General features: G+C 43.3%; 1 protein-coding gene across 1 annotated transcript; it reads right to left on the reverse strand.

Annotated features, from left to right (window-relative positions):
* Positions 1-31,306: 31,306 nt before the first annotated feature.
* Positions 31,307-93,504, reverse strand: Rnf144b (ring finger protein 144B). The gene is made up of 8 exons (XM_051194325.1): positions 93,156-93,504; positions 79,003-79,193; positions 60,074-60,178; positions 50,109-50,169; positions 39,371-39,566; positions 36,979-37,123; positions 33,462-33,551; positions 31,307-32,131 (listed from the first exon to the last, which is right to left on the reverse strand). The coding sequence occupies exons 2-8, from the start codon at positions 79,165-79,167 to the stop codon at positions 31,991-31,993; spliced, it is 903 nt and encodes a 300-aa protein (XP_051050282.1). The 5' UTR covers positions 79,168-79,193; positions 93,156-93,504; the 3' UTR covers positions 31,307-31,990.
* Between the last annotated feature and the right edge of the window lie 50,675 nt (positions 93,505-144,179).

Below are 144,179 nucleotides of genomic sequence, written 5' to 3' on the forward strand. Positions count from 1 at the left end.
GAACCCTGTAATCAAAAAACAGGGTGAGAGCTGGAGAGATGCTTAGTCTTTAAGGGCACTTGCTGCTCTTGTCAAGGATACAGGTTCTTCCCAGCACAGAGTGGCTCTCAATCATATACAACTCTAGTTCCAGAGAATCTTTTTTTTTCTTAATTTAAATTAGAAAGCAATCTTATTTTAATACTAATCCAGGTTCCCTCTCCCTCCCTCCCACTCCCCATCCCACCCCCATCCATTCCTCAGAGAGGATGAGGCCTCCCATGGGGGATCATCAATGTCTGTCACATCATTTGGGGAAGGACCAAGCCCCCAGGCCTCCCTCCCCCATCTAGACTGAGAATCCTTCTATAGGGAATGGGCTCCAAAAAGCCAATACATGCACTAGGGATAAATACTGGTTCCACTGCCAGCAGCAGCCCCTAAATCACCTTCCCCTATCATGAGATTGATGACTACCTTATACGTCATCCTAGAGCCTTCATCCAGTAGCTGATGGAAGCAAAAGCAGAGATTCACAGCTAAGCACTGAGCCAAACTCCTGGAATCCAGTTGTAGAGAGGGAAGAGTGATGAGCAAAGGGGTCAAGACCAGACTGAAGAAACCCACAGAAACAGCTGACCTGAGCAAGGGGGAGCTCAAGAACTCCAGACTAGCAGCTGGGGCACCTGCATAAGACTGAACTAGGTCCCCTGAACACAGTTCCAGGGAATCTGACACCTCTTCTGGCCTGCATAGGCACCATGCATGTTCATGGTACACATGCATACATGCATGCATGCATACATACATACATACAGGAAAACTCATACATATGAACTTTTAAAAAAATGGGACAAACTAGACCCTCTGAATGTGGGTAACAGACATGTGACTTGGGGAGGGGGTGTGGCTGGCAGTGGTACCAGAACCTATCTAAGGGGCATGAACTCCCTATGTTGGGATACCTTGCTCAGCCTTGAAACAGGGCAGCAAGGGCTTGGCCCTGCCTCAACCTGATATGCCAGAGACTTTGCTGACTCCCTAAGAAAGGCCTTACCCCCTCTGAGGAGTGAATGAACAGTGGGAAGGGGGGTGAGAGGGGAGGGAGAAGGAACTGGGGTTAGTATGTAAAATAAACAAATTTTAAAAAGAAGTTTCTCAAACAACAAGATGGTGTGTGGGTAGGGTGGGGTGAGTAGTTCCTGGAGAGACGGCTTAGTGGCTAAGAGAACTTGTTGCTCTTCCAGATGACCCTACTTGGGTCCTCAGCATCCATGTCCTGTCTATGCAGCTCAAGACTGCCTGTAATTCTAGTTCCAGAGGAGCTGGTGCCTCTGGTCTCTTTGGCACCTACATTTATGTGCCCATGCTCACATTGAGACACATACTTATACATAATTAAAAATAAATCTATTTCTGGCAGTAGTGGCGCACGCCTTTAATCCCAACATTTGAGAGGCAGAGGCAGGTGGACCTCTGTGAGTTTGAGTGCAGCCTGGTCTACAGAGCAAGTTCCAGATCAGCAGGCTACACAGAGGAACCCTGTCTCAAAAGAAAAATCTATAAATAAATAAACAATCTTTTTTAATAAAAAAAAAAGAGAGAGAGAGATTTGGGAGGCAGCTTACTAGATAAAGGTGCTTCCTGTTTAAGGATGAGGGCTTGCATTCATATCCTCAAAATTCACTTAAAAATCCAGTGTGGCAATATACTATTTATGGTGTACTAAAGCTTGCCTGAGGATTCAGAAAGCAAAGTCAGCCTCAAGCTATACATTTCTGGCAGTGGTGATACACACCTTTAATACCAGTACTCAGGATTATGAGGAAGACAGATCTCTGTGAGTTCAAGGCCACCCAGATCTATACAAAATTGATCTAGTCCTAAAGAGAAACAGCTCACACAAAGGTGATCTCAGCACCTGGGATCACTCACTTTTAATCCCAGCACTAGAGAGATATAAAAGATAGGAGCAGGGTCTTCAGGAGTTAGTACCAGGTATTGATTCTCCAGCCATGCTGAGGATAGGAAGACATTGAAGTCTCAGGATTCTCCAGCCACTCTGGAGAGGTTACAGTCTGAGGTCTGGTGGAGCCAGGATCACCTTTCAATCTGAGGTAGAGTGGCAGCTAGTGCCCAGCTGCTTTGCTTTTCTGATCTTCAGTCTCTGGGTCCTTTTATTTATCTAGAGTCACAGATGTGCCTACAACCCTAAAACTTACAGGGTAGAGACAGAGGGATCTTGAGGGTATGATAGCCACCAGCCTAGTGCCAGGTTCTGTGAGAGATCCTGACTCAAGAAAATAAGGCAGAGTGATAGAGCAGGACACTGGATATCCTCCTCAGGCCTCTGTGTGCAATCTGACACATGTCCCTGCTCATATGTTCATATTCCACAACTCTCCATACAGAATATGTTTGTACACATGTACACTCACAGATGTACACATGCAATACACAAGAATAATTTCTAATGTTTACACAACACTGGGTATGAGACTAGATTTCACAATTATCTCTTGTATATCTTATAAATAAATGGAGAAAGTAGCTTCCAAATAAAAATCCTAAGGATATGCAAGTGTCAGTTTTCCTGATTTTATCAATATATATTGCATATGCATGTTGAAATATTACACTGTGCCCCAAAATATGCATAATAATTAACAAATGTATTATTTTAATGAAAAACTTGTAAGGTGATATGGAAAGTTTAACTGCATTAGTTGAGCATTTCATACTGTATGCATGTGTTGCTATACAGTACTCCATAAATGTATACAATTAAAGTTATAATTTCATGTATACAGAATAACCAATCTTCACTAAATCTTATGTTCCATTCAATTCCCAGCCACAATTCTTTCCCTGCTGCCCTGGAAAGCTAGCTGAGCTAAGATCCTGCAGAGAACAGTGCTCTACAGTCCCATAGCTTCTGTGGCCCCTTGCAGGCCTCCTCAGCAACTCACCAACTTCGTGTGTGCCTCTGGTGCAAGGCTGGAGCCTCCTTTGCACAGTGGCTCAGACAATATCCTTGGCCTATGCTTGTTCCCACGATCAGAACAATAGCAGACCTCCTCACTCCCCCACCCAGGATTTGAAGAACGCCAGCCCTTTGTGAGGACAGGACCCTAGGTGGCCTCACAGCAGGATGCCTGAAGCACTAGGAGGGAGGCTTTTTCCCCCCTTTCTGGCTCCCTGTGGCTTTGATGCTTCAGAATACATTAGTGAGAAGAACCAAAGGAAACTGCGCAGAGGGGACCGGTTCCCTGCTTCCGCCCAGTGGATCCGGGGGCGCTGAGCAGCCCAGGCCTCCGAGACAGGAGCTAAGCCCCATCCCCTCCCCCAGGGCTCTTTTCTTCTCACACATAGTCAGAACACCAATGTAAATGGCTTAAAGACATTATATAGATCCATCCTAACTTGAGCAACCAAGAGAAGGTCTGGGGACTGTCACCTCTACGTGGGCTCTCCTTACCCACATTGCTGGAAAACCTAGACTCCCATGTACGTTCCCTGGAAAGCACTTATAGGGGTCAAGGTCTATGAACCCAGCATGTGCTCCGGGGGGGGGGGGGGGAAGCCCATGAGTCACTCAAGCTGCAGGCTTTCCCCCTTCCTGCAGGCCCTGGTGACTCATTCTACCACTCTTTGCCCTCCAGCTGTTTGCATAAGGGTCGCTGGTCCTGTCCTGTAATCCCCTCCACGAATCCAGTAACATAACTTTCCTCTCAATTTAACTCTCAACTCCACCGTGCTCAAAATTCTTCCGAAATGTTCTACACAGCCTAGAGATAAAAATCAGACTCCCTGGCTGACTTCAGGACCTGTCTGTCTATCCACCCTGACTTCCCTTTCTCCAGAGATGCCAACTTGGACTAAAAGAAAGTGGCTAGGTGCCTGTTGTATCACGGGGACCAACTCAGCTCCCTGCCTTCGCACAAAATAGCCCCGAGGAGCCTCCTTAATCTTTCAGATTTACACAGTAAAACTCCAACCTTCACTTCAACACAAGGAGCCTCCTTAATCTTTCAGTTTTACACAGTAAAACTCTATCCTTCACTTCAACACAAAAAACTTTCAATGGGAAGCTAGTATGAATCAGAGTTGGGGTTTACTCAATCTGGAGGAAGACACTCAAAAACAAAAAGCAAACAAACAAACGAAAACAGCCAAACAAAAAGCTGCACAACCAAGAACATGAGTGTGGGCTTCTCAAAGATGAGCTGCAGTTTGTCAAAAAGACATCTTTACCTTGAACCTCGAGCACAGGGGTCAAGAGGACGATCAGAAAAAGACGTCTTACTCAGGTGTTGGCATGGGCTTCTCATCCCACATATATACTGTTTTGGTGGCTGTCCAGTTGCATTTCAACGGGCTGCTAGGAATATTGTTTTCATTTTCTCTCTCTTCTTTGATGAGTGACATTATGGGGTTGCTGCAGAGGCCATTTGGATGTGATTGCACTCAGGTAAAGTAGGTAAAACCAGGAGCTGCTAGAGTTTCCCGGGGACTTCAAGGAATGTCTTTTGTAGTAGAGTTTCTCCTGAGATGCCTAGAAAATCTGTAGGGTTAAAGCCAGGAAAAAAGGCATGTCCGAAGCAAATGTTAAGTGTCAGAATCTGATATACAGAATCTGTATATATGTTTCTCTTATTGGTTGGTGAATAAAACACTGTTTGGCCAATCAAGGCAGGAAGATAGGTGGGTCTAGAAGACAAGTATTCTAAGAAAGGTAGGCAGAGAGGCACACAGAGATGACATGTAGCTGTCAAAGGAGTAACAGGTAGGGCATTCCCCAGTAAGCCAAGACCACATGGAAATACATGGATGAATAGAAATGGGTTGATAATTAAGACAGAGCTAGCCAATAAGAAGCCCTAGCCTTTGGCCAACAGGTTTATAATTAATATAAGTCTCTGAGTGTTTATTTGGGACTGACTGAGAAGGTCGGCAGGACCCGCCGGGACAAGAGAACCACCAGCAACAAGAATTCTTTCTTTAAATTTTTTTTTATATGCATCATTCTTATGTGTATCCATAGTGTGTGGGAGGTAGTAGATCACACAGTGCTCATGGGAAGGAGATCAAAAGACAGCTTTGTGGACTTGCCTCTCTCTCTCTCTGCTTTTATGGGAGTCCCAAGAATCAAACTCAGGCTAACTAGTTTGCAAGTCAAGTGTCTACCCCCGTGATGAGCCATCACATCATCTTTGTGTTAGCGGGCTTAATGCTCAAGCTAGCAGCCAGGCTCCTGTGTGAGGGACCTTTTCCTTTTCATGGCTGTGAAAACCTCATTTTCCTCACCAGACCCATTGCTCATCTGCAAAGACGTTCCCTTCTCTATAATGTGTGTCCTTAGTTAAGAGATCCAAGTGCTTGATTCACTGCTCTGGTTTCACCCTGGTCCTCCATCTTCACTAGGAGAGATGTCAATCATTCTCATGTTCCCACCCTACCACTCCCAAGCAAGAAAACTTTATCCTGAGTTAGTTCCAAGGGGCAGGGTCTGATAACAAAGGTGACCAAACAGGAGCAGAGTAACTTCAGGTGACTGAGTCAAGCCTGCCTGAAGTCTGCTTCAGGTGCAGGGTTTCTTAGCAGCCTGTATTTCAACCCTGTTTGAACTAGGTTTTCGTGTGTGTGTGTGTGTGTGTGTGTGTGTGTGTGTGTGTGTGTGTGTGTGTGTGTGTGTGTGTGTGTAGTTACCTGCAGAGGTCAGGAAACAGTACTGGATCCCCTGGAGCTAAAGTTACAGGCAGTTATGGGTCATGTGACATAGATGCTGAGACCCAAACTCCAGTCCTCTGGAAGAGCAGCAAGCACTTTTAACCACTGAGTCATCTTTCAAACCCTAAACTGGATTTTCTAATGCAATAGCAAACCCTAACTGGTGCAGCTGAGATTAAAATTATTCTCTTCGAAAGAACAAGTTTCCCTTAGGGCAAATGGTTGAGCAATATAGATTTGTATAGGCTTAAGGAACTCAGTAAAAAGCACACAAGGAAGTTAGGAAGTTTGACTTCTATGTGAAAATTTCCCTTCAGTCTCCTGGGACTCTTACTTATTTATTTCTGTTTTAAATAATTTGTTTATTTTTATTTTATTTGCATTTGTAGTTTGCTGCCATGTGGGTATTGGGACTTGAACCCAGATTCTCTAGAAGAGCAGTCAATACTCTTAAACATTGAGTCATCTCTCCAGATCCTAGGGTCCCTCATTTCTTATGTGTGGTGGTTTAAATGACTATAGCTTTCAAAGGCTCATAGATTTCAATGCTTTGTCCACAGTTGGTGGAACTGTTTGGGAAGGAACTGTTTGGGAAGTGTGGCCTTATTGGAGGATCTCTATCTATCTATTTATCTATCTATCTATTTATCTATCTATCTATGTATCTATCTATCCCTTGCTGTTATTAATAAGTTTTCTGTACCCCAATAATAGATTTCTCCCCTGTCACAGTAAGCCAAATAAGCAGAATTGGAAACCTGTAAAACAGGTTTATTTGAGCAAAGCAACTCCTAGGTGGGTTCTCCAGTTCCAGAGATCAAGGCTGGAGATGTCATGCACCCCAACTAAATCAGGGAGATTATACAGGCTGCAGGTGAAGGGTGCTGACATGTTCATTACAAGCTGGGTTTATGCTCAAGTATGGTCAAAAGCTGAATGGTTTAGGCAGGGACTTGGGCTGCTGGCAACTTCAGAAGAGAAAATGTCATAGCTGCCAAGTATGAGGAACTGGGCCTTTTTCTTTTTGTGCATTCCCTTTGTTTGGAGGGTCTCTGAGAGGGCAAGATTTGGAGAGAGGGACAGGGATGGGCTTTCCAGATCATGCAGGGGCAAACTGAACAGTTTCAAGATGTGAGTTCTCAGCTCCAGCACGCATACCTTCCTGCCACCATACTCCCTGTCATGATGGCCATAGACTGTAATCCTCTGAATCTGTAAACCCAAATTAAACAATTCATTTATAAATTCCTTGGTCATATGCTGGGCCCCATGTGGCTTGGGTCCCAGATTCATGAGTAGGGGCAGCAGCAGCAAAGGAATGAAAAAAGGACAGATGGACAGACACACAGACAGCAAAACTGGGGTTGGGTGGATTTCTCTAGTGCTATACTGCAATCTGAAACCTCATAATGTTACTTACAGCACAGGGGAAGGAGTTATCTGGTTTTGGTAGGAGGCTGCCGTAGGCAAGCAGTCTCAGGCTATAAAGATCTAGGAGAAGAAAGCCCCAGCTGGCAGTATTTGCACACATAACCAATGTTCATAAATTCTCATATTCATGTCCCATGGTTCAATTGACCTTGTGTCCTCAATAGACTCATGCCCATGTCAAAATAAACATTCACTCAGGACTGTTCCCTATAGTAATGTTGTCTTATCACAGTAATAGAAAAGTAACTGAGACGTTTGTTTTATTCTTCTATCTATAAACTCAGTGTATACCTACCAGATCCTTTATTCATTTATGACACAATTGATAATGATAGTTTGAAAAGTCTGTCTGCTTCTTTACATATGCATTTAGTTGTTTAAAAATTAATGAACACTTACTATATTTTTGGTTATTGATTATTATAAATAGAAAATGCTGAAACATCCAGGCTAGGGTTTGGCAAAGGACACATACAAGTAATCTGGCCCCCTTCCTGTTTATATAAATAAAGTTTTATTGGAACACAGCCATGCCCACTGATTTACATACCATCTACACGTGCTTTCACACTACAGCAGCAACACTGACTACTTCCCACAGAGACCATACGGCCCTAAGAGACTAAAATATTTATTATTTGACACTTTACAGAAAAACTTCCTCAACTTCTGCTGTAGACAGTTCTCCACAACTAGAAGTTCTGTTTATAATAAATGTCTCTCTTCTTCCCTGAAGAGTGGTTCAGAAGGGCACTTAAGCCATTTATGTAGACACTGTCCCCACATCACTTAACACTCCTAGAAAATAAGCATGAGATGAAGAACAAAAATTAAAACACAGATACAAATGCACTTCAAGTTTTAGAATTAATTGATACCACAAGTGAGAGTCTAGCCCCTTATACGAGTGTTAGGAACCGTGTTGATAAATCTGTATGACCCAACCCAGCTGGTACCAATGAAAGCCAAGGCGGGGCTGAGGCACTCATTTTCTTCTCTTCAGTCCTTTCCTGGGGTGCAACCTGCTTCTCAGAATACAGCCTTTATTTCAAGAAACAATATCCCATGGGTACATTAAGCCAACAGCAGCCCCACTCTGAGGCAATTCATGCAAAAGTTAAAATATAGACATTAGATCCCCTATCATAATTTCTCTTCATTTGCCTATGCTACCCTGCAGGTAAGCTCCTAGTCTAGATAAAATACAATTTATTCTGTTGCCACACTGTGCTGGTAGTTTTCACAAATCTTTTTATAGTATGAGTGGAGTTAGTTACTATGTCATGCAATGGAAATGTTGCCGACTGCTGAACCCAACAGACGCTGGTTTGAATTTGTGCATTTAGAACATGCTCCACAGAGAAGCATGCATTTTTCTTCCAGAAACTGGAAACTTCCCCAGCAGTGTCCCACATCTAAATCTCTGTTCTCCAGAGCTGATAAAGAATCCAAGAAGAAACACTCTATCCAGTTGCAAGTTGCAAGCACAGATCTGTTCTGTAACCATAACCTGTCATACACAAGGAAATGAAAAGCAAACCTGGTAGTTACTTGATTGGTTGCCAGTAAAGATACTTGAAAAAAATAAATTGAAGGAAGGAAGGGACGAATGAATGAACAAGGGAGGGAATGAAGGAAGGAAAAAAGGAAGAAAGGAGGGAAGGAAGAAAGGGAGAAGGAAGGAAGGAAGGAGGGAACGAAGGAAGGGAGGGAGGAAGGAAGGAAGGATAGGCAGACTTACTTTGGCTCACAGTTGGAAGGTGTACAGTCTGTCATTGAGAAAGAAACTTGAGGCAACTGGTCATTTTGCAGCTGTAACTGGGCAGCAGGGAGGGATAAATGCTGGTACTCAGCTGGCCTCCCCTTTTTATTCAGCCTGTGAGCCTGGCCATGGAATGGGTGTAGCTGTAGCACAAATTCTAACTGATATTAATAATAAAAACCCAGAATCATATATAGGGGTTAATACTGAAGATCAGAGAAGCAGAGCAGCCAGCCACTAGAGAGTTCTCTCCTCTACCGATGCTCAGACCTAAGGGGTGATCCTGGCCTCAGACCGCCTCCTCAGACTGCACTGCTCCTCAGACTGCTTCAGACTGGACGCCTCAGATTGTACTGCTCTCCTGTCTTCACCTGCCTCATATTCCTCTCTAGTGCTGGTATTAAAGGCATGTACCACCATGGCCCTGCCTCCATGGCTAACTAGTGTGGCTGCTGGGATTAATGGTGTGTGCCACCACTGCCTGGCCTCTATGGATGACTAGTGTGGTTAGCTTTGCACTCTGATATTCAGGCAAGCTTTATTTGTTAGATCATAAACAAAATATCACCACATGTAGCCACAGTTAAGGCAGTCTTTCTACCTTAATTCATCTAACCTAGGAACCCTTCACAGGATATTCAGAGAGCTTGTCTCCTAGGCAAGTTGACACTTAGTATTGACCGTCACCCATGCCCTAATTTGAATAAGGGCACCATAACCTCTTAAAACTGTATTAAAAGAAAACAAAGGGGATGGAGAGGTAACCTAGTGGGTAGCGCTCTTGCCACACAAACAGGAGAACAGGACCCACCGAACCCTCATAATAGCTGAGCTGGCATGGTGGCCCACCTGCATTTCTGTAACTCAAGAAGTAGAGACAGAATGGTAACCTGGGTCATCTATTAATTAGACTAGACAAAACAATAGTTCAGAGTTCAGTGAGGGTCCCTGCCTCAATACATGAGGTGAAGACTTTTATGCACATACACATATGTGAACATGTCCATAAATACATGTATTCAAAATACACATACACATGGACAAAAAGAAAACAAAAAGGTGAGACATGAAGAGATTGAATTTCTTTTTTAATTTATAGCAATTTTTGTTTTTTGAAGTTATAATCCATTATTTACACCCTTTCCTTTCCTCTTTTCAACCCCTCCAATGCACCCTCCTGGCTCTCTCTCAAAATCCATGGTTTCTTTTTTCTTTAATTGTATATGTGTGTAAATAGATACAACCTATTCAGTCTATGTAATGTTATCTGTATGTCTGTGATCTTAGGCCTGACCACTTGGTATTGGATAATCAGGAGGAATTCCCCTGGGGTAAGGCCAGTTTTCCTGCAAAAGATTGAATTTCTATAGAAGGCATTCTCATCTCTACTAACTCAATGCCCAAGCCCAAGCCCAAGATTTAAGATTACCAAGACTTCTGTCTCCTAACAGACAGGGAGCCACAGGCAGTAGTCACCACTCATGGAAAGTTGGCCACCAGTACCTGCTCTGGGTGTGTCTGATTCATTTGCATCTAATTGGCAAGGCAGGTTTAGACATCCAAAAAATATAATGTCATACATGGCTCAGATCAAAGCCAAAGTAAGCCTCACTAGCAGCCATGGGTTTGGACTGCCAAAACCATGCATGGAGTCCTAGTTTATTTAGGGAAAACTGTAAAAACAAAAAACAAACCTTGATTTAACTATTTTGGATTTTAAACCGGAAGCAAAAGGGAAAAAACACTCAGAGTGGCTGTAGTGTGGATAGTCAGGGGGAAAACCATTTATGTTTATCCTGCCTCTGAGTAAATAAGAAATTAGTTAATATTTTCTCTGGTCTTCCATGCAGGGAGAGCTTCTCAGTAAGATTTGGAAATGTCAACAGTACCTGAAAAATACAGTCCTAGGAGCAAATGAAATGCATCCTTTTACTCAAAAAAGAAGCAAACAAAAACAAAAATAAAAGTCATGCTTTGTTCTGATTCCAGTGTCATACAAAATAAATGATAAGTGATTTCACTGAACACTTAAACTTGTGTTTAGCTCCTTTAAAATGATGTGTCTTCCTAGAAAGATATCCATAATACTCTTCTGCATGCAATTTTAGTCAACAGCTTTCTCAAAGAAAAAAGCTTCCTCATAGATCTGTGTATGTATGTGGTGTGTGTGTGCGTGTGCGTGTGCGTGTGCGTGTGCGTGTGCGTGTGTGTGTGTGTGTGTGTGTGTGTGTGTGTGTTTCCTAGGATAAAGATTCCCTTACTAAATCTGTTCAATGAAAGGACAAAGCTAGTCACTAAAAGATAGTTTGATACTTAGGTCTATCATTACTACTGTATAATTCAAGCCAGTCAGAATCAGTGGCCCATGCTACAGGACAGCCCTACCACCACCCCACCCTCTCCCCATGCTCCCCTCATAAAAAATTGCTACTTTTACTTTGTAATTTTCCACTCTCTAAATTCCTCAGAATGTTTTTTGCGCACAACTCGGAATGATACAGCCCAAACTCTCAAGGAATCCTAGTATAAAAAAAAAAAAAAAAAAAAAAAAAAAATCAGTTTTTAAAAAGGAGACAGTGGAAGCATCCAGACAAAGGCATTATTCTTTCCCTTGAGTATTTATTGAGCATCTCTCAGGTGACAGGCGCTATGTCAAACATGAGAAGCAACATGTTCACAAGGTATTTACAGAGCTGTAACCAAGATTCAGAAGTCAACCTTGCATCCGCCATAATGTCATCAAAACTCATCATTAAAAAACACTAGTGACATGTACACCTTAAGAGTGAATGCCAATGTTTCTCTAAAAGGTGACACCAAAGTACCACAAACAACATCTAAATGTCATCTCTTCCTGTTCTATAGTTGCTGCTGTGGGAAAGTATGATCATATCATGAATATAAAGAATTCAGGTTAAGTATCACCCCTGTAAGTGTGTTGCAACATTGGAATCAGAGCACAGCATCCCTGCTCCTAAGACTGAGGTACAGTTAACACTTCCAAACTAAGGCCTGGGACACAAACCTCTTGCTAAACCTACACACATCACCGGTGGATTCTACTATGGTAGGGGACCTGAGAGCCAAGAGAAAGAAACAAGCAAGAAACAAAACCACCGGCTGTCAATGTCCTTGAATGGGCCTACCCCTCCATCATTTCTCTCCCACAGCCCCCTTTCTTTTCCCCTCCCCATTTTAATAATACTGCCTAGTAGTTCAAAATACTCAATTAAATTCCGCATTGCCAGATATGGGAGACAAAGAAGCCAACACTGTATAAGAGCCTCAACCCTGGAGTGTTTGGGGGTCTAGCCTATGGATACCATTTGGGGGGGGGGTCTAGCCTCTGGATAGCAATCCCTTGAAACTTAGGTGCATCCTCAAAGGGATGCTGTGGTACCCTATTCTCTGAGTGACCCATAATAGTACAGTCACTGGAAGAAACTCAAAGCAGGAGGTCTTGGCTCAGATCTGCTGCCAGCCTCAGCTGAGGGACATTTTGAGGATGTGTGTCCATCACTGGTCATCTACGATCATGCCTTTCAGCCAGCACAGACCTCACAGTGGATATGTTACTCCTGCCATCTTCCCACTACCCCAAAGCATACCCCTTATGTTCCCGCAATGCCCCTTTGCAGTCGAATTGCCAACAGCAGATTCTGAATTGCCTCTTTATTTTTATTGTTTCTAACAGGATGTCAAATGCCTCAGGTTTGCTATTTTAAATGAGCGTTGATTTTGACCTTCTGGTTTACCTGCCCCTATTTCCCACCTGCTGGCATTGTAGTATCGAGACTACAGCCAGGGTCTCATAAACATTAAGCAAGCACTCCGTCCTTGAGCTATGCCCTAAATCCCTGGACTAACTATAATTCCCCCATGTCATAAGGTAGCTTTCAACACTCAAGTGGCTCCATGTGACCCACAGTGCCTGCTAAAAGTTGCTAAAACCCAGGGTCAAAAAGCCTGCAGAACCACAAGGCCTGTGAACTATAAACTATCTCAATTGTGGGAACTTTGTCTGAAATCAGTATCGTGTCAGGCATCTCCAGTCTATCACCTATATCTAAAGAGTTACAACCAGTACTGCAGGGTTAAGAAAAAGTAACTACAACTCCCAAAGAAAGAATCTTGGGTTTCGTGAACTGGTAAGATGACTCAGGGTCGGGGGGCAAGATAGTTAATGTGCTTGCACAGTGCCCTCTGTCCCAACCCAAAGGAGAAGGAAGAGGAAGGAAGGGAGAGAGGGAGGGAAGAGAACGGAAGGAGGAGGAGGAGAAGAAAAGACAAAACACCCAATGAGAATGGGGACCAGAGCCACAGAGAAGGACCAAGTGAGAGAAAACAAGCCATCCAGGGCACGCTGAGACACCCATTTTGTAATTAGGAAACCGTCAACTCTTACTGATCTATCAAGGCAGAGACACGGCACTAAGAAATCTAGACCAATCTCTGAAATTTATTCCTCGGGTGAAATATTGGAATGGAAATGTCAAAAGCTTTCTGAGCAAATATTGAGATAAAGAAAACCAATAGACTGAGCGTAACTAAAGAGATGAACATCCAGGGGAAGCGCTTTAGAGAAAAATGTCACGGAATGTCCTTAGGAGAACCCTTGACTGAGGGAGGACAAAGGAAGCAGAGGCTGGTGTGGAAATGCTGGTGGAGGGGCTGCAGGGAGAAAGAGGATAACTTGACAGACACGGGAGCCTGAACAACAGAGAGCAAGAGCCGGATCTGAAACTGGGAATTTGCTGACGTTCCACAGAAGGAACAACCAAGCACAACTGCCTGCCTGTCCTCCCCAACCCACTTCTACCAGCAGAAGCTGAAAACAAGCACTTAGCCCTAGGCCAAAGGTTCTCAACCTGTGGGTCACACCCCTTCTGGGGGCCACCACCTATCAGACATCCCGCATATCAGATGTTTACATTACAAAATGTAACAGTAGCAAAATCACAGTTACGAAGTAGCAACAAAACAATTATATACTTGAGGGTCACTATAACATGAGGAACTGTATTAAAGGGTGGCAGCATTAGGAAGGTTGAGAATGCTTCTCGAGGCTCAGAACATGATCTCTACAACAGACGGTCACATGGAAAGCTGAAAGGCAACAGCAGAGGATGGCTCTTATATAGAGGAACTGAGGAAGAGAGGCAAAATAGGAGAGACATCGGGCAGGGTGGCCATGCAGAGAGTCACACGCTCTCAGAAGGCAGAAGCAAAGAGACAGTGTGAGTCACAAGACAGCGTGGGTTACAGAGTGAGACCTTGTCTCATAAGAAATGAATTAAGCAGTCTTTAACGAAGGTTTTGAAAAAGAAATATAAGCAAAGAAATAGTAGCGAACTTCCAGGACTTAAAAGAAGATTCCTTCAAATGGAAAAAAAAAAAAAAAAAAGATGGTAAGGGGCCAGGAAAGTGATGGGAGATGTCATTCTGTAAATCTGTTTCTCTTATTGGTTAATGAATAAAGCACTGTTGGCCAATAAGAAAGCAAGATTGGTGGGACTAGGAGAGAGGAAGCTGTAGGAGGGAGAGCAAAGATAGAGGACATACAGGGTAGAAAGCCAGCCCCTCTCTCCGGTAAGATAAGACCACGTGGAAATACTTAGATTAATAGAAATGGGTTACTATTTAAGACAGAGCTAGCCGATAAGAAACCAGTAACTGGTCTACAGCTTTATATCAAATACAGAGTCTCTGTGTATTATTTGGGGCAGGCACGATAGTGGGACCAGACCGGAGGGGAAAACCTACTCATAACAGAGAAGTGGCTCAGTTGGTGGGGGACTTGTTTTCCATTCACAAAACCTGGGTTCTGCCTCACAGGCTTCATAAACCAGGCGTGGTGGCACAAGATGTAAGCTCAGCATTCAGGAGGTAGAGGCACGAGGATTGGAAGTTCAAGGTCATCCTTGATTTACACAGAGAATCTGAGGCCACCCTGGGCTCCATGAGACCCTGTCATTAAATAAATAAAACAAACAAATAAATAAAAATAACTTAATTTCCCAAGCATGCTGTTGAGACATACAGTCACCACCCAAATGGAGAAAAATAGGCTTCCTGAGAGGCATAATCTGAGAAGTTTAGAAGGTTTCATTTTGATAAGTGTTTTCTATGAAATGAATGAAGCTTGACATAGAGAAAAATAAAGCCTTATTATTTCAATTATGTAAACTTATTTCCTCTTCAAAATCTATATTGACAAAATATACTGTCAGAGTGTTATAAAATGGCGTTATTTTGATTAAAGCTTTAAAACAGATAAGGGAAGCCAGGCATGGTAGCATATACCTGGAACCCACCAGCAGGACATGGTGGCACTTCCTGGAACCCACCATCCAGCCATGGTGGCACTTCCTGGAACCCACCAGCCAGCCATGGTGGTACTTCCTGGAACTCACCATGCAGAAGCCTGAGTAAGAGAATTTCAAAAGTTCAAGACCCACTGGGGATATAGTGGAGACTATCTCAGGAAGAAAAAAGACAAAGAAAGATAAAGCGAAGACCTAAGGGGAATTTAATACTTTCTCCCTATAGAAGGAAACAAATAGGGATGCAAAAGGATTGTATAATAGAATTAATAAGCGAGATTCAATTTTCATGTGCTGAACTTTACATCCTTCGGAGAAAACACTTAGGTATAGAATATTTTCATCTTTTCCACAAAAGAGTTCAATGAATCTCCAAAAGAAGAGAGCATAGAGAAATGTGTTTAAAGAAAAAAAAAATCAGAGCTACGTTGAATCTTTCCTTTTTTAGAAGAGCTGCTGGTGACTGGGGAATTCAGCCCAGGGCCTCACACATGCTAATGTAAGCAGTCGCAGAGCTATGGCCTTAGGCCCCCACTTTTTTTGTTTTGTTTCTTGCCATTTTTTTAAATAAAGGATTTTATGTAAGTGTTTTGTCATCATGCATGCGTGTGTGTACTTTGTACATGCCCGGTACTCACAGGAAAGCCTCAGATTCCCTAGAACTGGAGTTATGGATGGCTGTGAGCCACCATGCAGGTACCAGGAATTGAACCTGGGTCCTCTGCAAGAGCAACAAGTGCTTTTAACCACTGAGCCATTTCTCCAGCCCTGACTTGTCATATTTTTAAGGAAAAAGAAAAGGTGTGTATGGGGAAACCTAAACCTGCCTGAGTAAAACCATTACTGAACTAGAGTAGAAATTAGCATGATGTGTACTATTGGCGAAAAATCTGCAATTCAGTCATTCATTCATTCATTAACTCTTCAGATGTTGTTGGAGACTTCTGGAGCTGATGTCATTGTGTTAAATGATGTTTTAATTAAACAAGAAAGAATGAGAAATGGTGCTCTCTACTAAGGACAGATGGTGATTGAAAAAGCCTTAAAAGGGAGTTAGGATTAATAGAGATTAAAATTAAGGGCTGGGGAGTTGGCTCAGTGGGTAAGGTAAGCCATGTGTCTTAGTCAGGGTCCTTATGCTGTGATGAAACACCAACCCAAAGGCAGCGTAGGGAGGAAAGGGTTGTCTGGCTTACAGTTCCAAATCTCAGTCCATCCAGGGAAGCCAAGGCAGGACCTCAAACCCAGCAGGAGTGGATGCAGTCCGGGAAAGAGTGCTGCTTACTGGCTTGCTTCATTGTTTATAGAACCCAGGACTACCAGCTCAGGAGTGTCCCCACCCACACCAGGCTGGGAACACCCCCGTCAATCAGTAATTAAGAAAATGCTCTTCAGGCTTACCTACAGCAGGATCTTACAGAAGCATTTTCTCAATTGAGATTCCCTCCTCTCGGGTGACTTTAACTTGTATCGACTTGATAGAAAACTATCCAGGTCACCATGTAAGTGTGAGGACCTGCATTTGGTTCCCCATGTAAAGTCAGGCGTGCCTGTGATCCCAGGGCTCTGGCGGTAAAACGTGACGTGGAGAGAGAAGACACCCCAGACACTTGACAGCCAGTTAGCCCAGGAACAACAAGGAGGAAGGCAAAGTTGACCCATGGCCTCCACCCCTCCTCCCCACGCCCCCTCTGGGAGGGGAGAGAGAGAAAGAGAGAGAGAGAGAGAGAGAGAGAGAGAGAGAGAGAGAGAGGAGAGTCTAAAGACTAAAATTAAATGAAGAAGCAAACAAACACGCACTTATAATCCCAGCACTCTGACAGCTGAAGCAGGAGAACCACAAGTTTGAGGCCAGCCTGTGCTATGCACACTCCTTGTCTTAAAAAAAAAAAAAAAAAAAAAAAAAAAAAAACCATAAAGTCAAATGTTTCCAGGAAACCAGACAAAACGGGCTCAAATTCAGAGATTTTTTTTTTTTTCCAGAACACAATACATGACTCAATTCTTTAAAACTTCACCTTGGATGCAACAGACTATTGGCAGAATACCGAGGAAACAGTTTCTGATACCAACATCTACAAAACAGCTCAGGACAGCCTGTATAAACGGAGGGCATGACCTCTACAAGGTATGGTTCAAGAGAACGACTTTTATTGTAGGTGTGAGGGTGAGGACAGCCAGAGGCACCGGGAAGAGTCCAGAGCAGGGAGAGAAAGCAAAGACAGAGACTGGACTTGGTCATGAGAAGGATGTGGGGGGAGGTGGGACAGAGTGTGGGCAAAGGACACCAAGAGAGACTGGCACGGGGTGTGTGGGGAGGGGGCCAGTGGGAAAGACAAGCGAGAGAGTGTATAGATAAAATAATAGGGTTATAACAGAATGGGTGGGGGGTTGGGGGGTCCATGAGCTGCAGAAGCTTCTGGTAGGGCCAGGGTTAGCAGAGCTGAGGAGAGCCAGGATGCCCTTAGACTCTGTAACAGGTACTTGTGACAGGAAGGAGCCTGGAGGCCAGAGTGGGTTTTGCTATGCTAACAGGCACCGCAGGTAACCTTTGCCCCTTCTGAGGATGATGAGGGAATAATACCAGAATTGGCAGGCAGGGAATCTCCTTGGGACTTGACACTGCCAGCACAGTCCTGAAAGCTTGGCTTCCCCTCCCTGAAGACCAGCCAGGGAGCCTTCCTTCCAGCAGGGTCATATCTCATGAGAGTTCTGCAAATTCCTGGTCCTAGGGAGCAGCTCCTCCTTCCTGTACTCCATCTCCTCAAGTGACTACTGATGAATGGGAAGCCAATGTGGGCACAATAAGGTAGTGTCCTCCTTGAGGATCCTGCTAGGCAGAATTCAGCTGTTGTCACACACACAAGTGGGTTCCATGGGCAGAGGGCTGAAGAAAGTTCTTAGCCAATCCATGGCAACCAGATTGTTATGGGGCATCACTACATGCTTCAGTTCTCAGATTGTTATGGGGTATCACTACATGCTTCAGTTCTCAGTGAAGATGGAAGGACACAGCAATCCTTTGTCTCAGGAGCAGACAGACAGGTAGCCATGTGGAAAAACATTTTCAAAAGAAATTCCTTTCCAAGCAAATTAAAGCAATGTAGCCAATTCACTTCCTGAAAACATTTCCGGAACGCAGCCCCATTTCCGGTGTTTGTTGAGCTGGTTCTGTACCTCAGTACAGGGCTTTCTCCCGAAAGAGAAGGTGACTGGGTGGGAACCACTTCTTAAGACAAACAAATTCATAAGTAGAAGAGCCTCTCTTCTACTTTCCTGAGAATGAACTAAAAATATCAAACCAAGTAGGACTCCAGCTCTCACTCTGCTTGATTGCATGCATGTAGCCAGGCTGCTCTTTGTTAGGAGATTGGGTGTATTCCCTGCTTGTTCCACACTAAACTTGCTCTGGAGAAGAGGGGTAGCAATCATCGCAGGGAAGCTTAAAGAATGGACACCGTAAAGTGCTCAAGCAGAAAGCAGCGGCAGGGGACAGCTCAGTGGGTAAAGGGGCTAAAGCAGTGAGATCTCAGCATCACATAAAAGCTGGGCTTGTCAGAACACACCTGCAACCCCAGCACTGACTAGGGGAGGGGAACAGGGCAGAGAGGTTCCAGGGACTCACTGGACAGCAAGAGATAAGGTGGAAAGAAAAGGAAGAAAGGCAAAACCAACCTCAGACAAGTTCACCCACACATGGCCCACTTGTATATATCCACCGCCCCCCTCTGGAGTTGGGGAAAAGAAAACTTTTTTTTTTCTGAGATAGGATTTCTCTGTGTCGTAACTCACTATGTAGACCAGGCTGGTCTCGAACTCAGAGATCCTGCCTCTGCCTCCTGAGTGCTGGGATTAAAGATGTGTGCCTTCACTGCCCAGCTTTAATGAGAAAGTTTTAAACCATTGGTTCTGTTGATGACACAATCATCCAAATGTCAAAATGTTCTTGACTTTGTTATGTCTTCTTTGTCTTACTCAATCTCTCTATCTACTATCACGGACCAAGTCTTCATTGGCAGGTGCCTGGACAATTGCAGTAGTACTCTGACCCACTACGCCACTATGCCATTCCCAGCTTCCCTCCTTACAATGTAGATGTATAACTGACAATTCTGACACACTACTGTGGGAGTAACCTGCTAAAATGTGGCTTTCATATTACCACCCTTCAACCTCAGAACCCTAAGCCAGTCCCGATAGGAATCATCAGTGCTCTGGCATCCAAACATGTCTCCCTTCATCCTCTTCCCATTCTCCTCTGCCCTGTGATTGTCTCTCTGGTCAACGGTGCCATTACCCGTTTTCCTCCAGACCACACTCTATATCACCTTTGCTGTCCACAGTGCTAATGATCTTTCAGGGCTGATCCAGGACCACATCTGCACAACTCTAATGGGAACACTCCAGCCAGGTCCCCTGTCCTCGGCACCAGGGCACCTACCTGTGCATTCACACAACATGAGCCCACATGGCTATCCCATCTCTCTTGAGATCAATGCATTGCTTCTCCTCTACCAAGCTAAGCCACTGCTGCCTCGGAGGGGGAAAGGCTGCTTTCTGCAAAAGCCCAAAGAATTGAGTTGAATTCTCAAAACCCACATAACTTGGGAAAAGAGAATGGACTCTGCCCTTCCATACTCATGCTATGGTGTAGGCAACCACACATACAAGCATACACACAGTAACGACAAGTTAAACTCCAAAGGAAAAAAAAAAAAAAAAGAGGAAGAAGGAGGAAGAGGGAGATGGGAGATGAGGAAGAAAAGGAGGAGGAGATCATCTACGCAAACAAACCAGTATAATTTTAAAATGAAGCAGGAGCTGTCAAATACGTGTCAAGCCCTCAAAAGTTATTTTGAACGACACTGCCAGGGCATTTGTCCCTTCTAGAGGAGAGTCTGAATTCTTGTACCAGTGCTGAACATTTGTGTTCCAAACAAGGAACGGGAGGAAAGTGCAACCATCTCCCATTCCATCTTTGTTAATGCAATTGATATTTATTCCTGATTTCATCAACACCAGTAACAGAAATTAACTCTGGAGCTTTTCTTCCGAGTCTTTGGCTCTTTGGTTATTGCATGTTTGTGGTATCAGATATAAATGCTGGGAATGCAGTTTAGTATGAGTGTTCTCAATATTAGAGGCCCAAATGGAGACATTTTCCCCCAAACAGGAGCCGACCACATCAAGATTGGCGTATTATGCTTTCAAAAAATGTAAGGAATAAAAAGCATGTTTTAGTTCAAAACCAAAAATGTTTTTGAAAGCATTTTGAGGGTTTAATTGACTTTTTATCTCAATTTACTGGTTTTGAAAGTCAGAGTAATTTTGTCTTCTACTTTCGGAGCCTGAAAAAAAAATGTCTTTGTATCTGAGTAGAAGTGCCTATCCATACCTGTGTCTCTCCCTATTCTCTAATCCAGCTTCAGGGGCTCCAAATCCCTCTTCTGGCTTCCCTAGGGAATGGGCACATATGTGGTTCCCATACATACATGAAGGCAAACACCCATACACACAAAATTAAAATAAAGCTTAAAACTTTAAAATAATGCTGGGCAGTGGTGGTGCACACCTTTAACCTCAGCACTCAAGAAGCAGGGACAGACAGATCTCTGTGACTTCCAAAACAGCCAGGTCTGCACCTGCACCGAGAACCCCAGTCTTGAAACAAATGAACAACAACAAAAAAAAAAAAAAAACTTTCAAATAATAGTGAGAGACTCCGGAATGGCTCCTGTGGAATGTGAACTGAGGTTTTGGCTTTTCTGCTTATCTGTTAGATGCCCTTGTGCTATGTCACTTACCCCAAAGTCCCATCTTCATTCTGTAAAGTTGGGCATGTTAACAACTTCTTTCTGAAATAATAGGAAGAGCAAAAGAAAATGTTTTGAAGACACCATGTAGGGTGTCTTAACTTGTGTCTTAGTCAATGTTCTATTGCTGTGAAGAGACACCATGACCACAGCAGCGCTTATAAAGGAAAACATTTCATTGAGGTGGCGGCTTACAGTTTCAGAGGTTCAGCCCATTGTCATCATGGTGGGACATGGTGGCGTGCAGGCGGACATGGTATGGAGAAATAGTTGAGTCTTATGTCTTGCGGGAAATAATAGTATAAGTTGATTGAGACAATCCTAAGCATAGGATACCTCAAAGCATAGGAAACACAGAAAGCTGAGGAAGGAAGATGATTGTAAGTTCAAGGGTCCACCTGGGCTGTATGAGAGCCTGTCTTCAAACAACAACAACAAAAAGCTGATGGAAGGCACAGCAATTCCAAACAGAAACAAAGATATGATGAAAGTCACCATAAAAATGCAAGTGGTTTGTTTGCTTTTGCTTTTTTTTGTGTGTGTGTGTGTTTGGTTGGTTAGCTGGTTTTGGTTTTTTGGAATAGCGTTTTTCTGTGTATTACACCCAAAGTCCAGAACACGAATCACCTCCACGAGACCAACTCTGACGTCTTTATTTGCTAGTTAACTTGGGTTCCTCCATCTCTCTGAAACAACAGCAGCAACACCACCAGGACAGGAGAGAGAAGGAGATACCCAAAGAAGCAAGGGAAGGGGATTTTTATAGAGGAGGAGGCTTGGGGAATTCCAAACCTTCAGTCACATGACTGGCTGTCCCCATGGGGTGAGGGGAATTCCAAGACTGCAAGCTTGGGATTGGCTGCCCCTCTGGGTTAAGATCTAGCAAAGGTCAAAGTAGGGCTCTAGGCCAGGGGTTACTACTTCCCTAGGCTGAAAGTCTATGAGGTTTGTGCCTCTAGACTAGCAGTTACTACTTTGCTATTTCCTCAGAAAGGTTGCCCCTCTAGGCTAGAGGTAATTGCTTTGCTTTACTACTCAAGGATTGGTCAGTTTTCCCTGCTCAGAGATTTTTTTTGGTTTTGTGTCAGGGGCAGAGGCAGCTCCAATTTCAAGGCCAAACTATGTTTATTTCTATGGTTCTTTTTGGCTTTTAGGCTGCAATTTTAGGGCCTGTGTTATGAGTAGTTTTCCGCCAGCCTGGTCCCACAGCCGCATCAGCCCCAAATAATACACAGAGTCGCTATCTTAGATAGATATAAAGCTGTTGGCCAGTTACTAGTGTTTCTTATTGGCTAGCTCTATCTTAAATATTAACCCATTTCTATCAATCTAAGTATTTCCACATGGTCTTATCTTACTGGAGAGAGGTCCAGAGTTCTGCTCTCGGTCCTACATGTTGGATCTCTTCCTCTATCTCTCCGAAACTTCCTTATCTCCTAGTCCCACCTATCTTGCTTTCCTATTGGCCAACAGTGCTTTATTCGTTATGACATCTCCCATCAGGCCTAAGTGAATTTCTTTTACAGGTTCTGATTCTAGGGGCAAATTGTGTTTCAGAGTTAGGGTGTTTTTCCCTGGCTGCAGATTTAAGGATAAAGTGACTCTTTCACTGGCTTGGGTCCCAAATCCAGGGTGTGTTTCTTTCCCTAGGTTGGGCTCAGAGCCAAGCCATTCAAAGACTGTGTAGAGACTGCAGGTTAGGAATCTGCTGGGGTCTGGGTCTCTCACTGGCTCTGGCTATCCTAGAAATCACTTTGTAGACAAGGCTGATCTCAAACTCACAGAGATCTGCCTGCATCTGTGAGTGCTACTACACCAAGCCCTTGTTTTGTTTTGTTTTGTTTTTTTAACATAATTTACCCCAGCAAAAAATCATAGGTTTGAGGTTATTTGCTTACCTAACATGCATGAAGTTCTGGCTTTGGTTCCCAGTAATGCATAAGCTGGGCATAGTGGTGAACAACTTGTGATGCTATCTAACACTTGGGAGATAGAAGAAGCAGGAGGATCAGAATCAAGGTCAACTTTATCCACTGAGCAAATTTGAGGGTAGTTTGACTACATGATCAAAAAAAAAAAAAAAGCTACCGTATTGTGGAAAAAATATTAGGATGATTTAAAACATGTATTTTTTTTCTCTTTATCTGTCTATCATATTGTAGCTGAACAGAGTATTATTTTATTTGGGAAATATTTATGAAAGGCAGCATACAGGAACATTTTTTTTCAACAATGAAGACAAAACATGTACAGAGAGGTTCTACCTACTCACAAACAGAAACTTCCAAGTTCATTTAGATGACTTCTTTTAGAACCATGTCTGGCTGTACATGTCTGCAATGTACACATCTACTTACCCCAGATAGGAAACCACCAACAGAACAAAGTACGGATAACCAGTGAAGTCCAACTTGGTGAACCAATGAGTTTTATTGGATTCACTTACAGAAACAGAAATGACTCAAAGCCAGCTGCATCACCAAAGCCCATGCCAGCATGGTGGCAGCTCACAAATCTGGGAATCTGGAGCTCATTGCACAGCATGCAGGCAGCTCAACAGGTTGCAGAGTGTCCTTCCCAGGTGCCTCAGTTGGTCTAAACCTCTTCTAGGCAGTTCTGCTGGTTTTTGCTTCATCTAGGAAGCCAGTCTGATTCAGTCTCCTTTGCAGCTCTATTCTGCTATCATCAGAGGGACTCTCAGCTTTTAATGCTTACTTCTTGCAGAGACGAGCCTAGTGATTCTGGTCAGTTTCAGGGGCTTACTGGAGCTCCCTTGAGTTGTTTACCCTCCTGCTCCAGAAGGTTCCCTGTAGATTGGAGGAAAAGTTATAAAACACTCTACCCATCTCTTCCTCTCTTACATTCTTCCTGCTCCTTCTTCCACAATGGTCCCCAAGCCTTGGAGGGGGAATGACTATAGATGTCCGACTATGGCTAAGAAACAGTTGCTTGTTCAGGAGCTTCACCAATAGTTATGAGTTGAGTTTGACAACTGTGATCTATGGCCTATGAATGTAAACACAAACGTTTAGAGGGCAGTTGGACAGTTTCATTACACCCATGTAGTAAAATGATAGACGTTGCTTCCCACTGAGACCTATGACCTCCCCAGTTGGAGGTTTTGTCCTGGCTTACAGGACCAGACATGAATTCCCTTTTGTGGAACAAGCCTTAAATCCAGTCTGAAGGCTGTTGGTCTTACCCAAGCTAGCCGATCCAACTATTGCACAAGCAGGTACATCTTGTCTAGCATGTTGGTATTTCAGCATGCAGAGTCCATAATCAAGCAGGTATGTTGGTGACAATTCTCCATCAGCAGTCTGCACAGCCCCTTCTGGCACCACCACCATAGAGAGGTCCCATTAGTGCTGAGAAGTTTTCATGTTTGTACTTCTCCATCAGAAGTCATGTTTGGGTGTTTCTGGGTTGGATGGCTTACTTGTTGGTTAGTGTGGGGATGTGATACATGCTGGACAGCAGCCTGCACTGAGCTATACCCCAGTCTTCTTCAAGGATCCCTTATTGAGCTTAACTACGACCAATTGTAGATATCAAGAGATGGATTTCTAGCTCTACCTAAAGACAAAACTGGTCACTCTAGCCAGTTCTCCCAGATAACTCTCCCAATTCCCTTGCATCTTACAGGAACACCTGTCTGCCATGACAGTCGACAGCCTGGGTTTTCTAGAGTTGTACTTTCCACACTTCTTGCAGCAAAGACTGGACATGTGATGTGATTCCAACCAATGGGAGGTAAAATGAGACCCATCCCAGGGCTTTCTAGGACAAGACCTGGTCCCCAGTACCATTCATCGGCCTGCCTCTGGCCTCTGGCCACAGGCATGTGAAGTTATGACCCTGGGACATATGACTCCCTGCTTAAGCAGCTTCCCTCACAGGATGGAATGTTTCAATCTCAGAGGAAACTGTTATATAACACTAGCTCAGCATTCATCCTCCACCACACAGTGACATGCACACATGCCATCGTGGCTCTCACTCCTCTTACCTCCCTAACCAATACTGCTTAGAAACATCTTGATCTTGAGGATTCCACCCAGTCCTCCTGACCTGACCAAATGACATGTATAATGGACAGTTGTCCCCAGACCACACCAGCAGTCAAGAATGGAAACCAGGCTATCAGTCCCAATCCAATACCTCCTAGATTGGCAGAGGACAGAGAAGACAAATAGATTGTGACACCATGTTGTCCAGCCCTCTCCCAGTGCTCATTCACATGCCCCTAGTATGTCAAAGTCCCAGTGCCAAGCTGGAACTTGGAACAAGCCAGCCTGAAGCTGGTTAGGGCTCTGGGTGAACTTTAAAATTTGGTTTGCTCTTGAACAAGTTGGCTTGAGTTCAAAACTTAAGTCCACGCTAATCAATGGTCAATTTTATAACTCACCCCAAGGAAACCTAGTGTTTAACTTGAACGTGTGCAGTAGCGTTAATGTGAGCCACCCATGCACTCCCATCACCAAAAGGAGATATGCACCCTTGAATCACAGCAGGCCAATACAGAGCTGGAAGATAGACTTAGTTTCTTCACCAGGTGCCTTACTTAACATACAAAAATTAAACAAGAGGGGCACAGAGTGGCTTCATGGTTCTTGGGAAAGTATTGTCCTTGTTTCTTTGAGTGAAAGAAAATACCAGGAACTAATCAAACTGTTCCTAAGATCACTGCTGGGAAAGCTGGACAGGAGAATGGCCCCTTCTACAAGTGGGGCCAAAGAATGTCACCGTGACAGGCTTGTGGCCATGACTATTGAGAGAATAATCAGAGAGACAAAGAGCCGATCCCAAAGCTGCCTTTTCAGAAGTAGTGAGGGGGATTGCCAGGCAAGCAGAGTGCAGCTACTGCTGTGCTTTGGAATGCTAGAGGAGAGCATCTGTGAGTTTGATGATATTCATCTGTGTGCCATCCACACCAAGAGAGCCACCATCACGCCCAAAACCATCAGGTGGCTCACCAGGTATGAAGAGAGGGAGGGGTAGAGAGAGAGAGAGAGAGAGAGAGAGAGAGAGAGAGAGAGAGAGAGAGAGAACTTATGTGAAGGCAGTTTCCATAGCATTTGGTAGCAAGTTCTATTAAGATACTCTTAATTTGTGGCTTTTAGGTAAGACATTTCCTTATATTGTTATTATATATGCAGTATTCTGTCTGTATGTATGCCTGTAGGCTAGAAGAGGGTTCTAGATCTCATTACAGATGGTTGTGAGCCATAATATGGTTGCTGGGAATTGAATTCAGGGCCTCTGGAAGACCAGCTAGTGTTCTTAACTGCTGAGCAATCTCTCCAGCCCTAGTAATTTCTTTACAACAGGATGTGTTTGAATTTAAGTCAGGAGGAATGTCACTTTGGCTTGGGACTGACAAGCTGCTGTATGCAGAAGGGGTGAGTGATAGTTCTTGCTTCTCCCAATTCATGGCTGCATGTGTTAATGACTTGGTGGGTAGATATTCAGGTACTAGAAATGATAAACAATGTGCAGGATCCTTTAGCAATAAAATTGCTTATAGCTTGGGGAACAAAAGCAAAAATGAGAGTCAATATAGCACTGTTAAAACTGAAAACCATAAAGGCAGAAAATGGAATACAAAGTACCATTTCGCACACATCAGAAAACCACTCTGTAGGTTCATTAGGAACTCTCTGGTGTGTGAAACTGTCCATTGGTTCATTTACTAACCGGCCATGCACACTCACTGAAGCACAAGTTGGTAATGATTCCAGGGGAGGATCTGATCTCTGAGTCAGGCTCGTGTGCATGGAAAGGGAGCTATGGAAATATGCTTGTAGGAGAAAAGCCAGCACTCTGCCTCTGAAGTGTGTGACCTTAGTGAGTGCTGTGTTCTGACATTAGCAAGGCAGATGTATGTGACCTTGTTACTTCTGTAGCAAATCACCCGCCTTCTTCAGGCAAGCCTCAGGGATGATAGGATGGGGGATGGGCTTGATTTCATGAGTACCACCTACTCTGGGAATGTTGTCACACACAGACACCTTTTTTTTTTTTTTTTGGTTTTTTGAGACATAATTTCTCTGTATAGTTTTGGAGCCTATCCTGGAACTAGCTCTGTAGACCAGGCTGGCCTCGAACTCACAGAGATCTGCCTGTCTCTGCCTCCCAAGTGCTGAGATTAAAGGTGTGCCTCACCAATGCCCAGCTCACACTCAGAAACTTTAACTATGATAACTTCATATGTATATACGTGTATATATACATATAAATGTATATATACACGTATATATACCTTCATTGATAGTGTGTACATACATACACACACACAAACATACACAATCAGGTATGGAAAGGGGACCGTAATCCTTTGAGGAAGGCTTGCACTCTTTCCCTGGTTGCCGTTCAGTATCTGACCCTTGGGTTGACAAGAACACTGCTAGCCCATTGCTTTCTCTGAGAAATGGATAGGGATCATCTCATGGGAATATCCCCCAAATTCTTTAAATAATTTATATAAAATATAAAAAGTTGTAGTTCCTTAAAGTTATAATAATTATAAGAAACAACATTTCTTTCTCATAATCTAGATTTGGACATGCCCTTTAGGGACCAAAGATAAAATAGATTTATTATTTAACGAGTGAAAATAATTGAATTGCAGGAAAACCTAATCATAATTCTCCAGATTCACTAGATGCATAATTTACATTGCAACAAGTTTGCTGGTTAGGGCACTGATTAAACTCAGTGCTTTATGAAATGGTTCATTCAATATTTCTTTGGGAATGCAAATTGAAGCTTAGAAAATAGCAAGCATACTTTGGAAATTCACTAATGTTGGCATTCTAGGAGATGATTAAGAGAATTTTAAAAAAAACTATAACCCCAGATGTTTTACATGGTCTTACTGCTTTCCCCCCACAAACTGAGTTATTACAAAGTGAAATTTAAATTGTCAGTTGGTTGCAAATGTTAGGGCATTACTGAAAGGGGAATATAACATTAGCAAACAGGAGATGTCAGTTCAATAAAGTGAGTCTTCAGTCCTGCAGAGACACAAGGCCTAGCTGTTAACCAACTTCTGGCACTCAACCTTAGGGGAATCCTGCCCTGAATACTAATCAAATGGAAATGGCCATAAGCTGATACTTTCATGTAATTCCTTTCTTTAAATTCATAACAAAGAAACCCATCCTTCTAAGAGGTTTTTGGAATGTTAGAATTGACCTTGGCATTCAGTCTAATCCTCATTTTTACCCAACCCTACTTTGACACAAAGCAGTGGTTTGTGATGCGGTTGTTTAGGATGGCTAAAAATGTGTTATTGCTGATTGCTTCTCTGGGTGGTGTCGACCCCTGTGTACTACTGATGTTAGTTTCCCCCACAGCACAATGAAGTCTGCACTGAGTGATGGCCTTGCATTTCCCAGGTTTCTTCAAGAAATACAACAGCAAGAATCATTACCTAGGCATACATTTTGGTTGTTTTTGTAAATTCCAAGCCTGGGATTTCATAATGATTTAGTTGGTTCTTATCAAATAAGATGGAACATTGTGCAGGACAAAGGCTAACACGTTTGGGTTCCTGCTCACATTTATTGGGCCTAAAGAGACTGAAACAGTTAATTTTCTTCCCAAAGAATTGAAAAAAAATATATACATAATACAACAGCAATTTAAGTAAGCACATGACAAAACTTCCTGGATCATGGACCAACATGAGATGTGATCGCCTGTAGATATCAATTGAGATAGCTTTACACAATGTCATTCATCTAAGGCATGTGTGAACTGGTTCTCACAGCCGTACATGTGTACACAGTTTCACATACATAAAGGCATCTCTTCGTGGACAGAGAGAGATGTCCTTCAGGAGCGCTGGGCACAGAAGGATAAAACAGCACAAACTTAGTTACTGAGTAATTTTAAAGAGGAAACTTTGCTTCCAAGAAACAGTTTTGTACATCCAAAAATCAATGAGGATTTTCCACTTGAAGAGGATTATTTTGTGATGCAAACTACAAGGAAATTCACACAAAATTATTTGCTTTCCAAAGGCCACTTTCAAAGTACAGATTTCAAATCCAGAGCAAATGCCCATGGCATGAACTGACACAGCTAGGGCTCTAACACTTCCTGTCTAACACTTCCTAGCGCTTCCTGTCTGTCTTCTCTAATAGATTCTAAACAGGGGAACCCCCAGAAGTGGCAAGGGCTGGATGATGGAGCATTGTATCCAGTGAGATTTCTGGAAGGTGAAAACTGGTGGGCTTCCAAATCTATTTCAAATGGACTAGAAAATTTTTGCCACAGCCAAACACTTTTTATAAGAATCTTCCTAAAGGGCAAAGAGGAAGTCTAGAGTTAGAGGAAGCAAACTCTCCTGAGGACAACTCAGTGAAAATACCAGCCTCGCCCATCACAGCTGTCATTTGTGTCTTTGTAAACAAAGACAAGAGTTAAGCTGGCATGCCCTGGGGTGCACCAGAGATACATACACTTGGGTTCTAGCTACCAGATTCTTGAGTAGATTCGGACAGACCCTCTCACACACATTTTGTCACATAAGGAAGAAGACACTGTTATTCAGGCACTTTGCAACATTAAAAAAAAAAAAAAGTAATAATAAATCCAGTTAGGTAAAATCAGTTTGACAAGCAACTCCCCTCCCAGCCAAAAAAATAAAATCAAAACTAAGGCTTTTATTAAAAAAAAAAAAAAAAAAAAAAAAAAAAAAAAAAAACCCTGGAAGGCAATTTCCCTCCATTTTGCCAGGGAAATAGCAGAGACATTCTTTTCCACCTTTACTCCAAATCTACCAGCTCTTTATTTCTGAAATGGCAGCATTTCAGGTTACATGAAATCTGCCTCAGATTTGCCAATGGTGGCTAGTGTTGTTGTTGACAATCTTGCTACAAAAATCCAAATTCAGTTGTGTTCCTGTCATCCTCTGAGCTGTAACAAAGGTGCCTCCCCTCAAGGGAGATAGTTGACTACATCTGTGCAAGTTAACCACTCAGATAGATGTATATTTACATTTGGACTAATAAGAAATACCCTTTCAGAAGAGAGGTTTTTTGTTTGTCTTTTGTTTTTTGTTGTTTTTTTCAAGTGCTTAGACATTCAATGGAAAACATTGAGTTAATTTATATGGAGACATTTCTAATAAATGATTCAAATGATTTGAGGTGGTTGCCATTCCAAAGTTTTCCAGAGTTCTGTATTTTATACAAACTGATGATTAGAAAAGTACACAGCCAATGAATGTACTGTACATATACATCAGCTATTACTGTATGTGTGTGAATTAAAGGTCCTTGAATATATACATCCCCACTTAGGATACATCTCACTGCAGAGGTGCAAGGCATCAGTCTTTGATAATATATCCAGGATAGCAGCAGCTTAACAATCTAGTCACCAAGATGCCATGGAAAACAGAATGGGCCCTGAATGGCCTCCCTGACTTGAGGAGGAGTCTCCGTTAACACGGAACACATACTGTTCTGAGGAAGCACCGGGCTGCATTGCTAATGGCAACCGTATAATCCTGCCACTAGAGAAAATGTGTTCATCTTTTTAAAATCTATTTGCCAAATAGTCTAATGGGCAGGATGAGTCACGATGAGGTGACACAAACCCAAACTACTGAAGACACATGAAATGGTTCCATTTGATTTCCTGTCATTTTATCAGTTCCTTGAGGGCACAGAAAGTGTTCAGATTGTCTGAACAGCTCCCAAGAGAACGATACTAAATTAGGCTGAGCAAAGAACTGCCCTGAATTGTGTCTGAAAGTATGTAAATAACCTGATTATCACTTTACAGACAGCATAAAATTGCAGCAGGTGTTCTTCTAAAAGATTTGTTTTTGAATCCACTCTCCTGGTGAGTTATGAACTTATAACAAAAATTCACACGTGTACTAAGCAAAAAAAAAAAAAAAAAAAAAAAACCTTTTATCCTGACAGATAAATCATTTAGTCATAGAAAGGGACAAGATCTTTTTTCTAATCTTACTTTGTGTCATCTGTTGGACACCTCCATGCATGCCTAGCTAGAGGGAGTCACATGGATACTATATGGATGGACGGACAGACTATAATGTGTACTGTTGATGTACACTTTTCAGTCCAACTTCTGAGCTGAGAGCCACGGAAGGACCCTGCTGTCTTCCACCGAGGCTTTGAAGCTTGCTTACCCACATCCCATATAAAACACTTTTATAGACCACAGCTGCAGGCTGTGAGCGGTGCACTGGTTGCTTTAGAAGAATAACATCTGCCAAACAACAGACACTAAATTAGGCCACGTTGTTTTACATGTTACAGCCTTTTCCTGGGAAGGGACAACTCCCTCTGAACAGCAGTTTCTCCTGCCTGAAGATGAGATTACACAGGGAGAGAGCTATTACGTTTCCGCCAAGTCACTGTGGGAACTCTGAAGACGTGTTTGCAGTAGCCAGTACAGGCACGCCAGCCAGCGCATGACTCCTGAGATAAGCAGCCGGCTCTATTGCTCATAGAACTTCTCATTATACAGTCTTATCCTTCCCCTCTGACTCCTGGCTTCTGCCGTGTGACTTGTGGCAGTAGAATCTTGCTCAGTTTGCAATGCCACCAAACACAGCAATGCCATTACTACGCCGAATATTCACCCAGGCTCCTTAGGTTTGGACAGAAGATGAGCAGTCTGGTGGGATCCTATTCATGGCAAAATGGTGGTGTGTTAAGAGTCTCCCAGGCAATGCTGAAGCTCCCGGCCTGCTCCACAGACACAATCTGGACTGTGGGGCTACATCTGGATATGCAGGAACACTGGCACCCGGGACTTGGCCTTTTCCAACACCTAATGCTATCAGGCAAGTTCAGGATCTGGACACAGAGGCACTTCCAAAGTTTGGCAAGGAGAAGGAGGCAAGGTCGCTAAGTGGGGCTTTATCTCTGCGCTGTCTCACATAACCCAGATTTCTTTGCAGGTAACTAAGTTGTAGATGGGTCGTGCTTTTTCTTCTTGCCTCGACAGGACTTGCAGACGCAGCAGATTATACACGGAGAGGCCAGGAGTAGCAGAGGTGAGGTCACCAAGGCAATAACGCCTAATCCCACAAGGATCCCTACCACCTGGAAATTGGAGAAAAAAAAACATATTTCAGAAGTTACATCATCTTAGATGTGTACATGCCCCCAAGTATAATGGCCTTTATGGTGTGAATTCGTGTGAATCCCCATGTTGGAACCTTAATACTCAGTGTGATGGCATTTGGAGAGGGGAGCCCTGGCTGAGACTCTGGAGCCTTGATGATGCTAGGGAGCTCAAGGGCTGTCCTCCACTCTCAGCTCTCTGCCATGGGAGAACACAGCAATAAAACCATCATCTATGACCAGGAGGAGTGATATGAGTGTCACTCCTCATTGCCAACATGTCTAGGTCTAGAATCATCTAAGAGACACACCTCTGAATGTGTCTGTGTGGGCACTTTCAGTCAGAGTTAACTGAGGAGGGAAGATGTGTGTGTGGTGCCATCCCATGAACTGGGCATTGGATTGAATAACAAAAATGAAAAAGAAGAAACCCTGATGAATGCTCGTATTCCCCTCTCCCCGATTCCTATTCTGCTGAGATATAAGGAGTCCCAGCCTCAAGTTCCACTGGTGTGAACTCTGCCATGTCTCCCCCACCATAATAGACTGTGTGCCCTCAAACCATGAGCCAAATTTAACTCTTGCTCCTTTAAGTCCTGAGACAAGTGTCTAATATAAGGACCCTCAGCAGAATCCGCCCACATTGATACCTGAGGCAAGAAGCCATCTTTGTTGTTCCAGTCACCCATCTATGAGGGTCTATTAGATGAATGACTACGACACTGTCTCAGGCAGTGTTCTAAACTGCCTGAGTATAGCAGTATTCTAAACTGGACACAAACTACAAAGGACTAAATCGAGGATGAAAACAAACAAAAGGCTAACTGAAGCTTAACAGTTAACTCCAAACTGGCTCGTTCTCTATCAGGGCTTCCCCAACAGTCTCACAGGGACATTAATAATGTTCATTAGGATATGAACATTGGTTTCCTCAAAGGGAGCATAGCCTTTGATAAGTACAAAACACTATTAAAAGACAAACCACAACTCCCTTTGAACCTGCCACATAAACACACAATGACATGTACAGAGGGATCCGAGGCCCGGCAGGAGCCCATAGTATTGGAGAACTCTCCTTTGATGGCTGGTGTTCTCTAATGGCTTGGAGGAAACTCCTCCCATGTTTTGCAAGAGCAAAGAACATGGGTAATCACTTGGCTGGACACTCTAGTGCTCTGTTCTTGGCTGCCTCTCTGCCCCCTTGTTCTCTCTCTCCTTGTACCAGACCCTCCCGGGAGAGCATGAGAAAGTCAGGAAGCCACCCGAAGTCCAATGCATCTCCTGTTTCCTTAAAGAGGAGGGAGGGTACCTGTGTTCGGTTCCACATTACCGATGCTCTCGAGTGGCCCAGCTTATTCCTGCACGGCCCTTTGTCATAATGCCTGAGGAATATGTCATTCTGAAACACAAAAAGAGTAGTTTCAGTAAACACACAATGTGGGGTTGAGAGGTGGATATAAAGTGCACAGGTCGCCTAATGCTATGAATGACTTTCTCTAGGAATCCCAAGCCCATCCTCTTCAGCATGGCTTGCAGCTCTGCAAATCACCAAGGAGACAAATCATAATGAACTCTTGGAGGAGGCAACAGGAAAAGGAACGACCCGATCGACCATCTCCGACATGTAACTGCCAGCAAGCTCTAGCAGAACCAGAACATGAGAACCATAAACCAGGAGCATACCTGATGTGAGCAATGCCACCAACTAACAGCTGATGAGGAAGGGAAGCCAGTCATGGGATACTAAGAAAGTAATGAGCAGAATGAGGAAGCCGGGAAACAGAGAAATAATTCAGAGATGGATTTGTGGGGGGAGGGTAAGGTGAACTACAGTTTGGACATGCTGAACTTGACATCCAAGCAAAACATCCAAAGGCAGCCCATTACTTTATACTATACAAAAAACTTGGGGCGGGGGGGAATCACAGAACTCAAGGAGGTTATCTTGAAGGGCAGCGGACTGACTGAGAAGTAAATGTGTTCATGAATAGGTGAGGAGTCTGGAAAGGAAACTGAGGTACAGCTGGAGAGGCAAGGGCAAAAGAGATGGCAGCTGGCCAAGATGTCAAATGCAGCAGAGAACCTGGGAACGCTAAGCATGTTGAACTTTAGCAGTAAGAAAGGAATCATGCAAAACCTTGGAAAGAATAGTCAGGGTGTGGCTGCATGGCCATATGCATGTCTTGCGGCGCTGACTGGGGGAAGGCAGATGTCAGCAGCAAGAGGTGACTGGGCTCTCGGGAAGCTTGGCTTCTGAATAGAGAGAACAGACCATCAGTTTGAGGTGGCTGGCTCCTCTCCAAACAGTAAAGGAGTAGGAGTTGAGGTCACACGAAAGAGAAAAGAGAATGGAAGGTGACAAGTCTGTGATGTGCCATCTCAGCCTCTGCCGTGGTGTGGATGGAGATGAAGAAGGAGCAAACTCTATGTCCAGCACACAGAGCCCCTGTGTCTCCGACTTGGGATTTAGAAAAGCCTCCTTTGTGACAGACAGGTCTTCAACTTTCCCCCAAACACATCAACACCCACCGAGTGGCACAGAGTACTGCCCGGCAGAAAAGCGTCTTTACCACCCGCCAGTGCCCTCATCTGAAACAGAGAAAAACGAGGTCACAAAGCACAGTGACAGAAAAGCATGTTTTAACAACTGAAGTGCATGTGTTCAGACATTTAACATCTGTCCCATTTCGTCTCGAGGGCCCACACAACACAAGCGTCTGAACAGAGTGTTCTCCACCACACCATCCCCCAGACATACTCCAGCCAAAGGATGGAGGTCTGGTGCACACATTGAGGCCCTTGCGTTCTTGCCTCTGGAAGAGAAGCACAGGAACTCAACTGCCTGGTGGATAGAAACCCAGCTTCTGGCCTGGGGTCACCAAGGAGAAAGCCCTAGGATCTCTTTTGAATGTGTAAATCTAAAAGACCCTGTTGAAGCCAAGTTATTCAAGGTGGAAACCATTTGTGAGCTGTTTAAATTCCTTTCACATGCGCCTGAAGCTCTTCAATCTAATGCACTTCCTTTAAAGAGACCAGGCTCACAGAGACGTTTCCTCACCCCTCAACAGCTTACCTAACTTTCAGCTGAAGTGCCAGTGGGCATTCCATTAATGACACCCTCGTCCCCGAGCTGCTTGGTACTTCAGCACCGAACAAGCAGCTAGTTGAAGGAGACCCGACTGTACAGCAAAACCCAGGGCCAATGAAGGGACACCAGTGTATGTGTGCAACGTCTTATGTCATTGATACTGTCTTATGTCAACAGAGGAGGGAGACCCAGCTGACAAAATGTCTCTACAAGATTGGGCTGTAGGCATGCCTGTGGGGCATTTTCTTAATTAGTGATTGACAGGGGGAGGGCCCAGCCCATTGTGGGTATTTCCTCTCTTGGCCTGGTTGTTCCAGGCTCTTTATGAAAGCAGACTGTACAAGCCATAAGGATCAAGTCAGTAAGTGGCATCCCTCCATGGCTTCTGCGACAGCTCCTGCCTCCAGGTCCCTGCCCTGCTTGAGTTCCTGTCCTGACTTCCTTTGATGTATGGACTGTTCTGTGGAAGAATAAACCAAATAAACCCTTTCCTCCAAAAATTTCTTTGGTCATGGTGTTTCATCATAGCAATAGTAACCCTAACTGAGGTCTGACCCCATATGGACCCCATTCTTGATTCAAATTGCCCTGACAGGAATATTCATAAACAGTTTGCACTACCTCAAACTCTAAAAGACTGGGATGAAGTCCACCCTTCTCAGCTACCCCTTCCCACAGCTGAGGTCTCTGTTCCCCTTGACACAGGACTAACCGGAAACGCAGCTGACTGAGAAGATGTGCTATTGGGCAGTGAAGGAGAAACGATCAGACAAGTCCCAGGATCTAGCAAGTGGCAAGGCAGCAGTACTTCCTGTCATACAAGACACAGGGGCAGGAGACAGCAGCTTTTCCAATTGCAGGAGGCAAAATGCCTCTCCAAGGTGCTCTTGGCTGCGTCTCCAGTGACCACGTCTGCATGTGTAACTGCATGAAGGACCTTGGCCTGGGGGTACAATATCCTTTGTGATACAAATGTGTTCAATCTCATTTCATGGGAGAGGAAATCCTTCCTCCCTGTGATCAGTGGGAATGAGAGCCATGAAGGGGGGTCAGAGAGAGTCAATGTTGCTGCCTTTGGAGATAGAGAAATGGGATCAAGTCTAGCAATGCAAGAAAATCCTATCTCTAGAAGACAGAAGAGCGAAGAACTGGATTCCCAGCTAGAGTCTGCAGACATCGATGCAGCCTTGTCAGTACCATCCTCCAGTGAGACACATATTAGACTGCTAATGTACAGGCATAATTCTGTGTTGTTTTAAGCTGCAAAGCTTGCGATCATTTATTACAACAGCAATATGAAACAAATGCACTATTCACATGACATTTACATGATAGGCACAATTTCCTCCAAAGCATAAAATGCCTTTAAACAAAGGATGTCTTGAAAGCTAGAGTGGCTTATCTAAGGTTATACAAAGAGGCTTCATGGTGTCCGAAGCGGCAATGGGGCTGGGGATGTGACTCGGTCACACAGTGCTTGCCTAGCATGCACAACGACTGGGAACGAGGATGCGAGAAGTAAAAGGAAGGAGGAGGGAAGAAGGAAAGGAAGAAGACAGACAGGAAAGTAGAGAAGGACAAACAGAAGGCATCAGGCTCAAGAAATCTCACTGAGAAAAACAAATCCTTTTGCAGGAGGATAAGAGGCTCCACAGTTACAGGGAAGGACTGTAGGGCTCTGGCTCTTGCACGGGCACAGCAAAAGGCAAATGAGAGGCCTCTCCTGAGGAGAACTTACGTCCAGGTTCTGCAGACAGTACCAACAAAACGTGTGTTTGCAGTTTTTGCACATCATCTGGGCGCAGCCTTCATTGCGCTCAATGTAAATGCGGCAAACCGGGCACTGCTTAATCGGGGCATCTGCCTCTGTCCCAAAGAGGGCCCTAAAACAAGACAGACGAAACGTGTTCAGTCAGCAGTCATCCACCCTACTGCCAGGGCTGCTAAGTGGATGGTTAATAAATTCTCTGTGCTGTGTTTAACTCACTTCCAAAGAAAATGGTGGGAGGTAAAATGGGAGACATGGATTATTAGTTGTTCAGATAGTTCAATAAGAAAGAACTTATTTATTTTGGCTCCTAATGAATTATATAATTACACTTTCCACAGCTGGCTGACTTTATTGCTTTGCTAAATTAATACTTCGTTCCTGGATCACACATTCTCTGAATGAGAAGTGAATGGAGGGAGTTAGACCATGAGGACTGAACTCTGGATTCAAACAGGATGCAGTCTGTATACCGACCTGCTCATTCAATAAGGGGAGGGTGGGATCCAGTTAGCAAAGCTCACAGAGATGCCAATTGTTATGGAAAAGGCCTCCTCCAAGTTGATGAATAGGTCAGTGTGTGACCACAGCAGACAGGGACACAGGACTAAGGGGTTCAAGCTGAATGAGGAGGGAATCAGAACACTCCATCCTGTTCTACTGACAGCGTATCAAAACCACCACCCAGCACACAGAGACATCACAAGTTACAGAATGTTGTCAAACCCATGGTCAGATGTGGTGCTGGAAATAACATTGTGTAGACAATATTTCTACTTTAATATTCTCCTTTGGGATAGCTCAGCGGGTGATGGTACTTGCTGCTAAACCTGATGACCTGAGTTCATTCCCTGGGATACATGTAATGAAAGGGGGAAAAAATAAAACAAAAACAAACCAACTCCCACAAGTTGTCCTCTGACCTCCAGGTATGATAGCACAGGTCCACACATGCACACACACACACACACACACACACACACACACACACACACACACACGAGTAAATGTAATAAAAACTTTAATACCCACTTTTCCCAATGGGGATAAAAACTCATAAGAGGCTGAGTGTCTTATATGAAGCCACCCAGATGTTACAAACAGTGTCAGAACTCAAGTGACCCCTCTCCTCTGACCCCTTGACTCTAACGGGGAGGGGTGCTTAACTACTATGGAAGGCACCGCTTGAAATCTGACGGGGATGGCACATAGCATTCCGTGTGTCAGAGTTCTCTTTCTTCGGTGCTTGGTCTGATATTCGAGCACAGCACCAAACCCAGGCAGTGTGACTCTTCCTGAAGACAGGTTCCGCACAGTCTGAGGGCACTGGGTGAGTTAGCCAACTGGCCGGGAACACTGGTGCTTTGTTCTTGCTCGTGCAGAACAGTCTTAGCCTCAAGTGAAGCCTGGGAACCAACACAAGCAAGGTCTCTCACTCTGCCCCCGGCTGCTGCCATAAAAACCCAGGCACCCACCCATTGAATCCTTCTCAACATAAATCTCAGGCCTGGCACCTCCTTTCATAGCAAAAAAGCATTAGGAATGCCTCTCTCTTCCTGCATTTTATAAGCACTTAGGAAGATAGTCTACCTGTCTGTGTGCTCTGTAGGACCAGCAGACCCAATGAGCTGGCCATTTAATCAGGTAACTTTATCTCTCTTATTTTGTAAACAGGAAGAATGGGCTATGCCAGTGATGGGTTGATGGGAGATGTCATTCTGTAAATATGTTTCTCATACTGGTTAATGAATAAAGCACTGTTGGCCAATAGGAAAGGAAGATAGACGGGACTAGGAGACAAGGAGGATTTGAGGAAGTAAGAGGGAGGAGTCAACATGGAGAGACTGGAGAGAGCAGAACCACCGGCCCCCTCTCTCCGGTAAGATAAGACCACGTGGAAATACTTAGATTAATAGAAACAGGTTAATAAGACAGAGCTAGCTAATAAGAAACTAGTACCTGGCCAACAGCATTATATCAAATACAGAGTCTTGGTGTGTTAATTTGGACTGGCATGGCAGTGGGACCAGACCAGAGGAAAAACCTACTCCTAACAATGGGTAAACTTGGTTTTGGAGAAGCTCTAGCTTTCTGCTGAAACCTACCGAGCGAGGAGCCTCTCCAACCAAAGGGAGTGAACTCAAACAAACTTAACGTGACCTGGAAGGTCCCCCAGGATAAAGAGCTAGAACCCCTTTAGACACACTGTTCTGCTTGCTGTCTGTTACAACCTTACTATTTCTGCTCAGGATATTTCTACAGTGAATGCCTAAGAGCCACTGTGTTCTAACCCTTCCCAAAGCCGCTGATGTGGGGTTTGAGAAGAACACTGGGACTAATCCAAAGATACTTCATCCCTTACCCGTGCTCTGGCACAATAGACTGTTCTCTACAGGTGGTCTCCCCGTGCCAAGCATCCTTGCAACATGAGCAGAATTTCAGGTGGCAAGAAGGGCACTCCACCACCACAGGCTTCCCTGGGTCTCCTGCAGCAATATGGCACACTGTCTGGCAGTCTGCAACAGGGCACCATGTTCGGAGGGGGTCCATGTGAACCTCTGAAACATAAAGGAGGAAACGGTGATGGGCTTTCTCCCATCCAAGCATTAAGCTTTCTCCCCTTCATTTATCTTTTTTATACAGCAACACGTGTGGTATAGTATGAGTAGAAGAGTGGCCATCTCTGTGATGGTCAGTCTTCATAATGGTTCCAAGCCCACCACCCACCATCCAGAGCACAAGGTCATCCCTGTCACACTCTCAAGGTGGGAATAGAGCAAGTCTCTCTGCCCTTATTAATAGGTATGCTATGGCCTTTAACCAAAAACTACATTTTCCTTTGAGCACTCAAAATGGAAAAAAAAACCTGCTGGGCAGTAGTGGTACATGCCTTTAATTCCAGCACTTGGGAGGCAAAAGCAGGTGGATCTCTGAGAGTTCAAGGCCAGCCTGGTCTACAGAGCTAGTTCCAGGACAGCCAGGACTGTTACACAGAGAAACCCTGTCTCGGAAAAAAAAAAAAAAAAAAAAAAAAAGGCAAAAAACGCTAGGTACCATCTTGGAGGAAAGTATGGTGTAGGATGGTGTACAGAGCATCTACATAAAAGAATATGCACTTTGGACTCTGAGATACACTTCATACAGCAGGGAATTGGAAAACAAGGATTCAAATAGTTTAGGATCAAACAACATTCAGTGTGGCTTAGTTAGGAAGTCAGACTTAAGTAGATTGCTGTCTTACCAGTGAACAAATTAGGAACTATTTATGAAGTGCCTGTAGGCTCTTAAAACAAACAGGGACTTTCTCAGACTATAAAGTGATAGCCAGTCATATAACAGTGGCTAGATCCATGCAGCACATAGGAGAAAGGGTAAGATTGGCAGGTAGATAGCTAGCCATCTGGTTAAGTATTTAAAGTCTCTCTTGTTTTCCCATTTCTTGCTCATGAACAGATCCCATTTCTCTGCATGCAATATGCCCTGTGATGAGATGTATAAGGCAGGTAGAGGGGAGAAGTAAGTAGCCTTTCTTGCTCTGAATGGATATACTTTACAAATTTTTTACTCATGATATTTCTCTCTTAACCCCTGAGCTTAACTCCAATCCATTATGGTTAATTGAATCGGTTGTAATAATGGGAGAAGTTATAACATCAACGTATTTTTTCAAGCATCCAAGAAGGTACAATGAAAGCAGAAACAATAAATGAGGGAACAATTACAGATACTGATTAAACTGCTATAAAGTAGTTTAGAACCCAGGGCAGCTGCCCACGGTCCAACACAAACAAGAGGAAAGAATCTGAGCCACTGAAAACAGCAATCTGAACTTTCCAGCATTGTGATAGGACACGAGGAGCAGGCAGAAAAGCGTGGGAGCAGGGCAAGGATGGCAGCATCCCAGTTCTCCACAGAGATGGAGCATTAGGGGAGTGCAAAGCCATGGTGACTTCAGACAAATGTAATGACAGGACAGCAATCTTAAAGGGCCACTGTCGTAGAGAGGTCCCATTAGTGGCCGAGATGTTAGCCTGTCGTTGTTTTGTACTTCCTCCCTTAGAAGTTGTGTTAGGGCGTTTCTGGGTTGGATGGCTTACTTGTTAGTTAGTGTGGGGATAAGATACATGCTGGACAGCAGCCCGCACTGAGTTATACCCCAGTCTTCTTCAAGGATGCCTTACCATGCTCAACGACAACCAACGGTACATATCAGGAGATGAATTTCCAGCTCTACCTAAAAACAAAACTGACCTCTCTAGCCAATTCTCCCAGATAACTCTTTCAGTCCCCTTGCATCTTACAGAAACACCTGACTGCCAGGACAGTCTGGGTATTCTAGAGTTGTACTCCCACACTTCTGGCAGCAAAGGCCAGACATGTGATGTGTTTCCAACCAATGCGAAGGTAAAATGAGACCTATCACAGGGCTTCTAGGACAAGACCTGGTCCCCAGTACCATTCATCAGCCTGCCTCTGGCCACAGGTATGTGAAGTTACGACATTGGGACAAGCATGAGCATCTGGGGATTCTGAGGAAGAGCTTATTTAAGAAATCTGAGCTGTTAAATCAATCAAAGCCATCACTGCCCACCTAAGGACTTCTGTATATAAACTAGGAAGATTTCCTTGTTGTTCAAGCCATTTTAAGACATTCCATTTCTTGTAACTGAAAGCACATTAACTTAAAAGGCTACTTTAAATCATACTATAGGGCTGTTTCCCCGACAGGGCAGATTTTACTGAGAGAACTCATGTCTGAGATGACCTTGGAAGTTTTTCCTATATCCATAGTTTTATCTATATGTACAGCACATAGAAATTATACAAATAAATAGAAACAAAAACCCATATTATTCTGTAGAAGCCTTGTGCACCATAACACAAATTCATGTACTTTTCAAAAAGTTAATACATTCTGTCAGAAATAAACCAATTTTATATAGATGACCAGAAAAATAATATATTTGTGTAGTTGAGCATTGTATATATTTTTTAAAAATATAGGAAAAATTTAGAAAATAATATTAGATGTGTTAATGAAAAGACCAGGTTAGAAAATAGTACAAATGAGTGATATTTATGAAACTATGTATATAGAGATGTATTTCAGCTGCTTCCAGAATACTCTTGAAGGTAACAGCTTTCCCTGAGAGAAAGGTCAATGGTTGGAGGAAAAGGCACAGATGTTCTCTTTATTGGGAATGTGAATTTTAAAAATCACATTTATTTATTGTGTTCCGTAATTGTGTACATGACACATTACATGTGTCATGTGTGCGTGATGTCAGAGGACCACTTGTGCCATGTGAGACCCAGGGATTGAACACAGGTCTCCAGGCACAGTGGGAAATCCTTTACCTACTGAGCCATCTCACTGGCCCATGTGATTTTTTTTAAGGCACAAATACCACTTGTGTAATTTTTAAATTTTTTTTTTTAAAGCTGTTTCCTGAAGCCTGGCATAGTGGCTCACACTTGTAACCCCAGCAATCAGGAGGGAGGTGTCATTCACAAGGGCAGCAGTCATTTTTCCTGGTATAAAGACCAGTTGTTATACCTTCCAGAACTCTGTTCTTGATAACCCATTTTACTTCCTATGTCATCCTACCTACGGTATCTTCCCAAATGTTCTGAAGTAAAGGGCTTGCTGAAAGCACCTTGATAAACTGCCCACCCCCAAGTCACCAGCAAAATCCTTCTGGGTATACTCCCAAGTGTCCCTGGATTGTCTTCTAGCTGACATCTCACCTCCCATGTCCAATGGTTTGGGCTCTGTCTTCTCCCTTTCTGGCAACTACTCTCCTTTCTCCTGTGCCACTAATACTGCTCTTGACTAGCATCCCTCAAAGCTGTCCACACTCTTGACTAGCATCCCTGGATGCTGCCCATGCCCTACTCCAAGACTTTGCTTGCATTCTACTTTTTTATGTCATAACTGAGGCTCAACTCTCATTTTATTAAAAGACTGAATATCAGGCATGTCTATTTCTCACTCTTAATTCAACAAATGACTGATTTCAAGTACTTGTTAGGAACTTGGGCATATGAAATGCAAAAACAAACATTTCTGTGCCAAGAAATCTAACAGTATGAAGATCATTGTATGGGAAGACAGAGATATTTAAAACAATGTAACACCTAAGAAACAAAAACACTAGCAATGCAAATGGTTGGGAGTGAATCTCCCAAGACAATAAAAATGAAATTATTAATAAACACCTATGAGCAGTTCTTGGGGATGGAGATAAGGGCACTTAATAGCTACTTACAGAAAGCCCTTTAAGCTTTCTTTCTTGTCCACATATTCATAATAAAATCTCCTGCTTTAATTAAGCCTAACATCAGAAGGCAAAAGTGGTTTCTTCTAATCACAGACAAAGCAGATAACACATGCTGAGATGAAACATGAGAAGATTAAGCCAGAAAGGGCAAATGCACTATATAAACACAGACTTTTGAAAAAGAAGTCCCTTAGGTGGCAAGGATGCAGCCAGGCTACATGTGGAGACAAAAGGGGAGAAGTCTCTATCCAGATGTTAGAATTAAGCTTCTGTACTTAAAGGAAACATCTGTGGTGACAGGACACACCCTGATGGGCCCTGGCAACTCACAAGCCAAATGCCTCTCTCCCTAGATCCAAGGTGAGTGGTACCATACTGACAGATTGAAATCAGCCATGGCAAAAGTATTCGCACCTTCAAAGTGGCAAGCATTCCCAGCTAGAGGGTCACAGAACAGACGCCAAGCTGAGGTAAACACATCAATACACAACAGCTATGTCATTCAGCACAGAAAACCATGGAGCACCGAGTAGGAAAATGGAGAGCAGAACTTGTATAGCATAAAAGGAAGAGACGCTGGAACCGCCTGATCATCCTTGATACAGACAGACACATACACCTGTAATAAAACCCACATGGGTACACACCTTTCCGATGGCATTTGTTTTTATATGCTCAACTTGGCATTCATCAATTGCCTGCTGTACCCCCTCCTTGGCTCTTCAACCTCAGTAAAGTAGTGAGTTCCCTACCCTGGAGTACACGCTGTTTCTACCATTTAGGATGGAAGTATGTCAAAGGCAGGTGCTTTTGGAACCCCCAAGAGGATTTCAAGTACCTCTCCTGCGGTCAATCAGAGGGGTACACTCTGCACTCTGGTTGACCTCAACTATCCAAGATCTTTCCTCCTCTACACACGGGGTCAGAAAAAAAAAAAAAAAAAAAAAAAAAAAAGACAGATGAGATTCCCTGAATTGTAGAGTCCCTATCTACGACTCAGCATGACTACTTGGGTGACATGAGGGGGTTGTCGGTCCACACAGCAGGGCACCTAAGGAACAAGATAGCATCATTTGTGCCTAAGAGGTCTACTTGGAGGGACACTGTTTCCACACAGATACTTGAACAGGTCCTAAGAGGCCTCTAAGTACTGTCCTGGTAGTTTACTCTGCTTACCATCTCTCTAAACATCAAAAGTCACATTAATGAATAATCTGGTAGAAAGAGACAAAGTGAGTCACACTCCTGAAAGTCTTCCCACTTCTACTTCTGTGTTAAGATCGGGAGCTAAGGAAAGTGGGGTTAGGGAGGAGTGGACCATCCAAGAGAGGAAATGGCTCAGGAACACAGAAACGGGACTAAGGGAGTTTTCTCTCTTGCAATCTAACAGCCATGCCCAAGACTTCTACAGATGCACAGGAAAAACATTTCTGAATGAAAAGAAGGCAGTGTCTTGTGCCTGTGGGAAGGAAGCACAATGGCTATTTAAGTAGAAAGGAAGCCCCTCTCTCTACAATCCAGTTTCTCAGGGCAAAGGCCCCGTGGCGTGGAAGCACATTTCTTCCTATGGGCTATTACTAATTTGGTTAGAATTACTAGCCGGGTGGTGGTGGCCAGCACTCAGGAGGCAGAGGCTGGCAGATCTCTGTGAGTTCAAGGCCAGCCTGGCCTACAGAACAAGATCCAGAACAGGGTCCAAAGCTACACAGAGAAACCCTGTCTCAAAAACCAAAAAATTTTAAAAACAGAATTACTAGAGGTAATTTTTTAGAGTAGTCCTGCTTTCATAGTTATTTATAACTATACATTTTTAATAATCATATTTAAGCCCTTTTGATTGGAGTCACGAACAAAGCTGCTAAACTGCAGGTGGTTTTGATCTGCTTCTTAATTCGCCCAGATGATGTATATGTAAAGGTTTACCCACCCAAGAACTCATCAGCCACACTTTACAAAGACAGAAGGCAGCCCAGGGTAGAAGGTGACTGAAGTCAGCTAGGGAGCCAAACGCGACTTAGAAAAAGCAACTGTTTAACCCAACACTTTCTGGCTTTGAAATGAGATGGTGAAGATTAACATCCCTCTCCCATAACACACTAAACACACTGACTGCACACAGCATGCTCTCCACAGTCCAAAGTCAAATTCTTCAGGCATCCCCTCTCCCCATTCTTGATTTTGAATAACACGGAGTTCTTTGAAAGAAAACCTACAAATATGTGTTTCTTATTGTGACGTTTTTTTCACATAAGGGATTGAGAAAACAATTTAATGAGTTTTAAGTGCATATGTGCATAAATGAGTACATGCATTCCAGGTACAGATACCAGAACCCTAAGGGGCTTGAGTCCTTTACATAAAATGGCACAGTATTTACATGCTTTCAATCATCCCCAGCTCCCTTAAAACACTGACAACAATGTAGATGCTATATGGATAATTTTTATATTATTTAGGGAATAATGAAAAGTAGGGAGGTATACATATTCAGCACAGAAGCAAATTTAAAATATATATATATATATATTTTAATCCAAGAACCACAAGATCTGACGCTGATCATAAGATGCATCTCTTATTCTAGGTTATTGATAACCGAAAAAACAAGGCAACCACCACAAGGTGGGCTCTCTCATCATGTAGGTGAATTACACATGTGTGAGACTGCAAGACCCATCTGCAATATTCCCAAAGACACTTTACATGAATCCCCTCCCTTGGCTTCTTCCAATCTGAGGTGCCCTACTTCCCCCCTTCCATCCTCACCTTTCACCTGTGAGGAAAGAGCATATAGAAGAAACAGCTGTGCGCATCAGTCTGCAAGGCTGTGTGCACCATGGCTGAGCCTACCTCTGGCAACTCAGGATAAGTAACACATTGTAGAGTCAGCCTTCCATTCCTGCAGGCTCTATGTGCATATCGATCCATCCACCCAGCATCCTGTAGTGCGCTCTACTGCTCATAGTCTCAAGGATTTCATATGTGTAATTGTACCCATTCCTCTCCTACATCAATCCTCCTTCAGACTTAAATCCACATGCAAGATTGTTCATCAGGTGAAGCCACTTGCTTTGCAGCATGGGCCTGATGGATTACCTGATTTTAATCCCTGGAACCCACAGATAACTCCACAAAGTTGAAAGACTCCAAGGAGAGACCAACTCCACCAAGTTTTCCTCTGACTTCCATACATGCCTTGGCATGCATGTCTCTCCCCCTTACATCATGCACATACAACATGATAATAATAATAAATATGCAAATTTAAAAGACATGCAAATAGGATAGAAGTGGGGGGATTTCAGTGGAGAAATAGTTAAGAGAGAACAATGGGGGATTTGATCAAAGTCCATTATATAAATTATGAAATCATGAATGAGTAAATTTTTTTAAGTTCATAAACCTAGATATAAGAATTTAGACAAGCCGGATGGTGGGGGTGAACGCCTTTAATCCCAGAACTTGGGAGGCAGAGGCATGTGGATCTCAAGTGAGTTCAAGGCCAGCTTGGTCTACAGAGTGAGTTCTAGGACTGTTACACAGAGAAACCCTGTCTTGAAAAAAAACATTAAAAAAAGAAAATAATTTAGACAAGGGAGGGAGTGGAAGGGGGGACAGGAGGAGGATTGATATGTAAAATGATTGTTACTAAATTAAAATCAGAAAAGACAAAAAAAAAAGAATTTAGACAAAAGCAGTCCACCCCAATGGTGACCTCGAAAGTTTATGGTGAGCATGACATAATGTACATGAACATGATTTAAAAGTGATGAATTGTGCCATACTTCATCAGAGAGGCAAATTCACAGACTTTGAACTTCAATTTACTTCTGCAAAGGAGATCTGGTGACTGAAGAAAAGACCCATGGCTATTTATCTTAAGACTGCTCTTTCATGCAGCCGTACAAAGTAAGAAATGCTATTTCAAACTTCTCTACTTCTGTATTCCCAGAATTGTTAGGAAATCAAAACAGCCTGGGAAATGAAGACTGCCATGAGATGGAAGAACTATATCTGACCCACATGACTATTCTCAGTTTTCAAAAACCTGAACCCAGTCAAACTTAGCATTGGGGGAGGCGTGAAAGGGGAAGAGAAAATAAGACAAAACCGGATCTTCAGCCCTTGTCTTTCCCGCATGACAGCCAGCTGCGTTTGACACGTGCCATAAGCAATTTGGTTTTATTCTGTTGTATACTTTCTCAACCAACAAGAGTGGTTTTCCTGTCATCCTCTGACATTGTGAGCCTACTCCAAAAAAGATACCACAGGGATTTTTATTATCGTGGGAAACACCACACACCCAATTTAATTTAATTATCAGCTGAAATAAATCAAGCTGTATTAATTTCTATGACCCAATGCATTTTTAATTATGCTGAAGCTAATTTGTCTTTGATACCTCAAAGAAGAGAGGTCCTCTGCAGATAGTTAAAATGCCATTAAACTAAAGTAATCACAATTAACATCTGCCATAGTCAATATGGTCCATGTAGATAGGGTAGCCACCATCAAACAGACTGCTCTCAAGAGAGCTGGAAAGACTCAAAGATTTTTAAATTTGGAATAACATCTAACGTCATTTGTTCTAAAACTATTACATGACCCACAAAAGTCTGGTGAGTTTTCAATGAGCTCCTAAGTTACAGCTGGCTATCAAAAGAAATCACAGTATTAAATCAATGTTAATTGCTGCTACCTCCACAGGACTCTTCTCTAATGTGGCCACGTAAGACATCCTACCACAGTGAGTCATGATATCTTGGAAGATGGTTAGAGAAAGTAGGATTCATACCTAGAATAAGGGGAACCTATACTAAAGGAGATGGATATGATGTGTTGGATAGAATTTGCACAGATTGTCAAGTTTCTAAATGACACTCTAGAACCTAGGAAACTAAGGATGGGAAACCTTAGTAAAAGATGTAGTTGTACTCTCCTGGGAGAAGCAGCTGTTGAAGAACAGGAAACATGAAGCTGAAGAGAAAGTGAGTCTGTCAAAAAGGTTGTGGAAAAATACAGCAGATCATCATTGTCCAAAAGGCTGGACCCATGCTTGAAGAAGTGTCCAGAACTGTAAAACATTATAGAATTAAAGCTTTTTTTATAGAAAAAACTCAATTTCTTGAGCTTGTCCTACAGTAGAACACCTACCCAGACTTTGTAGGTAGAGAAAAATAAATTGTATGTATAATAAAACTATTTAATTGACTGATCACAGATGAAAGTGGAGACAGGCAACACCATCTACAAAAGATACCCGGGTTGCAAAGCCTGTCTAATTTTTTGTAATTAGGCAGAACACATGTGTCAAGAAGGTGTAAGCCAATCATAAGAAAAGGTGAACACCAGGGGACTCAAAAAGTCCCACAAAGCAAACCACCACCTGGGGAAAGAACACGAATATGTCTGTTGATTTTTCCCATGCGTACCTCACTCTTAAGGTTACTAACCCCCCACGTGGATGCAAAGACCTATTTATCCAGCTAACTAAAAACTATTCTGTTTCCTTTAACAATATGCCAGTCATTACACCTACAGCAATATGAAGATGTTCCCTAAGGGCTGTTAAGATGATCTCATTTAGGGAAAGTGGACACCAGAAGAATAGAGTGTAGCGTAAAGGTGTTCTGTTCTTATTACCAATAACTACTGATATTTTGAACAACAAGACAAGGCAACAGTCATAGGACATGACTTACGGATATTAATATTCATCATTGAGAACCACAGAAAGTTTTAACTTTGGAAGCCATTAGCACTTGTCTAATGTTATTATACCCCCTGTGTGTTAATTATAAGCAGTAAGCCTGCTGCTGAGGGCTAGGTAGTACAGTTGTTAGGGAGGACGGCGGTAGAGAGAGGAAATGCTAGTATGTAGGCCTCAAGATATCTCTTGATATCAGCTTGATATATCAGCCTTATGAGTTTAACTGGGCAATCCACCCATGACAGAACAAAATAGCCCAGAGGTCACAGACCATAGGACCAAGAAAGACTACAGCTGTAGAAAGTGACAGTCCCAGACCAAGATGTTGGCTCTCAGAAGTTTTGTTCATACTAGATTATGGTTGGGACTCTACTCAGTGAGACTATACTAAGCCTATGCAGGAAACATCTTCCTCCAACTTTTCAAATACTAAAAAGATAGACTGGTTTAAGGGAGGCAGGAGGGAATGGACTCCTTCAAAGGATCTGTCAGAGACAACAGGAATAAAAACACACACCCTACAGATAGACAGGCTGTGTAAGGAGAAAGGCTATGAAAATTGTTCCATGGCTAAAGTAAGAAGGTATCAGCCCAGCACTTTGTAAATGTTATTAGAGTAAGACACATCCAGATTTTTAGGTGTCACCATGACCACAAAAGTAGTACCAAAAAGATGGGCTATGGATACTTTATCATGAGGACAAATAACAATGTTTCAGCTGGTTCATGTTTTAAGATGATCTTCAAGCGTGAGAAAAATGGTGATAAAACTCTATTTCCAGAGTTATTTTCCTTAGTGTTATTATTATGAAACCATCTTACTTTCTCAATACCTTTCTGGACACAGCCCAAATTCAAAATACAAAGTAACCAACCTAATGAAAAGTGCGTTTCCTGCTAGTCTGCATTCTTTTGTTTGCTTTTTTTCTCCCCTGGCTGCAGCTGGGAGAGTTGAAATTGCATGTGGCAATTACTATTTTACACCTTTTGTAAACTCCTTGTGGTTCCTCTGACAGCCCACAGGTGCTTTACTCTTGCATTCGAACCCCTATGAAGATGATCTGTGTAAAAACCATGTTCGCCACCATTATAAACACAAAAATATGTACCTCGTTCAAACTTTAACCGCTGGTAAAGTTGATACTCGGCCACGGGCACCAGACAGGCAATCTGAAATCAGAGACATTGGAGAGGGATGAGATTTCGGTCAGCCAGGGGTCCTGTATCACCAGCCCTTTCTGATGTCTTTCTCTGACTTTGCCTCTATAGCCTCTGTCCCAGTAGTCCAGAAACCATTGCCTCAGCTTGTTCATGCAATAACTAACACATGTAGCAATTTGCAAAGCATCTCACTCCTCTTACCACGGCTAGGCACCTGCTGGTTGCCTCCACTCCTTGGTCAGCAGTCACTAACCAAGTTTTGCTATTTGGTGTTCTCACATTGTGTACAGGTATGGAAGAAGCTCTTCCCTTTTCTACACTCCCTGAAAAAGAAACTTTCAAAAGACCCTATCTGTAGCTTTGGATCTTTAAGAACTAAGGTCAAGTAGACATCACCTCAGTAATTATGCAAACTTTGTATGTAGAAATGGTACACTCTGGCTGGGCAGTGGTGGCTCACACCTTTAATCCCAGCACTCGGGAGGCAGAGGCAGGCAGATATCTGTGAGTTCGAGGCCAGCAGTCTAGAGAGTGAGTTCCAGGACAGGCTCCAAAGCTACAGAGAAACCCTGTCTCTTGGGGGAAAAGAAAAAGAGAAAAGAAAAGAAGGGGTTAAAAGAGAGAGAGAAATGGTACCCTCTGAATGATACAAACTTCTCTACTGGCCAAATTCTCTTCCCTTATACCACACTGACATATTGGACAATGGCAATAAGGGACGGTCTTAGGACATTACTTGTGACTAGAATCCCGTTTCCACTTTGGATAGCAGAATGAGCCAAGGGTTTCCTAGTAAACAACAATGATTCATAATAACAAGAGACACTTCACATTAAACATTTTAAAATTATATTTCAAACAATAATGATTCATAATAACAAGAGACACTTCACATTAAACATTTTAAAATTATATTTCAAAGTCAGAGGGAGGAAAAGCTAACTGCTCTTATAAACCAGAATTCTAAAAAATATTAGTTACATATATAACTATATATGGCCATATATAACTATGCTGATGCCACCAAATTACAAATGAGAAATAGAACGATTTCAGATCAGCCTCTTAGAAATTAAAAAAGTTCATATGGGCCCCTACCCTTAGCCTTGGTAATTCCAGCATTAAACTGTTAAGCTCCTATATGTGCACTGTTATATACATTATGCATATATCAACAATATATATAATTTTGTTACAAAATACACTTAAATAAAAAAAATCTTGCCATGAACAAAACAAAGCCTGCTTTGAGAAAACTACAGTAAGGTGATGTAAATAGAAATGCATTTAGTAATTACAAAATATTTTAAGAGAACATACAAAATATAATTATGTAGCTCAAAAGTAGTCTCAATCTGTTTATTTCACAATCAGACCAAGTTAACAAAATGAATTAAAGACCACAAAATAATCAAGTTTAGTTTTCTGCATACCTAATTCAGTATGATAAATTCAATTTGTTCTGAAAAACGATTCCCTTCAAACTTTCTTTTACCAAATTGAGAAAAAAAAAAATGTGTTTTCATCTGGTACCTTAAAGAAAAGTTCCTTAGCAAACCTTGTGAGAAAAATAGGGCCAATTCCATGATGCATGCATTTTGCTATAGTTTTATATGACTGGACGTCAGCAATGCAGTAAGTTAGATTTGTTCATTTGCTACTGGACCACACAAAAAGCTCCCCTGAAGATCAAAGGCATTGTGAATAAATTCAGAGTTGAAAGAAAGTCCCTAGCAACAGTCACTAGAAAACAGAGCTCATTGCTTTGACTTTGTCACTGGTCACTGTGTGTGGAGGGTAATGCTGCTTCAACTTTGGGCAGGGCCCAAATTGACTGGGGGTAGGCATCATCTGGACCCCAAGTGGTATTCCATCGCCCAATTTTTACCTTCCTCTTCCCGAATGCCACACTCGAGATCACTGATTCTATGTGACAGTCAGGAGGCTTCCTTACCCTCAACTAAAACAGTTTCTGGACTGATTCAGACCTTATTTAATTCCATCAGAGGAAGTTCTTAACGATGCTAGTTTTATAATGTATAATAGCTAAGCCACATAATATTTATGTGAGACAAGCAAACAGGAAAGTGTTTTAGAAACAGATCATATGTCAATGAGAAAAATGACAAAAAGTGACACAGTAAAAACTAACAATAGGGTTGGATGTTTATTTTAAACTAAAAAGGAAGATTTCATCTGACCAATACTTTATGGCCAACAGGAAAGGCATAAATCTCAAACATTTTGTGTGTTGACCTATTTTATTTTTGCCATTTATTATCTCATAAAGTCAAATATTTATTTAGAATCAGGCTTTACCAAAGTAAGTTGACTTTTCCACTGAAGTTTACAGCCACTGAGAGTTATCAGCGCTCACCCTGACCCTTCTGGACAGATAAAAATCCTAGAGCATACTCATCTGATGGGCAGAGCACTTGGCAGGACATCCGGGCTGTGCACAAGATGTGCTCAAAGAGTGAAATCACTCAGAAGACAAAATACACATTTAAGGGGCAGAAGGAATTTAATCCCTGATTTTGTCACCTCTTATACTTTGTGAATTAAAACTAATGTCCTAAAGCGTTTTGTCACAGTGTGTTTTTTAGATGAGAGAGAGCTGGACCTGGTTTACAATACATGCACGCACATGCACACACACACACACACACACACACACACACACACACACACTCACTCATTATCCTAAGTATTAATTCTTGGCTACACTGTCATTTGAGGGCTAAGTTATAATTGTTTAAGGCTTCCATTTGGACAATTATAAAATTTAAATAATTCCATTAGGATGAGTTCTAGAAGGTTCCGTAAGGCTACAGGTGAAAGGGTTGCAGCAGGTGTTTGAGGATGTTCAAAGTGCTCAAAAACGGTCAGGCGACTAGACTGAATCCCAGGAGAAAATAAGTGAGATTATACAGAGCCATCTTACATCTACCTTTATCCTCTTTTTTTTCCCCAACAGAGATATTCAAAATTGTCCAAAATCATGCTATAAAGCTGGTTTGAAACTTTTCATTCCCAAATAAATTTCAGACTCATTACATGTCATAAAGGTGGAATAAAGACTTCCCAAGTGCTATTCTCTCAACAGTTCCTAAAGGGAAACTTACATAAAAAACAATCATTAATTATTAAAAGAATACAATTTAAATTGGTATAATACAACTAAATGATTGCCAGGACTTATTAAAATTTCACACATTCTCCCACTGTCCTTTTCCAGTCTGGTACCCAATCCAAGCTACAGCCTGCATCTAGCTACAGTGTCTCCTGGGCCTTCTGTGGCTGTTTTTAGTTTATCTTTTCCCCTTCTGCTTCCACATGTTTGAAATATACAGGCAGCTACCTGTTCTCCAGCTGTGGTTGTCCTGATGATGCCTTAGGTGATGATTAGATCATTTGTGGTGTGGGGACCATTGAGGGGCATGTGGGAACCACAATAATGGTGATGTTAACATCTTGATTTGATTAAGAGAAGCAATGCCAGGTTTCTCTGTCCTTTGTAATCTGCACATACCTTGCAGGAGGGTTTTAAGTCGAGGTCATTTTTTAAAATCTGTCTGCCACATGTGACTAGATGCCTACTGAAGGGGGAGAAAGGGTTAGAGTTTGTTGTAAGCCATCCAACCTGGGCATTGGGAACCAAACTTGGGTCCTCCAGAAGAGTGGGAAGTGCTTCAAGCATTAAGACATCTCTCCAGGCACTTATTTAAAGATATTTAAGATAGAGAACATCCTTTCAATGATTAGGAGACACACAAGATGGACATGAAGACACAGAAGACTGTACACACAAACACACACACGTACCCACACACGTGCACACAATGTCAGAGGGTACAGGCAGAAAGGACACGTGTGTAATCACCTTTCACTGGTTCAGGGCATTATCTGAACAGGTTTTGTGTGAAGACTTTTAACTGAGTTGAAAACTCACAAACATGAGTTCTAGGTGGTCACACTGTCACTGTAAAGTGGTAAAATGTTTAAGCATTATATACCAGTTAAAAATAAGTTTAACTTAGGCTAGGGCAATGACTCAGTGGAGAAAACCACTTACTCTAAAAGTCTGGTAGCATGTGCTCCATTCCCAGAACCCATGCAGACACAATACTTACATACATAAAGTAAATCTAAAAAAAATTTTTTTTAAAGAGACTACAGTCTGGATCAACTACTAAAACTTCCCAGTTTAATTTAGTTACTGTTTTTCCATATCACCTTTGAACTTTGTGTTAATTTACTTGTTAAGTAGAAATTTCCTTCTCCTTGGACCTAAGCATAAAGGATAACTTTTCTTCCTCATCCTTCCTGACATTCTTTTGAAAAATTAAAAAAAAAAAAAAAAAGAAAAAGAAGCAATATAAAGAGAACATGAGAAATAATATCAGACATTAAAAAACAAATATCTTTGCTCTAATCTCTTGTTTTCTGGTAAGAATGAACCTAGCGATGCTTACTAACTATCCAGCTGCATTTGTCTTTTCTATTCCATCTGAATCACAGCAGAGCTAGGAAGTCAGAGTGTGTCTGCCCATGGGGAGCCAGGACAGGTACACACAAGGGAGCCAGGACAGGTATACACATGGGAGCCAGGACAGATGATACACACAAGGGAGCCAGGACAGATACACACATGGGAGCCAGGACAGATAGCTACACACATGGGAGCCAGGACAGATACACACAGGGGAGCCAGGACAGATACACACATGGGAGCCAGGACAGATAGCTACACACATGGGAGCCAGGACAGAAGCTACACACAACAGTTGCCTGGGCATCTCCCACAGTCACAGCTTAGGAGAAAGGAAGAGTGGGGATCAGCTTTTTTAACACTGTTTGCTAGAACCATAATATGGAAGCAAGCACCCCACTCCTAAACTAACCCCTAAAAAATAAAAAAGAAAGGGAAGAGAGGGGAGTGAGCCCAACCATCACAAATATTTATGCAGAAAGTTATAGGTGACCCCAGAAGAAATCTGGATCATGCAGCATATATTATTTCGAATGAGACTATACACACACACACACACACACACACACACACACACACACACACACACACACAAGTCATAGTTAATTCTAAGTTAAGGACAGGCTTCAGGAAGTACTGCCTATTGGCTTATAAAGTCCCACCAGTAGGAAGAAGTCAAGATTTTGCTCAGGTTTGGCCCCCAGATGAGTCAAGCAAGATCTGGGCCATTTCTGAGGACTTGTAAACGTGGAGACGAGATGGAAAGATCTCTTGTATAACGCTAACACTGAAACTAGCAAAGTCTCCTGTCTCAACCCCCAAACACAGGTAGCCCCTTCTAACAGCAGAAAGGAGTATATCCACCCATCCATCTGAGTACAATACCTAAACACTAGTCACCGAATCCTGAATGGGAAAAGCCAGAGGGCATCACAGCAGAAGGGGGCGGGGGGGGGGGGGAATGAAAGTTGCATCCTGGACCCCAGACGGCTGCTCTCACTATCCCTTGCCTTGCCTCCTGCACACCTAGGGGTTAAAAGACACACTCATGTGTACAGCTGAGACAGATTCAGCTGAAAGGCTGCCCCTAGTTTTCCTGTGTAGCTTTTAAAGTCTCGGAGATTTTATTTTTCACTTACATGGGGCTTTAAATACATCTCAAAATGAAAAATTCAAATGTGTTCAAAAAGTAAATTTCAGCTGGGAACCTCAAAAATATCCCTTCATTCTGGTTTGGCAGATCCCTTTGTCCCCTCCCACCTCCAACATTGAGCTTTTCTCCAGCCCGCACACATCACGATGGATGGTTATTAGAAACACAGTCAGTCCCTTCCCACTGGTACCCCGCTGTCACAGTCGGGAACAGTCCCACTAGCCGGGCATCTTCATCTTTCCGCCACTGCTCCTCACCGTGGGAGGAAAGACCGTTAAAGACAAGATGGCAAGGGCAGCCGTGAGGAATGTTTGGTTCCCGTACTTCAGCTGCCTCTCCCAAAGCAACCCTAAATAAAACCTCCCCTGAGGAAGAAGTGTTTTGCACGCATAACCTCAGACATTGTCCTGAGCCCTTCCTTTCCTTCTCCTCCCCATGCCTCTGGGTTCTATACTCTAAATCCCTTCCTACAGAAGTTCTGAGTCCCTGGTCCTGGCAAGGCCAACTGTACCCACCCTTCCTCTGGTGCATGCTGGAGTAAAAGGCAGGCTGGTTGTTCTTGTGCCCCAGGATTTGGAAAGAGGCTTGGTGTGGTGGTGAGGCGCATTTTTTGTTTTGTTTGTTTTTTTGTTTTGTTTTGTTTTGCTTTGTTTATTTTTTGCTTCCCCTGCCAGCCTGCCAGTTGGGAAAAGCCCAGTTTCTCTGGCTGTACAGTGACAGGTACTGTTCAAATGGTTTTATGTGCTTGTCACACTAATGTCACACAGCACAAACAGTGTAGGCTCTCCCGGCAGGGGCACGCTCCTTCTCCCACACTGTAGGAAACTGCTGAGATTAAACATCGCCTTTCAGTATAGAGCTTTACTTAAAGTAATGACGACAGAAATAACAGTCTGCGTCCTGTGTTCATAATTCCATGTTGCACAGGTTCCCGGTTCCAGTGCACAGGAAAACCCTGCGGAGCAACATGTGAAAGTACCAGATGATGCAATGGGGGAAAACATGACTTTCCCCTGGCTCCCAGAAAGGTCACTCTAAGAGGAGTCACTGCCCATCACCAGCTTTGGGGACAATGAAAGGGAAGCAGCCATGTCCTCCTGTCTCCTGTGTAAACAAACAGGGTTTGAACCAGGCATTGAAATGCTTTGCTAATGAGGCTCTTCTTGACAGATAAACATGAAGAGGCACAGCCACAGCTGAGCCAATTTAGAGGCTTCAGGAAGACAGACAGGGAGCCCAGCCAAGGGAGCAAGCCGGACCCACACAGGAAAGCACACACACACACACACACAAAGAGCCTAAGCAGCTGTAGGCAGAGCCATTCCTAACAAGTGTGTTAACGTGTTACCTGTGTGATTAAATAGTGTCCTCAAGCGCAAGGAGGAAGACAGTCATGGCAGAGGTAAGTGTCATAGGAATGGACCCTGCTGTGATAGTCACAGGGCAGACTATGGGCCATTTGTAGCATGAGGGTTACACAGGATAAAATTGTTATGTTGGGAAGGGGGGTGGCACAGCCCCAGCTCATTACTTTTAAAGGGAGAATCCCAAATAAACAGATAAAGCTAATCAGGTCTCCAATATAATCTCGGTTCAGGACAAAGTACCACGTGAAAACGACCCCCACTGCCATTACATGGTTTAAGCACTGGAGACTGCAACTCATAGCGGGTTGGTTAAGAACTTGACTACTGTAGCTGAATGCTCATCGTGAGCTGTTAGCTGGGCTCTCTGTAAAACCAGTGAGAATAGAAACGGTCCACGAATGCCTTAGAGAGTCTTACTGTTCATCTAATTAGAAAACGACATGGTAAATTTGAAATTAGTTTAGTGTGTTCTGTTTTCCCAAATATGCTTTGAAATTTTTATGAATTTTGAGGAATATTACGGCCTTGTTTGGTTTTAATATAGCCTTAAAGTAAAACCGCTTTTGGGAGAAAAACTAAATACCGCTAATAGCAGCTAGAAAGGAGAGAGGATGTGTACCAGGAAAGAATGGGCAGAATGCTTCCAGGAAATGGAAGCAAGGACAGTCAGAAGACCTAAGGTCTGCTCTGTAAAAGCCTGAACTCCCCACATATCTGAACACAGTGGCCTGGCAGTCAACATCCAAGATGCCAGTGGGTATTGCTGCCGTGCGAAGCCCAGGGTAACACCGTGCAACTAGACTTTCGGCAGTGACTGACATTCTCTGCTCTGAGCTGTCAATCATGTAGCCAACATTAACCATGAATGGCTATGAACACTTCAAAGCAATTAAGGGGCACACCAGAAAGATTAAGTTTCTTTTATAGACTTTTAATTAAACTACAATTAAATATCCACATCTGACCTACAATTAAATATCCACATCTGACTGGCAACTACCAGACTGGCTCTAGATTAATTTCATAAGCTTTGTTTTGAAACCTCACCAAACTGTTCATTTATATTTAATAGATTTTTCCATATAGGAATTAAATAAGATTTTACCCAAACGCAGCTTTTATATTGCTTGCATTTCACTTTTTTTTTTTTTTTTTTTTTTTTTGTTATTGTTGTTTTGTTTTTCAAGACAGGGTTTCTCGTAGTTTTGGAGCCTGTCCTGGAACTCTGTAGACAAGGCTGGCCTTGAACTCAAAGAGATCTACCTGCCTCTGCCTCCCAAGTGCTGAGATGAAAGGTGTGAGCCACCATGGCCATTGCACTTTTATAATTGTCTGGTTCATTGCATGTTTACGGCCTCTCTGCTAGGTCAGACACTCCTCCAGGATGGTGAAGGCTGCCTTGGCCTACACTCAGTCCCGGCTCAGGGTGATACCTGCATCTCGTGCTCTCTCTATGTATCCATGGATTCAGTAAGACATCCGAGTCAAAAAGAACAGCACCAGGACCGATGCTCTCAAATACTTGGACTCCTTTAAGAGTGATTCTGCTACATAACCCCAGTGGACAGTGTCATGGACAACTAGTCTCTTGTACTTACTCTCTTCATCCCATTACGCAATGCAAAAGTAAGCAGTGATTCTTGGGGCAGGCTGTACACGATCAATACTTTGAACAAAACTTTGGCTTCAGTGTTTTCTTAAAATGAGTCAATTCTGCATCATTAAGTACTCTTTTTATGCTTCCTTTAAAGACTCTTCTTTAAAAAAAAAAAGTATCTCACTTATACCAGTGTTCATAAACTGTACACAGAGCAGACTGAGTCGGGGTAGGAGTAGATATACCACTTTCTCCCTGTTTTTCTGACAAATCAAAGGGCATGTTAAAAATGTGTATTTAGAAAGATGTGCATCTATACATACACAGATATCTCCCTATGTACATATTTGCATCTACCCTCACACTGCTGAGCCCCTGATTCTCAAGTCTTTTGCTGCACATTTGGTCTACCTAGTTTGTGATGGTCAAGAGAACTGGATGAGAATTGTAGTTCTTTCTAGATAGGTCCCTTGAGATGAGTCACTGAACAGCCTCTGAACTCAAGTTTCCATATCTACAGAAAGCACCCAACTTCACAAGGTTTGTGGGAAGGATTGGCTTGTACACAGGCCAAAGAAGAAACAGGGAGAAGGCTTGGTGCTAAGCAGGTGGTCAGTGCTTATCGAATGGACAGTTTATTCCATCAGTTTCTTGGGAGCATTTTTGGAGGATTACACATTCTCTTACACAAGAGTTCATTATATTCAGGTGAACAGAGCCTGAAGGTCCAGAGGCAGATTGCAGGCCAGCCAATGAGGAGGGGTCAAACAAACAAAAGGATGAGATAAACTGCAACCTGGAGAGATAGGAAAACTTACTCCAAAATCTACCTGATGCCTGAGGCAGCCCCACTTAAAGGCCTCTCTCCTTGCTCTTTGGAAATGTTTCAACCTCCGGCTACTTCTGCAGAAGGCTACATCATGAAACAAACAGACTCCCATGCACCTGCAACCATTTATATATTGCATAACTCCCTCACTTATGGTCTATCTATCTTCAAAGTTTTCAGACTCATGGGACTATTCATTGAGCATCCTCCAAGCCTCACCCTTGGTAAGTTTGATTTCTAGCATCTTTGCCTGTTTTAAGAGTGTCTACAATGCATGATATGGCATATATAAACAGAACTGAGATAAACGGCCATTCTCACAGCTTGTATAACGATTCCAGCTCCTTGTGGCAATAAAACACTCCTTTAAAAAGTTAACCTCTGTATTTTGTCGCTAACTCCCTAGTAGGCAATACTTAAGAGTCAGGATGCTAAGACATAATTCAGCAGGACAGAAGGCCTGCTGCATCCATACCTCCGTTTCCTGCAGGGTCCCATGTTTTATGCACACCATGTCAGGACAAGTGATGGGAGACCCACATCCTTCTCGGATTGACAGCATCATATACTGTCGCAGGCACTATAAGAAGGAGAAAAAAAAAAGGAGATGTTTTAAACATCACATCCACTACAGTAGCACAAAGGTTACATAAGAGAACATCCACAGTGTCTTCCTAAATTGGCTGTCCTGGGGTTCCTGTACTCAGGAAACATAAGTTATCACAAGTGTGGGTACTAAAGAGCCATCACTTTGGAAAGAATGCAGAGCCAGGCCATTAATTACAGATGACTTCATTTTAAGCGTTTATTCAAGTCAGACTCCCCAATGCTCACTCAGTTTGCCTGCCATAGACTGGGAAAAGAAGAAGCACTTCCAAATTCACAGCAAATGTTTTCTCTCTTTTCAATCCTGATTTGATTTTCCAATTCTAGTTTGTTTTTTTAAATTTTTAAATATATTATTATATGTGTATGAGTGTTTTTCATATATACACGTGTGTGTGTGTGTGTGTGTGTGTGTGTGTGTGTGTGTGTGTGTGTGCGTGCACCATGTGTATCACAGAGGTCAGAAGGGGGTGCATCATATCCTCCGGAGCTAGAGTTATGGATGGTTAACAAACCACCATATGGGTGCTCAGAACTGACCCCAATCTCTGTAAGCTCTTAACCATCCCCTATCTCTCTAGCACCCCCAGTTCTGTTTTTAATCTAGTGGACCTCTCTTGTAAACTTACCTAAAAGTAGAATGGGCCTCATTCTGGGGTCCTGGAACTAAGCTATCCAAACAGAATAAAAACTACTAGTAAGGACTACATTATATAGGAACAAGTCAGATGGCTTCCTGCTGTCTGGGGGTAGCAAAGACAACCTGAAAGAATAGGCCATCCCAAAGACAGAAGCCTTACTGGATGCCATGTTGACAAGGATTTTGGTGTGTTTTGTCATTGTTTTTTTTTTTTTTTTTTTTTTTTTTGTTTTGTTTTGTTTTCTTTTGTTTTGGGACATAAGGTTTCACTATGTAGCCTGGGCTGAACCAGAACTTTCAATCCACCTGCCTCAGCCTTCTAAACTGCTTGTCCCACCGGGTCCTCCTTAAAGAGCTTTGGATAGAGAAATTAGAGAGTCACTGGGCAACCTGGGAAAGAAGAAATTCTCCCAAGAATAGGTAACAAGGGACAGCATCCACAAACTTGGTACTTATTGATTATTACACCTAGACCTTGGGCATTGGGTAGAGAGAGTACAGGAAAGGGGTGGACCATAACCTCCAATGCCTTCTTTATCCTCCTTACTCAAATACACATGCCCACAGGAAAAAGGAGACAGATATAAGATGAGTTCCACATGCACAGGTGTGGCCAAATGGAGCTTGAAACTGTTCAGAACAAAGTGCTATGTTGCTGTCACACATCGTGTAGTTAGGTCTTCAGGGGTCACATATATAGTTCTTGCTTGTCATTACTTTCTTAACAACTACTCTCATAACCTAGACGTTATTTAAGTCACATAATAAGATATGTGTAGTAATACACCAATACTATGCAAATAACTTTACATACTAGACATTTACCTGATTATAGGTTTAGCTGTCTTGGGAGGAATATTTGAACTACTGAACTACTTCCCAGAAGATACCAAAGGACTACTATTGCTCCACCAAATAAAACTCAGAAATCCAAAATCTGGCTCTTCAATATCTACTAATTAAATCCTAATTAGTGAGCCTTCATCTATCTATTTTCATGACCATAAAAAAAAAAAAAAGGAGCCAAGCTCAATTGTCTGAGGAGTATGCTCAAATACAATCTAGTAAACAAAGCAATGACTTACAAAATGATTATTTATAACAGTTTTTTTAAATTTACACTTCTGTATCAATCATTTACACTAAAAGCACTATCAGCTGGGCATGGTGGCACATGATTTTAATCCCAGCACTGAGGAGGCAGAGGCAGGCAGATCTCTGTGAGTTCAAGACCAGCCTGGTCTAGAGAGTGAGTTCCAGGATAGCCAGGACTCTATTACACAGAGAAACCCTGTCTTATAAAAAACAAACAAACAGTGTCCTGCATCATTACATAAAACATTAAATCAAAGTCTGTGGTCAGAATTTAACACAGAATCGTGAAATCTATGGCTTTTCCTGGCTTCTTAAAATGAATTTTCTTCCTATGAAAATGGAACCCAAGCATCACTATTATATTCCATTTAAAACTGTGCATTTTTCTAATTGAAATGACTAATGAATCAATAAGTGTAAGCAACAATGCAAGCCAGATGCATGTCTCTTTGGGGAGTTAGCAGTTCCCTTGTACAAGTAAATTTCTTCCATCACACCAACTCCCAGAAACTAGCTTAAATGCCTAGCATGGCCTATTCAAATCAATTTTTCAAAATCGTGAAAAAGATTTTCAAATGGTAGTTAAAAGACATGAGATCATGCCTTTGACATAGTATAAAATAGAGACCATGTATCAGGGAGTGGACATCTACCCCAATCACTTTTATCCTACAAATGGCCTCATTGTGGATACTAAATATTAACTTTCACTTTCTTGTTCATGAAATGGATGACAGTTTCTTGCTCTAAGATTTATGGTGGCAACCTGGTTCAGTCCTGGGGCGGTGACCTGTAGGAGAAAACAGCATCAAGGCAAAAACTCCAGAGGAACTGCACAAAGTGTCCACTGGCTCACACAAAGGCTCTCATCCCAAGGGACCCTGCAAAGGGCTGCCTACCACTCTGCTTCTAGAGACTTAACCTGTCTCCCATCCACCACATGGAATGTATTACTGCCTTCACCCTCTCCTGCCAGCTGCCACTCACAGAAACTGAGGTAAACAAGCTCTAAAAATATGTATTGTCCAGGCTCAAGGGGAAAGTATATGAGGAAAACAAAGTGACAGACTTCAGAGCAGAGCTGCTGACTGTGGCAGGTGACTCTACCTAGGACCCAGATGCCTGTCCTCATCATTTTTAAACTAGGGAAGTTAATGTCTGTTTAGTTTCAGGGTTTCATGTTTGTTCATGTGCGCACACACACACACACACACACAGGGAGAGAGAGAGACCCCTAAAACAAGGCCTTTGTAAGTTTCTAAATTGCTTTATCTTAGACCAATCTACCCTTTGGAGCTCTGGCATCTCCTTTCCACCCACTCTCCAAGGAACCAGTTAAACCACCTGGGGCAGAGAAGCTGCCCAGACAGAAAAGGTGTGTGAGCCAGAACATTCCACTAGCCTATAGACAAGCTTCTCTTCAGAACGCTTTGAGGGTACAGAAAAGGCTTAATGTTATGTAGTAACTAGAGAGCTATCGCTCAAGTTTAATAGGCAAAAATAATTATTTAAACTTACATTGCAAATTTGTACAGTTGAAATATCAAGGTTCCCCACTGGCTTATAGCAGATGTTATGTACGTGTTTTGCAAACCATAACACATCAACTAATAAATTTAGAAGATTTCCACACAAGCATTCGTATGTCTCCAAAAAATACGGTGCATTGTGATTTTTGGAGCGAGGTTGGAGCTGTATGCAAGGACCACAGTTTTGAGTGGATTCTTTTTATTCTAAGACACATGTTTGAGATGCAGATGCCTTAGCGTAGGTGATTTAGTAGCTAGGAGCTCAGGCACATGAGGTGTCATTAGTATGGGCATGCACTTCACCCAAGAGCACAGGAAGAACAACAGTTCCAGTCACTGCTCCCATAACATTTTTCATGTGCCTGTGCTCACGGTTAGCTTTCACTGAAAAATGCCATCTCAAATCCTCTCCTCATCGCTTCGGGTGTCTAAAGATGCACAAAAGAATCGAAAACGTTTTACAAGAACTAAACAAGTCAAACTCAGGTAAACAACAGCTCTGGAGAAAGAAAAAACAAACTGGCACCTAGTTTACACAGAAAGAGAAGCATAACAAAACTACCAACCATTTACTACGTTTAACAATGGCATGTCATTAAACTTGAGCAGTGTACAGGTCTTGCAGGTTTCTGTACGGCTGACAAAGTCTTAAGGGGATGTTTCAAAAACATTTCAAAAGCCCAGATGAAGGGAAGAATTGGTCCTTTTGTGTAGCTACCTTTCACTTAAATGGCCTGAAGGAGCAAGATAAATACTTGAAGACCATAAGGGTCATAAATAAAACCAAGACTCCTTGTCTCACTCACTCCACAGCCCACAAGGATTCCGATGCGATGTAGTCAAGCATTCAACCACCTAACATGGCGAGCCAGGTGACTCGTATTGTTCCTTCCAACTCAGTCTATGACTTATGTCAATGGAATTTTTCAAGGAAGGGATTTTTTCAAGGTTGTTGTTCACACTATGTCAAGGGACATGGCATTCTTCATAAGGTGTTCTCATCTGTCTTAGAGACATGGCAAAAAAGCTTGCAATGTACCCACCTAAGAACAAGCTATGAGCATAGACAATATAGTCATAGATAGGTAGATAATAATTAGCTGGATAGATAACAGATAATTGATAGATGATAGATGAATAATTGATAGGTTATAAACTACTAATAGATGATCAATGGATTATAGATGATAGGTAGATGATAAATGGACAGATAGATAATAGATGGCTGATAGGTAGATAGGGGATATGTAGATGATTGACAGACCGATTGATGGCTGATAGATTTCTGGTTTTGAGTATCCTTTACAAAACTGCTTCTTTCACCCAAAGTAGCCATCTATACCTTGTCAGAAGGGTCTTCCCAGCTAAGGCCAATTCCCAACCTCTTCTGGGTCTTTTTACATGGTGTATTTCCTCATCTACTTACCCTGATCAAAGAACTTTATCTTGTTTCCAGAAGGATCCTAGAAAAATGCAATGCCACTACAATGCATATCACTGGATGACTTACATATCCATTGAACTCTGAATTCTCTTCTCATGAGAGTATCACTGCATTTGTTTGTTTTGTTTTTTTGAGACAGGGTTTCTCTGTGCAGCCCTGACTGTCCTAGAATTTGTAGGCTGGTCTCAAACTCACGGAGGTCCACCTGCTGCCAAGTGTACACCACCACACCCAACTGGGCCTGCTTTGATTACTGTAGCTCTGTAGTGAGTTCTGTAATCAGGAGTTGAGTTCTCTGACTTGGTTGTTCGTTTTCAAGGTTACTTGGACTGCTTTAGTTTTTGCAGTTTGTAACACATGGCCACATGACCAGTATCGAATGCTCCAATCAAGTGTCTCTCCATTTATTTAGTCTCTCTTATCAATAATGTGTATTTTTCAGAGTATCCATTTTACATGTTTTCATTAACTCTATTCCTCAGCCTTTTATTCCTTTTAAAATTTTTATAAACAGAATTTTTTTTTCTGCAACCCTACTGTGTTATTCCTGTTGACTTTGCTTACTGTTCTTGTCTCCTGTTGCCTCGCTAAACTGGTACCTGAGATTTTAAATCTGGAGTGATTGTGATGTGCATCCCTATCTGAGAATGCACTCCACCCACACCCACACCCACCCACCCCCATGTTACTTTGGGAGATATAGTTGTGTCCTTCATTACTGCTGGATCAGAAAGTAATGTTGACTGAAATGAACCTCAGAGAGATGAATCCTCTCCATCAATATCCACAATGAAAATGAGCTGCAACTAGTTCCAGATGAATGACTGAAGGAAATTACAGTAACGATATTTAAATACCTTTCATTTAGAGAATCTTTAAATGCTTTAAAATGGTTCTGCTGCTCTTTCTGGAAAGGGCACAAAACTCTCCCCATGAGTCTGAGAACAGTCATTCAATATGGGGGATTAAGTCTGGGCTCCAGTCAAAAGTGCCTCCAGTCCCACCAACAAAGAGCAATCAAACACTGCTATTTTATCTCAATTAAGACATTTGGTGACAGGAATAACTGAGAAGAAATTCGATGAAAATGCTACACCCTGGTCCAGTCCTAACGACAAAGCAGTAAGACACAGAAACTGGGAAAACATTCCCCCCAGAACAGTGAACAAGGGGGTCATGGCAGAGACATCTGCTTCCAACAGAAGGAACTCAAGAACTCTCCCAGGGACCTCCGGGGCTTTCCCTTTTGCCCTATCTGGGCTTTCGTACCAAATCCTACTCAATTCCAAAAGCCCAGCTGCTATCTATGACACAGTACACCCAGGAAAGCCACCCAGGGCTCAAGGAAAAAGAAAAAAAAAAAAAGGCTTGTTAAGTTTACATCCTTCCATTTCCTCCAGAGAATCATTACCCTCTAAGCCACAGCCCTCACGTGGCATACTGGTACAGGCAGTGAGATAAGGAAACCGGGATTCCACACAGGCATACCGTGCTCAATGGTCTCCTTCTCCTCTCTGCTCCTGAGAGAGTGGCAACCTAAACTCTTAACACAGCACCTCTCACCCTCTCAGATGTGAATAAAGACTCAGTTACAGGAAGGGAAACGAAACTCTGATAAAGAGTCAGAAATCTCCGGCCATGATGGAAGGTTTTGGAGATTATTTAAATAGGGTACCACCATTCAACCTTGTCTATGCAAACATGATGAGCACCTGGTCTATGCAAACACGGTGAGCACAGCCTTCTAGAGAATTCATCGTGAGTGTTCAAATCATGTAGTGAACACAAAAACAGTGAGGTAAATGGAAAGGCGTGTGCAATGAGGTAGAATGTGTGTGAGTCTGCCGTGATTTGAAGGAGTGTGTCTCCTACAACGCTCACATGGAATTGAATCCCCAATGTCACAGGATTGCAAGGACTGATCTTTGGGACTCAACTAAGTCTCCAGGCTCTTAGAATTCTTTTTAGCATTATTATGAGTGACTTCAAAGGGGACTCTGGGGCCCTGTTCCCTTCCTCTTTTATTTGTTGCTGCCCTGACCATGAGGTGAGTGGCTTCCTCTGCAAAGTACCTCTGCCGTTATGTACTGACTTAACCACAGGAGGAAAACACCAGAACAAGCTGCAAGCCTAAGCAACCCTTCCCGTGAGGTTGACTGTCCCAGGCATTCAGTGTGGTGATGGGAAGTTGACAAGCATAATATGGGAAAACCTCACCACTCTCTCACAGAAACTCTGTAACTGGTATTATCCCATTTTATGCGAATGGCATGAATAACTTAGCCTCAGTTCTCATGACAAATGATTACAGAATGTGAGGTTTAAACCAATATCTAAGTGGGCCTCTGCCCTTCTCTGTTTTCCTACTATATTACTTGATTTCTCAGTTGTTAGAACAAAAGGATGAGAAAATATTAGAATCTCTACAACTTGAAAACAGCACTTTGGGGCCTGGAAAGATGGTTCAATGGTTAAGAGCACTTGCTGGATAGTTCAAGACTGCCTGCACTCTAGCTCCAGGAGATTAGACAGCCTCTTCTTGCCTTGGTAAGCACCCACATACACCACACACACACACACACACACACACACACACACACACACACACACACGCACGCATGCACGCACGCACGCACACACACACTAATAAAAAATAAGTAAACTAAGAAATTTTGAAGAACACTATTTTTTTTCTGATGATGATCCAGTGCCACCAAGCTAACCCAGTAAGTATACCAATGTCACTCAGACCGATGACCCACATGACAGACAGAAATGTGTTTTCCTGCTGACCTACCTCAATGGCTCTGGCTCTCTCTCTCTCTCTCTCTCTCTCTGTCTCTTCAGTGTGACACAGCCATACCATAGGACACTATGCAACACTTTGTTGTAAGTAGGTCTATATATTCTCAAATGGAAATGTCCACAGTGTGCTAAATTATATTTGTAAAACTTAAGCTAAGTGGTATGTGCAGATAGCATACCCATAGCTATGTATATAAGCTTATATGCTAGAGTAGACCCTAGAAGGGATATAGCGGAATTATCAATAAACTAAGCAGCTTTTTCTATTTGTTCTTAACTTCATTTAATACCAGCATATCATGACTATAATTAAAAGGTGGCCTCTAATGTAAAGGGATAGAGAAGAAAACAAGGCAGGAAGAAAGAAGGGAAGTAACTGAGGTCGTGTGTCATTTCTAGTTAGTTCCCCGGTCTCACGCCTGTACTAAAAGCTTTACATTGATTTGGAGTCTCTGGCACTGAAAGCCATTCTGAGTTGGCAATGAAGGAAGGCGAGCATTCATCCACCCGGGCAGCCTCTCCCGTGGGCTGTGCTGTCAGGGCCCTCCTATGCCTGCTGGCTTTCTGGCTGCACACAAAGATCAGCAGAGGAGCCAATATATGCATGTCCTGTCCCTAAATCACTACAAATTCTGCAGAAGTCGTTGGAATTACCTGGAGTCTGGCGACAATACAGAGGACCTGCATGTCTCAAATACTTTCAGAAATTGGCAACTAGGCGAAGGATTTGCTGGAAATGGCTGAGTAGACCTCAAAACATGGATGGGCAGATCCAAAAATACCATTACTTTAGTGATGGAGCTACGGTCATATATCAGCATCATGATCTTGACAGTGGGATATCTTTAATGCCAGGCTGGAGTCACAATAAGGACACCAGGCGGTAACCTCACTAAGAGTCAAGCTGGTAGAATAAGAAAGGAAGGAAGGTGGGGTGACCCCAGTAGAAAGCGATGGAGGTGTCAGCTGACTGCTATTAAGAGATAGGAGCAATGATCTACACAGACACTACGTGACATGAATGAAGGAACCCGGTTGGCAGCACAAAGGCCATGATTCAAACAGGGGCACAAGCGTTCTTATGTTGGTGACTTGGTGAGAAGAGCTAACACTTAGGAACTCTGACATCAGAGTTATCCTAATGGATATCCAAGAGGAGAAACTGAGGACATATAGACAGCCTATATTCCCCAGACCACAAAGGTGGGATCTGCCATACCATGGAAGTTGAGAGGCCTATTGCTCCACAAGCCCTTCTCCCAGCCTGCTGCCCTCCCTTCCCTCCTCCACCATGCTCACTTTCTGCCCATCTTCCACCCTATTCCAAAGCCACCCTTCCCACAAAAACAGCCCCCAGCGGCTCTGTCTTCCCCTGGAACTGTCCACATGATCTCTATCTAGTTTCTGCCTGTCTCTCTAGGCTCACGCCCAGGCAAAGACATTCCAGAATCATCTTTCACTTTAGTTACTTTGTAGCCTACTTGTAACCTACTCTTCCCACACATTATAACCACAGACAAGGCTGAACCTTCGTCTTGGGACTGGCAGGATCCCACCAACAGCATCATCATATCTTTCAGTCTCTGCCCCTCAGGACACTTGGGCTATCCTCTTCCTTGTGGTTTGGCTGGGCCTCCACATGTGCCCACACCCTGCCTCTTTATCTGAGGATCCACCCCTTACCTAAGGGTCCCCCCTCTTTATCTAAGGGCCCCCCTCTTTATCTAAAGGCCCCCTCTTTATCTAAGGGTCCCCCTCTTAATCTGAGGTCCTACCTCTTATTTACCTGAGGGTCTGCCTCTTTATCTAAGGGTGCATGATGACCTCCGATACCCACCTTTCACACTCTATCTAACACTGCACCATGACAACAGCAGCAGATGGGTAGAGTCTGGGCTAAGATGAGAATAGGCTTAAGAGAAATAAGAAAGGGACACGTTTTTTAAGGGATCAATAAATTAACTTCTGTGGCTTGGTGAGACGTTCTATACACACCTCTGACTGTGGCTTTCATGTTTGGACTGGGGTCATACTCTGACATGTGATGTGAAGAGTTAAACATGAGCAAAACTATGCTTCAGAGAACTTGAAAGTTGAGTGGGGAGGGAGATGGGGGGATCTGAGAGGACTTTGAGGAGGGTAAAGAATATGATCAAAATATATTGCATGAAAAATTTTAATAACTTTTAAAGTGCTTTAAAGTACTTTGGAAATAGAAGAACAAGCTACTGAGTGACCATTTCTAGTCCCCAACCTACCACCCTTCTGTACCCTTCTTGTGAAGAACTGCAACTTTGATCCACATCACAGCACCATCTCCCGACTCCGGTTTTCTCAGAAGAAAACCTGAAGTACTTGTTCAGCTCCCGATCAAGTCAAGATGTTGCAGATTTGACATGCGTTTCAAAAGAACTGGGGTGGAGAGGATGAGATACTCTTTGTTAATTACATGTACCAAGAAGGTGAATCCATCCCAAGAGTTTCACCCATGCAAACAAAGTGTATCATCAGTTTCTATAAAATCCTGTGGCTACACTAATAAAGCAATAAAGAACATCTAAATTATCATGAGTTGATAATCTAGACACTAGAAGGGGGAGAAGGTTATGTTAGGGTTGTGAGTTGCTCACCTAAAAAGAAGAATAGAAAACATGGTTCCAGGCTACAGATCTTAGGGGTTCTCATGAGGAGAATTTCAAGACGGTCTTCAACGGGGTCGCCTAGACATGGGATCTCATGGGCAGGGGAGATGGTTCAGGGGACCAAGTGCTTGCTGCTCAAGTGTAAGGACCTGATTTTGGGTCTCCAGATGCCGTGTGAGGCGAGGTGACTGCCTGTAATCCCAGCACTCAGGAAACGGAGACAAGAGCTCCCCAGGACAAAGTAGCTACGGGTGAGTTCTCAGCTCAGCGAGAGTAATTGCCTCGGTAACTAAAGTGGAGGGCGATTGAGAGAGACACACATGCATGCACACTTACACATGTAAGACATGCATACGCATCACACACATACACATGGAGAGAAAGGAAAGAGAAGGGGAAGCACAGGAAGGGATCTAGGATATAGAAGATTTATGGAATGACCTTCCCCAAAATGTTATTCACAAAGAAGACAGCAAGTGAGAGATCCCAGTACACAGCACATCTGGAACCACTGGAATTCATTGAGCCCTGGCATCCAGAAAGGGGCTTTGGAGATTGAGACAGCCTTTCACACTTGCGGGGAGTTGAAGAAGCCCTGGGTGGATGTGCAGATGAAGTCCTGGGTGAGTGTGTACTACTGACATGATCACAGCAGTGTCAAGGACCCCAATGTCTCAGACCCACTGGGATGGCAAAGCCTTCCCTGGGTCAGGCTCAGGGAACTGGCGCTGTCTTCGCTGGTCAGAGTGTGGGTGCTGACAGTGTATGCATAAACCAGCAATCATAGCTCCCTCCAGCAGCATGACTGCAACCTGAGACTGCGCCCCTCCAGAGACCTCCAACCAAGACCAGAGAATCAGCCCTCCTATGCTGAACACAATACACATGCTGAGGTTCCCAGCTGTGGAATAGTATGTACTCCATCACAGTGAGCATAGCCCTCCTGACTCCAGCTTTTCTGTACACGTGTCTGTCTTTTTTCCAATCCCTCCCCATCCTGGGCAGGTTTCCAGGACCAAGCCATCCAGGATGCAGCACACACGTATTGCTCATTAAACCAAGACAGCAATACTTTACTGGGAGCACAGGCTTGAAGAGGGGTTTAGTTCCTTCCCTCACCTATAACCAGGGATCTAAAGGCGAAAGACAAATGTCTATCAGAGCAGAACCCAAAGCTTAATGAGACAGCCTCAGCAAACTGCTGTTTCCCATAGAATGATCTGGCTAGGTAGGAGTCTAGGTTTAAAGAAATTTAAGAAAATAGAGCCTGGTGTTATGGCACACTCCTATAAGCCCAGCATTTAGGAGCCTGAGACAGGAGAATCACAAGTTTGAGGCCATCCTGGGTTACCCAACAAGACCCTGCTTTTGTTTTGTTTTGTTTGTTTTTGTTTTTGAGGGGGTGTTGTTTGTTTTAAAGAGACGAGAAGAGAGGAAAAGAGAAAAGAAATGAGAAAAAAAATCTTATGAACTGCTACACAGTAAGAAACCAAACCAACCCACCACCTAAGGAAGGGTATGGAGATAGGAATGAAGTCAGAGAGCTGCTGGTGGGATTCTGAGCAGAGCTGGGCCCCAATCCCTGTCAGAAGCTGACCCAAGAGGGCTCCCCCACTGCTCACTACCAAGGAATGGCACTCAAGAGGGAGTGTGCAGTGATTCAGCCCAGGACACCTCCGTTCAAATAACAGGAAGGCAGTGAGTAGAGGTCATGTTCAAACACTAAGAGTCCAATTAGATCTCAAGCAGTTTTGTTTTAGTGTGTAGAATGAGTACTTACAGATAGATTTGTTTGGAAAACAGATTTCAATCAATATAAGCGAAACACTTCAGATTAGTTTAGCTGAAAAGACAGCATATCCATCCCAACCTTAAAAGTTTCCTGGCCAAATAGAACTAAAGCCAGTAGGAGCACAAAGGAAGAATGAAGGAGTATATGGCTCTGAAACATAACCAGCTCATATAAGCCACTGTCATTTCTGGCTTGGATTATTCCGCTTACACTCTGTGCTCATTACATGTCACGATGCTGTGACAAAATACCTAACAGTGACTATTCAAAGATGAAGGGTACGGATGAGCTCACAGTTCTAGAAGTTCCTGTGCATCATAGGTAAGAGAGGCAAGGGAACACAAGCAGCTTAGTCTGTGGCAGCTTGCTCACATAGTGGCAGTCAAGAGACAGACAAGGCTGCAGCCAGGAGGCAAAGTATGTCACCCCTTTCTTCAGAAAGCACTTTCTGTCTCTGTCTCTGTCTCTCTCTCCCTCCCACTCCCCTTCTCTTTGAGACACTGGGCACTGATCTTTTCCTGTCCTCTCACTGGGGCTACCTTCCCTCCCTGCACACACACAATGTGAGCTGCACACACACACACACACACACACACACACACGTGCGTGCGCACACACGCGTATAAATGTTTATCATCCACATTTGCCTCCTGCATCAGGACCCACTAAACACAATCTCAGCCTTAGACCTCTATACTGCTTCCCTCTCCTTCCAGCTATTTTGATGGCTTGCACCTCATTTCTTTTAAGTTTCCACTCCAGTAATACCCTACCAGTGAGACTTTGCCTAGAATAATGTAGAACCCCTATCCCCATAACACTCACTAACTAGCTCCCTTGTCTTCCTCCTTTGTGTCCACATATTACCTGACTTTATATTTACACAGCATTTTTGTTTTTACCATGCACTGAAACTTGGGCTATTTGAAAAGCAGGCTTTCATATAATTGTTCACCATTATAGTCTAATAATAAGAATTATTCCTGATACAGTAAATACTTTTTGAATTAAATCCAGGCAAGACTTAACACCTATTCTCTTAAGTGACAAACTACAGAGGCTTACAAGAAAAGGACTTCTTCCTTGGGGTGGGGGACCCAGAAACCCAAGGTACCTTCCAGTCCCAGGACAATAAGGCTATGACAAAGTCGTTAAGCCCCTGGGAACATGGTTTGCAGTTGCTTTTCTTCCTCTCTTGACACATTATTTACTACTTGCCTTGAATAAGTGAGTAGTGAGCATAGGGCCTGGGTGAGATCATGGGTCCAGGAAGCCAGCACCTTCTTGAGTCATCTCTAACCTATTCCCATGCTGTTACTATTCATTCTTATCCCTCAGATGCCACCGGACCTGGCAGGAGCTCAGCTGTCAGTAGGAAAACAACATCAAAACTGGTATTTTAAGCCAGTGATTCAACTAGTGAATACAGAAGCCATCACATAACCATTAAAACAGATATAAACAAAGAGTGTACTGAAGTCATTTTACAAGACAAAGTTAAAGCCAAGCCAGGGAAACGTATAAACCCAACCTTGTAACTTCTATGTCCTAGACTCAGAAGCTACAAAATAATAGAGTGACAGGGTACATCCGTCCATCCAAGATCAGTCAAAGATACGGGAATCAGGACAGGGGCACAATTTCAAAGCTCAGGAAAAAGCTACAGGGTATGTGAGGAAGACCAACAGAAAAGGGCTCTGTGATATCATCCTAAAATAAACGGCTTCCTTTCTTCCTGCAGCTCCCGTGAGTTCTGGGTAAAATGTACTTCAAATGACTATGCCCTATCACCACCAAAAACCAAAACAAAACAACAAACCTGCAGACTAACAAATAATGACAGCTGGAGAAAATCTCATCTGAATCAGGTAGGTCTGCCAAAGGTTTGATCATTGGTTCACCTTGAAGACACCGTTTCAACCTTACCACTTTAAAGTTGCCATTTCAACCTTACAATCATTTTTAGAGTTATTGAAATCAATGTAAATATCATGTTTTTTTAATCTTTTCTGGACCAGTGTTTGCCTTGCAAACATCTGTGTATTTTATTTATTCTGTAGAGTTACACTGTAACATAGTAATGAGATACTAGCTTGTTTGATATGAGAATAAGTACTTATTTGCTAGCCTAGTTGCCTAATCTTTTTTTTTTTTTTTTTTTAAGGTTTAAAGATTTTAAGATGGCCTTTATTCCCAAATAAAGTTGCAGTTAGGATGGACAGGGGGAAACTAGTCTTGAGTATCTTTGGATTAAAACAGGAGACTAAGATTTGTTTTTATATTTCCTCATTAAAATATCGTACTGATATTTTATTTTCCTGTCATTGTCATTGGAAAAAAAAAAAGTTTGTTTAATTTTGTTTGGCTTTTAGGTAACTCCTGATCTACTTTTGGAATTTAGGCTTAAAAGTGTAATTGTAAGCCACAGTATGTATATTTTGGTAAATGTCTGGTGAGGAAGATGAAGATGGTCAAACTCACATCTTTATCAGCATTCCTTGCTCTGGAGCAGTTTTAAAGGATGGAAGGGCTTGATATAGAGTGGGAAAGGAACAACAGTGACACTAACTTACTCCAGAGATGGGAGTGAGGCCCCCTCTTTACCTCATCTGATGTACTTTACTCCAAGACAGGGATTACCGACTCCTGTTGCTCGGTTGCTTGGAAGCAGAAGTCAGATGGCTTGACCTTGCCTTCAATCTTACACCACTGGAGGGCAAAGCCTGGCTGAGTCTGGCTTCTCCTGTCTTTATATCTGGGCTCTTCACCACAGCCAGCGGCATGGCAAGGGGGGGAGGGAGGCGGTGTAGGAAAGTGTCATCACTCGCGTGCGCGCGCGCGCGCACACACACACACACACACACACACACACACACACACACAAAGAAGCATGCATGCACCCACCCACACACACACATGCACACACAGGCAGCAGCTCCCAGAGCATCTGAGGGCTTTTCTTAAAGGTCACCCAACAGGCCCTGAAGGAAAGAAGGGCTTGACTGAAAAAGTCTTGTTTCCTCTCTCTCTCACTTTTTAAACACTGGAAAATCCATTTGGCTGCAAGAAATGAGTAGTAAGAGAACTCTAACTACCCAGAGCCAATAAAGGGTAATGGAAAAAGGCAGGAGTATGGTTGGACTCTATTTTCTTTTCACTGAACACATCCTGTCTTTAATCTGAAAGGCAAATAGGCCATGCCCAACATACCAACTCTTTCCAGGTGAAGTTATCTAGGTTATAAAAACAAGCAACAACTGTGCTCTCATTATCCCTCATTCGTGGCTGACAGGAACAGCGTCCAAAGCAAACCAGAGGGGAGGCGAGTACTGCCCGCAGGACAGCAAACCCGTGATTTTCACCACGTTGAAAACTGACTTTTGTACATTTTTTTCCCTTGACTTAAATTGTCCAGAATTATCTGAAAGGACAAGTTTCAGTAGCTACAAATGAGTCAGGTGTGATGGCTCTTAGTCCTTGGGAGGCTGAGGCGGGAACATTGTTCAACAGCAACCTGGGCTAGCCGCCAAGTGGCAGCCTAGCCAAGGCTAGACGGCACGGCCCTGCCTCAAAAAAGGAGAGGAAAGGATCCAGAAAAGGTGTGGTGCTTTGAAGGAAACCGATCGCCAAAGACTCATAGGGAGTGGCACTATTAGGAGGTGTGGCCTTGTTGGAGGAAGTGAGTCCCCAGGGGTGGGCTTTGAGGTTTCGGAAGCCCAAGCCACGCCCAGTGTCCCTCTCTCTTCCTGCTGCCTGCCAATCTGGTTGTAGGACTCTCAGCTCCTTCTCCAGCACTGTGTCTACCGCCCCGCGGCCATGCTCCCCACCAGGATAATAATACACTAAACCGCTGAACTGTAAGCCAGCCCCAATTAAATACTTTCCTTTATAAGAGCTGCTGTGGTCATGATGTCTCTTCACAACAATAAAAACCCTAAACAAGACAGAAGTGAAGCTTGGATTTTGATGTTTCCATTATTTGTATCGACAAATGAAAATGAAGGGGGAAAAGGAGAGAGAAACTCTCTACATTCTACCTATTATTAATTTAGAACCTTCTTGAGATATTTAGCCTTCAGAGCACAAGAAATAATTCTGCAGTTTCTCTCACTATAATCCCAATGTATCTACCCCTTTGATTTCATAGCTTCATAGTGCACCTAAGGCCTTCATCCATGCGAGTGAGGACTGTACCTGCATCTCTATCCTCAACTTCCCTTACTTTATGCTACAGCTTCTTCTCCATATTAAAGCCAAGCATGGAGTTCAACAGAGGAAACCACCTCCACAAGTAGACCGTCTAAAGGGATGGTTTATTGGCAGTGATATGCTTCGCCCCCCTTTCTCTGATGTTATTTAGAGCCAGAATTACCTACATTAGATGATCTAAAGCAGAACCTTCAGAGCACCTGTTGTGGGCAAATCAATATGTTAAAAAGTATCAGGGGCTGGAGAGATAGCTCAGTGGTTAAGAGCACTGGCTGCTCTTCCAGAGGACCCTGGTTCAAGTCCTGGCACCCACATGGTAGTCACAACTATCTGTAACTCCAGTTCCAGGGAATTTGATGCCCTCGCCTGACTGCCTTGAACACTGGGTACACGTGTGGTACACAGGCATGCATGAAGGAGAGACATTCGTACACATAAACTAAAAAAAAAAAAAAAAAGTGGCAGAAGCTGGCAACTGAACTTGGGACTCGGGTCCTTTGCAAAAAGCAGCAAGTACTTTTAAACACTGAGCCATCCCTCCAGCCCCTAGGACACTTTTTTAAAAATCATGTTTTGGATAAAATGAAGAAATAAATCTCTAACAGTAAGAGATGTTCAAGTAGTACTTCAGGCAAGTCCAACTCTAATTACAAATTTACAGACACTAATGCAGTCACCCACATTCAGCTTACTGCTTTAGTAGCTCATGGGTAATGAGGTTATCAAGAGGCCAGCGAAGACTAATGCTTATAGGTACAAAAGCTCCCAGAAAATGGAGAGTACCGGAAATATCAAACCACGTGACTTTCTGCTTCTGAGCCCTCTTTAACAACAAGGAAGTGTGAATCTAGTTGACAGAATAATGCAATTACTCAAACTCCAACTCCCAAATCACTGAAGAAATGAGAAACAGTGTTACTGTTTTTAATTAGGAACTAAAATCTATTGAAACAATGTGTCAATATTAGCTTCTTGTAAAGATGAAACACGACCTTTGGCTTGCTATTCTTTTCCCAGCATTGACACACAAGCCTGAATGAATCCTACACTATGAACTCTCAAGGCAAAAACAGAATCACAGATCCTGCCCTTCAACACCAGGCACCCTCAGAGGAAAACTTTCATCCTGGTTTGCACTAAATGCTGTCTCTGATTCATGTTCCTACGAGAGGGAAGAGTCAAAAAACATATAAAACAGACAGAGAAGCCATTGCTTCTGACAGACAGGGTCAGAATCCAAGCAAGACCAAAGGAAAATGGTCGCCCTGGGACTTCTTCCCTTTTCATAAAGCAACACATACTGGCAAGATAAAGAAGTAACATCAGTGTGATTCCTAGCCCCCTAAAGCTCAGTGTCTTCCCTAGACCCACCCCACCCCCCTTGATTGGACTCTGCTTTCCTCCCAAGCCCTGTCTCCCAGTCTTCTATAACTCTCTTGTTTACTATGCAACCCTCTTCGATGGGTTGTAACAGTGATTCTCAACCTTCTTAATACTGTAACCATTTAACACAGTTCCTCACATTGTGGTGACCCCCAACCATACCATTATTTTCATTGCTACTTCATAAATGTAACTTTGCTACTGTTATGAATCATAATATAAATATCTGATATGCAGGATTATCTGATATATGACCCCTGTGAAAGGGCCGTTTGACCTTCCAAAAGGGGTCATGGCCCACAGGTTGAGAACCTCTGGGTTATAAGCTCCCAGGATCAGAGATTTTTTTTTTCTGTGTTTTGCTTCTGTGACTGAGAATCTCTGGTGGCCAAGAACAGTTCCCAGGACACATGTGCTATGTGACAGCTGCCTATTGGATGAATAAATGGCACCATTCTTCTCTGTCTTTGAGTCCTATGAGATCCCTTCCTTCTGGCTCCCATCTTGATACATTAAGGGAGCAACCTTCAAGGAAACTAGTAACATAGGTGACAGGCATTGTTAACAGACATCAGTCAAAGAGGCAAGTTCATCCCTGGACATCCACATCATTGTCATTGCTGTTTACTAATGCAGAGGACGAATTATTCAGCACATCTTAGAAGTAGAGGAATAGAAAATAGAAAAGAATATTCATTATTATCTGATTTGTTTTTTCATCACTCAAAACACCTGGTGAGCTAGAGGTTATGGGTAACTAGGATATGTTGAAAGTTTTGTTTTGTTCCTGAACCAGAATAGTCAGAATGGAAAGATTCTATTTACTCAGTAATTATATTTCTCTGGATGTGCTGGGATACATCTATAATCCTCGAACTCAGGAGGTTAATCAAGAAGATCATGAGTTCAAGTCCAGCCTGAGATACACAACAAGTTAAAAGCAAGCTAGGGCTACATATATATATATATACACACTTCCCTAGCATGCTTTAGATCCTAGTGCCATACCAATCTCTGCCTTCACCACATAACATAAAACCTAAATAAATAGATAATAATTCATTATACACATTATTTACTTAATGAAGACCACTAATCTGTTCACTATTCCTGATTGCAAAGTGAATAGAATGTGTTTGCTTTCCACAGCAGGGTCCGACAATAGCAAGCTCAATACACCACAGAAATGTATCCTATAGCTTTCATATTGTTTCCCATAATTCTTCATGGACATGGTGTAAACATTAAGGAACACTTACAGATGTACAAAAGATGCACTGGCATTCTTGGAGCATGGTCACTTTGTCCAGAGGTTGTTCGCACAGGCAAAGCTTGCAAGTAACAATGGGGACAGGAGTCAGGTCTCCGGAAGTTGGGTTTTCAGCAGTCATGGTCAGATAATGGAGCCCATCAATAGAGTCCATCAGTCTGTCTTCAGCTTCCTCTATCCCTACAGAAAAACCCAAAGTAAGAAACTGCATCACCATCCTTACAGCTAATGTTAAACATATGCATTTGGGGATCTGGCTGAGCAAATCCTCACTCCCCGTCCTTGGTGATTTCTGAAAGTGCAGTTGATGAACCGTGGATGGAGTGTTGCTGGTCTTGGCAAGGTCTTCTCTGTGCCCTGAAATTTAAGCTGACCTCACTTCACTGTTCTGATTCATATCATGTAAACTAGCTGTGGGAGTCAAATGATGACTAGACATCAAGGAGAAGGGAGGAGGAGATGTTGGTCAAGTGCACAGTTCAAAGTGGACAGGATGAGTAAGTTTTGGAGAACAATAGGGCAGCACTGTGATTCCAGCTAATAACAATAATAATAATGGCATTGTGTACTTGGCGATTGCTGAGAGCAGATTTTAAATGATTCTCATCAGGAAAACAGAAATAAGCAAGAGAAATGATGACTTCATTAATGAATGATCTTGATTCACTCATTGTGTGTGTATGTATACCATCTTAAAACATCACATTGTGTATCATTAATTATGCCTTGTAAAGCTGGCAGACAAGATATGAAATTAGTATTATAAACAAACAAGCCATCTGGGAGGTACATGCAGTGGTCTGAATGAGAAATGTCCCCCACAGACTTATGCATTTGAGCACCTGGTCCCCAGGTGGTGGCCCTATTTGGGGAAGTTATGAAACCTTTAGAAGATGGAACCTTGCTGGAGAAAGTACGGGTTTTGAGAGTTTATAGCCTTCCTGCCCCCTTATTCCAGTTCTCTCTCTGTTTCCTGGGGTATCAAGGAAATGTGAGCAGCCAGCTTCCTGCTCTGGCTACCTGCAGCCATGCCATTCCTCGCCATTATGGACTCTAACCTCTGGAACTATTAGCCAAAATAAGCTCTTTCTTCCTTGCTTCTGGGCAATGGTATTTTATCAGCAACAGAAGTAACTAATATAGCACATCACTACAATAACCACAGACAATTCAACTGGCTCAGAAATTACAAATAGGGTGTCTCTCAAAAAAAAAAAAAAAAAGGAGAAGGTGGAGAAGGAGGAGGAGGAAGAGGAAGAGGAGATTGGGCTGTATCTCAGTAGCTCAGTGGCACAGCACAACACTTGTCTAGGATATGTAGATGCTTGGGTTCCATCATCAGAAATACTAGAGGGAAATTATCAAGTGGTCCAGCAATTCTACTACTGGGTATGTGCTCCCAAAAGATCTGAAATCAGGGTCTTAAAGAGGTATTTCTACATCTTTGCCTTATTAATATTATTCACAGAAGTATTCTTCATGACTGCCAGGAGGGAAATCAAGCTAAGCACACATCAACAGATGAACGAACACAGTGCACCAAGCATAAGATGAACAATGCAATCAAGAAACACAGTAAATACAGCAAATGTGAGACTGCTACTAATCCAGCAGACTGCTTTGCAAAAGAAAAAAGAAAAAAATAGTTTTACACACCAGAAGTATACCCTAAAATACTAAGAAAAGGTATAGTGGAACAAATAACAAATACATGAGCCATTAGCATAGATAGTGTCTTATTATCATTAACCAGTCATTATTCACTATACATAATTGTATATGCTATTTGTGACTAGTAATGCTACATAGATTTGTTTATACTAGTGTCACACAAACATGGGTAATGTGTTAAGTTAGAATATTATGACAGCTATAGGTGTCACTGTGGGATGGGGATGTTTCAACTACAATAATATCTTTTAGGACTATCACCATAATACAACAGGATGAGCTTCATGGCATAAATAAATACAAGAACACTAAAACAAGAATGAAAGAAAAAAAATGGAGGTGATAGAAAAGGGAAAAGTCAATGCTCATCAACTAGAAAGAGTCAACAATGACTAACCCTAATAAACTGAGTAGCAATAGATAACTTGGTTCAAAATAAGTTAAAGAGGAAACTAACCAATGACGAGTTTCCAATATGGAAGACATGCTATTTCCCTGGGCAAAGGCCAAATAAAGTTCAAGACTGAGTGTCCTCATTCTACTAATGATTAAAGAGTTATCATCCAAGAGCAGACTAAAATCAAAAGTAATGCACACATCAAGCTTGAGACTTTGAGATGTCCTATTTCCCGTTACAGAGAAAGAGAGAGAGAAATGAATGATGTCACCTCTTTCCAGTCTATGGCTAGATAATGATCACTTGGTCATCTTCTCAAGACTGCCCAGTGCACCACTCTCACAGTCCTACCAATTTCCCCTCAAATGTGTTTTCTCATCTGGATGCAACCAGTAAATGCATCCTGAGTAGGGCAACAGGAACTGGTACGACTCAGAACCACCCCAGACCTCAACCATCATTTACTCTTCAGAGCCAGCTACAGCCAGCAGTCATGGGGTAAACATCTGTAATCCCAGAACTCAGGAGGCAGAGACAGAAGAATCTTTAGTTCAAAGTGAGCCTAGGCTATATAGTGAGATCGTGTGTCAAAAGTAAATGAAGAAATAAATAAGAATTTAAGATGCCAGTTGGAGGATGCTTCTGGGAAGAACCAACGCTGTTCTTCAAATCCAGCCACTGCTCACTTTCTTATGCCCTTGCCTAGTATCGCTTTCAAGAAGGAAAATGTATATAGAGCAATTTAAAATTGTTATTACCATTACTAGTGTGTATGTGTGTACATGTACGTGTGACAGGTGTGTATTTGAGTATGGGCATGTGTGTGCCTTGGTGCGTGTCTGGAGGTCAGAGGACAATTTGAAAGAGTTGGCTTTCTCCTTCCAAAGTAGGTTTCAGAAATTGAACCGTGTGGGCTAGGGATCAACTCATGTTGCAGGACTTGTACTGGAAGTGCTTCTAACTGCTGAGCTGCCTCACTGACTCCACGAGACAATTTTTTAATGCACTCCTGGGTATCTTAGACCTACTTGTGGCTTGTTTTTTGTTTATTTTTTTAAGACAGGGTCTCTCTGTGTCGCCTTGGTTGTCCTGGAACTCTGTGTAGACCAGACTAGCCACAAACTCACAGAGATCCACCTGCTTCTGCCTCCCAAGTGCCGGCATTAAAGGTGTACACCATTACATCTGGCTCATATTCATGTTTTTAAGACAGAACTATCAATTGTATTAAACAAGATCTACTGAAATCTAATCATGCCTCTAGTCATAGCTATGATTTTTATGCCTTAGGTTGTGAGTTACATGCCTACAGGTTATGTAACCAAGGTTATAAAAAGATTCAAAAGCAGAAAAAAATTTATATGTAAAATATTTAAGACATAAAACCCTTTTACAATGCAAAGACACATTTTTGTTTTAAAGAATACTAAGTATTCCAAAAAGACATACTTGTGACTCAGTGGGACACAGAAAAGAAGTGACACATTTCACTCCTTGGAGATTTGAATAATCCAAAACAATTCTTCAAGAAAAGGTGATTATCTTTCTATGTACAATTAACACCAATTCCCTAAAGTGGTAGAGTTTAAACATTTTCAAGCAACAGAATTGATTAAAAACACATTGCCAACTTACCACTTCGTTAAGAGAGAACAGAGAAACTAATGCTTGTTCCTGGAGAGAGATGCAATGACAGTTCCCTCCTTTATCTCTCCCAGCCTCCCAGACCCTACCACAGAAGCCTAAGGCCACCCCAGAAGCAGACTGAAAACCAGCCTTTGGCTTTTGTCTTTGAGTAAAATTAACAATGAGGGTTTAAAAAAAAAATGACACATAGCATGTGATAGATAGATAGATAGATATAGATAGATAGATAATAGGTAGGTAGGTAGATAGTTCTCAAGCAAGACACCCTGCCATCATTAATTTATTGGAAATTGAAATTTTAAAGCAGTAAGACCCTGTAATGAACCCTGTGATGGGATCCCCACACTAGAGAGCCTACTAATATCTATAGAGTTTGCTAGTGTTTCTTGGCTTGCATCTAAAGATTCACCCTACTTTACCACATGAAACCCATTGGCAGAGCCTCAGCCTCCTACCATAACTACCTAGCAAGTCACATGAAGCTTGGAGGGAGGACCCACAAGAGAACAGAGGACACTGTCTGTCTTGGTTCATTCTTTGTCAGCTCCACACAAGCAAGATTCATTTGAGAAGAGGGAACCTCAATTTAGAAACTGTCCCCATTAGATTGGCTTATGGGCAATCCCGTGGCATTTTCTTGATTAATGATTGGTGTGGGAGTTCCCAGCCCATTGTGGGTGGTGCCACCCCTTGGCTGGTGGTTCTGTGTTCTATAAGAAAGCCGGCTGAACAGGCATGGGGAACAAGCCAGTAAGCGGCTCCCCTCTATGGCCTCTGCATCAGCTCCTGCATCCAGAATCCTGCCCTGACTTCCCTGGGTGATGGTGCGACCTGGGAGTTGTGAATGACATAAACCCTTTCCTCTCCAGGTTGCCTTTGATCATGGTGTTTATTTACAGAAACCTACATGAGATGCCCTCCTAAATCCCTCACCCTTCTCATCAACCACTCCTTTGTAGGCACACTGCCTCGCATGAATTCTAGTTGGTATTAATAATAAAAACCAGAGGCCGAAATTGGGGTTAGAATTGAAGCTCAGAGAAGAAAGCAGCCAGCCACTAGAGAGTTCTCACCTCTACCAATGCTTAGACCAAAAGGGTGATCCTGTCCTCAGACTGCTTCCTCGGACTGCCTAGACTGCATCCATCTCTACAAAACCGACTGTCTCCTCTCTTGTCTCCTCTCACCTTATATTCATTTCCCTACCCAACCATATCACCTGTCTCCAACCTTCCTAGTGCTGGGATTAAAGGCATGGGATCCCAAGTGCTGGAATCGCCTTTGTGTGATCTCTGTTTCTGTTTTAATCCGATTCAATCTCACGTAGCCCAAGGTGGCTGTGAACTCACAGAGACCTGCCTGCCTCTGTCTCCTGAGTGCTGGGATTAAAATTGTGTGCCACCACTGCCTGCCTGGCCTCCATGGCTAACTAGTGTGGCTGCTGGGATTAAAGGTGTGTGCCACCACTGCCTGGCCTCTATGGCTGACTAGCGTGACTAGCTTTGCATTCTGATCTTCAGGCAAGCTTTATTTGTTATAGCATAAACAAAATATCACTACACTGACAATTCACCCCTTTCCTTTTCAGGATTCAGGAAAAGCTTTCCTTCCAGAGAGGTCTACCAGCTCACTGGAACTGGCCTCCTCCTGGCTTGTAGGACTAGTTCTGTCTCATACCTCACACTCCTAATCTAAGAAAACGACTTGATTTACCCACCCTTTACTCACCCTACTACTTGCAAGGTGACAATGCTAATTACTTTTACAGTTATTCCAAGTGGAACTGTGCCTCTCACTGGGTGTCCAGAGTCCCCTGGGAAAGAAGTTTGGCAGAGAGTACCAGGGCATGTTGGAAAGAAGAGAATTCTGGCAGCCACCTTCACGTTTCAGCTTTCAAAGGCTTGTGGCGGGTTTCACTTGTTTACATATGCCTAGCTCTGAGGCCAGATCCTGTGAGGAAGGCGAGCCGCTTTAGTCCATTCTGTGTTGGACAAAATTACCGGGAGCGGAGAACCTTCTATGTGCTCCAAGTGTCTCTTGCACCATGAAAGCTTTGTTATGAGAAGCAAGAGCCGTCTGATAGGAAAGGGCAGGAGAGTCGCTTCCCTCGGTGTTTTCATTAGGCTTGCCAAAGGAAGGAATACTTGAGACTAGAAGCTAGAAGCACGGCATGCATGAGGAATTTCCATATTCCGCTGGAGGCCTGAAAAAGCAATCTGCTCCTGAAACTCCGAGGGTGGTGAGAGCCGACATGCAGAGTATTTTTAACTTATGTAGTTTGTGCCTGTTTGACTACCCAGAGTCAAAGCAGTTATGGGTGTGTGTGTGTGTGTGTGTGTGTGTGTACAAGATAATCTAATTGGAAGGTAAAGCATTTGATTACAGTACTAATTATAGTTATTTGGGAATTTCTCTACATTGTCTTAGCTCCTTGCAAAACATTTACAGGAATGGACAGAGCACAATTGCAGAGACTGAGCAAAAGAGAACACCAGCAAAGTGAACCAGATGAATATTAACTGATGAGCCAGGAGTCTAGTAATGGTCCAGCTAGGCTGTGCTGAGATCTTAATCCCTAGCTTCACTACAGTGACCTGAGGGCAAGGGCAAAGCAGGAAGAATGACCTCAAAATGTTGATGTGACCTTGAAAGATCCCAGCCCATCCTGTGAGAGGCTGGACACACAGCTACAGGAGGGAGTTTCCGAGGGAAGGCTCCAGGAAGGGCAGACCATGGGGTGGTACCGTTCAGGTGCCAGTCTGTGTAATGGGGAGTCTCGGGGCTTTCTTTACCCTAGTAGAACTAGTAGAATGGGAAACAGCAGCAATCAGAAGCTCTCACCTCTGCCTCGTTAAGAAATCTCTTCCAATACCAGCTAAGCACAACACTGCGTGGCTATCCCTTGGTATTCACTTGGTTCAGAACACCCTCCCCTCGGGTGCCAAAACTCATAGATGCACACATTTTACATAAAATGGCACATAACCAATGCCTTAAATAGTATCTAACACAATAGAAAAGCCATATGAATAGTCATATTGTACTGTTTAGGAAAAACCTGTATAGGCTTAATGCACATGCAACTATTTTTTTGGAGTTAACTTTTTTCTCTTTTTAGCAGTTATTTCTCACGGGATGGAGGGGCACAGACATGCTGCGGTGCACATGGGAGAACGAGAGGGTGACTTGCAGGTAGCAGTTTTCTCCTTCCACCGTGTAGGTCCCAGGGATCAAACTCAGGCTGCCAGCCTTGGCAGCACTGAGAGCCTTTATTAACTAAGCCATTTTGCTGTCCCTTTCCGAATACCCTTTAAGTTGTCTTCTTTTCTCATCATTAGCCATGCATATGTATGTGTGTGTGTGTGTATCATGTGTGTGGACGTGCCTACAGGAGCCGGAAGAGGGCATTGGATGCCCTGGAGCTAGAGCTACAAGTGTTCTTCTTGATGTGGTGGTGACTCTGGTCTTCTGCAAGAGCAACGATTGCTCTTAACTGCTGAGCCAACTTTCCCAGGCCACTTTTAATCCACCATCAAATCCACAGAAAATCCACAGATCTGGAACCTGAGGATACGGAGGCTGACTGTTCTGTGTTGATCTTTGCATTGCTGCCCAGTTGAGTGGTTTATTTAGTGACTGGTTCGTGGTTTTTTGTTTTGTTTGTTTTGTTTTTTAAAGATTTATTTATTTACTATATATACAGTGTTCTGTCTACATGAATCCCTATAGGCACCAGATCTCACCGTGGATGGTTGTGAGCCATCTTGTGGTTGCTGGGAATTGAACTCGGGACCTCAGGAAGAGCAGCCAGCACTCTTAACCTCTGAGCCACCTCTCCAGCCCAGACTGGTTCGTGTTTTTTAACAGGATCTATTGGTGGCTTACATGGTACTGGCTAAGGCTAGTAAACTGCTGCCATTGGCCATTTGCTGAGGCTGCACTCTAAACCCAGTGTTGAGTGGAAGGCAGGCAGCTGTAGTCACTGGGGACAAAGCTAGAGCAGCAGCAAGGACAGCGAAGGGGCTAAGGGAGGAAGGGCTCCCACAGCCCTCCACACTAGCCAGTGTGCTTCTCTTTCCTGCTTGGCTCTCTGACCAGTATTCTGATCATTCAAGAACAAGATGAACCCGTGCATATCAGTAGCATCACTACCAGTTGCCCCATGACAGCAAGAACAGATGGGTCACAGGCAGACCCATTTGTATCCAGAGAAACACAACTCGTGAAGCTTACACAGTCCATGTCTTTGCAACTGCCTCTAAGGGGATGGTGTTCAAGGCCAGGGAGCACAAACGAGGTGTCCCTCATAATGGACCCGGCCGTTACTGATAACAGAGATAGGGGAGTCTTTACTGGGGCCAGCACGTCCAGGAAACATTTAGTTCTTAGATGCAATGGGACGAATATCCATCCCCGCAGCCTCGAGGCAGAGGTGCTGAGAAATGTGGCTTATCACTGTGCCTTGTACAGAAGGACTTTGTCTCCTCTCCACGATTTCATAGCTTCACCCAGAGAAATGGAGAGACAAAGATCAGACCCCCTAAGCCCACAGTTCCTGGGTCTTTAGATCTTTATGTCAACAGTTCCAAGGATAGAAATAAGACCACAATCTTCTGGAATGGCAGTGAGGTGTGAACTCAGGCACGCACTGTTTCACAGCTGGAGAGATGTGGTCACTGTGTGAGCACCATAGTGTGCGACACTAACTGAGAGGATGTGGGTCAGTCACTCGGCCTGGCCTCTTGCTGTAATAAGAGACATGGTGAACACAATGAGCCTCTCATGAGAGGCTGCTACCTGTGAAATGTGGCATGATGCCTCACAGAGGATGCTTTTCAAATACACAGTGTAATCATAAATAATATATCACCACAGGTAATAGACCCAGATAATAATAAAACAAAATATAACACAAATCAGTACCGTTGTTGCGTATTATCATCAACTATGGCATGTTATATATAATTATATGGTCTGTACTGCTGTGCAACAGGTATTTCATTTACACAAGTGCCTTCATTTACACAAGAATTGTCACAATACATAAGGCACTTACTGTGGTGCTCACTGGGCATTAGGAATGTGTTCACTTCATTATGATCCGTGGGACCACCACCACGGGCACAGCAGGCAGGCCTTGGATGGAAGTGCCATTATTTAGGTATAACTCTGTCACTGTCCTCTTTTTGGTAGGCGGAGAGGAAGGAAGGACATGAGGAAGAAGGAATGGGGACCTCTTTGGGGAGGGGGCAGTGTCACATGAAGCCCTTAGGATGGCTTTGAGCTTCATCACTGTCCTGCATCTACCTCTTGAGTACAAGAATTCTATGCAAACACCACCATACCTGGTGTTAGGTGGTGCATGAACTGAGCCAGAGGTTCATGAAAACTAGGCAAGCACTCCATCAACTGAGCTGTATCCCCAGTCCCACCAGGGGTGTCCTAATCTCAGCAATGCCTATTTAAAAAAAAAAAAAAATATATATATATATATATATATATATATATATATATATATAGTATACATATACATATATATGTATATACATATATGTTTGCTATTTAAAATTCCCTTATGAATAAAGTGCAGGAAACTATTTTAGTGAAACCTAACTTTAAAAATGTTTTCTCTACAAAATAAATATTGGAAGAGAATTGAAAGCATGACATATATATATCATGAGATGCTAACCCTGAATCCACTTGAGCATAGTACATCTGGGATGTCTAGTTTTATCCTTTATAAAACCCTGTTCCCTTTTCTAAAAAACTTGGTTCCTTTTTCTTGTCTTTGTTCCACGCTGTCTTTATACTCCAAGGTCATGTTCAAGAAGTAGAAATCCATTCCAGCTTTCCTAACAATACAAACTTATCAAAGAAGGTGGGGTTGGATATAAGAGCTGCAGCTCACGGTTCTTGGCACTGTGGTTTTACACTCACCAGGGTGGATCCCTCCTCACCACCACCGTGTCCTGCCCACCCCTTTCTTTAAGCGTTGGTTCTCTCACCCCCCACAATTATTCATCCAGCCCCACCGAATAATTTTCTTCCCTTTGCCTGGCACAACAACAAAGCCCCAAGCAGGAAGGAATGCCTCTAACAGGCGGGTTGGACAATAATGTAATCAGCGGATCAAGGAGACCTGGTGTTCAGAGAGCCCAACAGAACAAGAGCCAGGCTGACTTCTAGGACCAGGACATTACCAGGAAACCACAGTCACCAAAGTATGAACATCTAAACCAAAAGGCTTTTCTCCAAGCGAATAAAAGCATAGGTAAATATTACCTTCTCCTGTAAAAGCTGTAAGCTCCCACAGATATTTTAATTAGAAACAAGTTTTCGTGAGAGCAGCTTGGAAGTGAAGTAGAGTTGGTTGCCTCACACACAGAAGAAGATGCAGGGCATATATTTTTGCATGCCCTTCCCAAATAATCTCATAACCAGGGTCCATAATGTTGAAAACAAAGTTGAGCCACCAAGGACCAAATGGCATACCTATTAGGCAACAGGATCCACACTCTGTGCAGAAGGAGGCTAGATGGGGAGGTTCTCAGGAGACTGTACCACATAAACACACATACGAGAAAACTTGTGGGTTTATGATCACAGCCAGAAGTCCATGAAAGAGAGGCAGCATGAATTATCTCATTTCGACTTCCCAAGGAAAAAGTTGACGGAAGGCGCCAATTTGAACTCATGGCTTTAGGGGATGTGAGCCTCCCACAGCATGTCCCTAATCAATATGACCAGTCACAGGACCTCTTGCTATGAATGTAAGGCATGCGCTTGATTTAAGTGGTGTTTTCCACTTAAGGGAACTGGGGACTGGAGAGATGGCTCAGCAATTACATGTCCTTACTGCTCTTGCAAAGGACCCTGGATCAGTTCCCAGAATCCACAGTAGGTGACTCACAACCATCTATAACTCCAGCTCCAAAGGATCTGATATCCCCTCCCCTCTAAGGGCACCTGCACATACATGATACACCCAAACTCACACAGGCACATGTACATCAAATAGATTAGGTATTTTAATAATAAGGAAGGAAAACAGAATCCAATTACACCCAAGAAGCTGTTCATCCCATCTTGGAGGGGTGCTGGTTACTTTTACTCTCTGAAATGTAGTTTTCTGTTTTGTTTACTGTGTTTTTCAGACTTACTTATTTTATGTGTAATGACTGCTTTGTCTGCATGTATGTGTGTATACTGCATACATGACTGATGTCCACAGAAGCCATAAGAGGGCATCAGATCCCCAAAATGGAGTTAGAGCCAGGGTCCTACATCTTCTTAACCATTTAGTCATCCTGTCCCCCAGTCTCCAAGTTTCCTGTTTTTAATAACTACTGAAGTGTGATACATCAGGTTTAAAACTACTCCATGACTAGTTAATAGCAAATGCCACATTCAACTGGAAAAAAAAATGTTAGTCCAAAATTAACAGTTCACCTAAAGAAGAAAATAAGTGAAAACATTTAAAATAGAGGAGAGAGGTAGCTTGGCTGTGAAGGCAGTTACTGCCAGTTCTGACTACAGGAGTTTGATCCCCACAACCCACAAGGTGAAAGGTCCTGAAAATTGCCCTTTACCTCCATACACACAATCAATCAATCAATGTAATGCATTTTTTTAAAAAAAAGAAATTAAATGTTCAAGGATGAGGGTGTATCTCAGGGGTAGAGAACCAGACTATCATGTATGAGGCCTTAGGTTTAAACCTCTGCACTGTAAAATTCTAACAAACAAATATAGGTGCGATCGTAGCTCTCTAACTTATTATATAAGTCTCGAGTGCCATCAGGAAGACAGTATCAAAAAACAACAAAGAGGCATGTTTGAAATGAAATGAAATGAAAAGCATCAAAATAGTTTCCATATTCTGCTAAGACAACATAAACTAAAAGCTGCCACCTTATCCAACTAGTTCCAAACTAACAACAATTCCTTCAAGACAAAGGCCACCACACCTAACAAGCACATCTTTATATCCCCAGCATTTAGCATAGAACCTTGGAAAGAGTCACTCAACAACACAAAAATTTTACAACTATATATTAAAGGCCTGGTTCTCATCCACATTCACTCTAATAATTCAGAAGCAATGACATTGATAAGTTAGTAAAACTAGGGAGCATCTACATGTTGAGGTAGAAATCTCTAGAAGAAATGTTTCTAGACTGAGGAGCAGCAGCTTCAGATAATCCCCTTAAAGTGTCAGACATGGCTTGTGTGACAGTCTGGTCCCCTTCCACGACATCCAAAGCAGAGTCAGTCCTCAGGAGTTTGTACTTTGCTCCTACAGCTGCCTCAGAGGGCAGCGTGATTCCCAACTGCTATCTGCCTAAGGGGACACAAGGCCTTGTCAGAGCTGGGGACACGCAGAAGGCTGGGCTCTCGGGAATGTCGGAGAAACAATTTGCAGTGTGTCTAACTGTTCGCAGGCTTGTAAAATATTGAAACAATTTTTCCAGAAAGAAATTTCAAGTACATTTTTCCCCTTCTGATTAAAAGTATTCACACTGTTGAAAAAGAAAGATGTTTTCCAGGAAGCTTAATCATCTTGCTCGGTAGATAAAATAAACTTTTTTCTTTCTAGAGAGAGAATACTTTCCCCTTTGCTTGTACAGTTTGACCACACACACACACACACACACACACACACACACACACAAAATGTTCATAATCTGAGATCCCAAAACTGATTGTTTTTTTTTTAAAAGACATGTCTTACACTGACCTAGTTTAGGGATTTGGATGCCTTTAAAACTGCCAGTGAACTGAGACCCATTCATGAGAATGGGGCTTTTGAACGCAGAGAATATTCTTCGGGGCTCAGCACAAAGATATTTGGCATCGATGACTGTAAATATTTGTAAAGCCCTGGGTAAATGGTCCATGTTTGACCACACTCAAGCCTCACACTGCAGGCCTGAGTTATCTAGGGTGATTGGCCTGGGGGATTTTAGGTCAAGTTTTCTCTTGCTGTTTATTTTAAATAAAAAGCCAAGCAGGCCAATTCTGCTACTTGACATCTTTTTTACATTCACTGCACATATAAATCTTGTTATTTTCACTCCTCCAGACGGCACTTAGAAGGTACTTTGGAAACAGAATTCTCTCCCCCTCCCCTTCTCTCTATCCTCCTTCTCCCTCCATCCATCCAACTTGATGTCCACTCCAAACCAGGAAATGCCAACCAAAGGTACCCAAGGACAGGAGATGGATGAACGGGTAGCCTTGGATGTCATAATACAGCTGTCTCGCGGTGGTTTTGTGGATCTGCTTTGGATCCCTTTCCTTCCTCCCTCTCTTTCTCTTCAAGGTAGTTTCAGAAATACTTAAGGGTCTGATGTCCATGGGGAAAAAAGAAGAAAAAAAAAGAAGAAAAAAAAAAAGCGAGGTTTACAAAGACCCAGTAAGAAGGAGGGAAAACCAGCAAGGAATCAGATATGAATGGAAGCAGAGACCAAAAGGCTCACCTCAGGGAAAGCTGAGGCAGATATTTTAACTGCCAGCAACCCAGTGAAGACTGGCTGGACTCCTTCTGCCTTTCACCCACACCCTAAAACCTGAGTCATCTCAAAGTTCATTTGTTTTGCTTCTGGGCAGAGACACCCCTCATCCACTGCTTCGGAAATGCTGAGGACACTATCCTTTGGTTCCTACCTCCCCAGGTTCAAATCAACGTCAAAAATGCCTAACCAAAAACCCTGATAGTCGTGTTTGGACGTCCAGCTCATGTTTTGGTAAGGTACGTGGGGCAGAAAGCAAGAAGCAAGTGACAGACCCAGTGGAAACATACAGGGAACTGCACTCTAAGACATCGAAAGTGTAAAAGGGGGTGTGCATCATGAGGGACCTCGTCAGGAAGGGGTTCTGGAAGGGGCTAGTCACGATACCTTTCCCCTGTGAAAACAGGATCACTTTCATTTTAACATCAACTTAAAAACAGGGCAGAGCCTCTCTCTCTCTCTTCTATCAGCAATTACCTGATAAAAACAATCACTATAATGTTCAGCCCAGACTCCGCCGTTAACGTGACATATTATTCATAGCTCTGTGTGTCAACATATCACCGTGCATTTTCAAATAACACAGCCAAGACAATGCCAACTGTCAGTCTCTACTCAAGACACGCCAGAGAACTGGTCCAATATGTAATCTATGATACATTCTATAAAGAGCATTTTATTAGAAATGAAACTAATTTGTTTTGACCTTTACAAAGGCACTTTTTTTTTAAAGTTAACAGGTGTTTGAGGCACTCAGAATACATGCAGTTTTGCATGGCTTAAGCCCTGGAAATAGAATTTAGCAAAAACCACCGGATAGCCTCAGTCCCGTCCCTCTCGGTATCTTAAGCAAACAGCCTTCCTGGCTTGCACCGCCTGCATCCTGCGCACAAGCACCCCTTCTAGACCTACCTGGCTGGGGCTGAGGTCTTCAGGCTGCTGGATTCTCTCTAGCAGGTCCAGCCTGGGGCAGCCGGGGCAGCTGGCACACCGGGAAGGAGGGGCTCTCTCATTCTCTCCCCTCTCCCTGCGTGCTCCGCCTGGCTGACAGCTTTACACTTTTGCAGGATTGCCACAGGACTCCACGCCCAGACCTACAGCTCGGGAAGAGGAGGAGTTCCTCTCCGCCTCCTTGTCTTGACAGGCAGGAACCTTGCAGAACCAGCCAGCAGCTTGGGGCGCAGCAGCCAGAGCGTTTATTTATACAGGAAGCTCGGCGCCGCACTTCCTACTTCCCATCTGGGTTGCACTTCGACTGCAGGTGATGGCCTTAACCCTGTCCGATCCCATGCAGGCAGAGCGCAGGGTAGTGGCTCAATGGTTGGGACCTGGTGCTGCCGCGGGAATCCCGAGCTGGTGCGGGCAACAGCCCACCGGCAAGCGGCACCCCAGCCTTTGCGCTTGCTGCCTCTCTGTGCAAATCATCACAGGCCACTTTTCCTCTGCTACTTTTAACAGCCCTGATTTGCCTTCTCCAAACTCTACCCCAACGCATCTTCTCAAAACTCAGTGCGTACCTGTGTCTGTCCATGTGCATCTGATATGAGCAAATCAAGTTAGGAGAGGTTTTGGTTTACTTACAATGATTTCACTTCAAGTGCTTTGTCAACAAATGTGGAAAAGCACGCGCCAGTAATGTAACTAGTTGTACTCTGCTTAATGACAGTCTAACAGCTAATCCAGAAACAGGAGTAGTGTGCCACGACTGCGGACATCTGCTTAATACTGTGTTTTTAATAGACAATCTCACTGCCAACCTCCATAGGTCACCAGAACAGGCCCAGACCTGTTGAACCTTGCGGGTTTAAAAGATCCTTCTTCTGTCTGTGGGCTCTGTGCTACCTTGTTTACTGTAGCTGCTACGGTCAGCATGGGCTCACAGGGGCTTTCTGGGACAGGTGAATGTATATGGTGACTTAGCAGAAGACTGTGAGTGTGTGAGTGTGTGAGTGTGTGTGTGTGTGTGTGTGTGTGTGTGTATGAGAGAGAGAGAGAGAGAGAGAGGTGGGGGGAGAGGGGAGTGCTAGAGAAAGAGGGAGGGGGTCTGCAGAAGAGACAGTAAGAGAATACATAATAGAGATCTAAAATTATACAGCCAAAGGAGATGTTTTGAGTTTGCAAAGTCCTAACTACTTTAAGTTTAAAGACGATGTCTTTAAGTGGCTGCTCAATCGAGACCACCATTGTAATAAGATCAAAATCTGTACTATCGAGAAAGATGTCTATTACCGAACTGAGAGGAACAGCTGGCTTTAGACTAAGTGGGGCTTAGGGTCCCAAACAACCAACCCCCAGAAAGTAGCCATTCCTGATGGACAGGAGACGGGAAAGATAAGCAGAGCACATCCAGACAGGCCAGTTCATTCTTTAGTGCTGATGCCAATCTTCTGAGCCTCAAGCCATAGCTCCAAGGAGTCCACTTTGACATCACCATGCAATTAAGGTGCTGGCTCTTATCAGCAGGACCCGGGGAAGATGCCACTGCCTATATGAATGAAAATGCAGGTTAGGCAACAACCGTGCTGCCTTGGGACACAAAGATTTGTTGTTTATTTTTTTTTTTTAAACAGAACTGAATCACATCTCCATGGGTTATTTTCAACCATGTGAGTTTACAAACATCGCAGTCAAAATTTAATACTAAACACTCTGAAAGTTATGGTAATGTGCAAAGACTCTTTCCGATCTGCCTAAGGAGTCTGTGGGTGAATGTTCACCCCTTCCAGTGTTTATTGATCTCTCAGATAAGCTGCCTGGAGCTAGAAAGATAAAGGTAAGTGAGATAGCAACCCTGTCCTTAGAGACCTCTCAATCCAGGGCAGAGAGTAAGACAAGCATACCATTTAGTAGGACATCATGACCACATGACATACTTGAAGACCACGTGCCGTGGTGACATACAGAAACCATCTCACCGAAGGAAGGGCACTGGGGAGAATCAAGGAATATGTCTTTCAAGTCATGGTTTCAAACTGGGTCTTGAAATAGCTTAGAAGGAGATGTGGAGAAGACCGAGCCAGGCAGAGCAGGCAGCTAGTGGGGTGAAGTTAGACTTAGACTCGAGATTTTAGGGAGGCTCTTCATAATGTAGACAGAGCCAGTGTGTTTAGGATGAAAGGAGAGCTGAGGGGCAAATGGAAAGAGGCTTCAGAAGCAGAACTGGTAGAATTGGCCATCTATTTGGATGTAGGCGATGAGAGAAAGCAGAGCCTGGGCTGCTGGTGTAGCTGGGGGTGGGGAGTGGTGAAGAGGAGTGGAAAGGAAGCCGATGAAGACCCAACTTCAATCCTGCAGGATCTCACGAACCTCTAGGCCAAGTGCAAGCACCGTCTAGTGGGCTATCCAAAGAGGACTGACTGAGTAGAACGCCAGTTAGGAACTAATTCGTTTAGGCAGTGGCTACAGTTGAAGTCCACATACTGTGAGGGAATCACAGGCTTCTGACCCTCACACTCTAAGGCTTACTTTTAATAGCCGTGTGATTTCCCACAAGCTATTTAACATAATCCAACTTTTGCACCCATCAGACAGCTTTTTCATCTAATACTAAGAAGGATGAGAGGCTGGAAAGTGGTCTAGTGGTTAAGAGCACTGGCTGCTCTTCCAGAGGACCAGGCTCAATTCCCAGCACCCACATGGCAGCTCCCAACTGTCTGTAACTACAGTCCCAAGAGGATCAGACCTCCTCTTCTGGCTTCCAAGGGCACTGCATGCCTGTCATACACAGACATACATGCAGACAGAACATTCACACACACACAATAAAATACTTTCTGAAAGTATGGCGTACTTCTGGCTTCCAAGGGCACTGCATGCCTGTCATACACAGACATACATGCAGACAGAACATTCACACACACACAATAAAATACTTTCTGAAAGTATGGCGTACAATGTATAGGCTGTTGCAAAAGTAAATGAGAGATCAGTGAAGTTGCTAGCACAGTGCCCCATGAAACAGAAACTCTCCAGATTCTGGGGAGATGGGGAGGGGCAGAATGTCAGCCTCTAGCACAGCAGGATGGTGCAATGCTCAGCTGTACACTGTGGTCCTGGCTGGTACAGAATAGGAACTGAGTCAATGATACACATCAACGGGGGAAGTGAAAAAGGGAAGGAAAGAAGGGGTTAGAAACGAGCCCAGAGATACAGCAGTCCTTGCTAGGTAGGAAGAAGGAAACTCTCGTGTATCTGTGAAAGAACTGCCTCATTTAGACTAGGGAAATAAATAGCCCACGGATACATCTCAGAAGCAAATCTAAACACCATAATCGGAAAGTCTTTTTATCTTTCTGAGTGTTGAGCATGGTTTATAAATTGCTCAGCAGCCTCATCCTAGGACCAGCATCCTAATAAAGCATTCTTTCTTAGTCTGAATTTCAGATCTTCCCAAAGAAAAGCCATGCCAAAATCTTGACTGATGGTTAAAATATATTAACTTGTAATGTATTTGGTCATAGAAAAGCGATACCCAATGGAATCCAAAGCAAATTTAAAGTTTTCCAGGCAGATACTTGCAATGCCAGCATTTAGGGGACTGAGGCAGGAGGATTGCCACGTGTTTGAAGCTAGCCAGAGCTACATAATAACATCCCTATCTTAAAGCAAACAAACAAACAAAAACTAAAAAGGAAAAACAGAAAAATTTTCCCTGAATCTAATAAATTAAATATAATTATCAGTCTATGTAAGTATAAAACAACAATAATATGTATCATATTTTATAGTAGGCACTGTATAATAGGTGATGTTATAAAATCTTGTAGTCTGCCATAAGAAAAGACTGAATGGGCTATCAAGAGGTACAGAAGTATCTGTTGCCAACACTGTATTTGATCCCTGGAACCTGCATGGCTGAAAGACAGAACGCTGACTCCCACAAGTTGTCTTCTGACCTCCACATTCACACCCTTCCCCACATACATTCAATATTTATCTTTTTATTTAAATTAAGTCTTGACAGGTATAGTGGTAGACACCTATAAATCCAGCATTCAAGTGACTGAGGCAATAACATCATGAGATCAAGTCCAGGCTAGGCTACACAGCAAGCAAGACCTTATCTCAAAAAGAAAATTTGTCACGATAAACTTTTAAGTCAGGCCAGGCAGTGGTGGCACAAGCCTTTAATTGTAGCACTTGGGAGGCAGATCTCTGTGAGTTCAAGGCCAGCTTAGTTGTCAGAGTTCCAGGACATGCTCCAAAGCTACAGAGAAACCCTGTCTCAAAAAACAAAACAAAAACACTTTTAAATCAAACTTAAGACAATTCACAATGATACTAAGAAAGATTTTCCTAAGTTCTGTTGGAGCCAGCTACATCAACAGCTAACATTTCATTTCTCAAACATGTATAAAGAAAGCATCACATTCAAATGGGCAAAATCGATTTAGAAAAGTCATAGCAGTCAACAACCACAGGAAACATAGACGAATTCCTTCAGCTTATAGGTTCACACTGGGGGGGGGGGGGGGGGCAAAGGATTCTTTTTGCTTTTGTTTTGTTCTGTTTTTGTTTGTTTGTTTGTTTGTTTGTTTTTAAGATAGGGTTTCTTTGTGTAGCCCTGGCTGTCCTGGAACTCATTCTGTAGGCCAGGCTGTCCTGGAACCCGTGATCTGCCTGCCTCTGCCTCTAGAGTGTTGGCATTAAAGGTAAACACCATGATTATCTGGCTAAGGCAAAGGATTGTTAAAACAGTTATAAACTTTTGATGTTGACACTGATGCTGCTTCAGTGGATTTGAAAATTACACATCCATCACCACCTTCACGGAAAAAAATGAAATTTGATCGTTTAATTTTCATGTAACTTGATCCTTTTTAGCTCATTTTCTGAAGAAGCGTTCATTTCAAAATGATTTCTAAAGTGATAAACTCATATTAAATCATAGGTTTAGAGCACACAAAAAATGGCCAAAAAAAAAAAAAAAAAAAAAAAACCCACTGTGCCAAGACCACGTAGACTTATGTTTCCACGTAATATCACTGGCAGGCAGCCTGGCAGCTTCCTGCCACCATGGGATGGAATGAATTAGTTGTTCTTAGCCAGCAAGGTAGTGACATTTTTCATTTGCCCATCAAGTATGCCAGTCTTTAAAGTAGATGTTTTTTATAATTAATATATGGTAACGAACACATAAAGATGGAATGGAACAGAAAGGATGACATTAGCCAGCTTGCATTTAGAAGAAAAAAAAAAAAAAACAGGGAAAATAGGGATCACACTCACTGTGTCTCAAATTGAAGGATGGGTGAAAAGCCCTCTTTGCAGCTTCACATCCTGAAGCAAATGAAACTAGTACAACCTGATACGTGCAAGGAAGACTTAGCTTCCCACCTTGTTCCAATCAATTGTTAAATTTTTTTCAAAAAGCAACAACAAAAACTCTAGCAAATATCCAACTGGCTGGGAGCTGAAGTGGTGATGCACACCTTTAATCTCAGCACTTGGGAGGCAGAGACAGGCAGAGAACTCTGAGCTCCAGGTCTGCCTGGTCTATAGAGCCAGTTCCGGAACAGCCTGGTATTTTGTAATATTCCTTTACACTGAGTGAAGATGTGTCACTGTGATTGGTTTAATAAAAAGCTAAACTTCCGAAAGCTAGGCAGGAGGTATAGGTGGGATTTCCAGACAGAGAGAGCTCTGGAAAGAGGAAGGAGGCACCAGCCAGCCGCAGAGGAAGCAAGATGGGCAGTACAGAGGTAACTGGGCCACGCAAAAGAGCGTAGATAAAAAGATATGGGTTAATTTAAGTTACAAGAACTAGCGAGGAACAAGCCTAAGCTATGGCTGAGCATTCATAAGAATTAATGAGAAGTCTCCGTGTGGTTATTTGGGAGCTGGCAGGAGGGACAGAGAAAGACTGGAACTCTCTACTTCTGCTGTTGACATGTCATTTATACTTTACTCATAAAAGAGCCATTTCTTCCATATTTTCAAGTTAGTTTTCATTGGGTTTGGTGCCCATTATCCAGATATTTAATTTTTATTCTACCCTCCCTAAGACCTGCATATGATATGTGGTGGTGTTATCATTCCTAATCTCCGATATTTTTACTCTGTCTTATATATTTTTCTCCTGTTCCATTAACTCTTAACTTATCAGGCCTTCTTTCTATTCATATATGTGTGCAAGCATTATTTTGAAAGGCTTTCCTCTGCGGGAGCAGGTGTTTCATCTGGCTTTTATTTCATGAATAAAAACATTTTCTGTAACAGAATTTTCCTTCAGTAAAGCTTTGAGTATGTGACATGCCCTGAAGAGTTGAGCATAAACTTCACTCTTCTGTGGTTCTCTAAAAAACAATTATTTTTCTTTGGAGGAATAGTTCCTCATTTTCAAGTAGTTAGGATTGGGAGTGTGTATTTAGCACTGATTCTCATGTAATGGCTTCTGATGTAGGGATATAGCCTCCAAAACCTCCACTTATGCTTGCTGCAGCTTTACTTTGGGCCGAGTAAATAAATAATTCTGTTTGCTGCCCATGTCCAAAGAATTTCTCATGGTCATGCGATCAGGTCAATGGTCCTACCATTCTCAAGAATAATTCCAGGGCTAAAGTTGTAGCTAAGTGGTTAGAGCACTTGTCTAGCTTCTGCAAGACTCCGGTTTCAATCCTCAATACCAGGAAAAACTAAAAATAATAAATCAATCAGCTGAGGCTAATGGCTCACACCTGTGATACCAGCATGCAGGAAGGGAGCCAGAAGGATTGCCATGAGTTTGAAACAAGACTGGGCTGCATAGTGGGTTTCATATCAGCCTGGGCTACAGGGTGAGACCCTGTCAGGAGGAGGAGGAAGAGGCTGAGGATGGAGAGGGGAAGAGAGGGAGGGAGGGACCACAGTGATAATTGTTCTTGTTTCACCCCTCACAAATGTATTCTAACTTGCCAATCCAGAACAATCGCATCTCTACACAGAAAACAAGGTAACTAATTATTTTAATAGTCAGATGATTGTATCATCTTGGAATTTAATCAAAACAAATCATAGGCATGCAAGCGCCTCTGTTATGCCTGACAGAAACCTGTCTTAAAATTTCCCTTTCAGGTATTTTACACACACACACACACACACACACACACACACACACACACACACACACACCAGTATTGCAACAGGCAAATCCACTGCCCACCTATGGTACAAGAGAAAAGCCCATGTCTTGCATATCAAGAGGCCTCAGCGTGAGCCTGGAAACCTCCAGGTAAAAGGGACCATGGCTATTTTTAAAACAAGTAACCTCTGAAATGTTTAGTCCCCATGAGCCTGGAAGAGTCTGTCCTTGAACCACACGGGGCCTTGACAATCAATGGCTATTTCAGCTGAGGCCACAGAGTCATGCATTGTTTTCTCAGGGTTATCTGAACATTTGTCACAAGAGTGGGGGCTTCCTCAGCTCAGGGGAATCTAAGGGAAGAACAGATCCCCTTCCTGATAACTGCTGAGAAGTGGGTGTAGATTTTAGTACCAAGCATTTTTAATCCTCACAAAAGTACTCATTATAAAAAATAATCTAAGCTTATGTACTTATAACTTTTAAGTATCTCCTTCTATTTTTCTTTCTATTATTTGTGTGTGGTGGGGGGTTGTCTCTGAAGCAGGTCTAGCCATCCTGGAACTCACACTATGTAGACCAAGCTGACCTCAAACTCACAGAGATTCACCTGCCTCTGCCTCTTGAGGGCTGCTATCTCACACAGCAAAGTACCCTATTTTTAAATAGTGTCAGCAAAGTGTCAATAAAATATAGGGTGAGCATAAAGTTGTCCCCAGCACAGGCTTAGCCATTTGGGGTTCAGTTAAGATTCCATCACTTCCTCCTGTAAGTCAGAAAGAACCCTCGAACCTTCTAAGAGTTCAGGCTGTGATTTCAGCAAACATTTGCTTGAAGATAAATATACCCACCCTTTACTTTGAACTGATATATATATATATATATATATATATATATATATATATATATATATGCTTCTAATCAAATGACCTCATGAAATCCAGTCCTACATACACTATTGACCAGTGCATCACAGAGGTGAACAGCTAACGGTCTAAATAACTGTTGTAACTGGAACAGAATTCCAGGTAGCAGCCCCTTCAACTCTTCTCATCCTTAGTCTCTTCCAGGCTGAGTTCCAGCCATACGACTACCAGCTCTCCTGAGGACTTGAGATTTCTCACTTTCCAACCCCTGAGGTTTGCCATTTCCAGAGGTACTCTTCCCTTCCAGTGTCCTTGACAGGAGCTCACCCTCCCACAAGAAGTTACTGGAGGCTGATCATCTCTCTAATTACTTTGGAAAGTCAGACTGTAAAATAATAGGGTTCACCACGGCATTTTTGTACACATGTATCATTGGACCTCCCTCTCAATTGCCCCTCCCCTAATCCTGTCTGTCACTTGTCTCCCTTTGGCTGGACTCCTCCCCCAGTAGTCTTCCCAATGTCTTGTTACATTCGCACAGAGTTAAACATAGATTTCTGCTTATGAGACAAAACACAGGATGTTTTCTACTCCCACTGTCCCTCACTAGTACCTCTCCCCCTTTAGAACTTTTCCTACCTCTTCTTGGTTCCCCCTCTACATTCATGTCACACATACATATGTGCATATGTATGATACATATATGTATATGTGTATGTCATATATGTGCATCATTTTGTGGAATCACAAAGGAGGGGACATTAGTATCCCTTTGGCAAGGACAGAGTAAAACATACACACACGTATATATTGGAGTGTGTGTGTGTGTGTGTGTGTGTGTGTGTTTAAAGTCAGAGTCCACACATTAGGAAAACATGATGTCTATCTGAGTCATGCCCATTTTGCTTAAGGATGATGTCAAGACTTATCTTTCCTGGTATATTTCTTCTACCCACCCTTCCCCTCTGCACAGATACCCTCTTCTGGCTTCCTTTCGTAGTACCATGTTCTTATGCTGATTACTTCTATCAAATAATTATTAAGCACTTACTGAATACTAGCTTTTTTATTGAGTGCTATCCATGCAAAGTTAAAATAAGACAAGCTCAGGTGGGGAAATGACAGGTTTGGTATACTGACGCCTAAGAGCAGTCCTAAAGTGGGATGCAGGATATTGATGCCTAAGAGTAGTCCTCAGACAGTGGGATGCAGGAGAGCAAGCATCTTTTTAAGTTCTCCACTTACCCCACTGCACCCAAGTTCATGTTCTGACTGTCCCCTGCCTCCCCCCACTACCACAGGACATAGAGAACTTAATTGGTGGGAGTGCAGGGAGACTGTAGACAAGAGAAAGGTCCCCCTGAACGAAAGAAACTCTATCCAACAAACTTTGTCAAGCTATAGGAAAATACAATCATGCAGAGTCAACCCTAACTTTATTGCTAACTGTAGGTTAATACCCAGCACTTTCTTAAACTCAAGGAGGCTCACCATAAAAATGAGATGGCCATTGTGATGCATACCACATCCTAAATTATACTACTCTGCATTTTATATGGAATAAAAGAATCAACGGACGGACTAAGGTATAACTCAATGGTTGAGGACATGCTTAGAGTACACAAGGCCCTGGGTTCAGTCCTGTGTACCCTGTATGCACACAAACGAAGTGAGAGATGGGCTCTCAAAGGATTGAACATCAGTACCCCTTTTGGCAAGGATAGAGCAAAAGGCATCCGATATAACAGTCTCGGAGTAAATAAGCCTTTAAGTAGATTACCCATAGCTCAATGGAGGCTGTTTCCTTACAGAATAAGAATGGCTTCAGTCCCAGCGTAATCAAAGTCTTATGAATACAACAGTATGTTCTTACCCAAGAGCTCCAACCAGCAGCACCTCATTTTAGCACTCTGGGCAACTCATCCACTGAGGCTTCATTGTTTGATAAAGTTGTCCTGTAAATGCTTGCTGAGGTCACATAGAAAGCTAGTGGTACAAGTAGTCACTAGAACACAGGGTCCAAGGCAGTTAAGGTCCACTACAGCATCCTCCCAAAGTAAGATTATGGGTGAAATCAAGCTCCCCCTTTTCTCTTGTCAGCACGTTTGGGAAGCAGGGAGGTGGACAGAAATAGAAGGTTGACATAAAACTTTTAATTTTTTTTTTTTTTTACATTGACTTGGGGCAAAAGGCCAGGTGTTCTGCCAAAGCAAATTAGGCAATGTTGCCATATTAGCAGAATTCCAACCTTGACAAGGAAGAAAGATACAAACCATACAGTGAGAGTGGAGGCCAGCAGTGCTGGATGCATTGAATTCTCAGTGCTGGCCCTCTGCAAGAGGAGAGAGGCAAGTTTCCCACGTGAGCGAAGACAGTGTGACTCAAATACTATTTCAGTACAAGATCCTATTTCAACCTTGTTGTCCATCTGTTTGCTAGGAACGTAAAGTTGCCTGGTTCCAAGTTAGAAAGGGAGATGAAATCATCAGCTAAAGCTGCAATAAGCAAAAGCCTTGAAGAGGCCCGCGGAGGTTACATAACACAGCCATGAAGTAAGAGGCCGGGGCACACCTGCTTATCTGGCTGGACATACAGACAGTCCTAATCTCATCCCAGGCAGGTGAGTTCAACGATCCAGATAAGCAAATAACGACTGCTAGAAAAATTCCTACTCTTTTTTATTGCTAGTCAACGGAGGAGAAGTGGCTCAAAGAAGGGCATCTTTCACCATGAGAGATCCGTCCCCATCATCTACTTGCACATCCCTAAGGTGTCTCCTACCTCCTCTAGAATACAGAAACAATTCAGGGAGCACTAGACAGAGCCATTTAGGGGAACAAACATGCAGAAAGCTGGTGTGTTCCAGACTATTGGAAAGAGCTCAGAATCCAATCTTAAGGGTAGAGAAAATCCCAAGGTCACAATCATAATTTCATCCATGTCTTAGGCCAAATGAGCCTCTATAGTTTGTCGAGAAACCTAAACTGCAGGGACAGCATTATTGTGTGATGTAATGAAGTCTGGTTCTAAACAGGTGACTTGCAAAAAAACTTTTATTCACAAGTTAAGGCCACTATGGGAAAAAAGGTCACAACTCCTACCCCTTGAGCCTCTTTTTCTCTACAGCTGCAGGAGGAAACAGGAAGTTGACTGGCCGTTGGGATCTGATGTCTTTCCTTAGGAGCTACTTCACCTGAGAGAAGTATGGGTGCCCAACATCTACTCCTAAGGGCCTAAGTAAGCCTATGCCCAATGCAAGCAACTGATGGGAGATGTCATTCTGTATATGTTTCTCTAATTGGTTAATGAATACATCAAGCAACAGCTTTCATTTGTGGGGAAGCAGGGTTTGTTGGGAAAGGATGCTCAATGCTAGAAAGAAACAGTGAGCAGTAGGTTTAATGGAAGGGGGCAGTAGTCACTTCCTGTGGACAGAAAGAGCCTGAAGAATTGCTACTACAGCCCAAGGGAAAAGCCAAGCAAACTCCCACGGGAGATGGTGTCTTCTGAGTATGGGTATGTGTGTGTGATGGAGGATGGTGTCTTTTGAGTAGGGGCGTGTGTGTTTGTGTGTGTAAGTGTGTGTGTGTGTGAGAGAGAGAGAGAGAGAGAGAGAGAGCATGCACACATACATGCATGCATAGCATACTCTTTTGCAAGTGTCTGCAGACAGTTGAGTGATAAGGAATGACTTAGAGGGACAGTATATGTCAAAAGAGGGATCTCATTGCTACAGTATGTTTGGCCAATCCTTTTTCAAAGAACTATAGTCACAGGGCAAACATGGAGAGACAGTCGTAGACATCTTCTCATGTCCCAGAATACCCAGAAAGGGTGACAGTAAAACTATACAAACAAAAACCCGGAAGAGACAGGCTTCCTTTGCCACCGTGGGAAGTGCCCCAAAGGTTTGGCATGCTCCCATGATTTCAGTACTCAGGAGGCCAAAGCATGGGGATTGCTAGTTTAAATCTATCCCAGCCTTCTCAAAAATAACTAAATAATAAATACCCAGCACCAACCACTCTATACTCTCTACTCCAATAATAGTTAATAGCATATATTGTCTCTATAGTATGGTATAGTACCTTCAAACCCCATGGTAGCCACATTTGAATGATGGGGGTTTTCTTGTTGTTGTTGTTTGGTTCTTGGCTAAAGCTGATTGGCCCCAGCATGGGTGCCTGTCTGAGACATTTGTATTTAGGGACAGTTAATCTCTGTGCACAGTGGAAACGGTGCAGCAGCTGCTATATTTCCTGCACCTGCAAGTCTACAGACTCAGCTGAGAGAGGCAAAGAGCAGCGAAGCGGATGTGCAAGAGAGGAGGTAAGGCAGAGAGGGAGAATTACAGCTTTCTGGGTTTTCGTTCCCATTCCTTCTGGAAGCCATCTGCATTCCTTTCCGTTCCTCAAGACTCTCTGTCCTTGTAGTAAATTGTCTTTGAATTTATTTCAGTTATTTGAAACTGGAAACACCCTGTGTAAACCACAGAACTTATAAAATAAATCATAACTGTGCTGTGAAAAGAACACAGACTTCTGGTTCTGGTAGATCCAAACTAGTCTTCTTGGAGATGGGCTGTCTAGTCCAGAGTTTCCTAGGCAGTTCGGGCCTTGTTCCTTGCCTGTCAAATGGCATGTGTAAGAGTGGATATCGGAGAAAGCATGTACAGGGTCCCTGGCACAGAGCAAGCTTGAGTCATAGTTTCTAGAATTCAGAGAAGGGGTCACAGTGGCCACAGTGGCCACAGTGGAGGAATACACAATAAGAATGGCAGATCCAAGGTGTTGTCTCGGCACTAATAAAACTCTTCTCTCACAGGACTCGAGCCTGTGGCCAGCAAGAATTCAAGAGAGCGTGCTTCTGTCTAGATACTTCAAGCCCACATTTCCTCTGCTTCCTTCAGAAGGGCCATTAGACACTGACAGGTGAATTTAAAGTGACTCCCACCTAGTCCTTTGTATATTCTCTGGAAGCCTGGCCTCTCCCACCCTTTCTCTCTGTGCTAGACTCTCATTCCTGTTTGACTTTTCAAATTCCTATCTTAGGTGACCCCTGAAGGTCAGTGGCTTACTGCCTTACTTGTTGCATTATCCCTCTGGGTTCCATAAATAAAACCTTTGCACCCCTCCTACGATACTGAATCTGTGCCTCTTATCAGAAGATCCAAGGGCTACCCATGGTGGGTAGAAGACAGGGTAGTCATAAACAAGTTTCCCATGTGAGTGGCTCTTTGTTCGTTGGTTGAATGACTGGGCAGTAAGCCAACCTGATGCCGGGTAGACAAGTTATCCCATGATAGGTACACTAAGCACATGCATCCTCCTCATTATTTCCTGCTTGGTCAAGGCTGCTACCTGTTCCAGTGCTGGAATCCCAGCATATTGCTATAAGGCATCTCAACAAGATGAAAATTAAAGCTTGGGAAACCATAAAAATGTTTAAGTTCTTTTTTATGGTGAATGATCTTCTTTATTAAATATTTAATATTCATACATATTCATATATATATATATATAGAGAGAGAGAGAGAGACAGAGACAGACAGACAGAGAGAGAGAGAGAGAGAGAGAGAGAGAGTGTTTGGACCTAATACACTCCCTATTCCCTCTCCTCTAAACCCTTCCCTATCATCCTCCCTGTTTTTTTTTTTTCATCTTGATTTCATGTGCTTTTTTAAAAATTAATACCTTTCGAGTCCATTCAGTTCTGACTGTATATACATGAGTCTGAGACCATCTATTGGAACATAGACAGCCCACATCCCTGAAGACCACTGACTCTCCCTCCCCCATTAGCCATCAAAGTCAATAGTTCTCAGATAGGGGTGGAACTTCATGAACCCCTCCCTGAACATGCTGGAATTTTGGATGGTTTGATCTTGTGCAAATCTTGTGCGTACCATCCCAGCCATTGTGAGTCTGTGTGTGCAACTATGCTATGGTGTCCAGAAAATATTGTTCACTACTGCTGGCCCTTTCATCTTCTGCCTCTTCTTCCATGATGACCCCTCAGCCTTGGTGGGAAGGGATGCGATACAGATGTCTCATTTTGACGTAAGTACTCCACTGTCTCTTATTCTCTGCCCATTGACTGTTTTTTTTTTTTTTTTTTTTTTTTTTTGGCCCCTAAATTAATGATCAACTACTGCAAAAAGGAGTTTCTCTGATGAGAGTGAGAGACACACTAATCTGTGGGTATAAAGATAGGAACTTGGGAGTGGTTTATTATGTTTATTTAGCAGAATAATAGTAGTAGGGGCTTTGACCTAGGCAGCCACAAGTAAAAATCCAGTAAACCGTACCAAGAATGGGGTCCATCTTGTCAAATGGAGTTTAAACTAATGAGGAAGTGATCAATATTCCCATACAATTCTGCCACTATTGTCAAGTTCCTCACGAAATTAAAACTCTTTATTAGCTTCCCTAGCATATGTTAAATATTGCTTGAGAACTATGTCTTTTGAAAGTATCATTGGCCACAGACTACTCCTATATTTGCAGGGGCTCCTGGGGAAATCCCAGAGTTACTGTAGGCATAGGATCATTTCTTTATTGGTTCTTTTCGCTCCTCCTTCACAGCACAGAACCTAAAAGAACAACAAACTCATTTCGAAAGTTCTAAGCATGGGGCTCTAAGTAAATATGGGGCTTTGCATATGTTCTGGCACACATGGTCCTACGGAATGTCCTCCATGAGTTCTAGGCGCTCAACTGGTCTGATAAAGTTCTTGGCATTTCTTGCAGTCCTGTCTCAGGATCTGCCCTGAGGTATGGCCCACAGACAACAGATAACCTGCCACCTGGCTGCTGCTCCGTGCTGATGAACGCAACCCAGCACGTCTGCACTTGTCTAGGAGGAACACTGGGTATTTCCAAGACTCTTCACACAGTTTACCTTCCCATCAGCTGAGTCTGCTTTCTGCTGAAACAGAATTCCCAAGATTGGGTACTCTGTAAAGAAACGAGGTTTGCTTTAACTCAAGGTCTAGAGAGGATGGAAGTCCCAAACCAAGCCCTTGCCTGTGGTGAGGGCCTCACGCTGCCTCGGTTCATGTCACAACGCAAAAGGATAAGCGGGTGTGGAAAAATGTGAGGCGTGGGCTTGCTTCAAACTCCCCACTCTCGTGGTGACTCAGCCTGGCTCCTAAGTGTGAAAGCCCTGGACCAATAAGACAGATCAGTGGGTTAAAACACTTACCATCAAGTCTGTCAAACTAAGATGGATCCCTAGAACCTAAACTCCCGCCAGGGAAAACTGTTTGCCTTTTGAGCAAGAAAAACCGTTTTACAAGGCAGTGGTATTAATGTGTGATGGGTGCCACGTGCAGGGCTGCACTTGTGGGTTAGAAGGCTGCACTGGAGCCTCACCCTAGCTTAGACCAATGGACTCCAACAGTGGTTCCCAGACCAGTGACAGGGCATCACTGGTGAGGATTTACCAGTCTGTCCAAGTGAGTCCTGATTCACACCCCGTCCAGCTCTCTGGGATGGGATACGAATTAGATCACTGAGTTCCTTTTAAAACTTCCTCAGCAGCTACTACTGTGAAGAGTTGAGACGTGAGCCTATGAAGCCAGCATTTGGGAGATGGAGGCAGGAAGAGCATAAGTTAGAGACTACCCAGCTACTGGTTTATCCAAGGACGAGGACAGACCTCCTGGAGAACTGACATTTAAACTAAGCTGAGCTCTGCATACACGGTCAGAAAATAACTAGAGAAGAAGAAAATGGAGGCAGATAAAACCACCTGCTTGAGGGGCAGAGGACAGACGAGTCCTAGGAAAGTGCGAAATGCAAAGACTTCAATGGGCTGGAGTGGAGAAAGATAAAGAAAAGTTTTAGGATTAGAGTCACGGGGTCAGGCTGTAAGTTAAAGACCTGAACCAAAGAGCTATAAAAAGCCTTTTGAGACAGAGTCTCTCTATATAGCCCTGGCTGTGCTATAGAGAATTCCTGTTAAAGCCAGTTGGTTGACTTTACCAATTCTGCAAGGAATGAAGGGTGTGGTTTGTTTTGATCTGGGTTTGGGTTGGGTTTGGTTTAGTTCTCAGTAGTAGGGTTTCATGCCTGGTAGGCAAGCAATCTACACAGAGCTATAGCTGCAACCCCAGATTCTGTATGTTTTAAATAATCACCTTGGCAGCAATATGTAACAGGTTGAAGGGAAGCCAAACTTAACAGAGCCATTTCCAGGCCAGGGACCATGGCAGTCCATGTTTAGAGAAGATGCTGGTGGCAGCAACAGTATGGTGAAAAAGTGACCAGCCTCATGCAGGAGAGAGGATGGTGGGACCAGAGGAGTGAGATGTTGGGAGATGTTGGTATTCAGCGATCCAGTGGTGGTGGCCACGTTCCCAATAGAAGCCAAGTCCAGACCTGAGCTTGTTGATGTCAAGGTGAAATATACAAGTGAAAATATCTGTTAACTGCTGTGACATCAGGTCCATGAAAACGTCCATTTGGGAGTGTACTGATGGTTTGGGTACTGGGCAGACGCCATGGATATGAATGATGGAACCTGCACACCGGTGTAAGTGTGAGGTAAGAAAGCACAGAGCCGGAGCTCTTAGCAACACTAATAGACAGAGACAGCAGAGGACGGAAGACTGGAATGACCAGAGCAGTAGAAAGAAAGCCAAGGGACCAAGAGAATGGAATGCCGGCAAACAAGGGGAAAAGAAGCTCTGAGAAGCAGAGAGGGGACTCTGGAGTTGCGTGGTAGCAAGAGTTCAAACAAGGCGAAGAGCAAAAGGGCTCATGGGACTGGTGACTGTAAAAGTCAATACTGACTTCATGAGAAAAGGGCGGGCCCAGTGATGCACACTTCTAATCTCAGCGCTGGAGAGGCAGGCGCTGGGCCCTACCCTAGCCTACTTGGCAAGTTGATGAGAGACTTTGTCTTTAAAAAAAAAAAAAAAAATTGACACTTTCAGAAGCCATGCGCTTACATGAAGCTGCATCATGTAGACTGAAGGAATTCATGGGTGCCAGTTTGAGGAAATCCTGGTCTGAGACCCTGCCCCTGGGAGCAGCCACTCGCACTTCAGGATTCTCATCCTCAGGCCTTTCTCACCTGCAACAGCACCCTGTCTCTCACCTCCAAGAGCAGAGGCAGTGGAGCCTTGGGAATGGCTGGCTGGAGCCGCTGCAGCCCACACTTAGGAATGCCTTTGAGGTCTTCGCCGCCTTTCTCTGCAGTCCATTTCAGAGCAGCATCAGCTTGGGCCTTGTGGAGACATTCCAGGGCTTTGGCTACCACCTGGCCCCACGTCCAGACCAGTGTGGTTTGACTGGCTCCTTGGACCACTTTTTGATTGATGTCATATTCCTTGAGGACATTGCCTGCTGGATCAGGTAAGGTGACTGTGTAGCAGCAGCCTTGAATTAACACATAAGGACCCCTCCTGAGGCAGCTCTGGCTCCTATTCTGAAGGCCCAGTTTGTGGCACAAAAATTCTTCCGATCATGACTCCTGAGGGACCCTTTAGGATCGATGGCACTTGGAAAGGGAAGGGCCCTCATAGGCTCGTATATTCGACTGCTTGGTCCCCAGTTGGTGACCTATTTGGGAAGGGTTGGAAGACACAGCCTTAGTGTCAGAGGTGTGGTCTTGTTGGAGGAGGTGTGTCTCTGGAGATAGGCCTTGAAGTTTCAAATGTCCACACCTCTCCTCGTTAGCTCACTCTCTGCCCATGAGAGCTCTCTGCGCCAGCTCTAACCACATGCCTGCTTGCTTGCTGCCATGCTCTCCACCATGAAGGTCACGGACGCTAACCCTCTGGAACTGTGAATGCCCCCAAACTAAATTTTTCTTTGATAAGTTGCCTTGGTCATGACATTTCTTCTTAGTATCAGAAATATAACTAAAGTAGGGTCCCAGTTCAGACACCTCCCTGAGCTTCATCTGAAACTTCTCCCCACCCATTCCCCCTGAAGCAGCCTCCCATGGCTTCAAAATTACAGAACACTTGAATTCCATCCCCCATTCCATGTCCCTTTCCTGTCTATTAGGCCCTCCTTATTGGGGCAAGAGTGTGTAAAAATTGGCATTAATTATCAACTTGACACAGGCTGGAGAATCTGAGAGGAAAGCCTTGGTAAAGGGGTTGCTAAGATCAGATCACCCTGTGGTCATGTTGTTGCAGGAAGGCCCACTGTGGGTGGCATTGTCCCTAAGCGGGTAGTCCTGGGACCTAAGCCAACTGAAACAAACCCATCCCTCCCCTATGATGCTTTTGATGAGAGTGTTTTAGCACAGCACAGGGGAAAAAAAAAAAAAACCTAGACCAAAATGCCTTCTGAATTACACTCAGTGTGGGGTGGCAAGACAGATACAGCCCACTGCCCCCTCCCGCCAACTGTGTTTGGAAATAAAACTATACAATATTTTTAAAGGTGGAAAATGCCTGAGAAATAACATAGATCTCTAAGTGACAGCTGCAACAAAGTTTGCACAAACTATCAGTGCCAACAGGAGAAAATGGTGTGCACAGAAACTAGCGTTTTTCAGATGTCACATTTATAAACCTTATAGAAAGGGCTGCAAATGTAAAGTAGTAGGGAGACAAATCCCCCTCATTCTTTCTCTAGACCCATGGAGTTTCACAAATGCACACACATCGGACAGCTGTTGCAAAGGGCGTAGGGTGGCCTAACAGGAAATCGCGTCATTATATCAACTGAGTATTCACACTGCTAGCAACACCAGCTGAATCACAGAGATGGGCCTCTTCCCATAACCTCGTGCTCTCTATCATGTGTCCCTACCCAAGGCCTACCTCTATGTTCTGAAAAGGTCATCTGCCTTTCTCTGTTTAGATGCACAATAGGATTGCTACATTATGCATTGTCACGCACATAAATTATGACTATGCATTCATTAGGTAGACTTCTTCACATTACATAAGGCCAGTCATATCCATGAATACTCTTTGACAATGGTTGCAGCCACTGACCAACACGAGCCTGTTATAGGCATTCATAGCAATGGGGTTCAGTGCCGTTTGCCCCTTCTCTAGCAAAGGAAAGGAGGAACAGGTGGTTTGGGCTGGGTTGAGTCTATCAGAGTGAGTCTATACTCACAATGCCTCAGTGGGAAAGATAAAAGATTGTGACTTGGTTCTTCAAGAGATAAAGCAGCTGGAGACATGTTGGAAAGTCTTACTCTGAATGAGGCACATAAAGAATGGCATGTGATCGTTTCATGTTTCTGCCCCTGGCCAGGAAAGAGGGAGATTGCTGTCAAATTGATATAATTGATAGCTTGGGAAATTAAACCGAGCTTTGATTTATCATGGAGACTCCTCAGATATGCAAGCACTTAACTGACTCCTACAAATGAAAATCTAGAGCTGTCCTTGTCTCCTTCAAGTAGCTCGGCTCTAGTTTGCATTTGACAGTCTATTTATTTGCCTTTTAGCTCCTCACCGCCAAGGCTCTGGCTGTCTGCAGAAGGGCCATTGAACTTGGTGGAGGGAAGAGAAATGTACGTGGTTCACTCACCTCCTCAGAAGTAACACCACACTGTATAGTCTTCACGAACCACCATTTTGGAGCTTTCTAAGCTTTGGAATCTTCTGGTATGCACTTTGGCATTCAAATCCCCCAGATTGTTTGAAATAGCTAAATGTGCCTTGTTTTAAATTAGTTTCATATGCCTCGACCCCGGCACTGGTCTCTGTGTCCCCAGAAACAGGACATGTGCCACAAGGACATCAGAAAAACCCTTCCTCACAGTGAGCAGTCACTAAAGACGACAATAAAACCAGGAGTCTGCCTTGTCAGTGTAGTAGGCAGTGTGTGAGTCTCACAACCTGAAGGTCCTGAGTTTGGGGGCAGCCACAACCTCTTATTCTGCGGCTGCAGAGATGGCTCAGTGGATTAAAGCACTTCTCCATAAGCATTAGGAACTGAGTTCAGATCCCCAGCTCCCATATAAACGCCAAGCATGGCTACACACACCAGTAACCCCAGCACTGGGGAGTAGAGACAAGTAGGTCCAAGAACTCACTGACCAGCCAGCCTATCCTAAATAGCAAACTTCCAGTCAAAAAAAGACCCTGTCTCGAGGCAGTAGGGAGGGAGCAATAACAGGAAACACCCTATGCCTTGCTCTTGTCTCTGCACATGCAAACATGGGTACAAATACCTGCATACTCATGTGCATGCAACACACAAACATACAGACACACGCGCACACACACACACACGCATGCATTCTACTAGGACATTGGCTCTCATCCTTGGTCACTTAGAATCACTTGAATACTTTAAAAGAATGACACTTGCCTGGAGCCTATGCCAACCCAATAAAATGAGAACCTCTGGAACTGGTATCCAGGCAGCACTATTATCAGGTTCAGCCCCCAGATGATTTTAATGCATTCCAAAGGTTGGTTGACTTAGGTTTGTCTGTGCATAACAGAAAATACATACCAATGCCTTAAGATGAAAGCTTTTCTCTATCTTCTACAGAGGCTTTTAAGTCTGTACACAGTGGCATCTGACACACTCCGTAGAGTCAAGCACCTCAGCAAACTCTGCCTTCCTGATCTACTGTCTTCTCGGCAGGCTTCTAGTCTCGAAACACCTCATGGTCTGTGATGCCTGCTGAAACTCCTGCCATCACATCCCAGGACCAAAGAAAGAGGACAGGAAAAGGAGAGAGATTGATTCATACCCCTTTCTAGAAGGATTCACCTCAGCAGCCCTGCTGGAACTTTCACACTGCATTTCCGCTTACATCTACCTGGCTGGAGCTGAATCCTAGGGCCACATCTGGTTACAAAGGAAGTTGGGGAGTATGGTCTTTAACTGATGTATCAGTGACTTTTCTCATCACTGAGACCATAAACCTAACAAGAAGCAACTTAAAGAAAGGAGAATCTATTTAGCCCAATACTTGAGGGTCCCGTGCATCCTGGCAGGGAAGGCTTCCTAGTGATGGTGACTCACAGCTGTGACAACAGGGGCAGAAGGCTGCCCCTTACTCACAGACCAAAAAGCCGAGAAGGGACAGGGAGCAGGGCCAGCCTACAAATGTCCAGTTACCTATTCTTTCCAGGTGGATCCCACCTCCTGAAGTTTCCACGGCCTTCCAAAACAGCAGCAACTGAGGACCAAATGTTCAAGCACATGAGCCTATGGCTTTTCCGGGACTGCTCTGAGGGCCTGCAGCTAAAGAGGAGGTTAGAAGAGTGGAAGGCAGGGTGTGAGGCAGCATTCACCAGGCTAGCGAAGAAAGCTGCACTGAGGTCTGGCTCACTCCAAACTTGCTCTTTTGCATCTCATAGCGTGCGCACGTGTGTGTGCGTGCATGCGTGCGTGCGTGTGTGTATGCATGTGTGTGTGTGTGTGTGTGTGTACTATACATTAATTGTGCACATTCATGGGATTCAGTGTGATATTTCAACACTTGCATATAGCAATGCCTGGATCAAATCAGAGAAATCAACATTACCTCTCCTTGTTACTTACGTGTTTAGAACGTTCCAACTCCTCACTATCATTGCATATACCATATAGGCTGTTGTGAACCGCAGTCCCCCTGTGCTAAGGGAGCAACAGAACTTATTCCTTCTGTCTGTCCATACTTTGTACTCCTTAGCCGGGCTCCTTTCACCTAGCCTCTCCTGTCCCTCTGCACCCTCCCAGCCTTTAATAACATCTTTCCACACTTGCACCATTCCCCCAAGCTGGGACTAGACTTATGACATGAGATCCTAAAGGCATGCTTACCTTTTGCCATAACCAGACATGCTGAATGCACAAAACTACATTCCCCAGCAGGTTCTCTTATCTGTGAGGTCATGATAAATGCAGGTAGCTTCAAAGATTGGGCTCAGGATCCAGGGATATGTGCCCACTACATAATACCCATACCTGCTCTGGTCAAAGTGCACATTCAAGGGAGAAGCCTTTCATAGTGTGACCATAAGCTAATAATAGAGACAAAGATCCTTCTATGCCACACTGACTGGCAGGTAGGTAAACAAACAGTTATCTTTGAAATAATCACCCAATTTGAGTTGGGGATAAACTCAGCTGTAGAGTACTTTGTCCGGCACATTCGATGCTCTGGGCTTCATTCCCCAGCTTTACAAAAATAAAAAAAGCCAATAAATCACCAATTTTTCTTCCATGTATTTAGCACTGAAATCATTCTGGGCCCAATCAAGCAGCTAAAGTCGATGCTTTTCAATAACAGCAGAGCCATCTCTCTCACACAAAATAGCACGTGGCCACAAGTTTCCTAGTTAATGTCCCACACCTCACTTACACAGCTTGCCTTGAATTCTCTTGGTTCCTCTAGACACATCTGGGCCACACGGTATCATTATGACCACAGCAGAGGATCCTCGGTCACAGCGCTCTCATTGCAAAGCAGCTGATTTCCAAACCTCCATCATCCACTGCTGTAGGGGAGTTACACTATCACCTCACGGCAGGGTGACAGTGTTTATAAGGTAAACTACAACACATAGCCCGTGTCTGCCACACCTAGTCAACAAAAACAGCTCTCACCTCATGAGGCCTTTGAGGGACATGGGCTGGAAGATGATGTTCCTCTGAATTTCGCGTTCTAACCCATCTCCTCGGCACTTCAGGACTTGGTTGTATTTCAAAGGAGGTGTTAGGTTGCGGCGAGGGAATGGCAGTTGTGTTCCACTTGGGCCCATGCGTGTCTCTGTAGGCGTGGGCATTAAGATACGGACACACACAGAGGGCAACACAGGCAAAGGGCTGCCATCCACAAGCCAGGGGAAGCTGATACTTCGAGCCAATACCTGAAGATGGCACCTCCATGAGAAATAAAACTGTCAGTTCATGCCCTCAGTCAGTGCTTGCTCCGGGGACCCTAGAAAACTGACGTAAGGAATTACTCAACTAACAAAATTAATATTATTATAGCACAAACATAAAGTAAATACTCATACACCAAACGGATATAAATGAGTGACTGAATAAATGTGAGTAGACAATTGCCCAAGCATTCATGTGGAAAAATTCCAAATAGTTCATACATATTGACACTCTCTTCGTAGGGAAGTGGAGTGTAACACCCACTCCTTAACACAGCAGTTTCCGTCTATGAGTCCTGGAGGGGAAGGGGAGAAAAGTAGCTTGCCAAGTGGAAAAACCCAACCAACACTGACTCAGCCTGATCAAAGCTAATCTCCACACTGTAAGTCGTCTTCACAGTCTGAGACCCAGACGCAAGAGCTAAGAACACCCTGTTTTGGTCGTCTTTCCTCCTAAGAACTGGTAAGCTTGACCTGAACATGAAAAAAAAAAAAAAAAAAAAAAAAAAAAAAAAAACCAATCCCAGCTGATGAACACCCTAAAAATACTTCTCAAAACTGCCAATGTCATCAAAAACAAGGAATGGCCAGGAAACTTAGCCAAGAACAGCCTACGAAGAAATGACTAAATGTATTGCAGTGTCCTGGATGGGGTCCCGAAACAGGAAACGGATATTAGGTAAGAGCTCAGGAAGTCTGAATTAAGTGTAGATGTTAGCTAATTTAAAAGATGCTAAGTTTACCAGGCTGGTGGGGAGGTCGTTCATGTGTGCTAGGAAACGTGTAGGATGTTTCCTGCCTTCCTCGATTTTCCTGTGACCCTAAATTTTTCTAAATATCTATAAAATGAAAATAAAACTCTAATAATTTATAAGCAGATGTATTCCATAGAACTGATGTGTTATGTATGTGTCTCATTTATCCCAGGCTGTCCTTTACCTCACTGGTAACTAAGCATGTCCAAGTTCTGCGATTACAGGCATGCAGCCACTATTCCTGGCTACCCCATAGAACTTCAAGGAGTCTCTTTTCTTCACCATTCGCAAAGGCCCCAAAGGGGGCTATAGAGCAGGCTCATGCCACAGGAGAGTTCACTGGTGTGGACATGCCAGAACCTACAATAGCCCCCTAGGAGTGGTCTGCAGGAACGTGTAGCACTTTCCGATGTCTGAAATCCTAGAGCACCTGACAAGAAAGTTACGGACCCCAACCGGCTACCAGCTCAGTAACATTCTCTTGATAGATTTACCTCTGTCCAGAGTTAACTCTGAGCCTGCCAGGCTCAGCCATTGCTTTCTTGGTGTCTTAAAGTTAATGGACTTACAGATGCTGACTCATATTAGCAGAAACTAGTGGGCATATCACAATACAACAGGGTGCTAGGCAGTCAAGCAAACCCAACAGGTTGAGCCAGATAGGGTGAGGCCTGGGAATGTATATATATTCTAGCCAGGGATCCAATGCTACTGTTCCGTGAGAACCTCACATAAAATAGCTTCATTCCAGACTGGCCACATGGGAAATGTAAAGATGCTTTTCAATAATGGCAGAGCCACCTCTCACAAAAAGCACATCGCCACAAGTTTCCTAGTTATTGTCTGAATTTGGTCATAGGAAAGGTTGGCCACGTGACTGACTGTACAATGAATCCGGCTATAGCTGCTTCCGTCTGCATAAGAGAAATAAATGGTCTACCAGCCCTCAGTGGCTTCTACACTGGGTTTGACAGCTCTGAGAGTACAGCCACCTTGTTCCGGAGTATAACAGTCATGACCTGTCACGGTGTCCCCAGTTTACCTGATTTCATCATCTAACCTGTTACATCCATGGGCCATACAGAACTCACGAGTGACTGAAAGCATAGTAAAAACAAGACAGGGAAACTATACTCATCAGAGGAGAGAGCAAGTTGCAGCTTTACCTACAGCTCAGGAATGAATCCATTTCTGACAGATGGGCCAGAATGGGAAGAACACAGGACCTGGTGTCATTTGTTGGGCAATGCTCAGGAAAGGGGAAACCGACCGCTCACATAGTCCAGCGTGCAGAGGCACTACAGGCAAAGTCTGCTTTGAAAGTGAATGCTGGAGCCTCATTTATCATGCTTCAATCCCTGACTAATCCTATAACTAGAGTCTAACTTAGCCGGCTGGATATACATAAGCACTTTAAGCACACACCCCAACTGATTTTGAGAAGTACTGGAAGTAAGTTCGATGGTCTACTTTAGTGGATTTTTTTTCAATCCTAGCTCATATTAGAAATATCTGAGAGGAGGAGGAAGTAGGAACAGGAAGAGTCCTTATATATACCCCCAGCCCTACCAGTCAGAGCAGAATATCAGCGGGTAAGATTGATGCTTAGTGTCTCTGGGTGGTATTATTCTTCTGGGTGGTTAGGCATCAAGATTCTAACGTTCATCCCGGGATATTCAGATTTAGGTCTGAGGCAAGGCCCTAGACTCTGTTTCCAGCAAATGCTGAGTGACTCTTATCTGGTGTTTGAGAAATGCACATGTCTTACCTTGCTGACTCAAAAACTGATCCTTGGAAAGACTGTCATTGCTTTTACCCTATCCCCGACCCAACGCTCCCCACCCCTGTTTTGGAGAATCCAAGCTTAAAGGGAATGTGTTACCTAAAGCTGTGCATCAACAAACCCAGTGGTACATAGCTGAGCCCCTGCAGCCCCACAGTGCAGTTCCCCCTTATTTAAATATGTGAAGCTAGCCACTCAGCACTATGCCAGGCAAGTGTTTGTAAGCAACTAATGGGACAACTAGTTTAAGTTTCACAGTGTGCTAAATAGGAACCATGTGAAAGTCTGTACACAGGGAAACCGAGGCACTGAGGTGAGGACAAACTGCCAGTTAAACCAAAGTCATCTGAGGGATGAATTTAATCCCCATCAGGGAAGGATAGTGGTCCGTTATCTTACCCTAGCACAATAGCCCCAAGAAGGAACAGGAGTTAAAATGCCTGCCACAAGTTACTTGCTGTGTGAAAAGCAAGCACAGAAAAGATTAAGAAAGCTAGCATTTGTTCTACCTCTATCAAGTGCTGGGTTCCAACCTTTATTTCATTTCATCAGAGTCACACATATCCCTATTGTTGTGGACACACCATGCCACTTTACACAGTGGCAGAAAGAACTGCATCTTTGGGTAGCACTATTTAAAATAGGAGGTAGGGTGGGGCATGGAACAAGCCAATATAGTCTTCCAAGGGGATTTGGCAGGCTAGAAACTAAAGAAATCTGGTTGTGGGTACCTGTCAGGGAGAGAGGAGACTGGCCAGTGGCTGGGGAAGGAGTAGTGAAGGGAAGCCGTGGGTACTATGGAACCTGGGAGTCACACAGGCTATGTGCAGTTACCCAACCCCAGAAGCCAATTAAAAGAGCAAAACTGATCATGGAAATGTGGCCACATGGGGAACAGGGACAAAGAGATCCAGCAGGACTCCTAAGTCAGTTGTTGGGGTCCTAATGTAGGATTGAAGTTTAAACAGAGCGAATGGCTAAACAGTCCTGGTCTAGGTGTGGCCCTGCCCACCATCAACCCATTGTTTTCTGGGCTCCAGTCTCATCTTGTAAGATGGTCTGAGAAATTACTAGAACTATATGAAATCTCTTCCTGGGAGACAAGTTTCCCCGCTCTAGTTGTACCTTTCCCCCCAGTATGAGGTTCCTGGAGAAATTCTCGTTTCTTTGGGGTCCATTGTTTCAACAGACTGTAGCCAGATTGAAGGAGATAAGCGTCTCCTAAAAAAATACCTTCATTTCTGCAAGACCAGGTGAAGATCTTTAACTCACAAGGAATGGGGCCGCCTGGGGTCTGAGAATGCAGTGTTTTGTTCATATATACTTACTTCTTGGGGCGAATCTTAACAAGTCAGGGCAAACAGATGAGGTCCATCCACTTTCAGGAATGACAAAACATGGTTTTGCCTTTGGAGAAAATCTCACATCTCCAGCACAGGTAGGGAAACAGAACAGTGGTCCCTTTGTTCTGCACCCGACTGAGCTTTTCTTCCTGGGTAGTGAGTGGTACAGGATGAAGAAGAAGGCTGCAAACCCAAGTCTTTAACTCTGGAGTACTTTAAACTTTTAGCCAATAGCCTGGAGCCACTGCCTATGTCTTCAGGGGAAACACTGATAAGTGGCAGCTGAAAGCTACCTTCTCTCTATCTCCACCTGATTAAGGCTATCTAACAGCCCATCTATCCAAGAGAAGGTACACAACAGACCTGCCCTAAAGAAATCTACGTGTTTTCCAACATTCCTAAGGTAGAATGCTATTTGTCAGATTTGACGGTTGATCTCAACTGCCAACTTGAGATCAAGAATCATTTGGCTTCTGGGCATGGCTTGGAGGGATTGTCTTGATCCAGTTCATTGAAGTGGGAAGATATACCTACTGTGGATGGAGCCATCCCCTGGGCTGGGATCCCAGGAAAAAGTGAGCTGAGTATAAACACCCACCACTCCCTGTTTCTTGATAGATGTGATGTGACCAGCAGCCTCGGTCCCTCCTGCCTTGATGTCCCTGTTTGATGGACTGTGAGACATCATAAAGATGCTCCTAGCACAATAACAAGAAAAGTAACAATACATTAGGCAATCAACACACAGTAAGGCCTTAGGAAGTCTAGAACTCTAGGCTCATTAGATAACAGAAAGGATCTAAAAGAGCCAAGATGAAGATGGACAAAGACAGGTTTCAGAGAGACTGAGAAAAGGGCGTGGCTTAGCTCATTTGGGATGCTGGGACATACTGTCATAAACTGAGACTCTTAGAACACAAGTTTATTTCTCAGTTCTGGAGGCTGGGAGTCTAGGGTTAAGGCCCATTGCATCTAGTAAGCACCTACTTCCCAGCTAACAGACCACCATTCTCTCATTGTAATCTCACACAGCAAAAGGGCTGAGGGCACCTCTGACCACTTTGATAAGGCCACTAATGTCATCTCTGAGGGTTCTGTCCCCAGGACCAAGGCCCCTCCAGAAGGTTCCATTTCCTAAGGTCTTACTCCTAACCTTGGTGTTAGGGCTTGTTATGATTTGAATGTGGATGAAAACTTGCTTCCCAAGTGGTAGCACTATGGGGAGACATCACTGGAGGAATAAGAATGGGTTATTGAGAGTGTTCAGTGGTCTTGGAATGGCCTGTTTCCTACTTGGTTTCTTGGTCCACCGAACAAATGTCCCATGCTCTTGATGTCATCGCTGCAAGCCAATTCTAGTCACCATATCTTTCCTACACCCACAAACCGTGAGCCAAAATGAATTCTCCCCCTTCAGCTGTCACATGTCAGGTGTTTGGTCTCCACACTGAGAAAAGTAATGAAAAGTAATGAATAAAAGACTTCCACAATGCAAGTGCTGGGGGCATGAACACACTGAGACCAGAGGGAAGGATGACAGGCTGATGAGGAGCCTGCTGCAGAAGCAAGAGCATCCGAACAGCGCAGCTCTCTTCCCGGAATGGGCTGCTTGGGCTCTTCTGTGGGCTGTGGACAGCTCTGGGCCCCATAGGCATCGCCTGGAAGGTGTACAAAATTAAGCAGGCAAACCCCCACCCTTAACTGAGTGGGGATGGAGATGTTCAAAATCCTATGAGACATGCTTTCCCTTACAAGGGCAGGTGAATTAGGCAAGAGTAAATGACAGGATTGCCAGAGTGAGAAAGCAGGCAAAGACAGCCATGTCTTAAAGAAAGCCCAGTGTGCAAATAAATGGAAACACACCAGGGGGTTTTCGGTGATGGCAATGACTAAGCAAATATTTTACATCACTCTGTATTTCAATCCTTTTTATTGAGTTCCGACCATGATCCATTTGGAACTGTGTACAATACTCTCTCAAAAAGAAAACTCACAAGCTGACTGCAGTTGACTGATTGAAAAGTATGTATTTTCCAAACCTAATACTATATATTTTATTTTCTCAAGGCATATAGCTGGGTAGATCATGTGTACCAGACAAATCAGAATTAATGGTTCAAGGTTTGTTTGTTTCTTCCTTCGTCCAAGAAATAATAGCTGACAGCATTTATAATTTATCACTGCTTCAAGGTGGACCATGCTCACATTTCTCACCTCGGGTATAATCTTCTCATGAGCCAGGCCCATTATTACTTCTCCATGGGCTATAAAGTCATAATATTGTGTGTGTGCCTGACTAATAACAGCATCTCAGCCGGCACCTGATGCTAGACCCTCTCTCGCAAACCACTGAACCTTCAAAGCAAGCAACAGCACCAGATACTTAGTACATTCTCGGGCGACACAACTGCAAAGCCAGCCTATTGTTCCCAAGAACTATTTGATGGGTATCCATGAACAATAAATTTGGGAAATTCTAAAAAAAAAAAAAAACATTAAAAAATTAGTTTAAGGAAATTTCCTTTCCACTATTTAGAGAAGCCTCTATGAAAGCAAATGCTACATGATATTTGAATGCTTTGATTATCAATTTTTCCACATCTCTTGCAACTGTGACCATCCTAGGAAATGCAGGCTTTATCTATTTTCTTTTTTACCACTGTGAGAATAGTCTTCATGGAACCTAACACTCAAGAAACATCTGTGAAAAGAAAGGAGTTGCCCGAAGTGAAAATGAACCTTACATGCATTTGTGAAATATCCTTAACTAAAGCCATTAAAAATAAAAGGAATTTGACAAGCCTCTCTAACAATCACACGCCTCTTTGCATTTATGTTCATGGGCATTTGTATAGCTTACTATGTTTAAAAGAACAGCACAGGAGAGGGTTATCACATTACCACTCATCTGAGAAACTCAAGAGGGTGGTGATGGAGGTAGGTACCCAATCATCATGGCTGTGCAGTCACCTGCCAGCCACTGCTTCCTGGGAAATCTCTGACTTTTCTTCTTCTTGTTTATTTCTTTGTTCCAAGAGAGAGAGAGAGAGAGAGAGAGAGAGAGAGAGAGAGAGAGAGAGAGAGAGAGATGCATCTGTGTGTGTGCATATTTCACGTGTATAGGCACACGTTTGTAAATGCATGCATGTACATATGAAGGCCTGAGGTTCATGGGTGTCCCCTTTTCTATTGCTCTTCTACCTTACTCACTGAGACCTACAGGGTCTGTCAGTCAAACCCAGAGCTCAGCAACATGGCCAGTCTCGACCTTCCAAGGCTAGGATGATGCGTGGGCCCCCATGCCCACCCAGCAATTATGTGGGTCCTGGGGGTGTTAACTCTGGTACTTTGTTGTGTGGCAAGCAATTTTATCACAGAGGCATCTCTCCAGCCCCATCTTCCATTCTTCGTTGTTTTCTAAAGACAGTGTCTTCCTCTGCAGTCCAGTCCAAGCTGGCTAGGAATTCACCATGTGGTGCAGGCTGAATTTGTGTCAATCTTCTTGCCTTGGTCTCACAGTGCTTGGATTGTAGGCTTAAGGCATGCTGTCCAGCTACCTCTCAACCTTTCTTTACTTTTTTTAAGATTTACTTATTCATGTATCTGTGTGGGCTGTCCTCATGCACACAAGAAGAGGGCATCAGATCCTATAGATGGTCGTGACTCACCATGTAGGTGCTGGGAATTGAACTCAGGACCTCTGGAAGAAGAGTCAAATGCTCTTAAGCACCGAGCCATCTCTCCAGCCCCCTACCTCTTAACCTTTCTAAGACTCGTTTTCCTTATCTCTATAGCAGATTGCTGTGAAAGCTTCCTATAAGTATGTTTTTCATGATACCTAACATGTATGAAAGATTTATTATGTACTAAAATTGGATAAATACTTTGTATTTCATACTACTTTATGTAGATAATCTCATTTAACCCTTGTAACTATCCAGTGATGACTTTCTCTCTTGGTGATGAAGTGGGGGGGGGGGCATTTAAGTGTGTGGTTAGTGCTAAGGTCATACAAAGAAAACAGCAAGCGCAAGACAGAAACACAGAAATTCTGTACCCCCCTCCCACACACACACACAGTGTGCATCTGGACACTGTGCCTGCAGGCACAGAAGAAAGGGGTGGTAGTGTTGCCTCCCAAGAGAGGAACTGAATGTCTGGGGCACTTAATCAACACTTTAAATTTAAACATTCTTGATGTATCCTTTAAGCTTTACGAAAATGGTCTGCTCCAAAAAAAATAATAAACCATAAAGGGTCTGTGGAAACTGAAATTCCTACAAGTGTTGACAAAAAACGATCACGCCACTCCTTACACAGACTTAGGATGGGAGTACCCCCATCCTAATACTATACAATCTTGGGATCACACAAAAAGCCCAGCTACCACAGCTAACGGTTCAATGCAAGTGCTGTGTCAGACCCTTCGGCTGATGCAGAAGTCCTGTCTTCGGCTCTTATAAAGAAAGGTTTACTGCATGCCAGTATAGTCCTGGCCTCAGGAGTTTGGCACACACTGCATCCCTCGCTGGAGCCTTCATCCCCCGGTTTCCCCAGGCCATCCTTCACTTACTGCCTTTTAACATATACAGCAAAACTGCCATCCTCTTCCTCATGCTCCTTAAAACCGCAATCTCTTTTTTCTCAACATCATGTATCACCACTGGCTGGCAGACTACATGTGTGGCTGATTTGTGTCTTCCCCAGCTCAGGCCCTTAGGATGTCATTTTCATGAGGGCTGAGAATTCATCTCTCTGCTTCACTGTTATGCCTGAAATGTTATGCCCAGAGGAGTGGACTCTCATTTAATTACCAAAGGAATGAAACTACTGTGGCCTCTAGCATCTTCCTTTTAAAACGTATTGTACAGGAACCAACATTGTCCAAAGAAGAGGGTGACATGCGTTGTAGTTCAAGAAAAAGACAGTCTGTGTTCTCAACATGTTACAGGAAATCCCTTTCTATTGTCACGGTGTCATTCTTGGAGATTCTTCCCTAAAATCCCTAACTACCAAAGAAACACGTTCCAGGAAGTGTCCCTGTTCATTGAAACAGAGGCAAAAACATCAGTCAGGTTTTCAGGCTAACATGCCCAGCAAGTTACCTTTACTTCCTACACCTCAGTCTCCACTCTATAAAAAGCTGATTATAGCAATGCCTAACCCATAAACACGACACACAAGTTTGATTGGCTTAACTGAGAATTAAATGAGAGTTTCAATATGAAGAAAGTACTTGGAAAATATTTGAGTGTGACATCCCTGTGGCCTTAATGCAAACCCTTGGGATGAGTAAGGTGGTTTCTTGGCGTTCCCTTGTAAAGTTAAGTGAAGTTTAAAGTGGAAAAGAGGCCACAAAATTTGATGGAAGGCCTGAGCTTAAACATCTCTCCACGCTGAGTTATCCACGCTTTGTCTCTTTGAGTTTTATTGAGCAAATCTGTAACAAAACCTTTCGAGAACAGTGCATTGTCTATGTGGCTGCCAGGGGGTACAATTTAAGACCCCCACAGAAGGAGGAAAAGGTTTTAACATGGTGTACACCATTTGGTCAAAGTACATCACAAGAGCCAAACCCTAACCCTGATCCCTGATCCCTGATCCCTGATCCTCAGTGGTGGTTTGAGTAGAATTGCCAATTGCTGCCCCCCACCCCCCAGGCTCATATGTTTGAATGCTTAGTCACCAAGGAGTGGCTTTGGTTGAAAGGATTAGAAGGATTAGGGATGTGGCCTTGTTGGAGGAAGTATGTTGCTGGGGGTGGGCTTTGAGGTCTCAAAAGCCCATGCCAAGCCCAGAATTCCTTTCTTAGCCTGAGGATCAGGGTCTAACCCTCAGCTACTACTCCAGCACCATGCATGCCACTGTGTTCCCTGCCATGGTGATAATGGACTACACCTCTGAAACAGTAAGTAAACCAGCCCAATTAAATGTTTGCTCTTACAAGAGTTGCCTTGGTAGTGGCATCTCTTCATAGCAACAGGACAATGACAAGGACACCCTAACACATAGTAAAACTCAACACAGACATTTCTTTAACTGCAATGCAGAAGCAATGCCCTGCTGATTAATAATGGAGAAGGTGCTTGTGGCTTGCTGCTCTCTTAGCCTCCACTTACAAAGCTTTAAATTAATTTTCTCTTCTATTTTAAAAGTATGCAATCTCAAGAGTTCATACAACCTACTTTTGAAGGATATGGGATGACCAGTCATTCAGGACTCCTGCTCTCCACTGTAATCAGAGCCTGTGAGGGCAGAAGAGGTCTGCACATCTGTCGGTTCCTCCTTCTACAGAGAAGGGAGCTGACAAGTTAAACCTCTTCCCAAATTTCATGGTCACTCATTTAAAACAACAATGTCAGTTTTGTTTAGCATGGAAGTTAAGAGGAAAATATTTATTCCCTCCTTAGTCCAAAGGAATAGAATACATTGGATTAATAAGTTAAGAGCACAGATCATCTTCTCAGGATCTTTGTCACAGGCTTCCAAGGTTCCTCAATAGCTCAACTGGTTTTTTTTGTTTGTTTGTTTTTGTTTTGTTTTGTTTTGTTTTGAGTCCAGTAAAACAATAGCTTTCACTGCCCTCCAAACTGAAAATCCAGATGCTCATCATTTTCAGAAACATAGTGTTTAAGAAGTAAACTTTGACCCCATTCAGAAAAAGCTCCTGCCTCCAATCAAATACATTGTCCTTTAGCCTCCCCATGGCACTATGACCAGCATCCCACATACTCAAGGAGAGGATGCCATCAAAGCAAAGGAACGTGGTTTCAGAACAATGCAACATGAAGCACATATGAAAATATCATTTAGATTTACATTTGCAATTGTTGCTATTCCCAGCTGATAGTCTTCCTGCTAACTCCAAGGAAGGTCAGTGTATTGTGTCAACTAGCCAGGAAGAAACTCAGAGGACCCAGAGGATGTGTGCTCAAAGGACCTTAAGTGGTCCTAAATACCACCAGCATCCCTGCTAACCCACTCAGCTTAAAAAGTATGCTGGGTATTCTACAAGCCATCATTTCACTCAATCCCAAACAACCCTGGCAACTAGAATTGTCTCCATTTTCCAGGTGAGAAAGCTGAGTCATATTAAAAAAAAAAAAGTCACAGGCTAGACTGGCAAATTGCAGGAGCTGAAATCTTCCAATATGGAAGTCAGAGTTCTTTCTCCAGGAGAGTCTTTTACCTGTTGCTGGTAGTTCTCTGTCCTGGCTAGTCCCGCTGCCCTTGAACCCCAAATAAGCACACAGACACTATAATAATTATTAAACTGTTGGCCGATGACTAGGGCTTCTTATGGGCTAGCTCTGTCTTAATTATTAACCCATTGCTATGTATTAATCTATGTATTTTCATGTGGTCCTATCTTACCGGAGAAGGGTCCAGACCTGCTACTCCTTTGTGGTCTGCATGGCAACTGTTCATGATCTCTCCCCACCTATCTTTCCCAGAATTCTCCTTATCCTGCCTATCTTCCTGCCTCATTGGCCAATGTTTTATTCGTCAACCAATAAGAGAAACATATATGCAGAAGTACATCCCCCATCATTCACTTTTCCTGAAGCTCACATCATCATCTGTTCTCTCTAAATGATTTTGCTTAACATGAGACACTGACACCATTCAACCAATGCATTCACTCCCAGAGCATATATGATTAACTCTCACCCATCAGGTGAGGACTCTGTGGGAAGAGACTAGAGGAGCAGAGGGTTTAACTTGTGCCCAACAAAGCAAAGAGTAAGGGGTAGTTGACGGCTGTCTAGTAGGCCCATGACAGTATGACAGTACCAAGCAGAGGGTGACCCACCCTGCCACAGGTGTCAGGAGGTTGAACGGCAGAGAAGCTGTCCCTAAGTAATTCTATTGAAAGAAAACACATGAGGGGAAATCTGCAGGTGAATGCAGGGCACCTATTTAAGCCTGAGGGTGGGAGGAGTTTCAGGAAGTTGGTGCTCTTCCTTAGAATTAGTATGACACATTCTAGGTTGGTCTTAACAGTGAGTCGGAGGCTCATACCCTGTATTCATTTTGGTTTTTGTTTGTTTTTGTTTCTGTTTCTGTTTTGATCCATTTAGTAATGGATCCCTTTTACTCTCAGGAAGAGAAGGAGGTATTCATAAAGGGATAGTCTGTGCTCCTCGCGGTAATTAATCAAAGGGCACAGTTTCTCTCCGTCACAATGACTGTGATCTAGCCTTGTGGACTCTCCTTGTCCTGGCACAGTAGATCACTGGGTAAGGCGGGCACTTAGTGCCAAGCCTGATGACCCGAGTTTGATCCCAGGACCTACACAGCAAAAGGAGAAAGCTGACTGTCACTGACTGCCACACACTGTCCTTTGACCCCCCACGTGGCACTGTGGCATGTGCACACTCCATCCCTCCACACAAAACAAGTAAATACAAAACTGCAATAGAATGTTTTTAAAAAAGAAAATGAATATGCATACAAGTTCAAAAGAATATATATTTTAAGTGTGATTTCCAAAGACCGTGGTAACGTAGTTTTTCCAGGGACTTGTGTGTACAAAGCCTGACTGAGCTTACTGGGTAACTTTAGCAGCAGGAGGGATGCTGGGATAGATAGGGAAGCTCATACAGAAAAGACAGCACTGAGGCAGAGAATCCAGCAAATCTGACCCAGGGAAAACCAATTTTCAACTTTCTCTATATGGCAAAATTAATTTTAGCTGGAAATCTAAGAGACAAATAATAGCAATGGCTAGAAAAGCACAGACAGGAACATTTTTAATCTTACTGAACTCTGATGGGAGATGCCATTATGTATATATGTTTCTCATACTGGTTAATGAATAAAGCCCTGTTGGCCAATAGGAAAGGAAGATAGGAGGGACTAGGAGACAAGGAGGAAATCGGAAGTAGGGAGGAGGAGTCAAGATGGAGAGTCTGGAGAGAGCAGGACAGCGGCTCTCGGTAAGAGGAGACCACGTGGAAATACATAGATTAATAGGAATGGGTTAATACTTAAGACAAAGCTAGCTGATAAGAAACTAGTACCTGGCCAACAGCATTATATCAAATACAGAGTCTTGGTGTGTTAATTGGGGCTGGCGTGGCAGCGGGACAAAACTCAGTATAAGTGATTATGTAAAAGAATTCTACTATAATGGTAATTCTTAAATAAAACACAACATATGTCCCTCTGTGAGCAATGTATATGAATTAGCTTTTTCCTAATATTAATATTACAGTAATTAAGTAAATTTTAATAATGTGAAATTGGTAAGTTTACAGTGTAGGTAATTGCTAATTCATACTAAGGTAATATTGATTTCATTCTTTGATTAAAATACCAATTTCCTAAGGGAATTCTTCATCTTAAATATTTCACCCAAATTCAGTACAACACCAAGTATGAACCAAAAGGTATACTTGACCAAGAGATGTTATCTTCAAAGTTTACTGGTTCACATTTTAAATACAAATTTAGCATTCCAAACTATCACAAAGGATAACAGAACTGTAATAAACATGGTCTCCACCTGTTCAATCAGTGTGCTGATTTCATTTATTTCAAATCCATAGTTTAAACACAAATGAATACAGTACCACAGGATCAGAGATTCCAGCTACCCCAAATGAGCTCAAACAACTGACCTTTTAAGGTGTTCCTTCTTGAATGAAGATGCCCAGGTCACACACTTGGAGAGAAGCCAGCGGCTGCTGCTGTGAACAGCCCAGGAGATACCCAGCTGGCCAGAAGCTGGGGATCTGAAAATTGTTCTAGAAGGTAGCCCTCACAGTCCTTGGTCAGCCTGAGAAGACTGTACCCTGAACCTTCCCGCCACTGCTGCCCCAGTGTGATTCCGTACTGCCCAGCCTGACGAACTGGAGCGAGAACCACATGCACAGGGCACTCTCAGATTTCCTAATCCCTCCAAACGCATGAGTTAATAAATGTTCATTGTCTCTAAGAAAAAAACAAAGTGAGTATGTGCAGCCTGATTAGATAGATAGATAGATAGATGATAGATAGATAGATAGATAGCATAGATAGATATAGACATATTCTTCCAATATATATTTCATGTTACATAATTATACATATATACACATAATATGTATACTTATATATAAATATATAAAGAGACCATATATGTATGTCAGGCTGCACATACTAATGTTATATATATAATACAGAGAGAGGAAGACAGAGACAGATCTTGAGCCAACTAAGTAAGAATTTTGTCATTTCCATTGAAACAGGGTCTGAGCAAAAGCTGCAGATACTGTGTCTGGCCACAGGATGGTAGGAAGTCCCTGGAAAAGCCTAGAAGCAATCAAGGAGGTCAACAGGAAGTTAAGTCCTTCAGGAGGAAGCAAAAGAGTGGGAGAAACTAGGAACCCTACAGTACCATGCCACAAACCTATCACAGAAGAAGGAAGATAAGGCCAGCTCTACAATTCAAAAGAGTGGTTGCTTGTCAGGCATTTAAGAATATATGTTAAGCTGGGCTACAGCTCTGTGGTAGAGCTTGCCAAGTATACATAAAGCACTAGGTTCAATTTCCAGACCACAAAATAAAACAAACTTGATTTTTAAAAAAGAAAGAAAACTTAAGCAAGAACTCTGAATTTGTTTCTGCAGAGAAATACCCTTGTTATAGAATGATTAATACAATGTATTTTGTAGATTGGATATATACCATTAAAACTCAACAGTGAGCATAGCACTTGTTTAGAGTTGAAGCCAATATGTTTTCTTCAGCAAAGAGTGTTTCACAGATGCCATGTGTTTAGATTAAGGAGGGCATGCTGAGATAAAGCTGCAGATTGGCCTCAGCCAGGTTTATTATTGCTGCAAATATATACTCAATGCATCCTCATTGTGTCTACTTAGGGCAATCACCCCGACCATCCCACCTTCGGTGGGCCATGGCCAATAAAGAGTGTGGAGTAAATTCCAGAATAAGATAAACACAGACTCGCTAAAAGGAATGCATAGAGCAGCTGGAAGCACACACATTTAAGTCATGCCCCTCTCAGTCACACCAAGTCCTCCAGAGAAAACTCCTCTTCAAAGGCAATTGAAATAACAGCTGCAGCAACTATATAAAAAAATGTGAATTTAAAAAAAAAAAAAACACAGTTCACAAAACTGAGCTTGGTGGGACACATCTGTAATCCCAGCAGCAAGGAGGTAGAGGCAGGAGGATGTTAAGGCCAGCCTTGACTATATAGCCAACTTGAGATCAGCCTGAACTACAGGAGATGCTGTTTCAAAAAATAAATAACACCAAAAAAAGCCGAACATAGATTCTATTTTCCATTTATAGTATCGCCGTTGTTTGACTGCCACTATTGATGGGAAAATGCAGTCATGTTTTTCCCAAAGGATGCTGACAGTCACAAAAGAAAATCTACTGATGGCTGGAGAGATGACTCAACAGTTAATAGTGCTTGCTGCTCTTCCAAAAGACCAGGGTTCCATTTCCGGCATCCATGTCGGTCAGCCAGTTCACACTCGCCTATAACCCTAGCCACAGGGCACCCAACCCCCTGCGCTGGTCTCTGAGGGTACTGGATACACACAGGGTACCCAGACATAGGTGCACGCAAAACACTCATACACAGAAAACAAAATAAATTGATTAGTTTTCAAAGATCAAATCTACTCATTAGTAGAGGCTACAAATATAGAGAGCCTCTTATTGACAGGCTAATGTCAAAGAACTAAACTCAGTCTATCCCAGGGGAAACCTAGGATACCCAAGCATGACTCCTGAACTAACGCATGAATTCTCCTTCCCTAGCGATGCACAGAAGACTGAACCCACCCAGCCATTTACAACCCAGAGAACAGCAACTCCAGGAGAAGCCAGTGGGAAACCATGTTGTCTGTCAGCAATGATAGGAGCCTTAAATGACATCCAGCGTAATATGAAATCTGCACAACCATGCCAGGGCCTTGGATCCAAAATAAGGCTAGAAGAGGTACAGACAGCCTCCAGAGTCCCGGATATTGCATGTGGCCCTATTTTCTGTGAAGGTATTTGATTCAATTCAATTCGATCTGTTTTAGTCCAGTGAGTGGTTACTTGGGCTGAAGGGTAAGGAGAGAGAAAGGGGATGTGAATAAGGCAACCCTGTCTCAGATGCCCACAATCTCAAAGGGGAGATGGCAGGAACCCTGAATTAAAGTGACAACATATCAGAGGCCAGAATACAGAGGGACACAGAAAAGAACAAAACCCAATTGCTCCTGGAAGATCAGACAAGAAAGAACAGGTTTAGAGACAAATAGGAGTCCAGCAGGCAGAAGGCAGGGAGGTGGCCTCCAGTATCATCAAGTCTATTGGCTATCGTGCCAACTTACCTTAACCATGAGGATGTTTGAGATGGAAAACAATATCATTCTTCATTCAACTAGATGACCCCAAACATGTTCTGTGTTTCTTTGTACATATGAAACATTTATGAATAAATTTATTTGTGAGTATACAATCCACTTGCCAAGCTTGTACTTGCCCCAGGCAGCATGTTAATACTATTAAAGTCCATAAATATTATATATTGTCTCTTTGTTGTTGTTGCTGGTTTTTTGTTGGTTGGTTGGTTGGTTGGTTGGGTTTTTTGAGACAGAGTTTTCTGTGTAACAGCCCTAGCTGTCCTGGAACTAGCTCTGTAGACCAGGTTGGTCTTCAACTCACAGAGATCCACATGCCTTTGCTTCCCGAGTGCTGGGACTAAAGGTGTGTGTCACCACTGTCAAGCTATTGTTGATATTTTAAAAAGAGTTATTAAATGTTTGTTTTCTGTGTAAGAATGTTTTGTCTGCATGTGTGTATGGGTACCACCTGCATGCCTGGTGCCTATAGAGGTCAAAAGAGAGCCTCAAATCCCCTAAATCTGCAGTTATAGATGGTTGTGAGCAACCATGTGGATGTTGGGGACTAATCCCAGGAGCTCTGCAAGAGCAGTAAGTGGTTTTTTGAGACAAAGTCTCATTCTATAGCCCTGGCTAGCTTGGAACTCACTATGTAGTACAAAATAGCCTTAAACTCATAACCATGCTCTTGCTTTAGCCATTTGAGAGCTGGGATTATAAACATGTAACACTAACCCTGGTTTATATATTCCTTTTACAGACAAAACAAAAACACAAACAAAACCACCCCTTAGGTAGAACAAGATCACCTGACTAGACAGTGACTCAACCAGTATCTAAAGTAGACTTAGCTGATGATCTTAATAGTTCTAGTCTCCCACCACCCACCAAGACAGGGATTCTCTGTGTACCAGCTCTGGCTGTCCTAGAATTTGCTTTATAGACTAGGCTGGCCTTAAACTCACAGGGATACACCTGCCTCTGCCTCCTGAGTGCTGGGATTAAAGGCATGAGCCAACACCGCCCAGAATAGTTCTAGTATTAATTGCTACCCCAAGTTTCTTTTTCATAAACCAGCTATGTAGATCAGACTCTTCTGGATCTATTATCTATCTTTATTCTACATCTTCATTTTTTAAATTTTATTCTTTATTTTTATTTAGTTTTATGTTTTTATTTTGAATTGGAGTTTCATGTGACCCAGGCTAGCCTCAAGCATATTCTGTAGCTTAGGCTGGTCTTGAACTCCTGATTGTACTGTGTCCACCTTCCAAGTGCTGAGATTAGCATCGTGCATTACCTTACCTGGCTCTCATTTGTCTACATAACAAAAAAAAAAATCTTCATATTGACATAATTGCATTCCCTCTCAGCTTCCCTCTACATTTCCTTTTCACAGCTGCTTAAAACAGACCACCCCCACCAACAAGGTCTTGCCAACTCCTAAGGCAATGATTGGAGACATACAGAGAAATGGGTGTTTGGTTTGCATGACTTGAATCTCTGGAAGAGCTGTGTGTGGTCTGTAGAGTCCCAGCTTCCCAGGCCCTCGATTTCTTACGTAGCCAAGGAAGATAAACTCTACAGCTGTTAGACTCTGGAAACGAATGGGAGATAACTGAATTCATGCACGTGCTTCATTTTGCTCCAAGAACTTCTGATGGACACGGGAGAGAGTTAAATGCACTCAATGGACTGAACCCAAGCCAAATGCCTTTCCGAAGCTCAGAGGGCATCCAAGTATTAGCACATTAACAAAATACATTTGTATGAATCAAAAATGGGAAGGAAATGGGAGCGAGGAAAAGGACTGCATGAAAACAAAGGCCCACTAAAATGCTGAGGTCCAAGACGGCAACTCAACCCTGGCTTCCCCTGCCTGATTTCTCACCATAGGAAAATCCTATAGTGGTTGCCTGATTTCACCCCACCATCAATAACAGCCCTAAGCCACTGACTGCCACCTAGAAGGTTCCTAGAGCTACTTTGACCCTAGAGCACTGACTCCATGCTCGTGTTCCTCCTTGTTATCAGGCTACCACCCATTTGCAAAATCGGTGTGTGTAACAGTAATACAGGAGTACAGATTGTGAACTGACCTCCAAGGAAAATATCCAAAAGGCTTAAAGTCTCCACCCAGCAAAGGGGTGAAGTAACCCTCACCCAGAGGCAGTAGGATCAGGATCACCACAAACTAGGCTAGTCAGGGATATATAAGGAGATCCTGTATTTAAAACAAGAATCAGGCCCATGAGATGGCTCAGCTGGTAAAGGCACTTGCTGTCAAGCCTGATGACCTAAATTCAATCCCCAGGACCCATATCACAGAAGGAAAACTGACTACTACAAGTTCCCTTTAACCTCCACACCCAGGCCAGGATGCACAGAGGTGAACACACAAATAAATGAATAATGGCAACAAATAAAACAAGCAAGAAAAAGCTGAGTATGGCAACTCAGGCATGTAACCCCAGTTCAATGTCATCCTTGGCCTCATGGCAAGTTCAAGACCAGCCTAGACTACATGAGACCCTGCCTAAGATAGATAAACGATTAGATAGACAGACAGACAGACAGACAGATAGATGGTAGATAGACAGCAGATAGATAGATAGATAGATAGATGATAGATATTGTCTTAAAACTATCTAGTATTCAGGTCCACTTTTCCCAAGAAAAGGAGCAGTCAGCCTGCCTCAGTTACATAACACACACATAGCTTTCTGTGAGTTATTAGTTGGCCACAGGCATGAGAAGGAGGAAACTATACTTTATTTATCTCTAGTTTATCCAAACTGTAAATAAGTCCATTTTCCTTTACCAAGGGAACTATGCAGCAGTCAGTGTTAATGAGTCTAAGTGTGTGGCTACAATTTCTGAGCGTGACACAATTTTCTTGCTTCTTAAGAGAATTATATCAAATTATGCTTGGAAAGGAAGAAAAGAAACTGGCTAAGCAGTCATTTAAAAGTTCTGAACAGACTAAATTACTGTTTTGGACACACAAGGAGAAGAACCTTCATTTTAACCTGAGTTTAAAAAGGGATCAGTGGAGGATACTACCAAGACAAAGTATGTGCCCAGAGAAATTGACTCACCAACACATAAATTATTTTCTGTTTTCTCCACTTAAAGTCATTTTCTCTTTAGGAAAAGGAAAAGGAAGTAAAAATGTTATATCTGTATATTTATTAATATTCTATTTCTTCCAGAATACTTCTCATATCTTCTTTTGTAAAAGAAACATCACCAGGAACAAAGGTTAGCCTTAACCGTTCCTTAAGTAGTTTCTAAGAGGCGTGGTGGTGCACGCTGTAATCCCAGGACTTTGGGGGCATGGGCAGATGGTTCTCTGTGAGTTCGAGGCCAGCCTGGCCTACATAGTAAGTTCCAAGACAGCCAGAGCTACATAATGAACCCCTGTTTCAAAATAATAACAATAAGTAATAATAATTCTAAACATGTTTATTTATATTTACATTTAATGATTTAACTCTCTCTCTCTCTCTCTCTCTCTCTCTCTCACACACACACACACACACACACACACACAGTCAAAATCATGCCCACAATTCATTATAACAATGACGGCTAACGCAACCATTGCTTTTGGGCTGGTGAGGCATACTTAACAATGCAAGTAAATCAATTAAAGTGTAAATTTCAACAACACACTTAACACTAAGCTGCAAAGCAACAGCACAGGTCTTAAAAGCCTTGACAACACATGGTAACCAGGTCCCCATAAATGATACACTAGACCAGGATGTTTCTAAAACCAGTGATACTGCCACTCACCTAATAAAGCGACAGTCTCACACTGTTGGGTTAAAAGAATGAAATGTGGCTTGAAGAGAAAATTTCCAAGTGTGTGTACAATGTGGCAAAAACTGGAAGTTGGAATGTGGGGAAAAATGACAGTAGTGAAGGTAATTCACTTGCCAGAAAAGATTTTCAAAAAACAATCAAGTCATTCGATGTAAACAATGCAAAATTAGGTCAGCTAGGCTGAGAACATAATCCAGAATAAGGTCAACAACCTGAGCCTAGAAACATGCTTCCTGTCCCCTGACTCCAGAGACTCTAGCCAATGCTTGCTTTCTCATCCACCAGCCCCTGCTGAAGAGCCAGAGAAGAATTACACTCAGATGCCCAAGGTTGTTTGGCTGTGAAAAGTTAAATGGCTGGAAATTCGCCCCACAGCCATTCAGAGCCCTAGCCGTAGCAATTCACAGCCCAACAGAGCATAAACTGCACAAAGTTGGTGTGTTTCTCTGTGCACGGTTCCTGGAAACTTCTTCGAGATCTGCAAAGAGAAGGAGATCTTTGAAACCTAGCTGGCTCCATTCCCTTCAAAGCTCCAGGAGGGTCGGGGACAGCTTCTGGGTGGTCCCACCTGGTCCTGGTCCTGAGGCTCAAGTGACATCTGTTCCAGCCTTGCACGTGTTCCAGCATCATCCTGTGCCCTGCGCCTCCTCCAATGTTTTGTTTTCCTCCTTCTCGGTCAATGCTGACACGGGAATCGAGGCTTCACCCAGGCTGGGCGGGCAAGCATTCTACCACCGACCTGTGGCTCCAGCTCATCCATTCTCTACTCTCCCGTTCAGCTCCTCCTTCCTTACCTCACCTCCTGTGGGGCTGGGAAATCTTCGAGTTCTAGCTCACATTCAAGGCAGATAATCTCTCTGTACCTCCACTCCTTATTCTCCCATTGCCAAAGTAAACCAATCGGCAGCCCTCTGCATTCTGAGCATACGGAAGGGGGGCGGGGTGGGGAGAGGGCTGTCTTCCTATTGCCCCATCCACTCCCTGGCCTGCAGAGGAAGCAGCAATCAAATGTGGAGCCTTCATCCCACGGAAGTAGACAAATGGTACAGCTGCCGAGATGGCTCAGGGGGTAAAGATGCGCGTGGGGTTTTTGTTTTTCTGATTTTTCGAGACAGGGTTTCTTTGTGTAGTTTTGTAGACCAGGCTGGCCTCAAACTCGCAGAGACCCACCTGCCTCTGCCTCCTGAGTGCTGGGATTAAAGGCGCGCGCCACCGCTGCCTGGCTCAGACGCGTGTGGTTAATGCAAGCCTGGCAACCTGAGTTCAGTCCCTGGAGCTGACATAAACATGGGGAGAACGCCACAAAATTGTCCTCTGGCTTCTACACACTCGATGGAGCACAAACACACCCACACTCATACATCACACACACACACACACACACACACGTAAAAAAGCAGACTACAATGAGACTTGGTTGCTTTTGTTTGCTTGTAATTTTGGTCTATTGCTGTGATAGCATTCCTACTATTGCAAATGAATGTGAGGGGCCTAGAAAGAGAAAACTGGCATCATTTGGACCTCCTGCCCCTCCCGTCCTGCCTCAGTTCCCATCGAAGTCCTGCTTTTTTGAGCCCTCAAATTCCACTTGACCTGTCCATAGGCTGAATCCTGGGGCTGTGTGACTTTAGACTGCTTCCACTCATCTGTTTGACCCATGAGTTAAAAGTGCTTCCAAGAAGCAGCTTTCCTGCTCATTTCACCCACTGATTGCCGGACCTGGCACAAACGAGGCCCTGGGGACAGGACTGAGGAACGATGGACCAACCCTTCCCTTGGGATTCCTCTCTGTTCTCTGCATGCGCTGGACCAGTTTTCACCATCCTAACCCATCAGGACCCCCTGTTGGGCCTGCCGCATCTTCCTACTACTCTGCCCTTTCCTCCTTCTCTCAAGGCTCAGTTCAGACGTGAGTCGGGGGGGGGGGGGGACATTGAAAGATGGACACTCCCCAGTCTCCGTGCTCTCTCTAATTCCAATTTCCCTTCCCAGGTTGGAAACTATACAGAATGTGCAGAGACACTGAAATGAATGAAATGAGCTGTCTCACAGGAGTAACTATCAGAAGGCTGTGAATGGGCGTGCAGACACACCAGGAGACACAAGACACGCGCGCACACACGCGCGTGCGCGCGTGCACACACGCACACATGCACACACACACACACAGGCATGCCTGTGCACAGGCAAAGACCTGCAAGGGGTTGTTGAAATTTTCACAAAATTAGCAATTGATAAAAAAAAAAACAACAAAAAAACCCCTCTGTTTTTACGTTTCCACAGGGCTGGAGGAGGTCTTTAATTATCATTCTAGGTTAGCACACGAATTTTTTTTCTAGGCATCTTTGTGTATAAGTGTCGTCACACATTGCTGTCATTCATCCTCCACCACTGCACTCCCACAAGCCTCTCCCTCTCCAGCAGGCTCTGTCCCCACCCCCTTCTGCCTTTTTTTTTTTAACCACATTTTTTCTATTTATTTATTATTTTCTAGTTATGACCTCTTTTTCCTATCAGGCTATTTCCTACCTCCCTTAAGATCTCTTCCCCAGTTCTCATGACCGACCCCTTCTCAGTTGTGTGATTTACACACACACATATAAATACACCCACTTCACTCCATACATAGTATCATTTTAAATCTAGGTTCTCTATATAAGAGAAATCACAGTATTTAAGTCAGGAGTTATAAACTCCATTGACCAACATATTTACTTTTCAAAAGAGATGAACTTTTGCTAGCAATTTCTTTCTTTCTTTCTCTCTTTTTCATGTAAGATGCCATGCATTCAACAAGTTTATTTTGGAGGTTGACCCAGTCGAGAGCACCAATGCATTCTTCGGGGATTAGAAACTGCATAGCAACAATAGTCTACCAAACACAAGACCACGGAAGTCTGGCCTCAATTATATGAGAGCAGACAGGGTTTTAAATCTATTATGGAAATGTCTGCCTCGGATGTCCTGGTACTGTCAGGATAGCCTGGTGAGACTTAATTAGGACTAATTAGGGCCTCTCTTTTTTAAAAAGCTGGTCAGGGGTTGGGTGGCAGTTTCTATATGAGTATTTTTCAAGCTAGCCACAAAGAGCTATCTACTTCTAGAGTAAAATAGCAACAGATCCAGCTTCCCAAACTTCTTGGAGATACTTTCTGTATGTGGCACCTACAGGGGGCTCACAGAGTGTAAGAGTCAACAGCACAGAATCTCTGACCAAAAGAAAACTTAGTGTTCCCTTACCATGTCAAAGAAACAGAGCCAGGGGAGACAGGGGCAGGTGGATCTCTCTGTGAGTTCAAGACCAGCCTGGTCTACAAAGCTACACAGAGAAACCCTGTCTCCAAACACAAAGAAAGAAAGGAGACAGGGAGGGAGGGGAGGAGGGAGGAAGGAAAGTGATAAGTTTTGCCCAAGTCAGGAGACTCTGTGCTCTTACAGCACCACACAACTTGCTAAAAATAATTAGCTCCCACAGCAAAGGCCATGTTATCACTTCTAACAATGAGAGAAACTGGCCCCACCTTTGCTTAGAGCAGTATCCACGTGCTAATCGCTACTCAAGTTGCATTAAGCCTCTGCACACAACAAACAAGGAACGCTTCAATTAATGGACAGACCACAGCCTGGACAGACCACAGCCCCGCTTTATCGAACCTCAGGCACCTCTGAAGATTAAACATACAGGGAAGGCCAGTGGGATTACAGCCTCCACCCAGCGTGACAGGGAGAGGACACCACGACATTTGCTTGTACTCTCAATATACAAAATCTGCTGATTTGGACTTAAAACTTCTGTAAACAACTTCTGAGACAGCCACCTGGCACCGTCAGCGTGCACCACACTGTAAAAGCCAAGCAGGACTCCTAATTATAGTCTACAGCGCCCTCTAGTGCTCCTTTCAAAATAAAACTTGCATAATAGGCCATCCTTGACTAGGGTCTTGTTGCCCTAGTCAAGGGTCCTCAATTAGGCCCCGTGTAGAATGTATCTTCCTGTTTGGTTTAACGTTTTCCTAGATATTGTGTATATGTGTGAGCATGTAAATAAACATGAAAAGCGATAATAACCGATTCCACGTTCCCCAAACCACACATACAGTGAAAGTAGTGTTTTAAGGACATCAAGGAAGGAAGAGGAGGGAAGGGGTGAACCCACATACAAGAGAATGCCTCATGCCTGCTATCGCCTGTCATTTGCATTTGTCAACTATTGCATGCCAAGGTCTATGCTTAGCCTTAGCAGATACACAGGACCTCCAAGGCAGCGCTGGAGGCTGGCAGGTCCGTGGGAAGTTAAAGAAAATGTAGAGGTATGATATATCCACAGGGAGAAGCTGATGGTGCTTCTTTGGAGAACAGGGACATACATGTTTGATTTACATGAGAAGGTCACCAAAAGGCTCATATGCTAACGGTGTGGTTGGGTCACACGCATAGAATAACCCTACACACACACACTTCCTCTGAAACCTATCAGGAATACTCCACTCAGCCCCTTTCCTACTGTTCTGTATATGCTTGTCTATGGGGTTAATATCTTTAATAAACTCATATCCTGCCCCCCCAAAAAAATTCCTTCTCAGTGTCCTTGGTGACCTCAAGCCCCACATCTTTCAGTTACAGGATTTCTTGGAGATGATACATATCCTGCAATAAATCTTTACCATAACAATGAGCTCAAAAGTGAAATAAGTCTTAGTTAAAATATTAAGGTCTGAATTTCTGACCCACAGCAAAGTGGATGACGAACATAACATGGCCAAAGCATCAGTATTGGCCACCCACCCTGGACCCACAGCCATAGGCAGGTGGGCAGGACAAAATGACATCAACAGCCAAGTGCAAACTCAGGACCACAGATGTGCTGAAGGAGCATGATCATTCACATAAAAACCAAGTCCCTATTTTGAGAACCCTGTCCTTGCAGTCTGTGGCTGATTGCAGGCAGCTGCGGTGCATGCTTACACAACACTCAGACCCAATTAATGGCTCTTTGGCAATGGCTTTACCAATTTCTTATTCCAAGGTTTTGTACTCACATTAAAAAAAAATGGACAAATGCTAGTACGTTTGTAGTGAAATCAGAAGAAATGTATAAACAGTTTGCTCTCCCAGTGTCCTCTTTACATTATCAAAGCTTCATTTTGAGGTCAATTAATTCCAATAATGAGTTGAGGCTTCTAATCCAATTCACAAATCACCATGACCTCTTTTGGAAGTTGAGTCCATTTAAGTCCATTATCTCAAGGTGCACACAAACGGCTAGAAACACAGGTCACCTGTGCACATCTACATTTCAAGGGAGAGAGAAATCTGCTCACAGGCCCAAATGTTTGCTTTTTAAACATTTTGTTGGATTGTTGTTGTTGTTGTTGACTGGTTATAATTTTCAGATTCTACAGCAATACAGTGGTCATAAATATACACATATATATAGGCGTGTAAAAAAAACTATCAAGAAGCCAGGCGATGGTGGCACACACCTTTAATGGGAGGCAGAGGCAGGCAGATCTCTGGTCTACAGAGTGAGTTCCAGGACAGCCAGGGCTACACAGGGAAACCCTGTCTCAGAAAAAAACAAAAACTATCAAGATATGTACATATTCTCATGAAATACAAACACAGACAACGCACCTACATGTGCTCGTCTATTTCAGAAGTATGCTGCTATGATTTGGCTGTCCACAGCCCTGTCTGCAACTGGACTTCAAACCCCAGATTCAGACAGACGAGCATTCAAGAAGCTGCAGCAAGGAATGTGCTTTTCTCTAGCTATCACATGGCAAGTTAACAATCTGTTGAAGAATTTCTCACCTAGTTTTCACTCACTAACCTTACAGCCCTCCCTGCCCCTTCCCCCTACAAAAAATGATAGGCATTCCCAGGGGCACATCCTGGGTGGGTCTTCCAACATCTTAGAAATAGCAGGTGCAGCTGTTAGCTGCCACAAAAGCCCCCTCTGCGATGCTGGCAGTCAAAGACATAATGACGGTTTCTTACTTATACCAAAGATAGCTATTGGGCCGTGCTATGGGTCAGCCTAGCTCCAAGTCAGGGAAGAACAGTACAGATGCCAGGAGGAGGTGAGGCTTCTGAGAGATGCAGAGACCCCCCACTAAACAAAGGCCTTTGGAGGGACAAGCCACTGGGTTTTTTTTTTTTTTAAGTTTGGAAAAGATAAATATTGCTCTCAACTGCTTTTTAAAATGAAGAGCCAGATTTCAAAACTCTTCAGTGAGACCATGAGTAATAAAACAGTCCAGACTCACATGATAAGATGCTGTAAAAGTGGAATGAAGAGGAAAATAAAACATCAAGATACCAATGTGTCACAAAATGGAAAAATGTCTGACAGAAGGGCTAGTATGTCACAACGTAGGCATAAGCCGGCAGTTTTTGGTATAACCCTTGTATGGTAATATAGTTTTCCTAGCACTGAAAATACATCATCAAGGAACAAGTGATAATGGCCGCTAAGGAACAGAAGTAAGATGTTCTAGTGTGGTGTTGCATCAGAGGGACCACACACACAGCTGTGCTCTCTGTGTCTCAAAAAGCTGTGAAGGAACCATGGATGGAGGGTGTGGGGGTGGTTCAGAGGTTAAGAACCCTGGCTGCTCTTACACAGGACCTGAGTTTGGTTCCCAGCACCCACATCTGGCAACCCTTAACCACTCATAACTCCAGTCCCAGGGGACACAATGCCCTCTGCTGGCTTCCCCAGGTACCTCCATGCATGTGTGTATACATAGATACAGACACATACATGAAATGATAAATGACTGAGTACATATTTAGCCTGATTTAAACACATAATATGTACACTTATTAAACAACCATATAGTACCCTACTGCTATGTCTGATTTTTATGATTGTGTCAGCAAAATAACATGTTAGTTCTGACCTTCCCTGGGTTGTAGAGCTTCAGTGGTCTTTATTTTCTTCCTTGTACACTCAAGTATTGCTTTATTAGCTTAGATATTCTGCTTAATAATCAGAAGTTATATAAGAAATATTACTTTGAATAAATGAATAAACTAAAAAGTAGGCCAAACTCTGAGAACAGGGGGAGAGGGAAATGTTATCTTCTCATTCATTCTTTGGTCAGTGGCTGTATGTGGGTATACTGACTATATAGAATATGCAGGCAGTTAAAATAGAACTCTAGGTAAAGTGGTCAGAAAAATCCTGTCTGGAAAGTAAAGCTAAACTCACACTTGATGGGAGATGTCACTATGAAAATATGTTTCTCTTATTGGTTAATGAATAAAGCACTGTTGGCCAATAGGAAAGGAAGATAGGTGGGACTAGGAGACAAGGAGGAGAGAGGAAGTAGTAGGGAGGAGATCCAAGATGGAGGACAAAGAGAGCAGAATGCCAGTCCCTCCCTCCGGTAAGCCAAGACCATGTGGAAATACTTAGATTAATAGAAATGGGTTAATAATAAAAACAGAGCTAGCCGATAAGAAACTAGTAACTGGTCAACAGCATTATATCAAATACAGAGTCTCTGTGTGTTATTTGGGGTTGGCGAGGTGGTGGGTCCTGACAGGCAGGAGGAAAAACCTACTAATAACACCAACCCTCTGAAAATGAGGGAAGGCAGTATAAGTAAGTCCTTAGCACACACATAGCTTAGTGACTTCAAGCTCCCCAGTGTAACCAGTGTGGAGTGGACACAGGGTAAGGGAGTCAGAGAGATGAGCAAGAATCAGTCCCCTCAGGAGCATGAGAGCCAGTGACAAGGGATTGTAGTCTAATTTCAAAACTCAGCTTAAAGGATGCAATGAGGAAGAAGAAGTCAGCTGAGTCGGAGTTTCATTTGACACTCTCACTGCTGAAAGAGACAGACAGACAGACAGACAGACAGACAGACAGACAGACAGACAGTAAGCAGATCCTCTTTGGCTTCATTGTCCTTGTCTCCTAGATCGGTTCCTCTTGTCACTTTTACCCCTGCAGTTGGTGACCCCTAAAATCCCTGCAGCCTTAGATCCCAGCAACATTGCCTCCATCAGGGTGGGGGTGTCTATTAACACTTGCTCATTCAGGCCCCAAATAGCCCTGCAACCTTCATCACATGAAGCCATCTAATCTAGCACCTTCACTTTCTGGAGCTTTGGCCATGGAGACACATTTAT

This window comes from Phodopus roborovskii, unplaced genomic scaffold (genome assembly GCF_943737965.1).
Source record: "Phodopus roborovskii unplaced genomic scaffold, PHOROB, whole genome shotgun sequence".
NCBI classification, from domain to species: domain Eukaryota; kingdom Metazoa; phylum Chordata; class Mammalia; order Rodentia; family Cricetidae; genus Phodopus; species Phodopus roborovskii.

Excerpts from the sequence above, each read along its gene's own strand:
- Rnf144b (XM_051194325.1), bottom strand. The coding sequence starts at position 79,167 with ATGGACTCTATTGATGGGCTCCATTATCTGACCATGACTGCTGAAAAC. Across the intron at positions 50,170-60,073 it reads GGACCCTGCAGGAAACGGAG|ATTGCCTGTCTGGTGCCCGT; the intron begins GTATGGATGCAG and ends CTCTGATTTCAG. Across the intron at positions 33,552-36,978 it reads ACTGTCTGCAGAACCTGGAC|AATGACATATTCCTCAGGCA; the intron begins GTAAGTTCTCCT and ends TTTGTGTTTCAG.